Genomic DNA, 144,179 nt, shown 5'->3' with positions numbered 1-144,179 from the left:
TCAGTTTGTTTGAGCCGCAGGAACTGCTTACAGCTGTCACCGTTGCACCCCAACTTTCTGGCAAGGAGGATAGAAGAATTAGGGCACGAACTTCATCTTCAAAACTGATTTCCACCGAACTCAACTGGCTTGTAATCAGATTGAACTCATTGATGTGATCAGTAACAGAGGAACCTTCACTCATCTTCAGATTGAATAAACGGCGCATCAGGTACACCTTGTTGGAGGCCGAGGGTTTTTCATACATATTCGACAATGCTCTCAGCAAACCTGCTGTTGTCTTCTCTTCCAAAATGTTGAACGCAACGTTTCGAGCCAACGTCAAGCGAACAACTCCCAAAGCCTGACGATCCATTAAATTCCAGTCGGCCTGTGACATATCTGTCGGTTTCATACCTTCAAGAGGTAGATGAAGTTTCTTCTGATATAAATAATCTTCGATCTGCATCTTCCAGAAACCAAAGTCTTTGCCGTCAAATCTGTCAATCTTGACCTTGCCTTCTTCAGCCGCCATTGCTCCCACTTTTTCCTTTGAACCAGATGGCTCTGATACCAGTTGTTAGGGATTCAACCCTACGATTGCGGAATATAAGAAATAGTAGGAGAAAAAAGAACACGGCAAGAAACAATAACAAACGCACAAGACACCTAAGTTTATGTGGTTCGGAGTCCCTTGCTCCTACGTCCACAGCCGCACAGATCAATACTTCACTATATAATCAAAGAAAGTTACAGAGATTCAAGAGAAGAGAACAAACTCTCTTTCTTACAGCAAAACAATCTCTCTCAAGACGAGCAACGCGTCGTCTTCCTGATGCACACAAAGGATCTCCTTTTGGAAACTTCTCGTTGATGAGTTCTAGGGTTTCTCAAGGTTGCCACACACCTCTCGTGTCCCACAAGAAGTCTATATATACCTCCCAATCTCTTACTTTGATTAGGGCTTCAAAAAACCTTGGCTTGAACCGGGTTCATAACTCAGCCTCGCGTGAAAATCGTGCTCAAGTCGACTCCCGCAATTCTACGAGTCGACTCGGCCACAGTCCACAGAAAAAGCCTCTCTGTCTGCCTGTGGGAGTTGACTCCTGGAGTTCTCGAGTCGACTCCAACACTGGGGAGTCGACTCCTATGGATCTGGAGTCGACTCCAAGACTGTGCCAAGTCTGCCTGCGTGCTAGAGTCGACTCCAAGTCTGCTGGAGTCGACTCCGGACCTTGCTGAAATTTTTTCTTTGCTGATTCAACTCTGAATCTTTTCGAACTCTTTCCGGCTTGTCTTCCCTTGATCCTCCACCACCATAGTGCACATAGGGGTCTTGAAAAAAGGGAATGGATCAGGCTCCACAACCCAACACCATATGCCCAAATAATTATGCAATGTCAATTAATTGAGTTACAATTCTATTTCATAACACTTAATTCTAAATTAAGTTTAGACTTATGAAAGTTTTGATCATTACATATTTCTTTTTAATTACATATTAATTACAATCTTTCAGTTCTTAAAACATATTTTTAGATCTGAGCTTTTGTAATTAATCACATATAATCAGATTTAATTCATGTTTAAGTCATTATATTTAACGTTCATGCATCACATATACATAACAACATGAATTAATACAAACAACATACATCTTATGTATTTGTTTTTTCACTTTTATTTTTAGATCTGATTTGTTCATTAAAATTAGAGATCATATGAATCATAAATTTTATTTAGATCTAATCTAAACAATATTATGATTTCAGATTTATTTATGTTACAAATCTTAACACAAACATGCATCATATGCATTCAAAATTTCAGATCTAGTTAATCATGCATAATCAGCAATTAAATCAATCATTAAAAATATTTTAGATCTAATCTAAGCATGCTCATGATTTCAGATTTAATTGCAAAAATTAAAACATAAAAGTTTAAACATGAACCTGGCTCTGATACCACTGAAAGTGAATCCTAGGTTCTTCGGTGTTCAGCATGCTGATTTTTTTATAAAAAAAAACCATAGCTGAACCTGATCGGGTTGCCTACGTACCCCTTCATAAGGGGGATCAAGCCATATGTAGTTCTTTTTAAGTTTTAAAACGCAGCAAAAAAATCGAATCAAACAATTTAATTCATGCGTGCTTACAAGATCAAATCTAGAAATCAGCACCTTAAGAACACATAGGATTATGTCGGAATCGTTTAAACAATTATGCTAAAACTTTCATGCATGATTAACTATCAGATCTGAAACTTAAAAACTCTATTCCAATTAATCTCCGAATATCCATTGAATGGATTCTGGAGATATCTCCGTGATGAGCCCCAAAAGTGGGTAAAACCTCGGAAAATCGGACCTAGATCTTGACACCATAATAAAAGATTAATATAGGATTAATACCTTTTATGATGGATGAAACTTGTGGATCTGATCCTCGACTTCTCAGCCACGCACATGAATGGCCTCTACGAGAAGTCCACGCGAAGTTCCTGAAGAGATCCAATCCTGCGGAAGTGCTAGCTTGCGTAGAATTTCTTGAGGCTGAAATTTGATCTTCCCAACGCTATCAACTTTTGATCCGCCTTCTTGGAAGAACTTGGAGGAAAGGTTTAAACGGATTGAAGAGGACTTAGATCTGATCTAAAGACTCTTATCAGGGACCCCTAAAACTAATGGCGCGATGAACTTAGAGGAGGAAGAAGTCAGCTAGATTGAATGCAGAATTTTTTTATGCATGAACTAGGGTTCCTCTCTTTTCTTTTTCCTTTTTCCTTCTTCTTTTCTCTCTTTTTTTCTTGAATTCGACCACCAGCTGATGGAGGTCCTTTTATTGTTGCTATCCCCTCTAACTTCATGCCAACCATCCCATATTTGTGGAGGATTTTGTGGGGTTTTGAATTTTGAATTCAAAATTCAAATTCATGTGCCATTACATGATGAAGCTTGATCTAATCTAAACCATTCATCATGTTGCCACTTTCCTCTTTCAATTTCGAAATTCCCATGCCCCCAATCAGATTAGAGGGTCACGTGGTGATTTTGTGGTGATTAAATTCGAAATTCAACCTTAATTAGAAGTGAGATAAAGATAAGGATGACATATGCCATGAAGAGAGAGAATTTGATCTTATCCAATTCTTTTCATGAATTTATCTCTCCATTTCGACCCATCTAATGATGAAAGAGGTCTCTGATGTTGCCAAGTGTCCCATAGCACCATTAAATAAATTAAATTAATTTTTAATCATATTAAAATCAATTTATGGCACCATGCATGGATATGTGACAAGTGGATTTCAAGATCCGAACAGTTTCAGATCAAACCCATTTAATTTAATTAAATCCTAACAATTAGAATGATCCAATTACTATGGGTTGATCCTAATCCAAATTAGGTCAATTTCTAATTAAGCACAAATTTAATCTAATTTAATTTGGTCAACCTAAGTCCTCTTGATTCAGACCTAATCCAATCAGGTCAAAAATCCTGATTGAGCCCAGAATTGAATCTAATTCAATTTGGCTCATCCTTAGTCTAATTACTCAATCCAATTGAGTTCATTAGCAATCTAATTACTAATTAATCCTCCAATAATTACTTTAATTATTTTATAAGATAATTTGCCAATCGAATTGACCAAATTATCCCTGAATGATTCTTAATCATTCATCAGCCTTCTTGATCAATCAGGAATCTTCTATGCGTGTGACCTCATAGGTTCGAATCTAAGACGATAGTATAGGAATGACTTCCTACACTAATCGATGTGACCATCTAGCAATGGTACCCAACGTCCGGATAGGCCGAATATATGCGAAGCAAATATTCTGGAATCCTGAACTATGGTTACTGTATAATTCAATCCCTTTGACTCCTAATGTCAGGATGACTTAGAGCTCACTGTCAACCCTATAATTAGTACATCCATTATGTGATTAACTTTAGATATCCCGTGACTCCTCACTGGGATTACCCTGGCCAAGGTTTTGCTAAATTAATCACAAGACATTATCTCCTGTTTCCAGGAGGGGTGAATTCCGTCTCGACTCACAACTGACTACGCAAGTACTTGACTGCACCCAGTGACCTTCCGTCACTGAATTAGAAATTCAGGTAGTTCGGTACCAAAGTACAATGAGTTGTTTGCTAGTCACAAGTTGTGGTCTCAGGTCAGAGGGTCAAACTTATACCCATATCCACTCGGAACATCTCTTAACAGTAGAGCGTTCCGGAATTGGTCACGTTCAGTGAAATGTACTCCTACACTTCACCTGTGTGGCATACCAGTGTCTCCACACTCCTTGGTTAAGAGGACAACCAACATATATGTCACACAACGACCTAATCTTGATAATGCTGTCGTCCTTGTAACAACATATCATTTGGTCGTGAACTAGTTTAAGGACTCGAAGATAAATCCTCCTTTATCATTAATAAGTCCTAAGGACTTCATCATATAAGAGTTCATTTGAAGATGTAAAATGATGAATAATGCCAAAAAATCCTTTATTGATTTGTCAATTCATTTAATCATCAACATGCTGACGATTGACATTTAGGATACAATTCCCAACAGATGGAACTTGATTGAGGCTCAGAGATAGAGCCCGAGTCATTTGAGTAATCAAATCAAAATTGATTAGCCAGTCAGTGTCTAAGATAAGTTTGGCAGCTTGACCGGTGGTTTTTAATTGGGGCCTACTCACACTGATTCATTTTTGTCGAGTTAATGGCATATCCCTTCCACCGATCTCACTTATCTGGCTGATATAGTCAATCACATTTTAATTGGATCACTTAATGATTCGAGTTGATCCATGCCTTTAAGAAAAATCAGTATGACTAATTTAGGTATCTCCTTAACGGGATTGAATCTAGTTCTTACTGATCTGACTAATGAAGTCAGTAGGAGGATCTAGATTAACCGGTTCTTCTCATCTATTCTCAATTAAATCAAATCCTTTAAAGTTATTAGGTTCTTAAAATGAAATAGTTATGAAGATAACTAGCTCATAGCCTTCCATTAAGTTGGGTGATAATGGGTCCAATGGCTAGATAATCATTGGAGGCGCCATACGCCTAGTGATTATTTGACCCTTGGAATTATCATTCAGTATATGATGAGTTGAGTGTACCTTCAATAGGTGATCAGGTGGGCCGAGCCACACTCCGGCTTTGTCATCTATTAGTAGATTACATGGAACCCTATCATGTTAATGGTTGGAGCTAACCAGAATTTTCGGTGGAGGCGCCACACGCCTGCCGGAAAGGCTGGGGCAAAATTATCACTAGAAATTGTTTGGTGAAATAATTGGTTCAGAACCTACCAATAGGTGCATATGGGTTGGTCGAACCACACTCGGGCCCATATGTGATCTATTGGGTTCTAGTGCTCACTAAAGATTTAAGTGTAATTCTTCGAATTTGAGGTAGAGACTACAAATTTGTAAGTCCAAGTCTTTAGGGTATTGTCAATTCATATACTAATAGTCGATTTTTTTGTATGTAGAAATGGCCACTAGTTTGTCACTTCGTTCATTGTTGGATAATAACAAGTTGAGTGGATCCAATTTCAATAACTGGCTTAGAAAACTTAAGATAGTGCTAGAGCATGAACGGATCCTTTATGTGATAACGGATCCGGCACCTAAACAGCCCGCAGCTAATGCACGGGGTACAGTTAGAGACACTTATCAGAAGTGGCTCAGTGACCGTATCACTGTCCGCTGCATTATGCTTGCTGTAATGAACGACGAGTTCAGTCATAGGTTTGAGAATGCACAGCCTGAAGAGATCGTTCAAGTGTTGAACGAATCTTTTGGTACTACCGACGACGTTGAAAGGTACAAAACTAGTTGTGCTATTTTCAGCACACGGATGAAGGATGGGGCATCGGTGACCGATCATGTATTGTACATGATTGAGTTGATCGAGCGCCTGAGCACTCTCGTTTTTTTCCTTCATGATCAATTGGGGAAAGAAGCTATACTGAACTCTCTTCCTGGTTCGTACCGCCCATTTATCACCAACTTTTGTATGATAAAATCGATAGTAAATTATCACCAATTGTTGGGTTTACTGCAAACTTTTGAGAAGGATCACCAACTTCTAAAAGGGTCGGTGAATTTAGTGGGAGATTCATTCAGGGGTCGTAGTACCTTTAAGAAAGGGAAAAAGAAAAATAAGAATCAAAAGAAAAATGTGCAACATGCTGAGCCAAGTCAGACCAAGAAGATGAAGGCAGATCAAAGTAAGGCAGATGCTTCTTCTACAAGAAGCAGGGACATTGGAAGAGGAATTGTTCTCAGTACATTGCCTCCCTTGACCCAAACAAGCAAAAGAAAAAGATGCAATTAGTTGCTGATCAAGCTACTTATATGATAATACCTTGTAATTTCTCAATATGTGATAATTTGACTTGGGTATTGAATACCGGTAGTCCTTGTAACATTTGCAATTCGTTGCAGGAACTGTAAGTCAGTGAGAGATTTGGAAAAAACGAAAGATTTCTGAACGTTGGAGATGGAAGATCAGTTCCAGTTCTAGCTTTAGGAAGTTCACAACCCAACTTGTTGTTTTACAAGTTCACAACCCAACTTGTTGTTTTACGAGATCACAACGAACTCGGTCGGTTTTCACAGGCTCACTGACTAGAACCACCTGATTGTTTTTTCGGGATCACAATCAAACCCTTACACCGTTGGTTTTAACCTCGGCTCACCAACAAACCTTAACACCCTTGATTCAATCCTCTGATTGAATCAAGTAAGAAACAAATAGTTTGAAACAAGTAAAAAAGGAAGCTTCTCAAAAAGCGTATTTAAACAATATAAGCAAGGAAGAGTTAGAAGCCCTAAAACAGATTTTGGAGGTGGAGGAAGGGGCTTTTCAAACTCTTTGACTCCTCTTGAATTTGCTGAAGATTTGCTGTCAGGAGGAGAGCCTTGAATGTGAGGAAGACGGTTGGAGAGTAGACTTCAATGCACTTCTTCCTTCTTTTTCTTGTAATTACTCTAGAGAGCCTTTGGTTGGTGGAAAAATCTTTTGCTTTGAATGAAGTCTCTCTTTCTTACTCTATTACTGTTCACTCAGGCTATTTAAGCCATTCCCAACAAAAAATAGCCGTTAGACACACTTTGATGGCCGTTCTGCACACACTGCAACTCCTGATAAAATGTCTGTTGGGATCGGAGTCGACTCGCTCGATCAGGAGTCGACTCGAGTGTTGCTGGAGTCGACTCATGCTTTACTGGAGACAACTCGGCCACTATTCAAAATTTGTAATAAAGTGCCGTCCCGTTCTGGAGTCGACTCGGCTGAACCTGGAGTCGACTCGCCAATTGTCCGGAGATGACTTTTCCTTCTGGAGATGACTCGATCTTCAGGATTCCAAAATCATCCTCTCGATTTTACTTCCTCGAGTCGACTCGGATTTTCTTGGAGTCGACTCGGCTCTTAGAGCCGGAAAGACAGGTCTTCTGTCTTTGAACTTGAACTGTCTCGGAGTCGACTCGGACTTTGCGGGAGTCGACTCGGCTCTCAGACACCGAAATACCGATCTTCTGTCTTTGGAGTTGAACTGCCTCGGAGTCGACTCGGACTTTGCGAGAGTCGACTCGGCTCTCAGACACCGAAGTACCGGTCTTCTGTCTTTGGAGTTGAACTGCCTTAGAGTCGACTCGGACTTTGCGGGAGTCGACTCGGCTCTCAGACACGAAGTTGGCTCTCTGACTTTTAGCCTTGCATTTCTCTGAGAGTCGACTCTTGCTTCCTTAGGAGTCGACCTGCCAACCGTCGGAGTCGACTCGAGTTCTTCGGGAGTCGACTCGGCTCTCAGAGTCCAAAATGGCTTCTCTGTCTTTCTGTCTGTTACTCTATGGAGTCGACTCGTACTTTGCTGGAGTTGACTCGGCAAACATCGGGGTCGACTCGAATTCTTCCGGAGTCGACTCGGTGACAGGTTCTGAGATATATCTTTCTGTCCGGCTGTCTGTTCTCAGTCGGAGTCGACTCGTAATGTGTAGGAGTCGACTCGAGCTTGTGCTAGTGCTTCTGATACGCTTGGAGTCGACTCGTAATCTTCCGGAGTCGACTCGAGATTCAGACTTTGGTTCAAGTTGATTTCCATACTTAGCCAAAGTGTATTGAACCAAAGCTAGAGACACTTAAACATAAAATCACAAATATTTGACTGAAACACTAGATTGAATTCATTAGTATAACATAAGATATACTCAAATGCTTTGAGCTCATCAAAATCAAATAGGGTTATAATCAATCACTCCACAATCTCCCCCTTTTTGATGATGACAAAACATTGAGTATTTGTAAAGTGAATTGCTCAACCAAAAGGAGATTTATAATAAAATTTTGAAATAAATTCAAGTGTCTAGTCATTTAATTTATCCAAAATTGAAAGGTGTGAAACAGTAAATTCTGAAGTTAAAGCTTCCCCTTTCATTTAGAATTATATAAGCCTTCATATCATGCAATCAATTGTTTGGCTTATATATATTTAATGAATTTGCTTTCTTAAGATTTCAGATTCTCCCCCTCAACACATGCATTCAACTTTGTTTAGATTCTCAGAATTTTCTTTTAGTGTGTTGAAGCTTTTGAGCTTGTATTTTTGGTTTTAGAGAGAAAATCTGCCAATTTGTTCTTGAGTATGATTCAACTAATCTCCGAATATCCCTTGAATAGATTCTGGAGATTACTCCTTTAGGAGCCCCAACAGAGAGATAATGAGCCTCGAGGTATCGAATCCACTTAGAACAAATTACTTTGTGCTTTAAAAGTTTTCTTTTTATTGATTCCCTTTACATTTCAATTCAATATATTTTCTCCCCCTTTTTGTCATCATAGCAAAAAGGCAGAAAGCACAGTAAGATACAAGAACTCAAGAATGCACAATTTTTGCCAAGAATTTCTACTCATTGTATTTATCCAAAATTGAGTACAAGTGTGATTACATATCAAGTGAGTCCTCAAGGGACTGTTCATCATAAAGTAAAAAGAACAAAAGATACTAGGGTTTCTTTGTGGTGGAGGATGTGGCTCCCTTGCTCAGTCTAGTGTATTTGATGACCATGCTTAACCCCTCATTGATGTTCTCCAGTTGTTCGAGTATCTCCGAGGTGGTTCTAGACTGAATCGTAGATATGTTGTTCACACTTTCTTGGAGGGTGTCAAGTTTGAAGATCAGTACATTGGCTAGTCTCTCAGCACCCTGACTCTGGTTGCCTAGTTCATGTTTGATGCTATCTCGCATCTCCCTTGTGTCATCCTTGACGTCACTTATGTTCCAGTATTGACCTTGAACTAGGCTTCGAATGTTGAATATCTCCTCCTTCATATTTGCAACCATCTCTGTCACGGCTGCTAAGGAGGGAACTAGCTCGGTGGAGGGAGTACTCTGAGGACCTCGGAGCTCCCTCAGCAGATCATCTTGCAGATCCCTCACTATCTCCTGCCACAACTCTCGGAGCTGCTCAGAAGATATGCAGACCTCCAGTGGCTGCTGCTGAGTAGATGGGGCAGTGAAGGTGGAGGGCTCTGTATGTGCAGGACCAGAGGTAGAAGGATGGGTGGGTAGATCTGTATGGTGGTCCTGGTCATGATCAGAGGTAGGAGAGTGATGAGTGGTAGGGTCAGATGAAGTGGAAGGTCTCCTTACCCAGACTCCCTCTACTTTATGAAATCCCATCCTATGAAGAGTCCCCTCACCCATGCGATCTGTGTGACGCAGTGAGCGAGAGGGTTTCCCCTCAGGAATGGGGACCTCTAACTCCCTAAATATCAAGGTGAACAGCATGCCATAGGGAAGACTGAGCCTAGGTTTATCTAGAGGCTCACAGAGGTACTTGTAGATAAGTTTGGGGAAGTTGATAGGAGTGTCCTGGAGTATATGGTACATCAGGGCTAGGTCCCTCTCGGAGATAAAGTCAAACCTCCCAGTCTTTGGAAAGAGAGTCCTAGAAATGACACTAAGGAGAAGCCGCATTTCAGCCGACAGCTGATTTGCGAACACCTCCTCCATGGGGGACTGTGGAGGACTCCCTAAAACTGCTGTAAGGGCCTCAGTCCTATCTAGAGGGTGACTGGGAGAGATCCCTTCTTAGGAAAGATGAAGGACTTGAGCAATGACGTCCTCCGAGATGAATATAGGGACGTCTGCTACGGTTCCCTGGATACCACCACTACCCCGGGTTACAGTCCCATAAAATTCCCTAACAAACTCCGGGTAAGTTGGGAGGTCTAAGGAACAGAAAAACTCTAGCCCTTGTGCCCTAAGACGATGCCCTAGGGTGAAGCCTTCCCGGGAGAGGAAGTCAAAGTTGACTTTCCTCCCGGTGGAGACCGCCTTCCCGGCGCACGGACGCGAGGGAACCGGCCTAGGCGGGGAAGAAACTGGAGGTGGTTGCCTCACGGGTTCATTCCAAGCCTTTGACCGTCGCTCGGCCCCGCTCGCAGAGATGGGTCTCTTCCGGCTCGGGACAACTGCTTTCCTAGGCATTTTTGACCTAGACACGGAGAGGAACTAGGAGAAATGGAGGAAAACTCGATGGAGAAGACCTAGAATGGGTCGGAGACGAGGTCGGAGACGGCTCTAGGGTTTTGGAACAGTGTCGGCTGTGAATAGAAGTGGGGATTGAACGTTTCGATTAGGGTTAAAACATCGGATTCCCGACCTCGAGTCGACTCCAGTAAGTTGCGAGTCGACTCGACCTCGAGTCAACTCCAAAATATGCGCGAGTCGACTTCCCCATGAGCCGACTCTAAAATGTATCCGAGTCGACTCGAACTCTGGCATGCACCCAAAAATCATGTTATTTTCATGCCACAAGAGATAGTTATAGACTTATCCATGATTTAGGAGCTGAATTGATGATCATAGATAAGAAGTCCTATGTTTACCATAGACTAATCCTCAAAATCTATGAACTAGAGGAGAGTATCACGAGAATGGATCAATCACCCCTAACTCTCTTCTAAGTATACAAAAGCGATCCTCACTCAGGGGTTTTGTGAAGATATCAGCAAGTTGATCATCAGTACACACAAATTGAAGTGTCACATCATCATTCAGTACATGATCTCTTATGAAGTGATGTCTTATCTCAATATGTTTAGTTCTTGAGTGCTGAATTGGATTTTTAGTTAGATTAATGGCGCTTGTATTATCACAGTTAATGGGAATTTTATCTTGTTTAATGCCATAATCTTCAAGTTGTTGTTTAATCCACAAGATTTGAGCACAACAACTCCCGGCAGCAACATATTCGGCTTCCGCCGTAGATAATGCAACCGAGTTTTATTTCTTGCTAAACCAAGAGATTAAATTTTCTCCTAAGAATTGACATGACCCGCTGGTGCTTTTTCTATCAAGTTTACAACCAGCAAAATCTGAATCTGTATACCCTATTAAGTTTATGCTAGATTCTTTAGAGTACCATAAACCTATATTTTTCGTTTCTATTAGGTATTTAAAGATTCTCTTGACTGCAATTAAATATGATTCCTTAGGATTAGATTGATATCTAGCACACATGCATACACTAAACATGATATCAGGTCTACTTGCAGTGAGATATAATAAAGATCCTATCATATCTCTATACATCTTTTGATCTACTGATTTACCTGATTCATCTTGGTCTAGTTTGCATGATGAACTCATGGGTGTGCTGATTGACTTGTTTCCTTCCATATCAAACTTCTTAAGCATCTCCTTGATGTATTTGGCTTGATTAATGAAGATCCCTTCTTCAGATTGTTTGATTTGGAGCCCGAGGAAATAGTTCAGCTCTCCCATCATGCTCATTCAAATTCACTCTGCATTAGGTCAGCAAATTCTTCGCAGAGGCGATTGTTAGTAGCACCGAAAATAATATCATCTACATAAATCTGAACTACTAACATATCTTTGTTTTTTCTTTTCAAAAATAATGTTGTATCAACGTTCCCTCTAGAGAATTCATGATCTAACAGAAATTTGCTAAGTTTTTCATACCATGCTCTAGGTGCTTGTTTCAAACCATAAAGTGCTTTGTTTAATTTATACACATGATTGGGGTATTGATGATTTTCAAAACTAGGAGGTTGTTCTACATACACCTTCTCATTAATATATCCATTCAAAAAGGCACTTTTTATATCCATTTGAAATAATTTGAAATCTTTAGAGCATGCAAATGCTAGTAACAATCTAATTCCTCAAGTCTAGCTACAGGAGCAAAGGTTTCATCAAAGTCTATTTCTTCTTCTTGATTATACCCCTTTGCTACTAGTCTAGCCTTGTTCCTAATCACGATTTCATTTTCATCAAGTTTATTTTTATATATCCATTTGGTTCCTATTATTGAATATTTAGAGGGTCGTTCAACTAGGTTCCATACCTTGTTTCTAGTGAATTGGTTTAGTTCTTCTTGCATTGCATTAATCCAATTTACATCCTTTTCAGCTTCTTCTATGTGTTTAGGTTCAAAGTGTGAGACAAATGCTAGATGATTATTTAAGTTCCTAAGAGATGCTCTAGTTCTAACATGTTGAGATGGATCATCTAAAATTAATTCTTTAGGATGCCCATGAGCATACCTCCAAGCCTTAGTCAGCCCATGATCCACAATTGCCTCTTGGCTTGTTGATGCATTTCCAATTAGTTTTTGTTCATCTTCTTGTAATGTCATCTCATCAATCTTTTCTTCAAGAATTTCTGCATCATCATCAGGAACAACTCTCTTGCTAGAAGAGATATCATTAGTATCATCAAAAACAACATGTATAGATTCTTCAATAACAAGGTTTCTTTCGTTAAATACTCTATATGCTTTACTTGATGTAGAATATCCCAAAAAGATACCTTCATCAGATTTAGAATCAAATTTACCTAAGTTATCCTTGCCATTATTATGAATGAAACACCTACATCCAAAAACATGAAAATAGTTTACTTTGGGCTTTCTATTTTTCCAAAGTTCATAAGGTGTTTTCTTTATAATGGGACTCAATAGAACTCTATTTAGGATATGACATGATGTATTAATGGCTTCTCCCCAAAAATACTTAGGAAGGTTACTTTCACATAACATGGTTCTAGCCATTTTCTCTAGGGTTCTATTCTTTCTTTCTACAACTCCATTTTGTTGTGGTATCCTAGGTGCAGAGAAATTATGAGTTATCCCCTTTTTACTACAAAATTCATCAAATAGATGATTTTCAAATTCCATTCCATGGTCACTTCTAATAGCTATGACTGAAGCATCTCTCGCATTAGTTACTTCCTTATGAAATTTCTTAAATACAGAAAGCGCTTGATCTTTATGAGCTAAGAACATGACCCAAGTATATCTAGAAAAATCATCTACAATAACAAAACCATATTTGTTACCACCTAGACTTGTGGTTCTAGTTGGTCCAAATAGATCCATGTGTAGTAGTTCAAGAGGTCTAGAGGTAGAGACACAATTTATGGATTTAAAGGAGTTCCTTGATTGTTTGCCATATTGACAAGCTTCACAGATTTTATTTTTCTCAAATTTTAGTTTTGGCAAACCTATTACAGAATCTCTTTTAACTAACTTAGATATTGTATCCATACTTGCATGTCCTAATTTACGGTGCCATAACCAACTTGCATCATTAACCTTAGTATCACTAGCAACTAAGCAAGGACTGTTTTTAGCAAGATCATCTAGATCTACTACATAGACATTTCCACGTCTTATTCCTTTGAATACTAAGCTATTATCAATTGAGCTGGTTATGATGCATAAGGATGGTTTAAACAGAACATCAAAACTCTTATCACATAATTGACTTATGCTAAGTAAGTTATGTTTAAGACCATCTACTAATCGTACATTATCAACAAAGGTTAAGGAGGTGATTTGTACTTTACCTATACCAACGATGTGACCTTGGTTATTGTCTCCAAATATCACTGCACCTTCCTTTTTAGGCTCAAGGGTGAAGAATTGGTCTTTGTCACCCGTCATGTGTCTTGAGCAGCCACTATTCAAGTACCAACAGTTTTTGTCGACCTTGGCTGCAAGACACTCCTACACAAGAAAATCATACAATTTTAGGTACCCAAGTTTTCTTGGATTCTTCATGGTTAGTAATGTTGGTTCCTTTTGGAACCCAAACCTTTTTTATTTTTTTTTTAGCTATTCCTTTTCTATGATCACACACATTAGCTTTATGTCCTATTTTTCCACAGCAAAAATAGGTTATATTCTTAATTTTGCTTTTCCCTGCTTTTACAAAGAAATTACTAAGGAGCTTTTGCTTATTTTTAGGTTTATACCCTAAACCAGCTCTATTGAACACAGCTCGTTGACTATTAAGTATCATTTCTAATTTTTCAGAACTATATGTAAACTTTTCTACAAAAGGTTTGTATTTTTCAAGTTCTTGTGCCAACTTTTCAATAGGTTTGTGAAATTATCTTTAATAGTTTGTTTATCCTTTTTAAGTTCAGAAATTTTCTTGGTTAGTTTTTCGTTATCTTTAATTAAGGTATTAGTTTTTTGAATTAACATTTGCTTGCTTGTTTTAAGTTCTAAATTTTCTTTAATGATAAAATCCTTATCCTTAACTAATTTATCGTATTTATGGAGGTGAGATTGATTGGTTAGTTTTAGCTCTTTATTCTTAAGATTTATTGTCTTATATTCTTTCATTAATTCATTAAACGCATCATACAATTCATCAAAGGTAAAATCTAAATGCGTTTCAGATGTTACCTCATTTTCGTTTGCCATAAAACAGAGGTTGGCCTTTTTCTCTTGTTCCTCATCCGATGATGATGATGATGAATCGGAATCCGATAGGGTGGAGACGAGGACTTTCTTTTTCTTATACTTGCTGCCCTTCTTGAGCAAAGGACAGTCTGCTCTGAAGTGTCCCGGCTTCTTACATTCATAGCATCCAATTTCCTCATTTTCCCTTTCCTTACCTTTATCCTTATAATAGGAACTTGAGGGACCTCTCCTTTGATGAAAGGACTTCTTTCGGTTGATGAATTTTCTGAACTTACACACGAGAAGAGCCTCATCATCATCTCCCTCATGATCTTCTTCTTCACTGCTGCTACTGCAAGATAAATCCTTGTTAGAAGAAGTAGATTTGAGAGCTATTACCTTTTTCTTATGAGAGGATTCTTCTTCGCTGTGTTGTTTCATTGTGAGCTCGTGCGTCATTAGGGATCCAAGAAGCTCCTCAAGTGGAAGCTTGTTCAAGTCCTTGGCTTCTTGGATTGCCGTAACCTTGGCCTCCCATGACCTTGGCAAACATCGAATAACTTTTCTGACAAGGTCACTGTTAGTATAATTTTTGCCAAGGCTTTTTAGGCCATTGACAATGTCAGTAAATCTAGTAAACATGCAAGTGATAGTTTCATTGGAATCCATCTTAAATAATTCATACTTATGAACTAATATATTTATTTTAGATTCTTTTACTTGATTTGTGCCCTCGTGGGTCACTTCAAGTCTGTCCCATATCTCTTTTGCAGAATTGCAAGTAGAGACTCTATTGAATTCATTTCGGTCTAAAGCACAATAAAGCACATTCATTACTTTGGCATTTAGTTGTGCCTTCCTTATATCATTGTCATCCCAATCCTTTTCAAGTTTGGGTATAGTAACACCCTCTACAAAAATTGATGGGATGTATGGTCCATTAAGTATGGTGGTCCACATCTCATAGTCTTGTGCTTGGATAAATATTCTCATCCTAGCCTTCCAATATGAGTAGTCGGTTCCATTGAAGAATGGAGGTCTATGGGTGGACTGGCCCTCAATATGAGAAGATCCAAATGGAGTTGTCATTTTGATCTTTTACTCTTTTGGTAGAAGAGTTCTAGCTCTGATACCACTTGTTGCCCAAAAAGACAACCCAAGAGGGGGGGTGAATTAGGTTTTAAAGTAATTATTGCAATTAAAGAAAAACTTTGAGAGTAACTAATTAAAACTTATTGCAAGTGGATTAATTAGTTGCTATATGCAGTGGATGAAGGGAAAGGAAGAGACAATGAAACAATCACAAATACAAGCGATTTTATAGTGGTTCGGAGCTAACCCTTGCTCCTACGTCCACTCCCCAAGCCTCACTTGGGAGTTCACTATAATTTCTCGGATTACAGCCGGTTGTTTTACAAGTTCATAACCCAACTTGTTGTTTTACGAGATCACAATGAACTCGGTCGGTTTTCACAGGCTCACTGACTAGAACCACCCGATTGTTTTCCCGGGATCACAATCAAACCCTTACACCGTTGGTTTTAACCTCGACTCACCAACAAACCTTAACACCCTTGATTCAATCCCCTGATTGAATCAAGTAAGAAACAAATAGTTTGAAACAAGTAAAAAAGGAAGCTTCTCAAAAAGCGTATTTAAACAATATAAGCAAGGAAGAGTTAGAAGCCCTCAAACAGATTTTGGAGGTGGAGGAAGGGGCCTTTCAAACTCTTTGACTCCTCTTGAATTTGCTGAAGATTTGCTGTCAGGAGGAGAGCCTTGAATGTGAGGAAGACGGTTGGAGAGTAGACTTCAATGCACTTCTTCCTTCTTTTTCTTGTAATTACTCTAGAGAGCCTTTAGTTGGTGGAAAAATCTTTTGCTTTGAATGGAGTCTCTCTTTCTTACTCTATTACTGTTCACTCAGGCTATTTAAGCCATTCCCAACGAAAAATAGCCGTTAGACACACTTTGATGGCCGTTCTGCACAGACTGCAACTCCTGATAAAATGTCCGTTGGGATCGGAGTCGACTCGCTCGATCAAGAGTCGACTCGAGTGTTGCTGGAGTCGACTCATGCTTTACTGGAGACGACTCGGCCACTATTCAAAATTCGAAATAAAGTGCCGTCCCATTCTGGAGTCGACTCGGCTGAACCTGGAGTCGACTCGCCAATTGTCCGGAGATGACTTTCCCTTTTGGAGACGACTCGATCTTCAGGATTCCAAAATCATCCTCTCGATTTTACTTCCTCGAGTCGACTCGGATTTCCTTGGAGTCGACTCAGCTCTCAAAGCTGGAAAGACAGGTCTTCTGTCTTTGAACTTGAACTGTCTCGGAGTCGACTCGGACTTTGCGGGAGTCGACTCGGCTCTCAGACACCGAAATACCGATCTTCTATCTTTGGAGTTGAACTGCCTCGGAGTCGACTCGGACTTTGCGGAAGTCGACTCGGCTCTCAGACACCGAAGTACCGGTCTTCTATCTTTGGAGTTGAACTGCCTTGAAGTCGACTCGGACTTTGCGGGAGTCGACTCGGCTCTCAGACACGAAGTTGGCTCTCTGACTTTTAGCCTTGCATTTCCCTAAGAGTCGACTCTTGCTTCCTTAGGAGTCGACCTGCCAATCGTCGGAGTCGACTCGAGTTCTTCGGGAGTCGACTCGGCTCTCAGAGTCCAAAATGGCTTCTCTGTCTTTCTGTCTGTTACTCCATGGAGTCGACTCGTACTTTGCTGGAGTCGACTCGGCAAACATCGGGGTCGACTCGAATTCTTCCGGAGTCGACTCGAATTCTTCCGGAGTCGACTCGGTGACAGGTTCTGAGATATATCTTTCTGTCCGGCTATCTGTTCTCAGTCGAAGTCGACTCGTAATGTGTAGGAGTCGACTCGAGCTTGTGCCAGTGCTTCTGATACGCTTGGAGTCGACTCGTAATCTTCCGGAGTCGACTCGAGATTCAGACTTTGGTTCAAGTTGATTTCCATACTTAGCCAAAGTGTATTGAACCAAAGCTAGAGACACTTAAACATAAAATCACAAATATTTGACTGAAACACTAGATTGAATTCATTAGTATAACATAAGATATACTCAAATGCTTTGAGCTCATCAAAATCAAATAGGGTTATAATCAATCACTCGACACAAATGCTAGAGGTGGGTATTCATATTTCATTACGTTTACAGACGACCTTTCTAAGTATGGCTATATCTATTTAATGAGACATAAATCTGAATCATTTGAAATGTTCAAATTATATCATAATAAAATAGAAAAATAAACTGAAAAGAGTATTAAAATCCTTCGATCAGATCGAAGAGGTGAATACCTCTCCAGTGAGTTTTTGACATATCTAGGAGAAAATAGAATTCTCTCCTAATGGACTCCTTCTGGTACACCGCAATATAATGGTGTGTCAGAAAGGAGAAATCGAACACTATTAGATATGGTTCGATCCATGATGGGGTTTGCTGATCTGCCCATATCCTTTTGGGTATATGCACTTAAGTCAGCCTGCTATATACTTAATAAGGTTCCAAGTAAATCTGTGAATAAAACACTACATGAGATGTGGACGGAACGAAAACCGATACTTTCTCACCTTAGGGTTTGGGGATGACCGGCTTATGTCAAACGTTTAAAAGTAGACAAACTTGAAGCCAAGTCTGACAAATGTTTCTTTGTCGGTTACCCTAAAGAAACTAAAGGATATTATTTGTACCTTGCTGAAGAACAAAAGTTGTTCGTAAGCAATAGAGCTGTATTCTTGGAGAAGGACTTCCTTGAAGAAAGAAGTAGAAGCTGTTGGGATTTGTATTCTAAGTGTCAATCGTCAGCATATTAATGATTGAATTTTGTAAATGAATTGACAAATTAATAAAGTGCTATTTAGTATTATTCATCATTTCATTGTACATCTTCAAATAAACTCTTATATGATGAAGTCCTTAGGACTTATTTAATGATAAAGGAGGATTTATCTTCGAGTCCTTAAACCAGTTCGTGACTAAATGATATGTTGTTTCTAGGACAACAGCATTATCGAGATTAGGTTGTTATGTGACATGTACATTGGTTGTCCTCTTAACCAAGGAGTGTGGAGACACTGGTATGCCACACAGATGAAGTGTAGGAGTACATTTCACTGAACATGACCAATTTCGGAACGCTCTACTGTCAAGAGATGTTCCGAGTGGATATGGGTATAAGTTTGGCCCTCTGATCTGAGACCGCAACCTGTGACTAGCAAGCAACTTACTGTACTTTGGTACCGGACTACCTGAATTTCTAATTCAGTGATGGAAGGTCACTAGGTGCTACCAGCTTAGGTTCGAACCTATGGGGTCATACGCATAGAAGTTTGTAGGTTGATCAAATGGCTGATTGATGATTAAGAATCATTCAAGAATAATTTGGTCAATTCGATTGACAAATTATCTTAAGCAAAAGTTGTATTAAAATAATTATTGAATTATTGGAGGATTAATTAGCAATTAGATTGCTAATGAACTCAATTTGATTGAGTAATTGGGCTTAGGTCGAGCCAAATTGAATAGGATTCAATTTGAGCTGCATCAGGGTTTGACCTAATTGGATTGGGTTCAACCCAAGTAGATTGAGCTTGACGCAATTAATGAGACTTGACCCAATTGGATTGGGTTTGATCCAAATTAATTAGAAGACCTTATTTGATAAGGATTATGAGTCCAAATAATCAGAATTGGACAAGGAGAAGAATTCTTAAATTTTAAGAACACATCCTTATCTTCTTGGAGAAGAATGACACCTTAATTTATCCCCAATATTTTCTATGTCTATCCTTTTTATTTTTGGACAAAAATTGGCATGATAAGAGAGGAGTGTGGTGCTATATTTTCTATAAAAATGGCACCTCAAATCTTCCTAAAAAGATTTAGATGAATTTCCTAATATGTAGGGATTGCATGGCGCATGAAATAGGGTGATCTGCGGCTGAACTTTGGATGCATGAATTCCTATCTTTTAAGGATCCAAAATGCACAAAATTTGGATATGTTTATCTCCTCTTAGCTGCAAAATCACCAGAATTTTTTGGAAATTTTATCAGAAATTAGGTGTGAGGCGTGGGGGGGTTCTTTTGGCTATAAAAGACCCCCATGCCTAGGGTTCACCATATACAATATTTAGAGGTTTCAAAAAATTCTGAAAAAAATTTCTGAGGGCCTCCATCCCTTCTTCTCCTTCTTCCTCACGTCCATCATCCATCTCCTTGAAGAAAAATCAAAGGTTGAGTGTTTAGAAGGAGAAAGCTTCAGCCATTACAATGTTCTCGTGCGAGCTAGCACTCCCGCGGAAGACGATCTACCTAGGGCTTCGCGTGTACTTCTCATAGAGGTCATTCGTGTGCGTGGCTATAAAGTCAAGGATCAAATCCACAAGTTTCTTCTATCATAAAAGATATTAATTCTATATTAATCTTTTATTTTGGAGTCAGGGTCTAGGTCCGATTTTTCGAGGTTTTACCCTCCTTTGGGGCTCCTCACGGAGTTATCTTAAGAATCCATTCAATGGATATTCGGAGATTAATCGTGTTGCCCAAGATGACAACCTAAAAGGGGGGGTGAATTGGGTTTTCTAAAAATTATATTCCCTAATTTTTACTTTGAATTGAATACAGCAGGATGATAAGATGCTACTTACTTAAGCTCTAGGCAATTACAAGTAAAGCAGTGAAAAATTAAGCTAGAGCAATTGTACTATGGCTTTAGGGTGCAATTGATCTAAAATTAATCTATAGTTGTATGATCAATTTTAATCTATGTGAATGGTAAGAATGGAGTGGAAGCTAAGCAAGTTCTAAACAATCACTTATAAATCAATAGGAAACAAAGCTAGAGATATTACACAATCAAGTATGAATGTAAGGCATGAAACACAAGAGATAAAGCATCACAAACACAAAGATGTATAGTGGTTCGGTGCACTCCAGCACCTACATCCACTCCCCAAGACCTCTTGAAAATTTAACTATAATCCCTCAGATTACAGCCGGTTGTTTTACAAGCTCATAACCTAACTTGTTGTTTTCACGAGATCACAACGAACTCGGTCGGTTTTCATAGGCTCACCGACTAGAACCAATCCGATTATTTTTCCGGGTTCACAATCAAACCCAATTGGTTTTTCCCGGTTCACCAACCAAAACCTTACACTGTTGGTTTTTTCTTTGACTCACCAACAAACCTTAACCCCTTGATTCAATCGCTTGATTGAATCAAGTTACAAGATATTAGAACAAGAGTTTAAAATAAATCAAAGCTTCTTAAATAAGCAGATATAACAATGTAAACAAATAGAGTAAAGAGAAGCCCTCAAACAAGTTTTGAAGATGAGGGAACTCGTCTTCTTCTTTACTTGACCCTCTTCTAATTTCGCACGAGGTAGAGGATCATAGAGGCAGCACACAGTTGGAGAGAAAGCCTTGGGATTCACTCGGATGCTCTTCTTCTCTCTCTTTTGCTTTGAATGGCCCTTTTGTGCTTTTGGAAGGTTTCTCTTGAAATCTCTTCCCTATGTGTTCTCTCTCACTTCCTTAACTTGTCCCCTAGCTCTCCCCTTGATTTTATAGCTTTGGATGGTGTGGGAACAAAGATCTAGCCGTTAGAGACAAAAATAGAGCCGTTGGAGTTGAGAAAAAACTAGTCGTTATGCTTTCCAGCGTGCTCGAGTCGACTCGGCTGAAGCAGGAGTCGACTCGGCTGAAGCAGGAGTCGACTTGGCTGAAGCAGGAGTTGACTCGGCTGAAGCAAGAGTCGACTCGTGAATAGGAGTCTGCCGACACTGTAGCTGGGAGTCGACTCGGGCACTGTAGCGCTGAAGTAGGAGTCGACTCGAGCACTGTAGCGCTGAAAATCAATTCTCTGTCTTTTTGTCTGTTCTCAGTCGGAGTCGACTCGCAGAGTCTCGGAGTCGACTCGAGCACTGTTTCTTGAAACTCCAGAGTGCCAGAGTCGACTTTGAACTTCCAGGAGTCGACTCGAGGACTATTTTTTTGAATCTTTCTTTGAATTTGCTCCTCCAACTTGAATCCTTTGAACTTGAAACTTGGGCTAATGAAGTATAACTTTCTTTCAACTTTTTGAGAGCTTTTGAGGCCTCCTTGTATTTTTCCAACTTGCTATGTTCCTTGCAAAACAAATTATCTTTCTTCTTGCAACACAAACATTAGTAATTATACTTCAAGATTTTGTGATCATCAAAATCAATATTTAAATCAATCTTTGGATCATCAATCTTCCCCTTTTTGATGATGACAAAACTTGGAGTATGTGCAATATAAAATATATTGTGTTCTAGAACTAATGCATAGCTAAGTTGCATGAAGTAGAAAATATATATCTTTAAAATATACTTCATGATAATGCTTTATATTTAATCAACTTAATATAATCAACACATAAAGCATTATGAGCATATACTCAGATATTTCTTCCCCTTTTTGACAACATCAAAAAGGTTGCAAGATAATGAAACATTAAGCACAAAGCAGTAAATGATACTCAAATATTCCTTTTCCTTATTGTACTCTGATTTTCAGTCAATGCATGTCGAATTATTGCACAAATATGAATCATATAACTCAAGGCAATAATGCCAGAATAAGATTAATGAGCATAGATCAGAGCCAATTAAGATGATTTCAGAGCAAATTATAATGAGAGCACATTGAATGTGATTCCAAAGATAGTTTTCAAATCAAGTGTAGGTGAAACCTTTTTCAAGTTAATTCAATGAGTATCAAGACTGATATTCAAAGAAGGCACGAATGAAAATCTAACCCCCTTTTTTTTTGAAAGATCTTTAATAACAATTATGAAAGCTTATTTATTTAAGATCTTTTGCCCAATATATTAAATATATAGCAACATGAGAGCAATCTAATCAATTTTTTAGAGTATAATATAAAAACTTATATACTCAAAAAATATAACATCATGTTGGATCATTAAATCTTAATGACTTCAAAGTTTTTTTATGATATAAAAACATTGGGGCACAAAATACCGAAATATGAATTCATGCAATTTATGATATATCTTAGAGCATACATAAAATTCAAAGATTTGAAGGTTCTTTTTTTAGAGCTCTTTTAAAGACTTTCTTTTACTCCGTTAAAGAGAAACACATTTTGATACATATAAAAATGAATTGGCACAAAATTTAAGCTCTAAAGAGCAAGCCAATAAGAACTCTTTAGTGAATTTCAAAATAGATTTTCTAATAGAGACAGATGGAATTCGTTTTCAAATAATTTTCAAGACAGCTGATTTTCTGATTAGGTGCATTTTAAAATCTATAAATCTATCATATGTAGCAGCTAATTTTAAATTTGTGTTCACAAGAGATACTCAAGAAAATTCAGCACATTATTCTCCCCCTTTTTTATTAAACTAGAGGCTCTTAAGATCAACTATTTGAATTACAATTTGGTTCATGATTAATGCATAAAATATATTAACCAAATAGTAAGCCTCAAGGTGTATTACAAAAATTTTTATATTTAAATTTCAGATATTTATATAATGTAGAGTATTAGGATTACTTCTCATTTAGTATTCTTTCTCTCTTTTTTAGTTATGGATTTTTGCGATTAAGTTCCATATGATCTCTCCTCCTAAAAAATTTTTTCTCCCCCTTAATTGAACATTCTATTTAAGAGTTTAGAATTTGAAGATAATTTTCAATAAAACATTCAAATTGTCAATCTCAAAAATATATGTTCTATAAGTTTCAGCACAACTTATACTAATGAGAGCATATTTTCATAAAGCTCAAAGTTTGAGATAAGACAACCTTTATAAAACTCAACTCAAGGTATAGGCTTTATATAGTTAAGACAAGTAATGGCAATACAAGGAGGTTCATCAAAATCAATTCATAAAATATTCAAGGTATGCATCATATGATGGTGACTTTTGAATAAGATGAAGAAGGATTGATATGTTTAAAGCTCCCCCTCAAAAGATGTATTCTTCTTTAATCATTCTTTTCTTTTTGTTGAATTTAAGATTTTAATGATAAGCATGAATAAAACTGAAATTCTATGATATCAGAAATGTAGAGTGATCTAGAATTATTCAAAATTTATAGCAATCACTCTTTTTAATCTTTTAAGAACAAGTTATGCTTCCTCTTAATATTTGAAAAAATGTACTGAAATATTAATCAAAAAATAATTCTTTTGAAGCTCAATTTCTTTCAAAAGCAATTACATTTTCTTTCCTTTAAGAGTCATTTGAGTGAGTTAAAATATTTCTAGCTTTAGGAGCATTCACTCTACTTTTAAAAATAGCTTTTTCCTTTAATGATAGAAACACTTTTAATTACGCAAGACAAAAACATATAGAAGATCATTCAAGAATATATATTTATAGAATTCAATAATTTCATAGCATTGTATATATATGAAACATAATTTTTTTAATATTAAGCTAAAATTATATATTTAGAAATATTTGTTTGCAATCAAGATCATTGAAAGACACATCAATTAGACCAATTTTAGTACACTTATAAGATACAAAATGATATATTTCGGATGCGTATCAAGGCAATCAACCAAGGCATCAAAATTAATTCTATTTTTTTTAAGTTAAAATTTTTATTTAGGAATTATATTGAGTTATGCTCTAGAATGATGCGATCATTGAAGCATATAACTAAGGTTAAAAAGATGTAACGATACAAGCATTTTTAATTAAGTTTAAGCTTTTATACAAAATTAGATTCTGAACTTCATAAAGATTTTCAAGAAGGCTTTCAAAGTTATAATTTGAGATATGTATCTTCCACATTGTAGCTCATCTTAAATTACGATTGAAAACATATATTTCAAATATATTAGAGCATATTCAGAATCTTTGTATTTAATGTTGAGTTTTGGTATGAATTAGAATATTATGTACCAAAGTTAGGCAAGTTGAAGGATAAAACAAAATCAATTCATTTTTCCTAAATAGAGATATCCTTCTCTTCTCCTTTTTACAAATTTATTCAACTTTCATATTTCAAAGATGATCGTGAACGACAAATCTGAAATTTCTTTTTAATAATACCAAAAAAAATTTATGGAGTATTTCAAACATTCAATCAAATTATCCAAGCATGGAGCATTACAAAATATTGAGAACCTATAATTAAAAACATCATGCCACATGCAAAATATATTATCTGTTAAATCATGCATTAAAATATTAAGAACAAGCTTGTCAAGGATTAAAATCAATTCTTTTCAAATAAACTCTCCCTATTTAAATATAATCTTGCATTGATTTCATCCTTAAGGTGTGTTTTCAAGTGATTAAAACTTGACTTGATTTTTCTTATATACTTTCATTTACTTTGTCATTCATTTTCTTATTTTTTTGAATTTTTTTTTCTTAACCAATTAATGAACATTTTGATTTTATTTTTCGTTTTTACTTTCTTATGCTCTATACTCTATTTGCTTCCTATCCGGTGGAGTTGGAAGGGACATGAGGTACTACCACTAGCCTTCCTCTTGTGCCGTTTCTAATATACCCTACACCGAATAGTTGGGTCAAATAGTGCCGGGTACTACCACTAGCCTCCCCATTGGCACCATCCCTATGATGAGCAATATAGAAAGGTTAAAATGTTCACTTCAAACTCCCCCTATTTAAGTGTAATTAATTACGGATTTTATCCCTTCCAAAAGAATGCTCACACAAGTCTCACAAATGTGCCGAATATATTATGCTTGTTTTGCTTTTTCTTAAGATTGAAGTATTTGCCTTTACTTAGATTTTACTTCTCTTGAATAATGTTCATTTTCTTTTCTTTATCTCTCTATCTTTTTATTATTCTCAAGTAATTTACATGAAAGAGCAAAATAAAGAGATAATCTTATGTATCATATAGATGTATATCATGCAAACAACATTTTCATTATACTCAAGGATTCATAGCTTCTCACAAGTTATTTTGAATCAAAATTTTAAGCATAAACTTGTGTATTTCATGGTTATGACATAGGCAAAGATATATTTTAGTTTCAGCAAACCATGAAACAATTTCTAAAAGCATAAGTCAATCAATACATATATAAACATGATATCAAGAAATTAATAATTAAAGACTTTAATCATACCATAATAAGATTTAAGTTATTGACTTTGCTCAGCTAATTTATGAGAGAGGTATCTAAAACTACCGATTCATTCTACATTCTTCAAGTCAAATACCTACTAGATTTCTTATGTGTAAACTTTTGGCTGAAGAAGGTCCCTTTTCTTGTTTGCATGTGAATGTTTATTGTATCTTATGTGGAGGTGTCCTTCAAGTTGAAATCTCTCATTTTCTTGCTTAAGGATCGTGCATTATTAACAAAAAAATTTTCTTTCTTGAAGGAAAGTCATTAGTTTCTTCAAGATATAAAATATTCATACAACATATTTCTTAACTAGATGACTCAATATAAGATATGACAATAATTGAATGTTGAGTCACTTTACTCAAGAGATTGCCTAAATATAAGCAAGCACATGTCACTTGAAGTAAAGAGATAGTTTCATTAACCAAGATGGTTCAAGAAAAAGCATGTTAGGCAATAGGAAGATTCATCAAGGTCAAATCAATTTCTTGTTTTCAGAATCAATTTAGCTTAGATTCTATTTGCTTAAGATAATTATCAATAAGACATGCTAGCTAAGTTTTAATCAAATTATCTTAAACAGTTGTTTCTATGAAAATTCAGATTATGATTCATTTGTTATCAATAAAATATGATTCATTAGAGTTAGATTGAAGTCTTGCACAAGGGCACATAATGAGCATACAATCTGGTCTACTAGCTGTATGATAAAATAATTATTCTATCATGCTTCAATACAGCTTTAGAACAATAGATCTACCTTGCTCATCCTTTTCAAATTCTACAAGATGGGGTCATAGACATACCTTCTTCATGCCAATTTTCTATAGGAGTTTTCTTGTGGACTAACTTTGGTCAATAAAGATCCTCTCTCTTGTTTGTCTTAATTTGGAGTTCGAGAGAAAATGTTAATTCATTCATCATACATATTTCAAACTCACCTTGCATGAGCTTAGTAAAATCTTCATATAAATCTTCATTAGTAGAACCAAAAATGATGTCATCAATGTATACTTTGAGCAAATAAGATATCACAAATTCTTCTTTTTGATGCATAGATTTATCACTATTACTTTCTATCAAAAAAGTGACTCAAGCTTTTTATATCATACTTTTGGTGCTTGTTCCAAATCACATATTGCTTTATCATATTTGTAATGAGTGTTTTCAAATAAGATGGTTATTTTACATAGATCTCTTTTTTAATGAAATAACCACATAGGAGTGCATTCTACACATTCATTTGATAGAATATAAAGCTCATAAAGAAAGCAAATGATAACGGTGATCTTTACTTTTAATCATGCAAGAATTTCATCAAGATTTATTCATCTTTTCTTGATTGAATCTTTTAGTAGTCACCAATGTTTCTTCATTAAGTGCATTTCTGAAAAACTCAATTTGGTTCTAATTATTAACAAGTTTTTAGATTTCATCGGCAAGATTTCAAATTCTATCTCTTTAAAAAAAATGATTTAGTTTAACTCAACCAATTATAATCTTGTTCATTCTTAAGGTGTTTTAGTTTCAGATTGTTATATGTAAGCAAAAAGATTAATCATATACATATCAAATAATCTGATTTTAGTGTCTTGATGAAAGATCATTAGTCTCATAAAGAATAAAATGAATTGATATTTCTACACCTAGAATCTTTTTATTGAATATTCTATATGCATTGCTTGATGAATGATATCCAAGGAATCTTCATATTCTCTAAGCCCCTCTAGCTTTGGCTGCGGCTACGGAGATGGCTATGGCATATCAAGCATAACATGTACGACTGAAAAATATGAAAGATATGCAATAGTTCATTTTCTATTTTTCAGAAGATCAAAAGGAGTTTTTATCAAAAATAGATCTAATAGAAACCATATGTATGACAAGCAGTGATGATAGCTTTTTAATAAAAATCATTCAAGCAGATGACTATCATACAACATTGTCTTTTTCATTTCTTCAAGGATTCTATTAACCCTCTTTTACTTATGGTGTCCTTGGTGCAGAAACAATTGTATTCAATATTATTTTCTGTGCAAACCTTATCAGAATTTTGATTTTCAACATTGTGCCATGATACTCTTTATCTTCACAGTTTGGAAACATTTTTTATTTGAAAGGCTTTTACAAGATTTAGCAAATACAGAAAATACTTCAATTTTATTTGCCAAGAACAAATCCAATGTAAGCTTTTGAAAACTTAGTGATGGAAACAACATCTTTAGATTTAGAAATTGATTCTTGTTTGTTTCCTTAGTTAACATGCATAGCAAACTTTGACCTTACAGAAATTAATCTAAGCCAATGATAAAGTCTTTTGAGATTAAGTACATACTAGCATGAGTTGATTTTATATGCCAAAAGTGATTTCTTTAATCTTGGTATTCATAGTGCATATATTCAAAGGCATACCAAGTATACATTCTCATGTCTATGATCAATAAAAGATAATGCCATGGATAAAAACTCTCAATCAAGCATATAGAGAATTCATTGTGTTATTCTTAATAAATTGATTAATCATTTAGCTGTTGAAACCGCCCATGCCGCAGAAAATTTTAAAAAAAAATTTAGATGCAGCAAAAGAGGCATGCGCGGGATCAACCGTTCATCGCATGAACATTGTTCAAAAACCGTTCGTAGTTAGATAAGGATTAAAAACTTTTAAAAACATTAAGAAGATCAGATCTTAACCTTTGTGCGGGTAGATGATCACCGCAAACTGATGATCGTGGTTTTGGAAGAAGGTTCGCTTGAAGCCGTTCAAGTGTCCGGCCTCTACGGGTATCCACACGAAGCAATAGGTCGATCCAAATGCTTCAATCTTCCCGGGGTGCTAGCTCCCTTGCAGAGATTGGTTTTGATGGCTAATCTCCTCCCTTTTTTTCAACTCTTGAATGTACTTGGGAGGAGGAAGATGAAGGAGGACTCAAGGAAGAAGATCACCAAGCCTTGCAGCCTCTTTCCCTTGCATGCGGGAAGGGAGGAAGAGGATGCCGCCAACACCTTTTCTTTGCTTTTCCTTGCTTGCGGCTGAAACAAGAGGAGGAGAAGGGAGGCCACGAATTGGAGAGGAGGAGGGCTTCACATGAATGCCCTAGGTGCCGCCCAAGTCCCCTTTTATAGATATCTAGGGCTCCTACAATTTAGGAGCCCTTGATCTTTTACCAAGAGGGGTGCCGGCCCCTCTTGTGTTGCCGCACCAAGGAAGAAAAGGAGGAGGGGCGTGATCCCCTCCTTCTTGTGTTGCCCTAATCCTCCTTTGCCCCTATTTGGTTTAGTCCTAATCTAATTAGGGTTTAACCAAATCATGAATCAATTGGATTCAATCTATACTAGTCCTAATCCAATTAGAACTTGAATGAACCATGACTCAATTGAACTCTTCAATCCTAACCCAATTAGGAGTCATGTTGATTCATGAGATTAAGAATTAATTAGAACTTAAGAAACCCTAATCCAATTAGGACTTATTTAATTTTAGTCCTAATCCAATTAGGACTCTAATTTGAATCCGAAGTCCTAATCCGATTAGGACTCTGGGAATCCTACTCCAAGTAGGAATCCAAATTTAATTCAAAACTCCTAATCTAATTAGGATTGTAGAAATCCTACTCCAAGTAGGAATCGCAGTTCTACTCCAAATAGAATTTCCAATCCTAATCCAATTAGGACTCTAGGAATCCTACTCGAAGTAGGATTTGTGTTTAAGTCCAATTAATTAATTCCATTGTTCCTTCTTCAACTGATTATCAATCGAATTGATTACTTGTGATTCCTAATCACGATTCAACTATCAGATCGGTCAATGCCTCTAGTGTGTGTGACCCCATAGGTTCTATTCTGACTGGTAGTGAGATATATTATGATCTCTATCATAATATCATTGAAAACTCCTTTCAATGGGTCGGAACGGTTCCAACTCTACTCATTAGGGTTTATCGACCATCGAGATAATCCCTGTGAGTCTCACCATCCACCAGTGACACCTAGCAGCATGTAGTGGCTACCCAGCAGAATAGAATGATGAACCTCTAGGTGCAATTATCGTGTGATACAGTCCTTCTATCGTGGATCCCTACAGGGCAGAGGTCATAGACAACTCGTCAAACCCCATCGCCTGTCATATGTCAAGATTTATTCGACTTAAGCTCAAGAGTGGAAATCTCTTTCTCCATTGTACAATCTTCCCCGGCCGAGGTCTTACGAACTCAGTCTTATAAATCACATAGGATCTCTCCTTATCTATTAAGGTCGATAGATTCCTTATAGGTGCATACCCTACTCCTACAGTGAACCTACTGCAGCCAATCTACACTGCATGGACCCATATGGCTAGAGACCATGTATGTGTGCAGTCAAACTATAATAACCTCACTGTGAGTAGCCGAAGCATCGCAGGTCAAAGAACCAGTCATACTACTGCAACATCAAGCAAGTCACTGACGAGTGGATAGACATCCAAGTGACTTCTTGTCTTGGTCATGCTCAGTACCCCTATTCTCTAACAAGCACCTGCACTATCACTTCAGTATCCCTACACTGTGGACTCGAGTCTCGTCCATCCGTAAGGAAAGTAATGTGTGCACTGATCTCATCGGATCGATCACCGTCCTCATGATGATCCATTGATCAGAAGCATTCAGAAATTAATCACCAATGATGCATGGCTCAAATTCTTAACTCTTAAGAATATGCATCATCATCTTATTAATTCTTGGACGATTCATAGACACATAAATAATATGAATGAAAAAGATGCCTTTTATTTATTCAATAATAAATAGTCAAGTACAAAATTATGTCCTAGAATAAAATAATGCGTCAGCCAAATTGGCTTCTAGGGCATACTTCTAACATTAGCAACTTTCCAACAATAAGGCATACTATAAAATGAAGTGATTTGATTATATTTTTAAAATATTACCTATATCACAAAATTGATTAATACCTGCAATTCATGTTTTAATCAGATACTAAGGCAAAGAGAATGATGAGATGCAAGGATTACTAATTTCATTATTCTTTTCATTTCAATTACTTTTCTTAAGTATATTTTAAGTTTCATTCTTTAATATATGTCTAGAGCACACAATGTCCAAATTAACATCTTTTGTTGGAGTCTTGAGTGCTAGACACATCTGCAGAAAATATTCAGATTTTTCAACTTAGGAACTTAAGCTCTTTTGGGTCCTTGCAGGTTAGCTATTATTGTTCCTTTTGGAACCCATATTTTCTTAATAGCTATTTTGTCCATAGGCTTGCAGATTTTAGGATTACAAGATGTGTATTTCTGCATATTCTTGTTAAATTTGACAATCATAGATTTAACATAAGTAGATGATGAATTTTTAATTTTCTGATTTTGTTCATTAGGTTCATCAAATTTATGAAAAACTATTTTAGGATGAACAGAAGAGATTTTAATTAATTTTTGTTCATCATATTTATAAGAATCTATTTTAGGATAGGCAACGGAAGATTTAACAAACATATTCTTGAAAGATTTTTGGATGTACCATGGTTGATATCCCAATCCAACTTTGTCATATCCAGCTCTTGAATTTTCTATCATTGAATTTAATTTTTCAGAGCTGAGAGTGAATCTTTCAACAATAGGTTTCAAATTTTCAACTTCTTTAGTTAGTTTTCTATTATCTTCTGAAAGCAATTCATTATTTTTCTTAAGTTTATCATGGCTTTCAGTAAGAAGTTGATTTTTCTTATTTAGTTCTTTATTTTCTTTAATTAAGATTTCAGTTTCATTAGTATGTTTCTTAATTAGTGTTTCATAATTACTAGATAGTTTCAATTTTTCATTTACTAGGGTTTTCTTTTCATTCTTCAGGTTCTTGTTTTTACAAATGAGTTTCTTAAGTTCTTTTATTAGATCAAGAAATGCATCATGTAACTCATCAAGTTTAAACTCATTTTCAAGTTTATCATATACTTCATATTCAGAAGAGGAGACACTTTGCGTTTCAATACATACCTCGTCCTTGTGTGCCACAAGGCATAGGTTTTCAATATCACCTTGCCTCTCTTCTTCTTTAGAGCTAATTTCAGATTCACTAAAAATGTTAGTGCTTTCATATTTAGTCTCTAGCATATTCCATATATCTTTAGTAGTTATGCAAGAAGATATGCAATTAAACTCATTCCCATCTAATGCACAATATAATAGGTTCATGGCTTTTGAATTTTGTTGAGCCATTTTCTTATTATGATTAGTGTTTGTGTGTGTCCCATTGACTATAATGCTCCATAAATTATAATCAAGTGATTGTATGAAAATGCGCATGCGTGCTTTCCAATGTGTATAGTTTATGCCATTAAATAGTGGAGGTGTATCAATTAATTATCCCTCTCCTAGAAAACTATCTATTTGAGTTGTCATGATCTTTGGCTCTTGATCGTGAGATCAACAATTAACCTTAGAGTACCTGCTCTGATACCACTTGTTGCCCAAGATGACAACCCAAGAGGGAGGGTGAATTGGGTTTTCTAAAAATTATGTTTCCTAATTTTTACTTTGAATTGAATGCAGCGGGATGATAAGATGCTACTTACTTAAGCTCTAGGCAATTACAAGTAAAGCAGTGGAAAATTAAGCTAGAGCAATTGTACTATGGCTTTAGGGTGCAATTGATCTAAAATTAATCTATAGTTGTATGATCAATTTTAATCTATGTGAATGGTAAGAATGGAGTGGAAGCTAAGCAAGTTCTAAACAATCACTTATAAATCAATAGGAAACAAAGCTAGAGATATTACACAATCAAGTATGAATGTAAAGCATGAAATACAAGAGATAAAGCATCACAAACACAAAGATGTATAGTGATTCGGTGCATCCCAGCACCTACATCCACTTCCCAAGACCTCTTGAAAATTTTACTATAATCCCTTAGATTACAGCCGGTTGTTTTACAAGCTCACAACCTAACTTGTTGTTTTCACGAGATCACAACGAACTCGGTCGGTTTTCATAGGCTCACCGACTAGAACCAATCCGATTATTTTCCCGGGTTCACAATCAAATCCAGTTGGTTTTTCTCGGTTCACCAACCAAAATCTTACACCATTGATTTTTCCTTTGGCTTACCAACAAACCTTAACCCCTTGATTCAAGTTACAAGATATTAGAACAAGAGTTTAAAACAAATCAAAGCTTCTTAAACAAGCAGATATAACAATGTAAACAAATAGAGTAAAGAGAAGCCCTCAAACAAGTTTTGTAGATGAGGGAACTCGTCTTCTTCTTTACTTGACCCTCTTCTGATTTTGCACGAGGTAGAGGATCACAGAGGCAGCACACAGTTGGAGAGGAAGCCTTAGGATTCATTCGGATGCTCTTCTTTTCTCTCTTTTGCTTTGAATGGCCGTATTGTGCTTTTGGAAGGTTTCTCTTGAAATCTCTTCCCTATGTGTTCTCTCTCACTTCCTTAACTTCTCCCCTAGCTCTTCCATTGATTTTATAGCTTTGGATGGCGTGGAAACAAAGATCTAGCCATTAGAGACAAAAATAGAGCTGTTGGAGTTGAGAAAAAACTAGCCGTTATGCCTTTCAGCGTGCTCGAGTCGACTCGGCTGAAGCAGGAGTCGACTCGGCTGAAGCAGAAGTCAACTCGTGAATAGGAGTCTGCCGGCACTATAGCTGAGAGTCAACTCGGGCACTGTAGCGCTGAAGTAGGAGTCGACTCGAGCACTGTAGCACTGAAAATCAACTTTCTGTCTTTTTGTCTGTTCTCAGTCGGAGTCGACTCGCAGAGTCTCGGAGTCGACTCGAGCACTGTTCCTTGAAACTCCAGAGTGCCAGAGTCGACTCTGAACTTCTAGGAGTCGACTCGAGGACTATTCTTTTGAATCTTTCTTTGAATTTGCTCCTCCAACTTGAATCCTTTGAACTTGAAACTTGGGCCAATGAAGTATAACTCTCTTTCAACTTTTTGAGAGCTTTTGAGGCCTTCTTGTATTTTTCCAACTTGCTATGTTCCTTGCAAAACAAATTATCTTTCTTCTTGCAACACAAACATTAGTAATTATACTTCAAGGTTTTGTGATTATCAAAATCAATCTTTAAATCAATCTTTGGATCATCAAATCGGAATAGAGTGTTTACCTTTCAGATCTGATAGTTAATCATGCATAAAATTTTAGAATAATTGTTTAAACGATTCCGACATAATCTTATGTGTTCTTACAATGCTGATTTCTAAATTTGATCTTGTAAGCATGCACGAATTAAATTGTTTGATTCGATTTTTTTGCTGCATTTTTAAAACTTAAAAAGAACTACGTATGACTTGATCCTCCTTGTGAAGGGGTACATAGGCAACCCGATCAGGTTTAGCTATGGTTTAAAAAAAAAAAAATTCAGCATGCTTAACACCGAAGAACCTAGGATTGTGTTTAAACTTTTATATTTTAATTCTTGCAATTAAATCTAAAATCATGAACATGCTTAGATTAGATCTAAAGTATTTTTTATGATTGATTTAATTGCTGATTATGCATGATTAACTAGATCTGAAATTTTGAATGCATATGATGCATGTTTGTGTTAAGATTTGTAACAAAAATAAATCTAAAATCATAATATTATTTAGATTAGATCTAAATTAAATTAATGATTCAATTGATCTCTGATTTTAAAGAACAAATCAGATCTGAAAATTAAAAAAAAATTACATAAGATGTATGTTGTTTGAATTAATTCACGTAGTTATGTATATGTGATGCATCAACATAAAACATAATGACTTAAAAATAAATTAAATCTGATTACATATGATTAATTACAAATACTTAGATCTGAAAATAAGATTTAAGAACTGAAATATTGTAATTAATATGTAATTAAAAAGAAATATGCAATGATCAAAACTTTCATAAGTCTAAACTTAATTAAGAATTAAGTGTTATGAAATAGAATTGTAACTCAATTAATTGACATTGCATAATTCTTGGGGCATTTGGGTTAGCTCAAATCAAATTCTTAGGATTGGGTTAGACCTAGGATTAGAATCAAATATGGTCTAATTAGAGTTAATTGATCAAATCTAATTAAGTAGTAACTAGATTAGGTCAAGAAAACTCTAGGTCAAATACAATAGTTGTAGATTGATCAATTTCATGTCTTTGATTAGACCAAGATGGAACTTGATTTAGGCTTAGAGATAAGAGTCTGAGTCATTTGAGTGATCAAATCGAAATTGATTAATCAGTCGGTGTCTAAGATAAGTTTGGTAGACTCGACCGGTGGTATTTAATTGGGAGCTACTCGCACTGATTCGTCTTTGTCGAGTTAATGGCATATCCCTTCCACCGATCTCACTTACATGGTCAATCACATTTTGATTGAATCACTTAATAATTCGAGTTAGCCCATGCCTATAAGAAAAATCAATTTGACTGATTTAGGTGCCTCCTTAACCGGTTTGAGTCTAATCTGATTTGGTGAAGTCAGTGGAAGAAATTAGACTAACCGAATCTTCTCATCTATCCTAATTATGAAATTCTCTAAAATTATTAGGTCCTTAAAATAAAATGGTTATGGGGATAACTAGGTCATAGCCTCCCATTAAGTTGGATGATAATAGGTCCAATGTTTTGATAATTATTGGAGGTGCGACACGCCTGGTACTTATCAAGCATTGGAATTGTCATTCAATATATGATGAGTTAAGTGTACCTTCAATAGGCGATCAGGTGAGCCAAGCCACACTCGGGCTTGGTCGTCTATTAGTTGATTAGACTGAACCCTATCATTTAATGGTTGGACCTAACTAGGGTATTCGGTGGAGGCGCCACACGCCTGCCGAAGAACCTAGGGCAAAATCATCACTAGAAGTCAATGAGAGGTTTGAAGAAGAAAAAAGATTTCTGAATGTTGGAGATGGAAGAGCTGTTCCAGTTCTAGCTTTAGGAATTCTTAAACTTGTATTCAGCTCTCAAGTAAATATCCTAATGATTGTCACTATTGTCCAAGTTTTTTATTGAATGTCATTTCTGTAGGCCTTTTGGCCAAAAATGGTTATAAAATATCAATAAAAAAGGATTATTGCAATATCATTTGGAATGGTGTTGCTGTAATGAATGAAATTCTGAGTAATGACATTTACATTTTGTCACAGCCTGTTCATATGATGTACAAGTCCAATAAGCGCCCTAGAATAGATAATGTCACGGATATTTATCTTTGGCTTCCTAGGCTAGGTCATATTAACAAAAACAGGATGAACAGATTAAGTAAAGAGGAAATCCTCAATGTTAATGATTGTAAATAATTAACAACCTGTGAATCATGCCTTCTTGGTAAAATGACTAAATCACCTTTTACTGGAAAAGGTGAACAAGCCAATGACTTATTGATCCTTATACATACTGATGTATGTGGGCCAATGAGTACAGATGCCAAAGGTGGATATGCATATTTCATTACTTTCACAGACGATCTTTCAAGGTATGGTTATGTATATGTAATGAGACATAAATCTGAAGCATTTGAAATGTTCAAATTGTATCATAATGAAATAGAAAAACAAACTGGAAAGAGTATTAAAACTCTTCGATCAGATCGAGGAGGCAAATACTTTTTCAATGAGTTTTTGACATATCTAGGAGAAAATGAGATTCTCTCCCAATGGACTCCTCCTGATACACCACAGTATAACGGTGTATCAAAAAGGAGAAATCGAACCCTATTAGATATGGTTCGATCCATGATGGGGTTTGCAAGTCTGCCTATATCTTTTTGGGGATATACACTTGAGTCAACTTGTTGCATTCTTAATAAGGTTCCAAGTAAGTCTGTAAATCAAACAACACATGAGATGTGGACTAGACGTAAGCCGATGCTCTCTCACTTTAGGATTTGGGGGTGTTTGGTGTACGTTACACATTTGAAGATAGGCAAACTTGAACCCAAGTCTGACAAATGTTTCTTTATTGGTTACCCTAAAGAAACTAAAGGATATTACTTCTAATTTGCTAAAGAACAAAAGTTGTTCGTAAGCAATAGAGCTGTATTCTTAGAGAAGGAATTTTTTGGAGAAGGAAGTCGAAGCTCTAATGTTGAGCTTAGGAAAGTTCAATATGTAGAAGATCCGACATCATCTACTGAACCAGTTGAGTCGGATTTGATTAGATCAGATCCAGAACCCATCTTAGATGCACCATTAAGGCGATCAGGTAGAGTACCACGTCAGCCGGACAAATACTATGGTTTCTTGGTCCGGGATGGGGATCCGGTCGAGCTTGATGAAAACGACGAGCATCCGATCACATATATGGATGCAATGCAGAGGTATGACTCTGATAAATGGTTAGGAACCATGCAATCCAAAATGGAATCGATGAAGTTCAATGATGTATGGACATTAGTTGACCCACCTGAAGGGATTAAACCCATAGGGTGTAAGTAGATTTTCAAAAAGAAACGGAGAGCAGACGGTCAGGTTGAGACCTATAAAGCCCGTCTGGTTGCCAAAGGATATCATCAACGTTATGGTATTGACTATGACAAGACGTTTTCTTCCATGGCAATACTCAAGTCCATTCGGATTGTGCTTGTGATAGCAATACATTTAGATTATGAAATCTGGCAAATGGATGTAAAGACCACTTTCTAAATGGAGATTTAGAAGAGGAGGTGTATATGATGCAACCTGAAAGTTTTATATCTGCAGATGAGTCTAAGATGTGCAAGCTTCAAAAATCCATTTATGGATTAAAGCAAGCTTCATGGAGTTGGAACATACGATTTGATAAGGTGATCAAATCGTATGGCTTCATTAAGAATGAAGAGGAACCTTGCGTTTATAAATGGGCAAATGGTTCAATTATTATATTTCTTGTTTTGTATGTAGATGACATTCTTCTAATTGGGAATGATATTCCTGCATTACAAGGAATAAAGGTTTAGCTATCATCTCAATTTGCCATAAAGAATTTGGGAGAAGCATCTGACATCCTAGGGATGAAGATCTATAGAGATAGATCTAGAAGATTGCTTGTATTATCCCAATCCACATACATTGATACTATACTGAAGAGGTTTAGTATGATTAATTTCAAGAAAGGCTATCTCACGATGGGTCATGAAATTAACCTCTCTAAGAGAGATTGTCCGACAACCCCTCAAGAAAGAGAGAGTATGGATAGAATTCCATATGTTTCGGCAGTGGGACCTATAATGTATGCCATGACATGTACTAGACCAGACGTGGCATACTTACTAGGAGTAGTGAGTAGATACCAGTCTGATCCAGGTAGCAACCACTGGAAGGTTGTAAAAACCATCCTTAAGTATTTGAGAAATACTAAGAACCAGTGGCTTGTCTATGATGATTCTAACCTGAAACTTAAGGATTATACTGATTCCAGTTTCCAGTCAGATCAAGATGATAGCAAGAGCGTGTCGGGTTATATCTTTACTCTTAAGGATGGTGCTATCTGCTGGAAGAGTTTCAAGCAGCACACAGTGGCAGATTCTACAGAAAATTGATACAAAAGAAAATCTGGCTAACCCATTTACCAAAGTCATCGGCATCAAACAGTTCAACGAATACAAGTCGAAGATGGGTATTAGATACTGTGCCGATTGGCATTAGGCTAAGTGGGAGTTGTTGGGATTTGTATCCTAAGTGTCAAGCGTCAGCATATTGATGATTCAATTTTATAAATGAATTGACAAATTAATAAAGTGTTATTTGGCATTATTCATCATTTCATTGTACATCTTCAAATGAACTCTTATATGATGAAGTTCTTAGGACTTATTTAATGATAAAGGAGGATTTATCTTCGAGTCCTTAAACTAGTTTGCGACCAAATGATATATTGTTACTAGGACGACAGCATTATCGAGATTAGGTCGTTGTGTGACATATACGTTGGTTGTCCTCTTAACCAAAGAGTGTGGAGATACTGGTATGCCACACAGATGAAGTGTAGTAGTACATTTCACTGAACGTGACCACGTCTGGAATGCTCTACTGTCAAGAGATGTTTCGAGTGGATATGGATATAAGTTTGGCCCTCTGACCTAAGACCGCAACCTGTGACTACCTGAATTTCTAATTCAGTGATAGAAGGTCACTGCATGCAGTCAAGTATTTGCGTAGTCAGTTATGAGTCGAGATGGAATTGACCCCTCTTGGAAATAGGAGATAATGTCTTGTGATTAATTTAGCAAAATCTTGGCCGGAGTAATCCCAGTGAGGAGTCACGGGATATCTAAAGTTAATCACATAATGGATGTACTAATTATAGGGTTGACAGTGAGCTCTAAGTCATCCTGGCATTATGAGTCAAAGGGATGAATTATACGGTAACCATAGTCCAAGGGTTCTTGAATATTGCTTTGCAATCATACGGCCTATCCGGACGTCGGGTACCATTGCTAGATGGTCATTTCGATTAGTACAAGAAGTTGTTCTTATGCTACCGGCTTAGATTCGAACCTATGGGCTTACATACATAGAAGTTTCTAGGTTGATCAAATGGCTGATTGATGATTAAGAATCATTCAGGGATAATTTGGTCAATTCGATTGACAAATTATCCTAAGCAAAAATTGCATTAAAATAATTATTGAATTATTGAAGAATTAATTAGAAATTAGATTGCTAATGAACTCAATTTGATTGAGTAATTGGGCTTAGGTTGAGCCAAATTAAATAGGATTCAATTTGAGCCGCATCAGGGTTTGACCTAATTGGATTGGGTTCAACCCAAGTAGATTGAGCTTGACCCAATTAATGGAACTTTACCCAAATGGATTGGGCTTGATCCAAATCAATTAGAAGACCTTATTTGATGAGGATTATGAGTCGAAATAATTAGAATTGGATAAGGAGAAGGATCCCTAAATTTTAGGAACACATCCTTATCTTCTTGGAGAAGAATGACACCTTAATTTGTCCCCAATATTTTCCATGCCTATCCTCTTTATTTTTGGCCAAAAATTGGCATGGTAAGAGAGGAGGTGTGGGGATATATTTTCTATAAAAATGGTGCCTCAAATCTTCCTAAAAAGATTTAGATGAATTTCCTAATTTGTAGGGATTGCATCATGGCGCATGAAATAGGATGGTCTGCGGCTGAACTTTGGATGCATCAATTCCTATCTTTTAGGAATCCAAAATGCACAAAATTTGGATATGTTTATCTCCTCTTAGCTGCCAAATCAACAGAATTTTTTGAAATTTTATCAGCCAAATTAATTAGCTAAATTTGGTGTGAGGCGTGGGAGGTTCTTTTGTCTATAAAAGACCCCCATGCCTAGGGTTCACCATATACAATATTTAGAGGTTTCAAAAAATTCTGAAAAAATTCTCTAAGGACCTCCGTTTCTTCTTCTCCTTCTTCTTCACGTCCATCCTCCATCTCCTTGAAGAACAATCAAAGGTTGAGTGTTTAGAAAAAGAAAGCTTCAGCCATTGCAACGTTCCTACGCGAGCTAGCACTCCCGTGGAAGACGATCTACCTAGGACTTCGCATGTACTTCTCATAGAAGCCATTCGTGTGCGTGGATGCAAAGTCAAAGATCAGATCCACAAGTTTCTTCCATCATAAAAGATATTAATTCTATATTAATCTTTTATTTTGGAGTCAGGGTCTAGGTCTGATTCACCAAGATTTTACCCTTCTTTGGGGCTCCTCATAGAGTTATCTCCAGAATCCATTCGATGGATATTCGGAGATTAATCGAAATAGAGTGTTTACCTTTCAGATTTGATAGTTAACCATGCATAAAGTTTTAGCATAATTGTTTAAACGATTCCAGTATAATCCTATGTGTTCTTACAATGCAGATTTCTAAATTTGATCTTGTAAGCATGCACGAATTAAATTGTTTGATTCGATTTTTCTGCTGCATTTTTGAAACTTAAAAAGAACTACGTATGGCTTGATCCTCCTTGTGAAGGGGTACGTAGGCAACCCGATCAGGTTCGGCCATGGTTTTTAAAAAAAATAAAAAAAAAATCAACATGCTTAACACCGAAGAACCTAGGATTAACTTTCAGAAGCTCTAATATAGAACTTATGGAAGTTCAACATATAGAAGATCCAACACCATCCACTGAACCTATTGAGTCAAATTTGATTAGATCAGATCCTGAACCCATCTTAGATGCATTATTAAAGCGATCAGGTAGAGTACCACGTCAGTCTGACAGATACTACGGTTTCTTGGTCCGAGACAGGGATCCTATCGAATTGATGAAAACGATGAGGATCCGATCACCTATATGGATGCTATGCAGGGGCATGACTCTGATGCATGGCTTGGAGCCATGCAATTCGAAATGGAATCCATGAAGGTCAATGATGTATGGACATTAGTTAACCCACCCGAAGGGATTAAACCCATAGGGTGTAAGTGGATTTTTAAAAGAAAACGAGGCGCAGACAGAAAGATAGAGACCTATAAAGCCCGTCTGGTTGCCAAAGGATATCGTCAACGTTATGGTATTTACTATGACGAGACATTTTCTCCTGTGGCAATGCTCAAGTCTATTCGAATCATGTTTGCGATAACAGCACATTTAGATTATGAGATCTGGCAGATGGATGTTGAAACCACCTTTCTAAATAGAAATTTAGAAGAGGAAGTGTATATGATACAACCTGAAGGTTTTACATTTGCAGATGAGTCTAAAGTGTGCAAGTTTCAAAAATCCATTTATAGATTAAAGCAAGCTTCACGGAGTTGGAATATACATTTTGATAAGGTAATCAGAACATATTGCTTCATTAAGAATGAAGAAGATCGCTGCATTTATATATGGGTCAATGGTTCAGTAATTATATTTCTAGTTTTGTATGTGGATGACATTGTATTAATTGGGAATGATGTCCCTGCATTAAAAGAAATAAAGATCTGGTTACCATCTCAATTTGCCATGAAAGATTTGGGTGAAGCTTCTTACATCCTTGGGATGAAGATCTATAGAGATAGATCTAAAAGATTGCTTGGATTATCCCAATCTACGTACATTGATACTATACTGAAGAAGTTCAGCATGATTAATTCTAAAAAAAGCTATCCTCCGATGGACCATGGAATTAATCTCTCTAAGAAGGATTGTCCGACAACTCTTCAAGAAAAAGAGAGTATGGATAGAATTCCATATACTTCGGCAGTGGGATCTATAATGTACGCCATGACATGTACTAGACCAGACGTGGCATTCTCATTAGGAGTAGTGAGTAGATACTAGTCTGATCCAGGTAGCAACCACTGGAAGGTTGTAAAAACCATATTTAAGTATTTGAGAAATACTAAGGACCAGTGGCTTGTCTATGGTGATTCTAACTTGAAACTTGAAGGATATACTGATTCTAGTTTTCAGTCAGATCAAGATGATAGCAAGAGCATGTCGGGTTATACCTTTAATCTTAAGGGTGGTGCTATCTGATAGAAGAGTTCCCAGCAGCACACAGTGGCGGATTCTACATGCGAAACAGAATACATCGCAACACCTGATGCAGTCAAGAAAGCCGTATGGTTGCGCAAGTTCATCACCGAGCTTGGAGTGGCACCCTCCATTGAAGGTCCAGTTTCTATATTTTGTGTTAACACTGGAGCCATAGCTCAGGCAAAGGAACCTAAAGCACATCAGCGGACCAAGCATATTCTGCGACGCTATCACCTAATTCGAGAGATTAAAGAACGAGGTGACATTGATCTACAGAAAATTAATACAGAAGAAAATCTGGCTGACCCATTTACCAAAGTCCTCGGCATCAAAAAGTTCAACGAATACAAGTCGAAGATGGGTATTAGATACTGTACCGATTAGCTTTAGACTAAGTGGGAGTTGTTGGAAATTGTATCCTAAATGTCAAGCGTCAGCATGTTGATGATTGAATTTTGTAAATAAATGGACAAATTAATAAAGTATTATTTGGTATTATTCATCATTTTATTGTACATCTTCAAATGAACTCTTATATGATGAAATCCTTAGAACTTATTTTATGATAAAAGAGGATTTATCTTCAAGTCCTTAAACCTATTCGCGACCAAATGATATGTTGTTAATAGGACAACAGCATTGTCGAGATTAGGTCGTTGTGAGACATATACATTGGTTGTCCTCTTAACCAAGGAGTGTGGAGATACTGATATGTCACACAGGTGAAGTATAGGAGTACATTTCACTAAACGTGACCAATTTTGGAACCTCTACTGTCAAGAGATGTTCCGAGTAGATGTGGGTATAAGTATCCCTCAGACCTGAGATCATTACAGTGATTAGTAAGCAACTCACTGTACTTCGGTACCGAACTAGGAGAATTTTTAATTTTAGAACGGAAGGTTACTGGGTGCAGTCAAGTACTTGCGAAATCGGTACGTGAGTCAAGATGAAATTGACCACTCCTGGAAACAGGAGATAATACTTTGTGTTCAATTTAGCAAAATCTTGGCCAGGATAATCTTTATGATGAGTCACAGAATTTCTAAAATTGATCACATAGTGGATGTACTGATTAGAGAGTTGACAGAACTCTGATGTCATCTTAGCATTAGGAGTCAAAGGGATGAATTATACAGTAACCATAGTCCAGAGTTTTAGAATATTTGCTTCGTATATATTCGGCCTATCCGGACGTCGGGTACCATTGCTAGATGGTCACATCGATTAGTGCAGGAAGTCGTTCCTGTACTACCAGCTTAGGTTCGAACCTATGAGGTCACACGCATAGAAGTTTCCTGATTGATCAAGATAGCTGATGGATAATTGAGAATCATTCAGGGATAATTTAGTCAATTCGATTGGCAAATTATCCTATAAAATAATTAAAGTAATTTTTGGAGAATTAATTAGTAATTAGATTACTATTAAACTCAATTTGATTGAGTAAATGGACTAAGGATGAGCCAAATTGAATTGGATTCAATTTTGGGTTAAATCAGGATTTTGACCTGATTGGGGTCGACTCAAACTAAAGAGGGGGTCGACTCGAGATGGGGTCAACTCAAGCTTAGGCTGGGGTCGACTCTCTCAGAGAATCTAGAGGACGACCTCTTCTGTTTTCCCAGGTGGGGTCGACTCGAGTTTTTTTGGGGTCGACTCGCTGGGCTTATCAAGGGAAAAAGTTCTCTATTGTCTCAACCAGGGTCGACCTGTAAAGCTATGGGGTCGACTCGGGTTGATTTTGGAGTCGACTCGAAGGGAAAGGAGTCGACTCGGGTCGACTTGGAGTCGACTCGAGCTCGGGAAGGTCGACTCCTTCTGAAAAACCGGGAAGTTGCGGACGAGCTGAATTCAAGGGATTCGATCCGGACTTGTTTTTTCAATGAAAACTGAAGGGATTTGGATCGTGGAACATGTGGGAGAATGGCTAGATGATTATCAATGGGATTTCGAATTAAATTTGAATGAAATCAAATCAACACCATCCATTTCAAATAATCTCACCTGCATGAACCATCTAGAATTTGAATTTTGAATTCAAACAAGATAGGATCTATCCTGTTACAACCATCCCCTTCATGCACCAACAAGATACCAGATTTTCATTTGAATTTCGAATTCAAATGATTAGATGGCGTGCCTTTAAAAAGGGATAAATTCCTTGTGTTGAAAACATGAAAAATTCAGATTTTCATTTGGCTGACTTCCATCTCCTCTAAGTCCATCTCGCCATAGCTATTAGGGATCCCTGATAAGAGCCTTTAGATCATATCTAAGTCCTCTTCAATCCCTACAAACCATTCTTCCAAGTTCTTCCAAGAAGGTGAATCAAAAGTTGATTGCCTCGGGAAGATCCAAGTTCAGCAAAGGACGATCCTGCGCAAACTAGCACTTCCGTGGGATTGGATAACTCCAGGAGCTTCGCGTGGATTATTCGTAGAGGCCAGACAAGTGTGTGGCTACGAAGCTCGAGCATCGGATCCATTACTTTTAGATTTCATAAAGGTATGAATCTAGATCCAAAGTTGTATCACTTATAGGTTCCAATCCCCGAGGGTTAAACCTCTCTTAGGGCTCTTCACAGAGTAATCTTCATAGCCAATTCGATGGGCATTCGAAGAAGACTAGTTGGGTGTTAGATTAATTGAGTTTAGAACTTAATTAATAATCTCATTTCAGATCTGAAGTTAATTGTGCAATGATTTTAGCATAATCGTTTAAACAATCCCTTTATATTGATCATAAATACTTGTAGTAGTACTTTGAAATTTGATTTCTTATACATGGTAGAATTAAAATGTTTGATTCGATTTTTCCACTGCGAATTTAAAAATTAAAAGAACTACGTGTGGCTTGATCCTCCTTGTGAAGGGGTACGTAGGCAACCCGAACAGGTACAGCCATTAATTTTGAAAAAGTTTAAATTTCAACATCCTATCACTACTAGCATCATAGGATCACTCTTTCACCACTAACCTTGTTGGGGCCCTGACTCGCCTTAGATTGTACCCTCTCCCTCTCCAACTTTAAAGTCTTGTTCCCCACACTATTCTTTGTTGCATGCTCGAACAAGAAGCCACATTTTAAAAGTCTCCGGGTCTAAAGCTTATAAAGCCAATGTGCTAGAGTTGGTTTCGGAACCATCTCCACCGCGCACCCATCCTTTTTGAATGAAGATTCCCCTTGCCCCCCGTCAAATTATGAAATGAGATAGGGTTATCTTTCAATATCCGTTGGCACCAAGTTCCCGACGAGTTCAGTTGATGCGTGTTCTCGGTTAGGAGTGGAGACCGGACGCCATGCATACCTTTGACACAGATCAATAAGCGGACGCCTGGTCTTATTTTGATGAACATTTACCCTACCTCTGTGTCTGTCATATTTTGAATGAGAATGTATGTGGAAAACACTCTGAATGGCACATATTTAAGGAGATTTGATGACTTATTCCAGTATATCAAAATTAAATAAAAGTCAAAAAATGTATAACCATGACAAGTTAGATAGCAAAATTACACTACAAATAACATCTAAAGCCCCAGCACACTAGTTGATCATGATCTACCAAACAATTTTGCACCATCTTGTAATTCTTATGCTATCAATGTCAGTATAAATGAATCACACATGCCTTTAAAATCTCTTCTTATAGATAATCAAATATGACTATGATAACAGTGAAAACTCCCACTTCAACAAAACCAACTAACCTCCAATTATGACTGCCATGGAAAGAATATAGATTGTTGAAATACAACCTAGGGTAGTGACTTTCTTTCAAGAGGAAAAGCGAACTTATAAAACTAAAAAGACATTTTTGACGCAACAAAATTATATGACAGCCTCTCAGATGCCTCTCATTTGCCGTCATACTAGTTCCTGATAGAATACATTTTGTACCGGTAACCCTCAGTTTGAAACAAAGACACTTGCATGAAAACTCTCTGACAGATCGGCTGATGACGGGAAATTCATCCCCAAGAAATAAAGCTTGAATACTTTAAAAGGGGAAAAGAACAGAAAGATGGAAAAGAACTAGCACTGTTAGGCATGACAACCTCAACCAGAGAAGCTGTCACAACCAACAACAGAATTGCCATGGGCACTACCATAAACAGATCATTCCCCACCTTGAATCTGGAATGTCGGTTTCTCCTATCATGGGAGAGGCAAAAATTGCAGGGACATGGAACAACCCTGACAATCAGACTGTGGGAAGACAGGCTCTGTAGGTTCTCCACAACAGAGCGAACCAATACACCGGACTCCGCAACCTACCTCAGTTTTAACCCTACTGAGGGATCGATTGACAACCAGAATGCCAAGAGAAATCCAAGCAGCATTATAGATTATTATCATTGAGTAGTTGTGCTCTCCAGCTTCTCTTTCTCGATCTCTACTCTTCTCTGTCCAGCATGTTGAGCTATGCCACTGGCAAGTGCCTGATAGTGGAAGTCCAAGGTCTGCATCAGGTTCTGAAATCTAGTTGGATTGGACCCTTGCATAGCTGAACATAATTGTTACATGTCAGATGTTTTTGTTCTGTAACATGTACAAAAGAAGTAAACTGATAGACACCAAAATAAGAACTGATTTGGAGTTGTAAAGGCAATGCTTACCATGGACAGTTTCCAGAAAGAAAATAAAGGGATCCACCTCATCAATAGGTGACTGCAGCTCTTCATCATCAGTAAAATCATCATCCAGATCATCATCATCATTCGACTGGAAAGCTCTTGCCTGATTTTGTCATGAATACAATACACAAAATTTAATGATGAAGAAAAAACTTGCATTGGAAAATATATCACCAAGAACATGTATCACATTCAAATGATAAGATCAGTTCAAAACTTACATAATACTCAAATGATGACTTAAGTTAACTGGCATGAAAATAAACCATAAGCATGTCTTTGTGGATTACTCATAAACGAGATTAACTTATATCAAAGCCATGTTCTCCGAAATGGAGTGATCTAGGAGGATCACCAGCTATTATAGAAAGTATTGAGCAAGATCTAGGAGCGAACCAAAACTTGCCCATAGAATGCCTAAGGTGCTTTTTCTTTTTTTCTTTTTTTTTTTTGAAATCAAATAGCTTTTCGAGCTCTATAATATGGCGCCACCCTCTAAAAAGTGTGGCGGTGCACCGAGCGATCAAGGCCAAATTCTATCATTTAGACTTTGCAACGAGCCAATCAAAGAAAAAATTTCGTTTTAGGGAAAAATTTTAACTGGACATCTCCAAATTTGAGAAGAATTAGTAAGAGAGAATGAAGTCGAGATCTACCTTCTTTTTTTTTTGGTAACCAAATCTACTTTCTTTAGGATTTTAACTTTTTTCATGATTATTTTTACTAGTCATGTCTATTTCAGGAAAGTTGTCCCCTATTTTAACTAGAAGAGGAATCCAATCTATATTGTGCAAGGGTGGACATCACTAGTATAAACAAAGATTATGCAACTCATAAAAGAAATGGAGACCCAAACCCTACTTTCATCAATTTTTCTACTTATCCTAAATTTTTCTAAAGAAATTTGAGTTGAGTGGATTCACGGAATAAGAAATTTGAGTTGGGCATCATCAATTATCTTTCCAAGCTATCTTCGGAACTCAAAGCAATGACAGAAAATCATATGCTGGTTTCGAACAAATGGAGCACATTGAAATCAGAGGTCCCAAAGTTCTGTTGGACTACGCCAAGACCACAGTCTATTTGATAAAAATATGTGCACATACAATAGGCATCCAAAATACTTCTAATCTTAACATAATTTTGACAGTAAATAACATAGTAAATTAGTAACCGTTGTTGTCTTTAGACAACTTCAGTGGTTATGCCATGGGAAGATCAAATTGTGTGGCAATCAACAGGTTACTATTAGAAGTATCTGCCAACGAAATTCCAATGGAAGTTTTAGCCACTAGATCTTTAAACCACATGGTAAAGAACAAAAATTGAATGCAATACACTAAACTGCCAGTCCCACCATGCCTATCTTAACACCATGGCCAAATAGGAGCCATCGCAACCTCCAACAGTAATTCATAAACATTACTCTTCATGTGCAAATGTCACACACACAAGATCCTTTTCCCATGGTGCTGGAAATGGACCTCACTGGCCTGAGGCCTTTTGAGCTGTTCTAACTTATAACCCAACTTCATTGCAATATCTAATGCTTAATAACGTTCAGAAAAATTGTTTATAACATTTGAGCTTTAGGATAGCGAATCTACGACCAAAAGATTACTTTTCCTCAAATCTCTTTAGAATCTGATAGGGAAACTCTTCACGCATGGTCCGCCGAACCAATACCGGAACCCATATCGCTTTGCTACCGTACCGACATATGGTACGCTTAGGCATGCCGGTTCGGAACTAACGTGCCTTTTTTTGAGTTTTTCAAGATTAATTAATTAGTAAATCAATCTTTCTCAAATTTTTTAATGATTTTAAGTTTTATTTTATGTTTTTTTATTTTTTTTAATGTTTATGTGATTCTGGTTTAACCTAAACAATATATCTTGTTATTTTAAAGTGATACAAAATATAAAATGGTTGGTGAAATGTTGCATGCTATAAGAAGCAACAAAATATTTTAAAATCAACTAGTGAGGTAATAAAATATAAAATAAAACAATCAATTACATATATTTAAAGTAGAATATGCATACTGATATCTAAAATCTCGTTGAGTGGCATTGCCTCTCGTAGATATCCGAATTATTAGTATAATCAGAAGGCACATCAGCCCATCCTTCTAACCAAACGGCGTCGTAGTCTTGTACATTCATCCATAAAGAATGTGCTATGAGTTATAAGCACTCTCGGATCTCTCGCTGAAGCATTGGCTCTGAGAGATGTCCTCTGGTTGATAAAATATCTGTGAAGGGATCCATCCAAATAAGCCAGCAGCAAAATTCGATCCATAAGATACTTCGAGCTGCGTAGGATAGTAGCCATCGAAAGATACCTTAGACGACCATATCTATATCTGTATCCACATAGGTCATAGGCTGCTTGTGGCTGCAAGTAATAGGATCCACCATACAACTCGGAACATGACGCGTCTATACACCCTACTCCATGTGCAAGATCATTGCACTGTGTCCTGAATGACCTCGAAGAGCCTATCTCCTATATGCAATCGTATTCTCACGAGCTCTACTAAATTATGCACCGTGATCCTTATCCTGTGTAGCATTCATAAACAACGACTCACCGATGAATCAAAAACCATCCTGCAGCTATCTCATAAACTAGTCTCATATCCTCTACTCCCTGTTTGGCCAGCATATCCGTGACTACCAGAACTGCCAGCTTTGTCTCTGAATCTGAGTGAACTGGCTCTTCCACACTCTCCAGAACTGCAGGTGTCTTTTATTTTTTTTGGTTTGTTGAGCAGTTACCTACTTACCCTTCGTGCCCCTCGTTGCATGTTTATCCTTCGTGCCTCTCTCTACCTACTTACTCTTCGTGCCTCTCTGCCTGGCTATGTTGAGAGGATGGATGTCGTCCTCCTATCTGAGTCTATCAAGTAACATAGTGGCCTCATCTAAATATCTTCCGATCATATCTCCGAGAAAATATCTCGGACAAGGAGTCATGTGATGACCGGCTCTCTAGTGACCCCGTGGTTGTAGCTGATTCGTTGGAAAGATGCATGAATATTGCGATCTGCTCATTGCCCTGCATCAACCCTAACCTCGCATGCCACAAAAGTGGCCGATCGTGGAGGCAATCCTCGCTCATCAAGCTCCGGCTCCTACTGTTGGCCCACAAGCCATCCAATCATAGAATCATCCTCATCAATAAAAGTATTATAAATCGGATCTGTGTACTTTAGCTCCACTTCCTCCTGAATGCACTTCAGCCTCAACCTCAGATTATAGTGAACATATATACAAGATCGTTGAGGCACTTATATGTCAAACGATTCTTCTACTTGTTGTGGATGAAGGCGAAGGTAGATCAGTTGCGCTTAGTCACTCGACGAGACCATCTGGAAGAGGATCTGGATATCTAGCCGCTTAAGATTTTTTGCGGACAGACCAAAATGAATCCACCATTCAAATGCAAAAATATTAAAAAAAGTACATATAAGATAGTATAAATTAGTAACCATCTAACGCCAAGTAAATATCCTCCTGATGTGTAATATACTTAGATTAATACTTTTCTTATGATAGCAGCCGAGACTCCAAAGCTGTCAGTGCTCTCTCTAAATATTTAATTTGTAAAAAAAACTGTATTGTAATATGTTAATAATTAAAGATACTAGTTAACTTACACATATTACTTAAGTTAACTTGCCTCTTCTAAACATAGAACCGCGACTTCTATATCAGGCTCCATCTTATAAATCACATCACGTAGAGCGGCCAGAAGTTCATCTATATCGATTCCAACTACGGTGTACTGAAACCTTGGGTTTAGGTAGTATGCTGCAAATAAAGTTCGTTATTGTCTTAGTAAAATTGTATAAGTATAAGAGCAGTCTAATTTTCAATATTCTTGCTTACCTGCTAGTTGTAAGTTCCTACCTATCTGATAGTCCCACCACTGCTCAATGATGTCGATGTACTTGTGGACATACATCGGATCTGCCTTCTTGATCTGAATTTTTGCCCTCTTCATCATATGATACAAGAAGCCCATCTAGGGGCACCTCTCATTGTCTAAGGCCCAAAGCACTTCATGCAATGGTCTGATACCATCACTATCTTCTCGACCCGCTGCCAGAATGTTTGTCTCGTCACCAAGTCCTCGATAGTGCTCCCTTCAGTGTCGGCGCTTGAAAATCTACCTTTTTACCACTTGGAACTGATAAACATCTGACGTAAGATTGCTTTTCTCTCAAGAAGACTACCAAGTGCAACATAGTTGGTAGCAAACCATAACTCCTGGTATCAAGATCTCTCCCCCTACATACCTCCTCATCAATAAAAAAACATATATGATTATAAATATATATGGTGATGGTTTGGGCTGCCTCCACTGTCTGCTGCACCCTATGAATCTTCATAATGTCCATTAATATGAGATCGATACAATATGCAGCATATTGGATCCAGAAAATGTGGCCACCGCTCCATCAAAATCTCCGACGGACTTATATTGTAGCCCATTATCAGGGGTGACCTGCCTGATATTCTTCTCTCTTATCTAATCAATCACCTCCATCAATCTAAGGATGTACATAGCATCATGCACCTGATCGAAAGCATCAACCGACTTTATTGAAGAAAGTCTTTGTATCACAATATGTCAAAAAGTTGATAATGCTCTATCTAGTAGAACCAATCCAACCATCACACATCACCGTCAGTTTATATATGAGTCACTTGCTCTTATATGAGGCAATCTACTTCTCTAGCTCCTCATTATTGTCAAGAAGCTCATCGTAGATGTTCTTCGGTCTTAGAGGATCTACGGCAGAACCGACATCCTGTATGAAGAAAATGGCAAATCTATAGTATGTATTGCTACCACATTCGCTGGGATGTGGCTGAAGTGGAATCCAAATCCAATAGCTCGCCACGTATCCTTCTTATCCTTCTTCAGCATTGTGTCAACCCTATAATGCTTCGAATCCCATGTGGATCTAAATCACAGATGGTAGGCTCCTGGCGGAATCTCTCTGGATGATTTTGCTACCAAAATCTCCAGCATATATGCAATATGGTCATCGCCTCTACTGATGGCCTCCTTAACATCAAACTCCTTGACTGATATTTTTCTAAACTCTAGATCTACCCTGCTGCTCAAAGAATCGAAGCCCAACATATAATATAAGGGCCCAAATCGAGCCCTATGCTTGGTCACCTCATCCCACTGCAACTGATCATCCAGGCTTGTCTGCATGGTAGCCTGAATCTATGCCTCCTCGTCATATCTTCTTACTTTCTGGAGTGATAGAAAGATGGCTCTACCTTCATCATTGTCGAACCTCCTATCAGCATTTCCAGCACATAAATACGCCAGGATAACCGTCAGCTAAGTGCTGCTTCAACCTAATTATTCCTGTTCTTTTGAACTGTGTTACACTAGTTGCACTTCCAATGGTGGCGGCCCGATAATATTTATCCATAATTCCAATCAATGTCACTCTCTGGCTCCTTTTTCTTTGATGGTTCCATTCCTACAGATTTATCTAGTACGTCAATTTATCAATTATTTAACAATAGCAAAATTTTGTTACGATGAAAAAAAAATTTACCTCAAAAAATACATCTAATTTATCTAATACATAATACCAATTTTTTGTTTTTGATTTATTTATGTATTTTTAATAATTTTTAAATTAAATATATGTTGAAATATCATAAATTCAGAAAAATATGTTTCTTACTTCAAAAAATACTTCTAAAATTGTACTACGCACTACTAATTTTTTATAATTTTTGGTATTAATTATATATTTTTAATTATTTTTAAATTAAAAAATAATTTTTAAGCACAAATATTTTTAAAAAATAATTTCATCTCAGATCCATGTAGAACCCAACAATAGATGTTAAATATATTTTTTTAGGCCCGTGAGCATACATCAAAGACTACTTATTTTTTAATTTTTTCAAATTTAGGCCTAAGCCACTATGTGCATTTTGTTGGAAAGTAGCTTGAATGCTCCTAAATACGCTTCTAATTTTACATTTTTTTATATATTTTTATTTTTTATCCAAAAATATATTTTAATTTTTAAAAAGTACATATAATCCAAAAATTAAAAATTTTTTATGCCATCGGGTAGATCATCCATAGATCTACAATATATCATAAAATCAAGACAAAATCAACAAATTTTGAACAATTTTTTGGGGCCCAAAAAAATTGAGGGAATGAGATAGAGGAGTGGCTTGGATCTTCCTTCAATCGTGCTGAATCAGTGTGATTTTCGCCGTGGAGGGAAGGGAGAGATGTTTAGAGAAGAAAATAAACATTGGGGGAGATCTGACATCTTATAACAAAAAAATGAAAAGGGGAGGGGACCGATTCCGAACCAGCCAGAACCTGCCTGGTTTCAGTCCGGTTCCAGCCCTTTTTGGCTGGTTCAAGACCGGTTCCAGCCAGTTCAAGACCAACTCCGGCCGGCTCGAGACCAGTCCCAATTTTAATAGCTGAACCAACCGAGTCCCCCACTGGGTCGACTCGGTATGGTCCGAACCAGCCGGTTAGGTTCGACCAACCGACCATGTCTTCATGTCTTCTTAAATTTGCAATCTTAGTCTAATCTATAGAGAATGCTTCTTGACATTCAAAGAAATGAAGAAATGGGAAAGAAGCATAAACATCCCATATATCCACTAAATCTGACTTTGCAAGTAATCAAAACTTTGAAACAACCACTAAATTTAGATTAGTTTAACCAAAGTTGGAAATTAGCTTATAGTGGGTACAGGAGTAAGTTCGAGTGCTAGTGCAAGGAAGCAGATAATTTAGAAATACTTATAATGAATAAGCGCTAAAGAAGCGGTTGCACGTTCGAGATTTAATGAAGATTTCAAAGCAGTTGCATTAACTAGGTAGAAGATTCTTGCTACTAAGTTTCAGAGTTCCAAAAGAAAGTCCAAATGGTGGCATTAATACTGCTAGAAGTTGAGCTTCATTTTTCATACATCATCAAATCAAGCCAACGGTTTCATGTACCTAATTAAGAAATGTTAACAGCGAAGAAGAAAAAGATATAACATCAAAATCATGAAACTTTATGTCCAAGCTGACAAAGAGATACTAATACAGAAATTTCAGTTTGAAAATCATTTTAACTAAGATACGTCGTACCAACCTATATCGAGCGGTACGGAGCATGCCGTACCTTACCAATCGGTACCGATACCCAGTATAGATGGCGTACCAACACTCGGTACGCCAAAAAAACTCCGTACAGTATCGTAGCAATACTATGCTAGTGTGGCACCGGTACGGGGTCCAGTACCGAGAACCTTGATTTTAACTAAATATCATATTGCATTGATTTGAATTTCTTACAGTACCTAGCCAGCGAGCCAGGCATTAAACATGACATACTTGATTCTGGTTCCTTCATTGTTGGACTGTACATGCTCAGTGCTTGTATGTATTTACTTCTTTACATTACTAAAAATATAGTGCCTTTCGTTCAAATATGTTATTTCCAAGTAGTAAATAAATCAAGGAAAGTGTCCACTTACACATGATTTACACATTCATCTGAGTAAACCATATATGAGACTGATTTATACCAAGTGTAAGGCACCGACCGTTAATCCTCAATTTAATGGACTTAGATTGCATAAGCAATAAGTCCCCAAGCCTATTAATATATTAATCATTTTGTGTTAATGTTTGGTAAATAGCCATCAATGAAACACTCTCAAGCTTACGTAAATCATACTTTGATCCATGAGAACAACCTAATATGGATGGGGTTAAAAAATATCGGTTAATTGGTTCACAGAGTGCTCTGCAAGCATCAGGTTTCTAAATAAATATTAGAATATAAGTTGGACAAAAGATGTTAAGAACCAAAAATTACAAGGTGAAGTTGCAAGTATGTGTCTATGTATATATATATGAATAGATATAATTAAGAGATTCAGCAACAAGAAATCCACTTAATTCTCATAATCCATTGAAAAAATATATGAGAAACAAAAAAAGTTTATTTTCAAGATGTTAAGAACTAAGATAAAATATCTGAGAGGAATCAAAACTTGAATATGATAAAAGCAATTTAACCTGGAATTTTTTGCTAATAAACCAGAAGTTTAAAACTAAAATTGAGACTAAAAAGTTAATGCTTGGTTTAAAGAGATTCTTCTTAGATAACATCAAAACAAAGCTCTGAAACTAACAAAAACCTCAATATTCTTTCTAGTGCGGGAAGACACCTGATGGTAGACTGACAGTATGACCATTCAGGAGGGCTATTGAAAGAACTTGATGCTTATACTACTAACCTCTGCAGCTAGCTTTTGGAGCTTGAGGCTGTCTGCTTCATCTCCATCCTCAGCATCGACTCCCATTTCCTTGTCAGATTCATCTTCTTCCTCATCTTCCTCATCAGCTTCAAGGCCATCCATATCATCATTATCAACATTACTTTGCTTGTTACTCTCTTCCCATGGAAACCCAATAAAAGGAGTAATCAGAGATCATTTAGTTTCACAATGGCCAGAAGGAGCAAAAGAAGGGTAAGCAAAGCAAGATAAATGATGAAAATGGGAATACAAGCATAACATGGAGAGTTTAATATACAACACAATAACATGATAGACGAGTTCAAAGAATGATGCTAAATAGAAGCAATCAGTTAAATAGTTATTTAGAAATGAATCAACAGAGCAGGGCCTATATGCAACAAATGACCCAAATAAGGAAAAAAGTTTTGAGACATCACAGGTGGAGCTGGTACGATTAAAGAGTGTGGCCAAGTGAATACAGGACTATGCATAACAAGATGCTTCTCAGAAAACTAAAAGATCACAGCATTTTGAAACAATCAAAAGCAGAGACCATCTCAGCAACCAACCTGAGGGATTAAACAATTAAGAAAAAAGGCATTACAGAAACAATACAAAGCAATAGCACAAAAGGGAAATAAGATGTCACACCTGCAACTTGATTCTTGTAAGAGGCAAGCAGTTCAAGTGTTGCTTTGAATACACGTTCCAAAGCTTCCCCTGGTAATTGGTCCGCAGGGAGGCCAAGAAGCGAAGTCAATCCCAGGCAGCAAACTTTTTTATCATATTCTCTGCATTACAAGAGGACATTGATGCCACCAGGAAGGCAAAACTTTGCAAAAGTAATATAAGAAAAGAACATAGGAAAAGAAACACAACAATTTTACCTCTTAAAATTTGCAAGTAAACCGCTTTTTTTAACTTGTTGTAGCATCTGGAACCAGAGACTGAAGACTTCTGTTGCAACCCCAAGCTTATGTAAAGTCCCAAGTGTCAAGGAAGCATTGTAATAAAGAGCATCTGCAATCTGAAGAATGAACAAGTTTTTACAATAAAGCACACACAGAAAACTCAAAATAACCAACAACATCTAAATTGGGAATCCAAACTTAATGAATGTAAAGTAGTTGAACTTTCGAGTAGATCAAGGAGAGGAGCCCACAGAGTAGATTTTTACTATAGAGCTCCAATTTGCTGCAGAGTGATCAAAACTCTCCCTCACTCTCTCTCTCTAATGTTTTGGACTGGATCTCTCTCTCTCTCTCTCTCTCTCTCTCTCTGATGTTTTGGACTCCAGGTCAGCCCATGTCAGGTTGGGTGGGCCACCATACACCCAATCAAAAAGGGGCCCCTAGGCATGGCCTGGTCACCAAGTGGGTGTCCAAAAGGTTGGACATTTGCCCCCATGTCAGGACATCCGAGAAGGCCACACCTAGATGCCTACCTGAGCACCCATGACAACTATGTGTGTCGTCAAATTAGCTACTAAGCTCGTAAACATCAATAGAATTGGTTTCTTAGTTTACCCATAGCTACCAAAAATTGAGAGAGGAAAAGCTTGCATCTATGATTGGCTAGATTTAAGACACACAAAAGCTAAAATTTTATGTGCCCCATAAAACAAATATATATAAGGAACATATAAAAAGCATCCAAAAAGTTAGATGACTATATGCTATCAGCATGTCTGTAAGACTATAGAAACAAGTAGGTACTGAAAAACACCAGTTGTATCTCAGCTCTTACCACTTGTATTAACAGACACTTCAAGCGTGGCTTTTCTGTTCGATGCAATCGATCAATTGTAACCCTGAGATATGGCTCCACCCATTGATCCACTTGGCCTTTGCAATTTTGGAATACTACTTCAATAAGCTTCGGTGCAGGCTCAATGTCAGTGTCTTCCATGTTTCTGTCAGACATAATCTGCATAATGTATAACATATAGGTTTCTTAACTGACTTGCATAAAAAAACAGAATATTTGCTTCACCAATATTTGTCCTGATCAAGTATAAACAGCAATTAGGATCAATGTTGCTAGAATGTTAGTATCCATGTACTGGGTCCTCAGATCCAAATAAAAATGACCATAGACTATCTGGATATCGTCTTCAACTCAGTATCAATTAGGATCAAAAGATCCAGATATGCATTGTGGATCCACAATATGTTGGATCATAACGTCCAACTTGAGCATGTCATTTAAATACTACATACTGTGGAAGTCCATATTATATAGTGGACTATGTGGCTTCTAGCATCAATTATTTATCTCTAATAAGCCTAACCACATCAAGTCAGCAAGCTTTAAACAGCTTTTGACTCATATTCTTTAACAAAGAAAAAGAAGTTTTGGAGTTTATGAAGTTAAAATCAAATGTCAAAATTTTCATATATTTACAGCCATCTGCTAAAATACGATTTCCATTCTCCCCAAAATATCCTACCTGAAATATATTTGAATTGATAAGTTGTATATAAATATCTTCAATAACTAGACAAGATGATTGGATCATTAGACATGTTGAATATGGTTTATGATGGTGGAAATTAATACCCATACATGTGGCTTTTTATTCTTCATTCATCTACATAATCATTGACTCATGTTTCCGGTTTTCATATTTTATTATATTTTTAAAATTTGGAAGAAATTAGAAAATAAATCTCATTGGTCTGTGATTCAATCTACAAGGGATCCAATCTATCCATGATTTATAACTTGGTCCTGATCTCAACAACAGTCAGAATTCATTATTTCATATTGAACAACAAAATTCATAGGATTGGACTTCTAATATTTATGATTATGTGGGGAAGAACAGTAGAAATTCCAGGAAAACTGTAGTTTAAAAAAAAACAGAAAGAAACATGACTCACAGATGAAAGTATATTCCATAAGCTTTGCTGGTAGTCAGGATCTTTGCAGGCAAGAAAATGTGCAGTACCCCTGGATATGAAGTTGTCCAGCGGAACAAGAATATCTACATGAAAATAACGCTGTAAGATCTTCAGGTAAAATTAAAAATGGAAGAAAGAGATGCTGGAAAACTAACGTAAAAAATATTGCTATCTGATATTTTGAATACAACTCAAATTAACAAAGAATATAACAAATAAAGAAAGAAAACAGATAACTGCAGGTAAACTTTATACATATCTGGTTTTTATTAGATGGAACTGCATGAATCAAAAAAAAAAAATTAAAGGCAAGCAGGTTCTCAAATTTTAGTAAGAAAAATTACAAAGAATAACCAAATAGTATTCATTAGAAATAGAAATAAACACAACAATCAAAATCACTAATGCATCATCTGGATATGCAGATATCTGTAAAAACAACTTAATGATGGAATGTACAGTCCATACAGCCTGATAACTAGTCAGCGACAAAAGATCATTTCCAACCTCCTGTTCCTTATCCTTCTATCTTTCCTTCTTCTCATCCTCCTGTGTCTCCTCCTCTAACAGTAAAGAAGCAGCCACTCTGAAGATTTGCCTTCTATGAGGATCCAAAGAGCATAAGGACTTCTAATTATTTATAAAATCAGACAAACAGTTATTCAGACCTCTGGTTCTGCCTGCAACTTATTTTTAAGCCTAACAGCAGGAATTTTCTATTTAGGGTGCCATACCGGCTTCCACATTGTGGAGTGATTGATTAAAACCCTATTTGATTTTGATGAGCTCAAAGCATTTGAGTATATTTCTTGTTTACTAATGAATTCAATTAAGTGTTTTCAGTGAAAATCTTCTCTAAGTGTCTCTAGACTTGGTTCATAGTATTTTGGATAAGTTAAGAAGTCAGCTTGAACCAAAGTCTAAGACTCGAGGCGACTCCAGAGTATCACGAGTCGACTCCAAGCGTATCAAGTTCACTGGCACGGGCTCGAGTCGACTCCGGATCGGTACGAGTCGACTCCGACTGAGAACAGACAGACGAACAGAAAGCTTCAATTCAAAACCTGTCAGCGAGTCGACTCCCGAAGTGCGCGAGTCGACTCCAATGTTTACCGAGTCGACTCCGGAGAAGTATGAGTCGACTCCAAGGAGTCACAGGCAGAAAAGTCAGAGAGCAGTTTTCGGGTCTGAGATTCGAGTCGACTCCAGTGGAACGCGAGTCGACTCCGATGGTTGGCAAGTCGACTCCAAAGAAAGTGAGAGTCGACTCTCAGAGGAACACAAGGAAAAAGACAGAAAGCATTTTTCGGACTCTGAGATTCGAGTCGACTCCCGCAATACGCGAGTCGACTCCGAGACTCCGCGACCACAAAGAAGACAGAAGACCAAGTTACTGCCTCTGAGATTCGAGTCGACTCCCAGACAGCTAGAGTCGACTCCAAGGCAGCTTCACATCAAAAAGGCAGAAGACCAAGTTTCGGAAACTGAGAGCCGAGTCGACTCCGAGGAAGTTCGAGTCGACTCCAAGACTGGACGAGCCAAAAAGACAGAAGATAGGGAGTTCGGGCTCTGAGCGCCGAGTCGACTCCCAGGATTGACGAGTCGACTCGAGTGGACCAAATTCAAAAATAAATCCACGGACTCCATGGGATGAGCCGACTCCGAGAAAGCCAAGTCAGCTCCAGAAGTTGGCGAGTCGACTCTGGGTCAAGACGAGTCGACTCCCAGTCGCGAAGGCAACTTTAATTCAAATCTGGAACAGTTGCCGAGTCGACTCCGGAAAAGTATGAGTCGACTCCCGCTACAGACGAGTCGACTCCTAATCGCGCGAGTCGACTCCAACCCACCAACGGACACATTGTCAGGCTGTGCAGAGTGTGCAGAACGGGCAGAAAAAGGTGTCTAACGGCTAGTTTCCGTGGGAGTTGGTTTAAATAGCCACAGAAGACTGTAGCAAAGTAGAGAACAACCATTCCACTCCAAGTATTCAAGCATTCAATCTCTGCAACCTGTTCTTCAACGAAAAAAGAGGGAAGAGCTGCATTAACTGCATCCACCTACATCTTCCCAGCAATTAAAGAATCCTCCTCCTGCATTCAAGTCGACTACACATTCAAGAGGAGACCCGAAGTTTAAGAAGCCATTCCTCTTCTCCAACTTAAAAGCGTTTGAGGGCTTCTAAACTCTTTTCAGATTATATTGTTTTCCATCTGCTTTTGAGAAGCTTAGTTTTCTGTTTGTCTATTTTATTTACAACTTGTATCTGCTTGGTTCAATCGGGGGATTGAATCAAGGGTATTGAGGTTGGTTGGTGAGCCGAGTGTAAAACCAACGTGTGTAAGGGTTCGATTGTGATCCCGGAAAAACAATCGGGGTGGTTCTAGTCGGTGAGCCTGAAAAAACCGACCGAGTTCGTTGTGAGCTCGTAAAACAACAAGTTTGGTTGTGAGCTTGGAAAACAACCGGCTGTAATCCAAGGGGGTTATAGTAAATTCCCAAGTGAGACTTGGGGAGTGGACGTAGGAGCAAGGGTTAGCTCCGAACCACTATAAAACTTGGTGTTTGTGATTGATTGTCTCTCTTCTTCTTCCTCTCATATCACTCACAGCACATAGCAATTAATTAAACAACTTGCAATAGTTTTAATTAGTCATTCACAACGTTTTAAATAGCTAAATTATTTTAAAACCCAATTCACCCCCCCTCTTGGGTTGTCTATCTGGGCAACAAGTGGTATCAGAGCCTAAACTCTTCCACCCAAGAGTAAAAGATCGAAATGACAACTCCATTTGGATCTTCTCACATTGAGGGTCAGTCCACCCAAAGACCCCCATTCTTTAATGGATCCGACTACTCATATTGGAAGGCTAGGATGAGAATATTCATCCAAGCCCAAGACTATGAGATGTGGACCATTATAGTAAATGGCCCATACATCCCATCCATATATGTAGAAGGTGTCACGGTACCCAAACTAGAAAAGGATTGGGATGAACATGACATGAGAAAGGCACAACTAAATTCTAAAGCTATGAATGTGCTTTATTGTGCCTTAGATAGAAATGAATTCAATAGGGTCTCAACTTGCAATTCTGCAAAAGAGATTTGGGACAGACTTGAAGTGACCCATGAGGGCACGAATCAAGTCAAAGAATCCAAAATAAATATTTTGGTTCATAAATATGAACTATTTAAAATGGATTCTAATGAAACAATCACATGCATGTTCACTAGGTTTACTGATATTGTCAATGGCCTAAAAAGCCTTGGCAAGAACTATACTAACAGTGAGCTTGTCAGGAAAATCCTTCGGTGTCTACCAAGGTCATGGGAAGCTAAAGTGACGGCAATCCAAGAAGCCAAGGACTTGAACAAGTTACCACTTGAGGAGCTTCTTGGATCCCTAATGACGCACGAGCTAACCATGAAACAACACAACGAGGAAGAGTCCTCCCATAAGAAAAAGGTAATAGCTCTAAAATCTACTTCATCTAACAAGGACTTATCTTGCAGTAGCAGCAGTGAAGAAGAAGAACATGAGAAAGATGATGGTGAGGCACTTCTTGTGCGCAAATTCAGAAAATTCATCAACCACAAGAAGTCCTATCATCAAAGGAGAGGCCCCTCAAATTCCTACCGCAAGGACAAAGGTAAGGAAAGGGAAAATGAGGGGATTGGGTGTTACGAATGCAAGAAGTCGGGTCACATAAGAGCTGAGTGCCCTTTACTGAAGAAGAGGAGCAAGTACAAGAAGAAGAAGGCTCTTGTCACGACACTATCCGACTCGGACTCATCATCCTCTTCATCGGATGAGGAACAAGAGGAAAAGGCCAATTTCTGCTTCATGGCCAATGAAAATGAGGTAACGCTCGAATCGCCTTTAGATTTTACTTTTGATGAGCTTTATGATGCTTTTAATGAACTAATGATTGAATATAAGGCTATAAATGTTAAAAACAGAGAATTAAAAGTAACTAACCAAACTTATATCCGTAAGTATGATTCATTAGTTAAGGATAAGGATTTAATCACCAAAGAAAATATAGACCTTAAGACAAGCAACCAACTTTTAACTCAAAAGACTAATACCTTAACTAAGGATAATGAAAAACTAACTAAGGAACTTTCAGAACTTAAAAACCATAAACAAATCTTAAACAAGGATCTCACAAAAGAACTAAATGATCTAAAGGCAGAAAATCAAACACTAACCAAAGAACTTAACAAATACAAACCTTTGGTTGAAAAATTTATATGTAGTTCTGAAAAGTTAAATATGATACTCAATAGTCAACGAGCAGTATTTAATAAAGCGGGTTTAGGGTATAAACCAAGAAATAAACAAAAACTTCTTAGTAACTTCTTTATTAAAGCTGGGGAAAGTAAAACTAAGAAAATAACCTGCTTTTGTTGTGGAACTATAGGTCATAAAGCAAATGTGTGTAATTTTAGGAAAGGTAAAACAAAAAGGAAAATTAAAAGGGTATAGGTTCCAAAAGGAACCAACATGACTAACCATGAAGGACCCAAGAAAACTTGGGTACCTAAAATTATATAATCTGCTTGTGTAGGAGTGTCTTGCAGCCAAGGTCAACAAAAACTGCTGGTATTTGGATAGTGGCTGCTCAAGGCACATGACGGGTGACAAGGATCAATTTTTCACCCTTGAAGCTAAGAAGGGAGGTGCTGTGACTTTTGGAGACAACAACCAAGGTCACATCATTGGTATTGGTAAAGTTCAAATCACCCCTTCTACTTTTATTGATAATGTTAGATATGTTGATGGTCTAAAGCATAACTTATTAAGCATTAGTCAACTATGTGATAAAGGGTATGATGTTATGTTTAAACCATCACTATGCATTATAACAAACCCTAATGACAATAGTTTAGTTTTTAAAGGAATTAGACGTGGAAATGTATATGTTGTAGACCTTGAAGATCTTGCAAAACATAACCAATGTTTAGTTGTTAATGAAACTAAAGATAATGATGCTAGTTGGTTATGGCACCGCAAGTTAGGTCATGCAAGCATGGACACAATAACTAAACTAGTTAAAAGAGATTCCGTGATAGGTTTGCCAAAATTAAAATTTGAAAAGAACAAAATATGTGAAGCATGTCAATTTGGCAAACAATCTAGGAACTCATTTAAATCCATAAAATGTGTCTCTACCTCTAGGCCTCTAGAATTATTACACATGGACCTATTCGGACCAACTAGAACAACAAGCCTAGGTGGAAATAAATATGGTCTAGTTATTGTAGATGATTATTCTAGGTACACATGGGTCATGTTCCTAGCACATAAGGATCAAGCATTTTCTGTTTTTAAGAAATTTCATAAAGAAGTAACCAATGCTAGAGATACCTCTGTAATAGCTATTAGAAGTGACCATGGTACCGAATTCGAAAATCTGTCATTTGATGAGTTTTGTAGTAAAAAGGGGATAACCCATAATTTTTCTACACCTAGGACACCACAACAAAATGGAGTTGTGGAGAGGAAAAATAGAACTCTAGAGGAAATGGCTAGAACTATGTTATGTGAAAGTAACCTCCCTAAGTACTTTTGGGGAGAAGCCATTAATACCTCTTGTCATATATTAAATAGAGTTCTATTGAGACCCATCATAAAGAAAACACCTTATGAACTTTGGAAAAACAGAAAACCAAAAGTCAATTACTTTCATGTTTTTGGATGTAGGTGTTTTGTTCATAATAATGGAAAAGATAATCTAGGTAAATTTGACTCTAAATCTGATGAGGGAATATTCTTAGGTTACTCTACAACTAGTAAAGCCTATAGAGTCTTTAATAAAAGAACGTTAGTTATAGAAGAATCTATACATGTTGTATTTGATGACTCTAGTGATTTTTCCTCTAGTAAGAAAGTTAATTTTGATGATGATGTTGAAATTCTTGAAGAAAAGATAGATGAAATGGCATTACAAGATGATAATCAAAAGTTGAGTGAAGGAGCATCATCAAGCCAAGAGGCTATTGTGGATCATGGGCTAACTAAAGCTTGGAGGTATGCTCACGGGCATCCTAAGGAACTAATTCTAGATGATCCATCTCAACCGGTTAGGACTAGAGCATCCCTTAGAAATTTAAATAACCATCTAGCTTTTGTCTCACACTTTGAGCCCAAACATAGAGAAGAAGCCGAAAATGATGTAAATTGGATAAATGCAATGCAAGAAGAATTAAACCAATTTACTAGAAATAAGGTATGGAATCTAGTAGAGAGACTTTCTGAATATCCAATTATAGGTACTAAATGGATTTATAAAAATAAACTTGATGAAAATGGAATTGTTATAAGGAATAAGGCTAGACTAGTAGCAAAGGGTTATAATCAAGAAGAAGGTATAGATTTTGATGAAACCTTTGCTCCAGTAGCTAGACTTGAGGCCATTAGATTATTATTAGCGTATGCATGCTCTAAGGACTTCAAACTATTTCAAATGAATGTAAAAAGTGCATTTTTAAATGGGTATATTAATGAGGAGGTATATGTAGAACAACCTCCTGGTTTTGAAAATCATCAATACCCTAATCGTGTATATAAACTGAACAAAGCACTTTATGGTTTAAAACAAGCACCTAGAGCATGGTATGAGAGGCTTAGCAAATTCCTATTAGAACATAAATTCTCTTGGAGAAATGTAGATACAACACTGTTTCTGAAAAAGCAAAACAAAGATATGTTATTAGTACAGATTTATGTTGATGATATCATTTTCGGTGCTACTAACAATCGCCTCTGCGAAGAATTTGCTGATTTAATGCAGAGTGAATTTGAGATGAGCATGATGGAAGAGCTGAACTACTTCCTCGGGCTTCAAATCAAACAGTCTGAAGGAGGCATCTTCATCAATCAAGCCAAATATATCAAGGAGATGCTCAAGAAGTTTGATATGGAGGAAAACAAGTCAATCAGCACCCCCATGAGCTCATCATGCAAATTAGACCAAGATGAATCAGGTAAATCTGTAGATCAGAAACTGTATAGAGGTATGATAGGATCCTTATTGTATCTTACTGCAAGTAGACCTGATATTATGTTTAGCGTTTGCATGTGTGCTAGATATCAGGCTAATCCTAAAGAATCACATCTAGTTGCAGTTAAGAGAATTTTTAAATACTTAATAGGAACTAAGAATATAGGATTATGGTACTCTAAAGAATCTAGCCTAAACTTAATAGGATACACAGATTCAGACTTCGCTGGATGTAAGCTTGATAGAAAAAGTACCAGCGGGTCTTGTCAATTTCTAGGAGAAAACCTTATCTCATGGTTTAGCAAGAAACAAAACTCGGTTGCATTGTCTACTGCTGAAGTTGAATATGTTGCAGCCGGGAGTTGTTGTGCTCAAATCTTGTGGATTAAACAACAACTAGAAGATTATGGCATTAAACAAGATAAAATTCCAAGTGCCATTAATCTAACTAAAAATCCAATTCAGCATTCAAGAACTAAACACATTGAGATAAGACATCACTTCATAAGAGATCATGTATTGAATGGTGATGTGACACTCCAATTTGTTTGTGCTGATGATCAATTAGCAGATATTTTTACAAAACCCCTAAGTGAAGAGAGGTTTAGTGTGCTTAGGAGGGGATTAGGAGTGATTGATCCATCCTAGTGGTAGTTTCCACTAGATTCATTTATTTTGATGATTAGATTGTGGTTAAAATAGAGTTTCTTTTCACTGATCATCAAATCAGATCATACTTTAGTGTTTTTCCCTCATTTGGCACGAATGTAGCATGATTTTTAGGTGCGTGCCAAAGTTAGAGACGACTCGAGTAAGTTTCAGAGTCGGCTCCTGAGGGAGAGTCGACTCGCGCATTTGCGGGAGTCGACTCGCAGAGATGGCAGCTGAGGGGGAGTCGACTCACATATAGTCGGGAGTCGACTCGAGGTCTACAGGCGCATAAGGAGAGTCGACTCGCGCATATTCTGGAGTCGACTCGAGGTCGAGTCGACTCGCGACTCAGTGGAGTCGACTCGCAGTCGGGATCCGACTTTTTAACCCTAACTTTGTCGTTTCGAAAACACTTCTTTCTCAAGCCGCCACTGTTCACAAGCCCTAGAGCCGACTCCTAGGTCGTCCCCAAGGCTTTTTCCGTCGACCCTTCACCGTCCCCTAGGGTTTTCCTCCCTTTCTAGGTCGTCCCCGGTCGTCCCCAAGACTTTCCCGTCGGTTCTTCACCGTTCATTAGGTTTTCCTCTCATTTTAGGTCATTATGCCGCGTAAGACCGTAGTCCGGAAGAGGTCCCGACCCGAGGCCGGTCCCGAGCGGCGCTCCAAGGCTCGGCACGATCCCGCGAGGCCACAACCTCCGGCTCGTTCCCCGCCTAGGGCGGTTCCCGCGAGGCCATTAGCCGGGAAGGCCGTCACCACCGGGAGATATGTCGACTTCGACTATCTCTTCCGGGAAGGGTTCACTATAGGTGATAGACTCAGGGCCCAGGGCTTAGAGTACTTCCTCACCTTAGATCTCCCCACATATCCAGGGCTCATTAGAGAGTTCTACGGTACCGTCCATCGGGGAGATGGGGGTATCGAGGGCACAGTAGCCGGTGTCCCTCTGTTCGTTACGGAGGATCTTATTGCCCACATCCTCCACCTTCCACTAGTAGGGGTGGCTCCCACACACCCTGAGGACAGGGTTGAGGCCCTTACGGCCATTCTAGGGCATCCACCCCAGTCACCCATAGACGAGGTATCCGCTAGCTCACTACCGATTGAGATGCGGATCCTCTTGAGTATATTGTCTAGGTCCATCTTCCCTAAGACCGGAAGATTTGACTTTGTATCTGAGAGAGACCTAGCTCTCATGTTCTATATGCTTCATGACACCCCAATCAACTTCCCCAAACTCATATATCGATACATGTGTGAGCCACTAGACAGACCTAGGCTCACTCTACCCTACGGCATGGTCTTCACATTATTATTTAGGGAGTACGAGATTCCTATCCCTGAGGGGGAACCCTTTCGCGTATTGCGATGGACTGATCGCATGCGTGCAGGGACCCTACACAGGATGGGGTTTCGGAAGAGAGAGGGGATTTGGGTTAGGAAGTCATCCATCACCACACAGACCACCAGACCTTCTCCCAGTCCTGAGCCCGATTCTGACTTTCCTGACGTACCAGACTTTCCACCCACTTCTGCTCCTACCACTTCCGCCGGACCCTCCTCCTCGGCTCCACCACCCATGGAGGTCCGCATTGATCCTGAGCAGCTCCGGGAGCTGCGGCAGGAGATAGTCCGAGATCTGAGGGATGAGTTGCTTCGGGAGCTCCGAGGTTCGATGCCTACTCCCTCTACTGCGCCCACATCTTCCGCGTTTGTTCCTTCCCTGACAGCCGTGACTGACATGACGGCTGAGGTGCGGCAAGAGATATACAACATGAGGACCTTGATGCAGGCCCAGTTCCATAGCATGGGTGAGGTCACGAGCACCACTCGACAGATGCGGGATGACATCGGCCGTGACATGTCCACCACTACCGCGGGGGCCGAGCGCTTGTCGAATGTGCTCATCGACAAGCTGGACGGACTGCAGAAGTCGGTGCTCGAGCTGGATACGACACAGAGCAGGGCCATCCAGGCCATCATTCGCCAGCTCGAGAACGTCACCAATGCGGTCCAATCACTCGTGGAGCGCATGCCTCGAGGAGACACATCCTCGAGAGGAGGAGCCACATCCTCAAGAGGAGGAGATACATCCTCGAGGAGACCATAGCTACTTTTTGTGTTTTGTTTTGACATGTATTGTTTTGCTTTACTTATTGTATTCTGAAATGTACTTACATACAAATTAATACAATGAGTAGCCGCATTTTTCTTCAATACTGTGCCTTTTGATCTATGTTTGATTGTGTGTTCTGATTACCTCCTTTTTGATATGATGACAAAAAGGGGGAGAAATATGTATAAAATATGTAAAAGGGGAAGAAATATGCATAAAATATGTAAAAGGAATCAATGGAAATCAATAAAAAGATAAACTCTTAAAACACACAAATTTGTTCTAAGTGGATTCGGTACCTCGAGGCTCATTATCTCTCTTTTGGGGCTCCTAATGGAGTAATCTCCAGAATCTATTCAAGGGATATTCGGAGATTAGCTGAATCCTACTCAAGAACAAATTGACAGATTTTCCCTCTAAAAACCAAAATTTCAGTTCAAAAACTTCAAAGCATTAAAAGGAAATTCAAAGAATCAAAACAAAGTAGAATGCATATGTTGAGGGGGAGAATCTGAAATTTTAACAAAGCTAAATCATTAAAGATATATAAGCCAAACAATTGATTGCATAATATAAAGGCTTATATAATTCCAAATGAAAGGGGGAGCTTTAACTCCGAAATTTACTGTTTCACTCCTTTCAAGCTTGGATAAATTGAATTACCAGACATTTGAATTCATTTATGGATTTTATTTCATTGTTTATTGTGCAATTCACTTTACATATACTCAATGTTTTGTCATCATCAAAAAGGGAGAGATTGTGGAGTGATTGATTAAAACCCTATTTGATTTTGATGAGCTCAAAGCATTTGAGTATATTTCTTGTTTACTAATGAATTCAATTAAGTGTTTTCAGTGAAAATCTTCTCTAAGTGTCTCTAGACTTGGTTCATAGTATTTTGGATAAGTTAAGAAGTCAGCTTGAACCAAAGTCTGAGACTCGAGTCGACTCCAGAGTATTACGAGTCGACTCCAAGCGTATCAAGTTCACTGGCACGGGCTCGAGTCGACTCCGGATCGGTACGAGTCGACTCCGACTGAGAACAGACAGACGAACAGAAAGCTTCAATTCAAAACCTGTCAGCGAGTCGACTCCCGAAGTGCGCGAGTCGACTCCAATGTTTACCGAGTCGACTCCGGAGAAGTATGAGTCGACTCCAAGGAGTCACAGGCAGAAAAGTCAGAGAGCAGTTTTCGGGTCTGAGATTCGAGTCGACTCCAGTAGAACGCGAGTCGACTCCGATGGTTGGCAAGTCGACTCCAAAGAAAGTGAGAGTCGACTCTCAGAGGAACACAAGGAAAAAGACAGAAAGCATTTTTCGGACTCTGAGATTCGAGTCGACTCCCGCAATACGCGAGTCGACTCCGAGACTCCACGACCACAAAGAAGACAGAAGACCAAGTTACTGCCTCTGAGATTCGAGTCGACTTCCAGACAGCTAGAGTCGACTCCAAGGCAGCTTCACATCAAAAAGGCAGAAGACCAAGTTTCGGAAACTGAGAGCCGAGTCGACTCCGAGGAAGTTCGAGTCGACTCCAAGACTGGACGAGCCAAAAAGACAGAAGATAGGGAGTTCGGGCTCTGAGCGCCGAGTCGACTCCCAGGATTGACGAGTCGACTCGAGTGGACCAAATTCAAAAATAAATCCACGGACTCCATGGGATGAGCCGACTCCGAGAAAGCCAAGTCAGCTCCAGAAGTTGGCGAGTCGACTCTGGGTCAAGACGAGTCGACTCCCAGTCGCGAAGGCAACTTTAATTCAAATCTGGAACAGTTGCCGAGTCGACTCCGGAAAAGTATGAGTCGACTCCCGCTACAGACGAGTCGACTCCTGATCGCGCGAATCGACTCCAACCCACCAACGGACACATTGTCAGGCTGTGCAGAGTGTGCAGAACGGGCAGAAAAAGGTGTCTAACGGCTAGTTTCCGTGGGGGTTGGTTTAAATAGCCACAGAAGACTGTAGCAAAGTAGAGAACAACCATTCCACTCCAAGTATTCAAGCATTCAATCTCTGCAACCTGTTCTTCAACGAAAAAAGAGGGAAGAGCTGCATTAACTGCATCCACCTACATCTTCCCAGCAATTAAAGAATCCTCCTCCTGCATTCAAGTCGATTACACATTCAAGAGGAGACCCGAAGTTTAAGAAGCCATTCCTCTTCTCCAACTTAAAAGCGTTTGAGGGCTTCTAAACTCTTTTCAGATTATATTGTTTTCCATCTGCTTTTGAGAAGCTTAGTTTTCTGTTTGTCTATTTTATTTACAACTTGTATCTGCTTGGTTCAATCGGGGGATTGAATCAAGGGTATTGAGGTAGGTTGGTGAGCCGAGTGTAAAACCAACGTGTGTAAGGGTTCGATTGTGATCCCGGAAAAACAATCGGGGTGGTTCTAGTCGGTGAGCCTGGGAAAACCGACCGAGTTCGTTGTGAGCTCGTAAAACAACAAGTTTGGTTGTGAGCTTGGAAAACAACCGGCTGTAATCCAAGGGGGTTATAGTGAATTCCCAAGTGAGACTTGGGGAGTGGACGTAGGAGCAAGGGTTAGCTCCGAACCACTATAAAACTTGGTGTTTGTGATTGATTGTCTCTCTTCTTCTTCCTCTCATATCACTCACAGCACATAGCAATTAATTAAACAACTTGCAATAGTTTTAATTAGTCATTCACAACGTTTTAAATAGCTAAATTATTTTAAAACCCAATTCACCCCCCCTCTTGGGTTGTCTATCTGGGCAACACACATCTCCTTGGAAACTCATCCCTGCAGCCTTTCTTCTTATATTTTTAAGAGATCTGATTCCCGATACCTGCACCAGACCTGCTTCCAGTAACTACTTAGTTTTGAGTCTTCTGTTAAAAATCCTAGCCATTAATATTCCTTGTTCTAAGCCCAAAATCTCAAACCTAGAAACTTCCTTCCCACTCCTAAGCCCTCAAAACCTCAAATATGTTTATTCCTTGCTTAATTCGCCGCATAATACCCAAGACAAATCCAACTTACTTATCTGGGCAGATAGCCTCATTTATCTAAAAAGTCCACAAGTTTCACTTCCCTATAATCACATCAGAGACTGGTTTCACTGAGGCTTTGTTGATACAAGTTGACATATCCTCCAGACACAACACTCGAAAAACAAGCTGCACCCAGGCATCCATTGCAGGAAACAGATACAACCTCCTCAATGGGAGAACAGAACCTACTATTTTTAGGTTGCGAAAAGTCTTAATTCTTTTTCACCATAAATAGAATAATCTTCCTTATTGTGCACAATATGCATTGCAGATTTTGGTCATTACATACATTACCTGTAATCTGTTGATCTATATCCAGGACCAAGTTCTAAGTTGATACATGTTCAATTTTTTTATAAATTCCGATTTGATAAACTTGTACTTTTTTAGCTGAAGACAAGCATACTGTATTCTAGGATTGGGGAATATGGCTGAACTTTTGTTAGTTTTTCAGTCTGCAAAAGCACAGTTCCATCAAGCTGAGAAAGACAACATATAACCCAACTCAAGATTCAGAAATAGTGAAGGGCATGTGTACCTATTGCAAGAAACTTCAGAGAAGCAACCTGGCAAAAGCACATCTTGCATTCATATCAATGCAATCACCTCATGTTTGAGAAGAGACAGGTCAAGTGCACCAGGTTTCAGCTAAAAGTTTGAAACAGTGACAGACCTACATGTGCTTCATAATGAACTAACTTCAATTACATCAGATTCTATATCGTGCACAGAAAAAAAATAAACATGCATTCTAATGGCATTCTAATAATTTTTTAATATCACATACATGAACCAAAATTATTTTTTATTAAAATTCACTAGTTATACATCCTAATAGATAGCATGCATCTTTTACTCAACTCATCCCAACCAGAATGAAAATATTCCAGTAGATCAAAAAAATCAATTAGAAAACATCATGAAATTTCTACTTAAGAAGTTATATTTTTCTATGCATTTGTAAACTACAAACCAAAAAATTGAAAGAAAAAAAAGCTTAAGAAAAATTCGGCATAACCAGCATAAAAGAAAATAATTAAGTATATTTTCATTGCAAAAAAGTTAACACGTTGTATGTTCAAAAATATGCAGAGCATATATGGAACATAAAATAAGATGCCAACAACAGCACACAGAAATTGTAATACAAAGCCTGACATACTAATCAAAGCCCTTTACTCCATTGAAGAGACAAACAACTTTGTCAAAATTGAGTATAGAATCTTGAGAAATATAATCAACGGACATAAGTACAGACTTACTTTCAAAGTAATCAATAGCCCAATCATTAAGAGCTTCCATTATCAAAGGCCAAAGACTCCACATCTCCAATGAAATTGTTGGGGAGACAAATGTCATATAGGAGACAATTTCCAAAACTTCTTCAAAAACATCTGCCAATCGTAAAGAGAGTAACAAGAGAAACATAAGTTCAATTCAGAAAAATGCCGCGGACTTTCAGGAAGAGTTGTAACAAGATAACAAGAGACAATAGGTTCCTAAGGAAGACACAAGCTTTCCAAAAGAGCACCTATTGGAAAATCTTAAGTGAATCTTATATATCAGATAAAGTGACATTAACATATACAAAAAAACAAAAATATCAGAGATCATTACCAAATAATATCCTCAGACTTGATAAGATTGACAAAAAATTCACTACTTGCAACTAAACTAGATAATCAACCATTAAGAAAACAACAAAGGCTACTATTTACTATTTAACAAATATTACTAAAAAATATATGCACAACAAACAGGTAACATTTAAAATAAAAAGCTAAAAGAAGGGAGATTTATTACTCAAGCACATATAGACATATCTTCTATTATATAAATCAACACACGACTCCAAGCTCAAAGACCAATAATGCTGGTCATGAGCAATTATAGAAAAGGTGGAGGATTGGCGTCAAGTTAGCAGCCTATCATCAAAAGAATGAACAATCTAATCGAAATCAGTATGATTTAAAAGCCATAACACACACAAAATATATAGCTTAAGGCTGGTTAGCTATTCTTGTTAAAACTTATCCAGATTGCAGAAGCTGACTTCGGCAAGAAGTGCTGACACTTGGTGTGAGTCCCACCAACTAAATAAAGGATTACTAGACGCAATCACCAGAACCAGATTAAATTCGAATTACTCATCCGAGCTAGGTCCCAATGGCTTTGACTCGATTAACAGAAGCTCTACTTTCGGTCTCTTTCTTCCGGAATAGATGTACTAGAGTATGAGGCTCCTCAACCTTTTGTCACGAACTATAAATGCAGTCTCACTATGTGTTCAACAAAAAAGTTTCCATAGTTATTTATTAACTCAAGTACCTTAAACACATCTTATGTAATCTTCGATGTATCTATGGAATAACTTAAACAACTTACAAACTTATGGCTTCTCTATTACTTTGTTTCTTTAATAGCATATATCTCTCATCTTTCTCTTTTCAATTTTTCATTTTTGGATAAGCATCAAAACAAGGACTGCATACTTAAATATGCATATATATTATATGCATGTATATATGCATATTCATATCATGTTCCCATGCCTAGGAATTTGGAAACTACCATTTTTGACACATGAGAACACTCAGACACTTGGCACCCGTGTCACGTGAACAAGTAACAATGATGATGAAACAAATTGTTAGCAGCACCAGACAGGTTTGTCAATTTATGGTTCAGATTGTGATGAAAATTTTAAGCTGACTAATATACGTAGATTAGGTTTCACATTGTGACCCATATATGTAAAGTTAAATCCATTGCCAAGAAGACGGAAGAAGATTAATGAAAAAACAAATTTCCTTTTTGGTTCTAATCAAGGTTCGTGGTACCGACGTACCGGTGGGCACCGGTATCGGTACCGAACCGGCCAACAGCGAATCCGTGGACTTGAAAAAAAAAAACAACGCTCATGCGCGGATGCATTAAATGCCACTCTGGGGCATTAAATGCCCCACGCGAGCTACCCCGTATGGGTGCACTGCCCTGCGGTGCGAACCGCGCACAGGTGCACTGCCCCTCGTGGGTGCGATTCCCTATTGGGGAATCGGCCGCGGGCACGGTTCCCTACGCAGGGAATAGCGCGCAATTCCCCGCTCACACGAGGGCGCGCTGCCCGATGTGGGCAAAGTTCCCAATGCAGGGAACCGCGCATGGAACCCCGTGCGGGCGTGGTTCCTAGCTCGAAAGACCCCGCGCGGGCGCGGTTCCCAGCTCGGGGAACCGCTCTCGGAGAACTACGCGCAAGCACGATTCCCAGCTCGTGCCCGTGCGGGCGTGCGAGGACCCCTATTTAGGACCCGAGCCCGCCGCACCATCATCCCATTACTTTCGGGCATGAGGAGGCCAATGGAGGACGCCTAGCATGGAGGAAAGCCCTCCATGACCTAGGAGGCTATGAAGAGAAGCGGCCCCAACGATGCCCGTACTTAGCCTCGGCACACCCACGCACACCCGCATCACCTTGGCCGAGCCTTGGCCAAGGCAAGAGCAACCAAGAGGAGCATCAAAGGCAAGACCATGGCCCCGCATACTTGACATGGGTGGAAGTTGCCATGGCAAGGTTGGCCTAGAGAGGGCACATCATCAGCAAGACCGTGGCCCCACATGTTTGACATCTATGCCAGGCACCCACGGCGAACGCACACCAAGACAGCACGCACCCACGGCCACTGCAGAGCCTGGCTTGGCCAGGCCAACCTCGCAAGCTACAGTGCTTTGGGCGAGGTTCTGCGAGAAGAACCTCGCCAGCTACAGTGCCAGGCGCGCCCAGAAGAAGAGACAGGCCTGACGAGGTTCAGGCCAAAGAACTTCGCCAGCTACAGTGCGCCAGGCGAGGTTCGGCCTGCCCAACCTCGCCTGCTACAGTGCCGCACGCCAACCAGCCCGCCAGTATGCTCGCGCGCCCGCCCGCGCGCAGCCACCAGCCCGTGCACGCCCGCCGCGTGCGACCCAGCACACTCGAGCGAGGTTCGGCCCAACGAACCTCACCAAAGTCCTGCGTGCGTCCGACACGCGCCCGCCTGCGCACACAGCGCCCGCCCGCGCCCGTACGGCCTGCGTGGCGCCCGCCCGCGCCCGTACGGTGCCCGACTGCGCGCACGTCGCCCTGACTATGCGCGGCCCCGAAGCCGCACGCCCTATCCGCACACGGGGCCCAAGCCGCGTGCCCTATCCACCCGAGACACGCGCCCAGGCCGCACGCCCCGTCCGCCCGAGACACGCGCCCCGGCCGCCCGGGGCGCACGTCCTGCCCTAGGTTGGCTGCAGCCGGCCTCTACATGGATTTGATGACTAAGGCAGCCATCCCTCTTCATGCTAAGGGTGGCCACGCTTTGGCCCTTTGGAGGCACACATGGGAAGCTATAAATAGGACCCAAAGGGGCATCTTTTGCATCCTATCTTATCCTATCTTGTATGTTGTATTTTCGGCCTTGAAGGCTTGGGAGGGACTTAGTCTCTATTGTATTCGATCTTGAGGTTGTCCAAGACTTGGGCTAGGAGAAACCCATCATAGTTTCCTCTAGATATTTTGCTTGTAGCTTCATTTTGGGAATAGAATCAATCCTTAAGCTTTCCTCTACATGTCTTCTTGTGAGTGATTGTTTCTCTTCAAGCCAAGGGTCGGGCCAAGCTGTAACCAGTAGACCCGCCCCTTGTCTTGATTCCCACGGCCATCCAAAGGAGTGCGTCCATCACTTCCAACAAGCTAAGGGTCGGGCCAAGCTGCAGCAGTAGGCTCGCCCCCTTGACTTGTATCTGTGACCATCCTAAGGAGTGCATAGCACCCGGCATTACCCGTCCGGCCCATCTCCCTACAATTCTAAGGCATCCGCAAGGAGCAAAGGAGCTAAGCTTGGTGTGGCGACTTGGGGCTGAGAGCCGCCCTCCAACAAAGCTGCGCTTGAGCTGGTGCGAACCAGCCCGGTTCGCACCAGTAAACAGCGAAAATTGGCCAATTTCAGCCCCTATAAAGCCAAAACCATTTTTCACAGCTGAACCGTGGTTAGGGCCAGTACCGGTACGATATGAACCGACCGGTTCGGACCTTGGTTCTAATCCATTTTTACAAAAGACTAACTAGATTAGATGATAGTTTTGCGACCATGAAAATAGATGTCTGCTTTTGATAGGTTCCAAGAACATCAGAAGAAAGCAGCATAATACCATTGCTGGATAAAAATTTAGACAAACATATGACAGAAAAATGTCTTAAGAGGTGAGGCCAAACTTCATGTCATTTTGGACAAAGGTATATGTCACAATGCAAGAATTTTCTGTTCAGATTGATAATAATGATACCACGCATATAAACAACTTATATTCATTGCATATATTTGATCAGTTTCATCTGTTATATGGATCCTAAAAGTAGAAGTTGTACCTTGACCATCTGTAGTCAACATTCTCCGCATTATAGGTAATAATATAGGCTCAATTTGGACAAAAAGATGGGGAAGCCTGCTCACAGACTCAAGAATTGTGCTTATGGCACGCAAACAACCAACAGCTGCCAGAGCACCTGAATCATCAGCCTCATCATCTGCTTCAGAGGTATCCATGCACCTCCAGAATGCAGCAGCCTAGGCAAAAATTTTCATCATATATATGATAAGGAACTGCATTGCAGCGCATGAATATATAGAGCGTTGTTAGACATGCAAGTAAATTACCAGATTCTGGCATAAGCCAATAGCATACGGAGCCATCTCTTCACCAAATTTGTCCACAACAGTCTCAAGAGTGAAGACAAGGTCCTCATTTTCAACTTCATTCATGAGTTTGAAAAACTCTGCAAGTGAAATTAAGAATCCATTAAATAATGTTCCTTCAGATGGAGATATTTATAGAATTATAAAAAAATACATACCATCGAGCAATTGAGGAAGAATTGGACGGATCTCATTTAGATCTGTATCAGAAACAGCACTCTCATAGAATTCAAGAGAATAAAAATAAAAAGGAAGTACAAAGAGTTGAATGAGGCCAAGAAAACATGCCTTTGCATGCTTCAACGAAAGAGCGCAATGCAAAGACTGAATCAACACGCACAGGAAGCTCTGGATCATGCAATCCTGAGACAACAGAGTGTAAAGCTCTGCGAAAATTGTTTTGGTCTTGAAAGTTGATATGAGCATACTGCCCTGCAACCCATGCTGCCTGATAGTCCATCATACAGATGAAGCAATTAATAAAAACAAGTAAATTTGTAAAGAAAAAAAATAATAATTCAGCCTTTAACATATAGACCTAAAAGTGGATTTAAAATGAAATAGATAAAAACAATCAACAAAATTGACTCTCATAAATCCAGTTCTAGACATGGGATAAAAAAAAAGGTAATGATATCATCCAAGAATAAATGCAAACAAGATTTTGCTTCCAAAAGTCAACAAACACTTTGATTCATCCAATTTATTTAAATATTGGATGTTGAGAAACTTACAACGGTAACAACTTAACATATCTCAAGGCATGCACACACATTTATATAAGGAAAAGCAAATGAACCCCACAATTATCACACATACTTTAGTTTTTATTGATGAGAGCTAGAAATGCAGATGGGCAGGAATATGCACTTAGCAGGTAATGACAACTCACATGCATTTATTTTGTCAGTTCCTACTTAATGCATTCTAGTAACATAATTTACTAGACATCACTATGATCAATCTCTTACAGATTATTATTTCTACCCAGCCTATCAATACATGAACTGCATGGCTGATAGAGATCATCTCCAATTGGATTTAAAGGCAGTGGTGAATAGGCTTCATGATTCAGAAAAGAGGCATATATTGCTCTTAGAGGGGTAATACTGTGTTCTAGGAAGCCTGACTATCAGTATAATTAAGTCCAAGTCTCAAACATCATCCTAACATGAATGGATTTGAACAAATGGAGAAATATTTAGCCAGTAATACATAGCTTTGGAGAAGCCAATGCATTTGTTGGGAAAGATGAGCTTGAGCGCAGTGTGATTCACTGCAAAATACATATTTACTGAACTCAATTCATGCACTACTACTTACTGGCAGAATGCCTTCAAATGGGCTTACATGAATACTTTTGGCTTGCAGATGATTGGGAGATATTGTATGCTAGAAATGTACCAAAACTAAATGACTGCATTTGACATCTGCTCGCAAACCATTTCATTCAATGGGTGTGAGAGAAACTAAAGCACATTGCTACTTATCCATTCAAAAGTGAGAAATCACCTCACACATTGCCGGTGTGAAAAGTTGTACATGCACTATGTCATGCATTTAATGCTAGGTGCACTAGCCAGCACAAAAGCAGAGATGTGTGTTGATCCTCTCAGCACAGAGACCATACATGATAAGAAGAACCTATGATCAGCTAACTTGAGGATTAACAAAACCAAAAGGACAGAGAGCTACACAAGCCCAATGTTCCTCCTGCACCTTACCACTTTACCACAGGGCAGGTCAGGGTTCAAGATGTCTATCTGAGAGGAACATAGGAATCCTAATGGCTGACTCAGGCCAAGGGCAAGGAGACGAGTGGGAAGATGTAATCAAGATGATGACTGGTCCGTTAAGGATTCAAATGAACAGCAGGGGCACATTACGGGGCTCTGCAGATCATGTTATCAATCATGATAGGGTGCAAGGGCCAATCATGGGACCAAGGCCAACCATGGTATCAAAAATATGATGGCAGGGTGAACAAAGGAACTACTAAGAACATCAGAACCAGCAAGTACTGCTACTCAAATTAATAAGGCTGAGCAAAAAAGGTATCGAAGTAGTAGTACTAAAGAGAAAACAATTAATGCTTTGGATGCTTTGGCTTGTGGCTTGCCCAAATTATCTAGACACGACAACAATTAAAACACAATAGCTAAGGTTGTAGGAGTACTGGTGGTGACGGCGGTGTAAGCACAAGACATAGGCAGAATCGTAGGGGTCAGTAAGCCCATTTACCTATAAGGTCCAAGGTTCACCATACCGGTCGGTACCGTACTAGACGTACTGTACCAAACCGGTATCAAACCAGTACACAGTCTCGTACCATACTGACACTCGGTATACCTTGTTGTCTCATACCATATCGCATACCGACATTATAATAATATAGTATCAGTACACGATCTGGTACCGAGAAGGTGAACTTTGATAAGATCAATTTGGTCACCATACCAAGGATTCCAATCTCAGAGTCAAAGGTAGATAGGAAATCACCCAACTCCTGTAAGGCCATACCAAAGGAGGGGTAGGGGCAAGGGAAAGGGGAAGCTATAGATAGCCACAAGGAGTACCAAAGCTCTGGATGGGGACATTGACAAGACATGGATGCTATCACAGAGGAAGTTGGCTCAATAAGATGGTCTAGTGCTGATGATCAATATTCATAGCAAGGTGGATCATCCGCATCCCTTATGTCATAGCAATAACTTTTCCATGACACCTTGACTTCTAGTCATCATAAGAGGGATCTCCTCCATCATCTCCAATGATCAGTCACAAGCAAGGCCTACACATACAGTCAAACAATTCCAGAGCATCTTGATGCAGTTGGTGTTTCAATATTAATGCCCATACAGATTGCTCAAGTTGCATATTATCATGCACAATATGTGGAGTACATAAGCACCATTAGCGGTACCACAAACAGATACACAACAAGAACATGGTAACTAATGAGGATGCGTACAAGCATGCAAGACAGTCAATGCAGTAGTTAGGTGAGGACAATGCAATAAAGAGTGTACCACTAGCATGATGACCTGCCAGGGCCAAGATGACTCATGCTCTGTGATGGCATGGCGCATGTTGGGGCATACCCTGCTGTCCGGTGATCGAGACAGGTATCAAAACCAACTTTAAAGCCTTACTTATATGAACAACAAACTTATTTTTTATATGGCATTATTAATATCTAAACATAAAAGTTTTGCTCATTCAGTTTGTTTGATGAACAGACCCACCTGAAACAACCTCTTTCTATTGAGACCAGTTTCACAAAAAACTGTGAAAAATATAGAATTATTTTACATCAGTTAGTACCTGAGCAAAAGTTGTTTTCCAAAAATTGAATGTGAATAGAATATATACCAAAATAACAATGAAAGATCTGCTCAACCTCATTGGTGGTTGAAGATGTCTCTAGTACTGCATGAGCACAAATATAAGTGTATACTTCAAACCAAGGTTCGTCGTATCAGTACCGGATCTCATACTGGTGCCACACTAGTATAGTGTGGTACAGTACGATACTGAGTGTCGGTACGCCACCGGTACCAGTACTAGTACCGAACCGGTACGGTATGCCGGTATCGTCCGGTATGGTACGGTACGGTACAGCATACCATGCTTCAAACGCATACCGGTATCAAACCAGTACGTAGTCGCGTACCATACTGACACTCGGTATACCTTGTTGTCTCATACCATATCGTATACCGACATTATAATAGTATAGTATCGGTACACGATCTGGTACCGAGAAGGTGAACCTTGATAAGATCAATTTGGTCACCATACCAAGGATTCTAATCTCAGAGTCAAAGGTAGATAGGAAATCACCCAACTCCTGTAAGGCCATACCAAAGAAGGGGTAGGGGCAAGGGAAAGGGGAAGCTATAGATAGCCACAAGGAGTACCAAAGCTCTGGATGGGGACATTGACAAGACATGGATGCTATCACAGAGGAAGTTGGCTCAATAAGATGGTCTAGTGCTGATGATCAATATTCATAGCAAGGTGGATCATCCGCATCCCTTATGTCATAGCAATAACTTTTCCATGACACCTTGACTTCTAGTCATCATAAGAGGGATCTCCTCCATCATCTCCAATGATCAGTCACAAGCAAGGCCTACACATACAGTCAAACAATTCCAGAGCATCTTGATGCAGTTGGTGTTTCAATATTAATGCCCATACAGATTGCTCAAGTTGCATATTATCATGCACAATATGTGGAGTACATAAGCACCATTAGCGGTACCACAAACAGATACACAACAAGAACATGGTAACTAATGAGGATGCCTACAAGCATGCAAGACAGTCAATGCAGTAGTTAGGTGAGGGCAATGCAATAAAGAGTGTACCACTAGCATGATGACCTGCCGGGGTCAAGATGACTCATGCTCTGTGATGGCATGGCGCATGTTGGGGCATACCCTGCTGTTCGGTGATTGAGACAGGTATCAAAACCAACTTTAAAGCCTTACTTATATGAACAACAAACTTATTTTTTATATGACATTATTAATATCTAAACATAAAAGTTTTGCTCATTCAGTTTGTTTGATGAACAGACCCACCTAAAACACCCTCTTTCTATTGAGACCAGTTTCACAAAAAACTGTGAAAAATATCCCAAAATTATTTTACATCAGTTAGTACCTGAGCAAAAGTTGTTTTCCAAAAATTGAATGTGAATAGAATATATACCAAAATAACAATGAAAGATCTGCTCAACCTCATTGGTGGTTGAAGATGTCTCTAGTACTGCATGAGCACAAATATAAGTGTATACTTCAAACCAAGGTTCGTCGTATCAGTACCGGATCCCATACTGGTGCCACACTAGTATAGTGTGGTACAGTACGATACTGAGTGTCGGTACGCCACCGGTACCAGTACCAGTACTGAACCGGTACGGTATGCCGGTATCGTCCGGTACGGTACGGTACAGCATACCATGCTTCAAACCCATACCCAAGTGTTTCATTATCAAGATGAGAGAACGAATAAATAGGCATACAGATTAATTAACAAATTTATATAAATCTTTTAGGATATTATAGAATAGAAAAGATAATAATTGAGAGAAATTATCTTGCTTCTTACTCAATCAATAGAAAAGGCTTTTTCCTGGGTCCTTCCTATGCTTGTAAGTGGAGTCATAAGACAATTTATCTCACTCCACCTCTATAAATACAATTCGTTTAATAAATGCACCGTTCACTATGTAATCAATAACTAAGAACCTGCTGCAGTTGGAGCTTCAATAGGGATAGGATAGAAAAGAGATTGGTAGAAAGGAATAGTTCGCCGGTAACGGCTAGTTGGCTCTATGGTGATTGCTTTGAAATCTAGTGATCAGCGAAAGCAAAGAGGAGCAAGGCAAGCAAGGCGGTGGGCGAAGCTGCCACTAGTGAGAGCCGGGGACCGCCAGCGCGGAAGGAGGAGATAGGTGATCGAGCAAAGTCTGGGGGCTGAGCGACACACCCGATCTCGAAGGTGGAGGTGGAGGAGCCGATCGAGGCGTCTTAGGAGTGGGAGGATCGGGCGGTGGTGATCCGCAGCCTTGGCCGCTGGGTGCCGGCGGAGTGGCTGGCCGAAGACGTTACTCTCCAAGGAAAAATGGAGTTTGAGGTAGAAGTGATGCCGCACGCCGACGACCACCTCGCTCTCCGGTTCAAAACGACCGCTGATCGGGACCTCGCCCTTGTCGGCGGCCCGTAGGTGGTGGTGGGCCATTTCATGCCTGATCTGGACGCCATGAAGATGGCAGTGGTTTGGATCCAGCTACCTAGGTTCCCGGTGGAATATTGGTCGAGCGAGGCGATCCTAGGATTGCAACGGTGGCGAGCCGGCCACTGACCGTCGACAGGATACGGAGCAACAGAAGGTGATGAGCTTCACCAGAGTCGAGGTGGCCATCAACGCCACCGCGCCGGCGTTCAGATCAAGGGGAAGGCGAAGGTGTTGTGACATCTCTTCGTCTACAAGAAGGTGTCTGACTTCTGTTATGGCTGCAGGCAGATCCAGCATACCGAGGCGGCTTGCAGATTTTCGATGCCAGTGATGGAGGGGGTGCCGGAGCGAACGTTGTCCCCAGCCCCCATGGTGGTGGAAATCGCCGGAGACCATGGGGAGCCGGACTCAAGCTATGGCGAGGAGATCCGACGGCCAATCTTCGGCCCATGGCTAGCGGCCACGAGGACTCAGCCGCCGTGAGAAGTGAAGGGGCCGCCGCAGCCAAGAAAGATGACCAAGTCAACACCCGAGTAGTCCTCCACTAAGCCGCAATCCCCGCCCAACCATCCGAGCTCCGCTAGCTCACCGCTAGACTTGGACAGTTGGCAAAAAAACAGCAAAAGTGGTACGGCGGCGCTCCCCCCGAAGGATTGGCTAGCTAGCGAGGAAGGCGACTCGGGATTGGGAGTGACTGAAGTCAGTCGTCGAGTCGGGTCAAGTTTCAACCCGTTGACTGACCTAGTTGACTTGGCGGATAATGCAGGTGGCATTGGGCCGGCCGGGGTGCAGGCCGACCCGGAAGTGCTGATGGTGGATGTGGGCCTGGGTCTGTCCAATAAAAGGCCCAGGAGGCCAGCGACCGGGTTGGCCAGGGCGAGGCCTGGGCGAGGCTGAGGTGGGTCGGCCCGGAAGTGCAGGTCGAGCCGCCCGTGCGGACGAGCTAGGCGCGCCCGTGGCGCCCGAACGAAAGGTTGGGCCCAACCGAGGCCCAGGAGTGTGGGAGCAGGGGACCGCCCCCAGTCCGCCTCTACCCCGGCATCCTCCCGCTCTGGCGACCCCTAGCTCCTCTCCGAGGATGGCTTCGGCTCTAGCGAGGCCTCCTAGGGCTGCTCCTGGCGTGCGACCCCGGGAGAGCATCCTGGATGAGTTGGACGCAAGGCTCTCGAGCTCCAGGCCGGGTGAGGAGGTGGTCGGGAAGGAGGCCGACGGCGGCAGGCCGGCAACTGGCCGGCCGCACTCTGGTGTTGCCGTCGTCTCCCTCAACCACCAATTGGCGGTGAGGAAGATCAGAACGGCGGTGTTGGGGGGAGATTCGGAAAGTGGTGATGAAGATAGGGTTGGTGATGGGCCAGCCCAGGTAGGAGTGTTAGGTGTTGGGGCCTCGTGCGGCAAGGAGTATGGATCAGGTTTACAGCATGATGCAAAATAAAGATCCTAGTCTGGAATTGCAGGGGAACGACTTCTCTGGAATTTCCTCTAGGGCTCTTATGGCGGTGGTCACGGGGTACATCTGTTGGCATGGAAGACAGTTTACCAGCCAACTCGCGAAGGAGAGCTAGGTGTCCAGTCTCTTTTTATGAGAGAGGCATCGATTGCTCGGCATGAGGCGAGACTTATACTTGAGCCACGGTGCTTTTAGAGTCGGGTGATGACTGCCCGCTATGGACCAATGACGGTGGATAGGGTAGCTCAGAATGGTTCGAGGTGCTCCTTCCTTTGGCAGAAGATTTGCAGGTATGTGCCCATTGCCCTGGCTAACATGAGATGACCGACCATGGTCAACATTGAGGCTGCAGACGGACTTCGAATTTGCGATCTCAGTCTGGAGCGGGCGGGCTGGAATACCAGCCGAATCGACTATCTGTTTGGAGAGCACCTCGCAAAGAGAGTCTGATCGATGCCACTTCCGAAGAGTGCTAGTCCGAATATGAGGGTTTGATGTATATCCTGCATCGCCAGAGTCAAAGTGAGAGACATCTATGGCCTCTTTCAAAGTGAGCAACACCTGAGGCAGGACTGCACCTGGATCTGAAGGCTAGGTCTTCACTCGAGGATTGCCCTGTCTCTGAAAGATGGTTTTCGGTCGGTTTCCGACGAGATCGGTGCTGAGCTGGCGGGGACTGAGCATCCAACCTCAATGCCCTAAATTTCAGATAAATGCAAGGTTCGTTGTATCAGTACCGGATCCTATACCGGTGCCATACTAGTATAGTGTTGGTACGGTACGATATGCGGTTTATTTGGCATACTGAGTATTGGTACGCCATCGATACCGATACTGAGCTGGTACAGTATGCTCGGTACCGTCCGGTTCGGTACGATACAGCATACCACGGATGGATGAGACCATGAACCACGCTCTATTTCAGTGCAGATGTGCTAGGAAGGTTTGGAGGCTTGTTAATATCCCATCGGATGCTCGGTGTCAGTCAGGCTCCTTCATTCAAGTGCTCAGACAGTGGGCCACCACCCCTCAAACCTGGTATATGGCCACTGTGACGACTTACACTGCTTACCATATCTAGCTACCTAAAAATGCCTAGATCTTTGGAGATAGCAGCTCTATACACCTAGGTTCGTTGTGGAGCAAGCTCGAGTACAGACAGCAGAGATCACCCATGCAGGTTCATCAGATGGGCCCTTGACAACTCGAGACATCTGGAGCTCTACATCTGCTCTCGTAGCACCACGGTGATCAGCTGGATCTTGGGGGCACTGGTGGCGCCGGTGAGTGCCACCCCTTGCTCTAGAATATTTGGGCTATGGTAGGTGGAGACATCGCTTTACAGGTCAAGCATGCGTATAAAGAGGCCAATGAAGCTGCGGATAGGGTGGCCTCATATGTGGCTGACCACTCTAGAGGGGCCCTATGAATCGATGAGAGAGAGTTACCTAGAGCACTCTGAGACTCATTATCTTTTAACTTATTTTGGATGTATTCACACTAGAAGTGTATGAATCATCTATTATAGCAAAAAAAATAACTAAGAAAAACAAAATTCAAAAACAAAAATAGGGAGTACATTTATCAAGTCACAATTGTTCATCAAATGCTTCTCTTTTATAAGTCAAACACAAATCTACTCTAAAGAATCATAATTGATGGAATCACAAACCATCCATCATATGCTCCTTCCTCTTAAATAAGCCATGCACATCATTTCCATTGACATAAGTATCATATTAAGATGGTTCAACTTTTATATAGAATTTTAAAAGCTTTTCTTTCTTTCTTTTTCGAGGAAAGCTTTTCTTTCTTGTTAACTACTAACTTGTGATGAATTAGTTCATTATGTCACCCTTGAGTATCATTAATTTTAATTAGTGTAACCTGTTTGATGTGTATGCTATAGCGTGTAACACTAGTTATATTGGCAATGTTCTTGCAAATCTTAAATAGAGCTCGCGAGAATAAATTATGATATAGGATTGTTCATTTCCTGAGTTATAAATGATGAAGAAGGACACCATAAATGTAAAAGCTTCAAAAAACTAAAAGGATGGTGTTATATGCCTAACAAATTGTATTGCTATTAAAATAAGTACTCCTTGTCTGAACACCAAAACTAACTCAAGAAATCAAAACATAATATTTCACAAAAAAGTTAACATCTCAGTCCTCAGCCTTTGTAAAACCATCACATGATGGAATCAAACTCATTGTTGGGAAGAGTTTAACTCTTGATAGAACCTACCAAAAAGAGTTTGGTGAATATATAAAGTACTTGAAAATGTCCCTCTTTCAAGTTAAATGACATGTTTGCATCAAATTAGAGTATAATAACAAATAGATAAGCAGAACCAGATATTGATACTCCAAAAAGTAGCTAGATATGGTTACAAAAGACAATATGGAAGACTATTGCAAGTCTAATGCAAAATAAAACGTATTCATAATGTTCTAGAAGTTCTGATCCCCAAGGCTTCAATTGCTGACTTTTAAGAGATACCCAACAATAAGTAGCTAGCATGGTTCCAAACTGTGCCAAATCAGCCAGTTTGGGATGTGCCAAACTGGTTGGTTTAGAGCATACCGAACTGGACTGGTTGGTTACCAGCACAATTTGCACTATAAATTCGAGATAGGTATTGGTTTAGGGTTATGAGCTTCAAGCATTCTTCCTTTCCTCTCGTGTTCACTCACGTCCTTAGCCACTCTCGCCCGTCTCAGCCTCGCCATCCTCACGACTATCAACCATCCCAGGTATGCTAACCACCTATGTTCCCTCTCTCTCTAACCCCTGCTCCTCTCCTTTTCTTTGCTCTGTTGCTGATCATTGTAACCCACCACCACCATCCTTGACAAAACCCTAGTCGAGCCGAAATCTCTCTTTCTCTCATTCTCCCTCCCTTCCTTGTCCCTCTTTCCTCCCCTCTCCTTAGGGTAAGGACAGGAGAGGAGCAACGGTTTGAGAGAGGGAGGGAGAGGGAAGGAGGGGAAGAGAGAGGGAGACAAATTGAGCATCAACTGCTCCCTTGCCAACACCCCATGCAACCAATTGTGGCTTTCGAAACCCCTCTCACATCTCCATGTCCACAGCCTCTGCTTGAGAAGACCACATGCATGGATGCAATGCCGAGCCCCATGCTCGCCACTAGTGCCTCCATGCATCAACACTAGCACCACCTCCTCCATTGGATACAACCTAAGTGAGTCTCCATGTTCTCTCTCCCTCTCCCTCCCTCTTCTTCTTCCTCTCTGGCCCTCTCCCTTTCTCTCCCCGTGGTTTCGATACACCATGGTTTGGTACAGTACTGTACGATACCGAGCGTAAGTCGGTACCAGTTCTTCCAACCTTGGTAGCTGAATTAAATTTCTTTTCACTTGCCTTAATAAAGTATGGAGGACCATTTATTGAGCTTTTAGTAGATCTCCATGAAGCTCCAACTAAATTCCCACAACGGCAATAAGATCAATAGGGCTTGCAACAAATTCCCTATGTGTCTTAGTCCCTTCACACAAAACTGAGCATTGAGCTTCCATTATCAAGATTTACAAGTCAAATAGTGAATATCATGCCAGCAAGAAATTGAATGTTTATCCGCCACAATCAATCAAATGGTGAAAATCAAAACTGGAACTTGAGTGGTCCTTGGTTCATATTACATGTGGATGAAAACAAAGTAATGTGATCACATTCTATATATTAGCATAATTATACGGGTAAGGATTTAATTGTTTATGTTATTGCAAAAGCTCAGTAAAATCCGATTTCATATAACAGTCAGCTTCCTTTAGGCATTACTTGATGATAAGCATAATCCACTTCTAGAAGAACTACTTGTTCCAAAATGGAACACTGAAGTTTTGGCATTGTAATACATACATATATATACATACATACATACATACATACATATATATACATACATACATATGTATGTATGTATACATACATACATATGTATGTATACATACATACATATGTATGTATGTATACATACATACATATGTATGTATATATACATAGATACATACATATATCTACATATGTACATACATATGTATGTATATATATATATACATACATATGTATGTACATATGTAGATATATGTATGTATATATGTATGTACATACATATGTATGTATGTATATATGTATGTACATACATATGTATGTATGTATATATGTATGTACATACATATGTATGTATGTATATATGTATGTACATACATATGTATGTATGTATATATGTATGTACATACATATGTATGTATGTATATATGTATGTATATATGTATGTATGTATGTATGTATGTATGTATATATGTATGTACATACATATAAAATATATATATATAATATTTATATATATATAACCTGGTCCACGTTTTCTCTAAAGATTAGGTCAGTTTGGGAATGAAACTAACCTGGAGTATGAGCCATATCTGGAAAGAAATCAATGAGTTTTAGAGTTGAGTATGAAGTTTATGAGTCAATTTTTCAGTTTGCCACTAAAACTAGATGTACAGGCAGTCAACCTATAAAATAAATGATTATTTTAAAAAATAAGAAATTTGAATATAGTTATTAAGCATTTCTATATTTTCCTTTTTATTGTCTGATCACTAATTCTTTTTTGCATTGAGCATGTGCTCCCTAAATGCATTTTATCCCAAAAACAGATATGCAGTAACTTCTTCTCCCACAAGTTCAACATTTTATAGGTTTCCTCCCATCTTCAGATCCTTAGCCAGATTGAAACCCCATCACCATCTCCAGCCTTCATTATAGATAAGACATAAACAAGAAACATAATTGACTATAACCAAATTTAAGATCTACTGCTGCTACTCAAGTGCCGCCTCTTTTGTGCTCATTTCTGACTCTGAGCTTCACTATTACCACTACCATATCTTGACAAATGATATTAATTAATTCTCATCATTCTCAGGGAGTATCAAATGTTCAATGCTCCATGAATGCATGTTCACTAAGCAGTTTATTTCTACTCAGAAAAATATTATCCAACAGCTAACATCAGATAGATTCAAATCTCTGGGCAAAGAGCCAGAGATTAAGAATTAAACTGTAATAGGAAAATTTAAATAGAAATTTCTTCACCTATTTAATTAAAGAAATAGAACCAATACAGGTGAAATTACTATGCATAGTTTACGAATATGCACTCTATTATTCTAAAGCTGATGGAAAAAAGCATATATGACTTCCAGAGGTGCTGTAATTTTCAGATTTTCCAAATAAGTATCCATATAAATGAGGCAGCAAAGCATCCACTTCATATTTGCAAATTCACAGAATTATGAAACCTGAGGCCCATAGGTGCACTACACCCAAGCAGGACAATCTGAAGTGCACATTGCATATTAAATTGCGGAATCATCCAAGCAAACAATGTTCACATAGTGGTTAATATTTACTTGTATAAAAAGGAAATGAAAGCAACATGCAGAAATGTCTGTTGTAACAAATGATTAAAATAAATATGATATTTAAAAATAATAATAAGTTTCAATTTTCAATGTAAAAAGTAATAAAGGATTTAAATACAGACAACCAAAAGGACAGCATGGAACAGGCCACAACATCAAGCATAAAGTTGCAAGTAAAAGGAAATAAATGAAACCTTTGCTCGAAGATGACCAACACGGCTTGTGAATTCAGGGAATACGTGTTGCACTAGCATGCGCTCTAGCTCAGACTTGTAAGGTTCTGTTTGCTTTAGTTTATCACATAATGCTCCAATAGCCAGAAGAGCACCATCTTTTTGGCGATATGGTTTAAACTCAACAGATGCCTCATCATACCTGTTTATAGGTAAATATCTTGAAAAGTAAATATCTTCCTCATGCGACAAAATCATAAAATTGCAACATCTAAGACCAAGGTTCACCATCTCGATACCAAACCCCGTACCAGTACCATCTTATTACATGGTACGATACGAAATAGCGAGGCCTAGCGAATGTCTGTATGGTATGAGACTGCATACCGGTTCAATACCAGTATGGTACAGTACGAACAGTATGGTACAGTACCAAGCGGTACGGCAAACCTCGTCCAAGACAATATCAACTTATTGAGGATATCATGTACCTCCTAAAAATCTCCACAATGAACTGAATGAACTTATGGAGGTTTCCTTTACCACGTTTTCTCACTAATTCACTAACAAAGTCCATGGCTGCAGTCCGAGGGCTGTATAGATCCTCAATAATATCTGTACAGAAACATGGAAAGCTTACTGAATACATATATTAACAAAATAAAGAAAAGGTCATAGAATATTGTCTTTATTATGATTTTATATTTCAGAATATGATTACACAAGTCTGAAGACTCACCATAGCCCTTCCTAACATATTCATGAGGATCTTCATTCCATAATTTTTGGTCATTGTCATTGAAACACATTAATGGAAAAATTATCTCAAAAAGAACAATGTCTAGTTGTGGCTGCAGTAATTGATACATGCTGTTTTTCGGAATACTGCAAGAAAGGGCAACAAAAAAATGTTCGCAATTAAACATAAATGGTTGTAAGTGTTGTCACAATTAAACTCTCAGAAAATATAGTTGTTTTGCTCCGGAGAATGGAGAGGATACCTCAAGATATAGCAAAGAGCATCAGAACAAAGCAACATAAAGACCTTATCACTATTTGATTTGCAGATAAGTACATAAGCATCAAAAAGAATGACTTGGAAACCAGGAAGCCATATCAAGTATTTTTACTTTCTAAGTAACATGGAAATTTAATATTAGCATAGCATCGACAAAACTTATTGATTCAGCAAGAGATAAACTTGTTCATTGTGCTGCTGAGATATCAAACCAGTCTGCCTCATAAAACATGTAAGGTGATGCAAGAGCCAACCAGACCATTCAGACACTAACGTCCATATGATAACTAAAGAAGACCAGACTAAATCACCAATAAAGTAATGTGACTTTACAGGTATCGTTATTCAACCTAGAGAAAAAGCAATGTACGAAAATAATTGTTTACAAACCACAACAAGCACATGATAATCAGGTTACATGTTTAACTCCAAAGACTCAACAATGAACATTTATGTGTAGCAGTTACCCTCTTTTTATTTAATTGATAAGAGCATAAAATTAACCACGTATATAATTGATGAAAACACTAGCCCTGTAGCAAGATTAAGATATCACACACCGGTGGCATGCCAGATTGGTATTAGCATGGTACATACCATGTCACTTGGCATGCTTGGCATGCACTAGCATGTAAGAATGCCAATTATTAACACACAGCTCTTATCATACCAACACCATGTGCTGATAAGGCACTAGCAGGGTACACATCATGCATGACAAGCCATGCCAACATGCACTTAAATCACTGTTAAAATCCTTGCCTTGAAGCATGTACCTTTAAAGATAGAATTGTATAGATTATTGAAAATTTCTTAAAATCTCAGCAATTACTGTTCTGTCTATTCGATTAAGGAATAGCCGCATCCTAATGAAAGAACACTTCCCCCTCCAATTTTTTGTTGAGAATTACTTTATTTTTTCACATTTTCAGATATTTCATATTTTTACAAAATTGCTGAAATTTTTTCCTTCTACCTAGATATCCCTCGTGGGCCACTCTGTCCCTGCTCGGGTATTTGTGTTTCTTATCACAACTAGGTCCTTATCCATGGCATCATACATCCAGTTAAGATTCGGTCCTTCAAAAATGTCATGTAGTAATTACAGTGTACAACCAACATCCTTCATAAATCTGCTATAGAGCTCACTCAGATTTTAATTGAATTTGAAAGATCTGGAAATATATGAGGGAGATAGAGAGAGAGAGAGAGAGGACCAATAAATAACTAGGATGGCACAGAAATAGTTTAGGATCAAGATGTATACCCATAGAAAGGAACATATGGTGAATAAAAATTATAAAGCCAAACCAAATAAAATCAAGCAGGTGTTCAGTGGTTACTGCTTCTTGATTTCAGTGTATACTAAGGAAAAAGTAAAATAACCACTAGAATCAGATGGCTGAATATATGTTTCTCTTGCTAAGTTTGTTATGGAGAAAGCAAAATACTAATGCAACTAGGGAGATCAAAGCATGACTAACCTGCTGCTGAGATATTGAAGGATAAGGTTGATAACCCTATCAGGCAAATATCCACCTGTGCGGATGGCATTGAGCAATTGCAGATGGCATTCCAAAATTTTTCCAGAATAATTTTTCTGGAACATTTGAGCAAAAGCTTTACTCTCTGGCTTCTGAAGCTTCAGATCCCCAAACCTGTAAGTAATGATGCACATGCCAATTTAGCACCCAATTGCAGAAAGCATAAATCCCATTTTTCATCACCAAAGAACTCACCGAGTGTATAAACGGTTTAAGATGTGAATTGTCCACTTCTTGACCTTCCACCATCCCCAAGATTTCTGAAGCTCGGGATCAGATGGTTGACCTTCCAAAGGAACGGGCCTTTCCAATATATTCAAGAATAAAATCATCCACGCATTGAACACACTGGGATCAAATAGTTGCTTTGGAATCTCCAGCTGAAAAAGACAGTTCAAAGTTCAAACCAACATAAAAGATAAGCTTACACATGTAAAGAAACTTTAAGGAAAAAAATGAGACTTTACATATCACAGGCACATACATATATTGACGACCAAAATATTTTGCATATAAGCTTGATCAAATCAGCTACTTCGATTGAAGGGTTAGCAATCTGAACAAGATTGTTGTATATACTCAGTAAGTAAGGAAATGTCTGCTCAACAATGAGATAAAGTGGTATTCGCTCTTCATCGGACTTGAACCTTAGAAACAAATAGAGGGCATAGAAAAAAAATTAGTGTAAAAGAAACATAAGCATGTCCAGAGGAAAGATGTTACAAAAAGAACATCAATAATGTGAATTTATGATGCAGCACCTTATGGAATTGTAAACAGAAAGGGGGGATTAAACAGAAAGTCTTTCTTTTTTTAAATAAATCACTACTGCAAACTGGAAATGTTAGATATGAGCAACAAATACACCGATCAAAACTGATCAAAATAAACAGCAATTATCCCAAATGTTTTGCTTGAATGTCAACTTTATTGTGCATTTAAAACATATTTTTGTATAGCACCTCAAAAGCACAATCATGTCAAAAGAAGTTAAAGAGTTTTTTTAAAAAAGAAATGCTATAGTTGACAGTTGCAATTGATTAATGAACCTCATAAATTCAATTATTTCCTTGACAAAAAAGAAAATCAAGTTTCTAGCTGAAGCATCTGAGACAGATTAAAGGTCATGCACGATACGATGAATTACAGATGGACCAATAAAGAAGGGTTTTGGACACACGAGGGACCGTGAGTGAAGATAGAGGAAGCAACATGGGCATTGCACTTATAGATTTACCCAAAAAGCCATACTTACTCATATTTCCTGGAGAGAACCCTCAATACATATAAAGCTCCAACTACTTGTTGATCTTGCAACTGTAAGTTGCACGTAATCCAGTGAAGAAGACTAGGCCACTGTTCTGGGTAATCAGCATGGATTATTGTTTTAAGGCATTCACCAAGTTGAGCTCTGTATGATGTAGAGTAAGTATCAGAACAGGTATTGGAAACAAAAAATCATGAAAACACCTTTTACAATACTAACTGAACATGAGAATGGAGAAGGAATATGAGATTGAAAAAAAAAACAAAAAATTGTTTTAACTGTGAATTTAAATTTAGAAGATCATAAAGCTTTCAATGTTGAAATTTTGAAGCTTATGAGTAGTCTTAACAGTTAAAAGCAAGGAATGCCGTACCGGCCGGTACGGGCCGGTACGTACCGGTCCGGTCCCTGACCGGTACCGGACACAGATGAAAACCGGTATTTCCGGTTTTCTTCTGTGAACCGGCCGGTACGGAGACCGTACCGGTCGGTACCGGCCGGTACCGCTTGGTACCGGCCTCGTACCGGTGCGAACCGGCCGGTTCGCACCGGTACGGTGTTTTTTTTGGGGGGGGGGGGGGAACCACAGCGCCTCGCTGTGGTTTTTTTTTTTTTTTTGATGGGAAAGAAAGTGGTCCGGACCGGTACGGTACCGGTCCGGACCGGTACCGTACCGGTCCGGCCGGCCACCGGTACGCCGATCCGGACCGGTACGGCGGACCTTGGTTAAAAGACTCCTTGATGATTAAGTTAAAGCTGCACCTGCACTTTGTCACGCGTTATTCAACTTTATGTAACAAGAGAACTTTGACAACATGTTTCATGTTACTGGAGATGTTAATCAGATGAAAAATTTAATGAAGCAAAACACATCTCAGAAGTAGGCATAAAACATACAATCTCCTCAAGTGTGCTTTAACAAATATTATAAAATAAAATAAAAAAGAAGAGCATCCAAGATGTGACGGATATTTGACAATCAGGTTGTAGTGAGCTGAGGATGATGATAATGCCAAATAAAGCAACCTATAATTAACTGGAAAGTTATGGCTGGTTATCAATAAAAATGATTGAGATAGAAACAAGGATACAAAAATATATAGAAAGACAATAATAGAAGGAAGAAAAAAATCAATATGTTTGCCATGAGTTAGATGAAAATGCCCACAAGAATAGTATTATATCACTCGTTCAGTACAATATACCAAAATCAGATATGCAAATGATGTACCTCAACAGTGGTGGAACTTGAACAATAAATCCAAGGATATTTTCACGGACCATGCACTTATCACTTTCAGATATCTTTTGGGGCTCGCCTACAAATGACAAACAGATTAACTTTTGCAAGTCGCCAAAACAATCAAGTAATCAAAGATTTAACGTTGTACTTTATGCACACCAAGTTCATGATGTGACCAGTTTTTAGCCACAAAGTTCTTGAAATGAATGCTGGCAACTTGGCGCACAGACATATCACAGGTACCATCTACTATGATCTGCAACAACCTCACCAAATGCTGTGGCCTATACTGAAACTGCAAAACAGAACACTTCCATGAGTCATGTATACAAAAAGACGAACATGTGAATGCAAGAAACAACAAAGACATTCATCCATGTTCAATCTTTTCTTGCGTGATGCACTTTCTGTCGATATTTTTAATTAAAAAAATGAAACAAAAGACATTAAAGATAAGATGCCAGTAGATACATGTATTATGCACATAAGTGGCAAAACAATAATTAAAAAAAATGAAGGAAGAATAGAAATCTAAAAGCAAGGCACAAATATAGGAGTAAGGAATCTGTCAAATACTGACTACCCTAGTTCTTAAATGTATCTCCTTACTAATTTAAATGTATTTTGAGAAGTTCAGAAGGAGATATGAACTGACTACAGCAGGAGTTTATAATTCCTATATGTGGTATAAAATTTTTATGATCTCATCTCAGACAAGTTGAGATGGAGCACGTGCAAAATGATACATGATAAGCGACAACAAAACGGGAACCAAAATGATTGCTAAAAAGGCAAATAGTGAACATTGAGGTGTCCTATGATCAACAAGCAGCAAATCAATAACAATGTGTAAATGATTTATGAGAGTCTCCAAAAACTGCAAGGTGATAATGTCAAAATAAGCACTGTAGGTTTATTATTTTAATGGATTTCTTCACATAGCTCCATGTGCAGATGGACCTTGTAGGGCTATATATTTTCAAAGAAGAATCACATTTTTTTAAAAATTCCAATAGGAAATCCATGTCTAAAGCATGCATCTTAATTACTCTCACTGTAGAAATGAGAGATAGCGCAAAGTAGACTCACAATATTAACGTGCTGAGATACAAAGCAACATAAATAGTTGAAAGCAAAGTATGCCATATTGTACCGAATCAGGCAATGTAGGTGTACTATACCATACCGGTTCAGTACCCGAATGCGAGACAGAGGGCGTAACGACCACCAGTACGCCGAACGGGCCATACACCGGGCGTACTGACACAATAACAGAGTGGCACTAATATAGGACCCGATACCGAGATGGCATACCTTGGTTGAAAGGAATGTTGTGATGGCCAAAGTTTCTTCAAATGTAAGATAGCATAATCACTAAAAGATCCTAGGGAAAAGCATATACATCATAACTTAGATTTAAGATAGCACAATCCCTAAAGATCCTTGGGAAGAGCATATACAGCATAACTTTGCTTTCTTCTCCTTTTTGCAAGTGACATGCACTTTGTGTCAATATAGTTGATCCAAGAAAAATAAAAGTAGAAATTTAAATAGAAAAGATACTCATGTATATGCATGCATGCATAGGGCAAGGGGATAAAAATCACAAAGAAGACAAAATTCAGCAAACATGTAATTTGATTTCTGATTTCCCACATTTTCATAAGGTCGTTGTGGCTATATATCATTATTAAATTATATGGCCATATATCATTATTAAATTATGTAAATAAGGAAAAAAATAAAAGCTAGTATATGCTTCCAAGTTTGAGGCACAAGTTTAATGGACCTTGTCCAAAAAATTTGCGATATGGTGAAGCAAAACCATGAGATGGGAGGAAGAAACTTTTGAGATCAAAAATTAACTGTGCAGATTCCTTGGGATCTTTAAGTTTGAAATCATATCTTAATTACTCTTACTGCAGAAACGAGGGATAATGCAAAGTACACTCGCAATATTAACATGCTGAGATACAAAGCAACATGAATAGTTGAAAGCAAGATATGCCACCGTACCGAATCGGACAGTACGAAATGTACTATACTGTACCAGTTTAGTATCTATATACGGTACGAAGGGCATACCGATACTCGGTACGCCGAACTGGCCACGTACCGAGTATACTGACATAATAACAAGATGGCACCGAAATGAGGCCCAGTATCAAGACGGCGTACCTTGGTTGCAAGGAATGTTGCGATGGCCAAAGTTTCTTCGGATGTAAGATAGCATAATCACTAAAGATCCTAGGGAAGAGCATATATAGCACAACTCATATTTATGATAGCACAATCCCTAAAGATCCTTAGGAAGAGCATATACAGCATAACTTTGCTTTTTTCTCCTTTTACAAGCGGCATACACTGTGTGTCTGTGAGGACCCATGCAGACGTGTTTAGTCCCACATCGGTTATTTGCTGTGTATATCTTGGGTACTTATACAGGATCAAGGAACCCAAATAATACCTTTCGGCTAGCCATTTTGAGTAAGGTCCTGGGTTATTATACATGATATCAGAGCGGATCCAGCCCATAACCTATGTGGACTAGGAAACACTGCAGCACAGATCCATTGGGATTGCCCACGGGCCAACCATGATATTTATTATTAGATTTGAATAGATTTGAACCCTTAGCCTGACAAGGATGTCAGGGCTTGAACAGGGAAAGTATGTGAGGACCTATGCAGGCGTATGTTTAGTCCCACATCAGTTATTCGCTGAGTAAATCTTGGGTACTTATACAGGATCAAGAAACCCAAATAATACCTTCTGGCTAGCCATTTTGGATGAGGTCATGGGCTGTTACGGTGTCAAGACAGTTGATCCAAGAAAAATAAAAGTAGAGGTTGAAATAGAAAAGATACCCATGCATAGTACGCATACATAAGGCAAAGGGATAAAAATCACGGACAAGACAAAATTCAGCAAACAGATAATTTGATTTCTGATTTCCCAGGTTTTTATAAGGTCTCTATGGCCATATGTCATTATTAAATTATATAAATAAGGAAAAATAAATAAAAGCTAGTATATGCTTTCAAGTCTGATGCAAAGGTTTAATGGACCATATCACATAAAATTTGTGACATGGTAAAGCAAAACCATGTGATGGGAGGAAGAAACTTTTGAGGTCAAACATTAACTGTGCAAATTCCATGGAATCTATAAGTTTGAAATCATGAACGCTAACTTAAAAGCTCATTAAAGCTTCAAAAAATGTGAGGGGGCATGCCACTATATGCTTCAAATTACAAGTTTAATAATCTGGCAGTGAACTGGACTACTCACAGCATTTACCACAATTGCAATGAAGAATAGCATAGTGAGAAAAGTGAATGTAATGTGATATAGCACGATCCCAAAATCACATAGTAAAGCACATACATCAGTGTTTTACGTATTCCTTGTTTGCAAAAGGAATACTGTCAACAATACAAATAAAATCAAGTGAAAATACTAATAATTGGATTACAAAAAAAAATTCAGTAGATACATATATAGATGAACGAAGGGGAGAAGGAAGAAGAGATCTCAAGCAAGGCGAAAAATTGAATAACACACAAAATCAGTCACTTAATTTCCACTTTCTCCTGTTTTCAGGCTTTTGACATAGGTCCACATGTATGCATCTCCTTGGAAGATTATAGTACACCAACAGTATGCTGTCCATAACTGTATCACCACTTTGAGCACACTCTATCACAGAAAACTGAACATGGATTGAAGTAAATCACATTTTTACCATTCTAAGAAAAGCAGAAACATGGATTTGAAGAGTCAATGGTAGTTAGGAAGTCAGAATTTCCAACACTATCTAAGATCTACATATTCGAAATCGAAGAAACAGGATTTGAATGCTTATCACATAATCCAAGCAGTTTAATGGGAAAAATTGCAAGCTTATCTCTCTAGTAGGCAATGAACTAGATTCAGATAAAAGCAAACATTATTATACTTATTCAGAATAATCAGTGTCAAATTAAGAAACCAATGAAATCGAAGGACATATCAAACATATCAAACATGGGGCCAAAACCCCCAGCATCTACCACCGATGAACCGTATCAAGGATTCAAATACTAAAATAAGGAGTCCATTAGATAGAACTCGTGATCGAAGAATTCACCTGATTGAGGCTCTCCTCGGCCGCCTTCCTCTCGTCCGGGTTGGGGCTGAGCGCAGCCCGGAGAACAACGGCAAGGCTTGGCAGATCCATGACCACGGGAACCCGAGGGGCAGCGGATTCCCCGACGATCGGACGGACGAGGAGAAGGAAACGGTAGATCCGAGCTAGGGTTTGGCTGGGTCAGTAGGGTTTCTTGGGGGGAGTAGGAGTAGCAGGGACGGGAGAGGAGACCAGAGTCCTGGGCTCTCTCTTTGCTTCTTAGAAGAGGAAGAGAGAGGGCAAACGGTATTTAACCCTAGGGTTAGGTCAGGCGTTGATTCCCCATACCTCCGGTCCGCTCCGTCCTGTTAGAATTGGGCCGGCCGAGATATGCTACATGGCGCAGCTAAAGAAGGAAAGAGATGTTCGAGGCGATGTGGCAGTCTTTGACAGGTTAAAACTCGTTAAATCTACATTTGTTTACAAATCAGATGCTGACACGTATTCGGTCAAAGGAATTGGGCTTCGAAGTGTTCTGGGCCTGGCCGGGGCAAAGCCGAGCGGGTGGAGTAATTTGGAGGCCGCTGGCCGCCGCACGTGCGCGTTCGGCGGGATCCTTGTGTCTGGATTCCGACTGGCCTGCGGCTTTTGATGCGGCAGGCACGGGTTTGAGTGCAGCCGACGTGGACAAATCTTGACCGTTTGATTGGTCGATCAACAGGATCAGGTGCGTTCTCATCAGAAAGAAAACAGGATCAGGTGTGTCTCCTTATGATTTATTGCATTCATGAATGTGGAATAAAGGAAGTGCGAAAGTTAGAGTACATGATCCATGCAGGAATCTTGGACGCCACCAGGCAACGTCACGGACTCTCATGCCAGATTTCTGGGTTTGCATGCATCTCCAACTTAGTACAGCTATGTCTCATTTAAGGATTCTCCGGCCAGAAGGTTTAAAAACTATATATTATGATGTAACTAAAGTTTAATTAGTTTAATGGCATGATAGTCCAATCAAAGGCACGGGATGTCTTATTATTCATTTAGAATAGCTCTTCGGGAATATTTTTTTTATATTTGCTTGGTTAAAATTCATATATCCTTACTGTGTACATCATATAAAAGTCTTACCTTCTTTTTTAAAAAAAATTTCCAATAACCAAAAATATATTTATATCGACTTTATTCTCAAAATACATTTATATTATTTTACTTTATTTTATTTGTTCAAAACATAACTCTAGATTTCATCCACACCTTGCGACTTCCCACACCTTGCGACTTCCCTATATCTTGCTAGATTTCCAATACTAACTTCTAAGAATCTCTTGGGTCCATGCTACGCATGGTTGCACAACAACCATCTTTATCATCAAAGCAAATGCCCAATTTTACAGAAATTACTTTATTTCTTTGAGATAAAACACTAACAAATTTAATAGACATACAATTACTTGATCCAGCACTATAGCTTTTCAACTAAGCGTGATGACCAAATATGTGAATTAATGGTTCCTCTCGTACTAGGTTGAATTGCTATCGCGGCACGGCCATCAGTAGAATAAAACTAGTATGTCTCACGACGGTCTAAACCCAGCTCAGCCATGTCTGTTACCGGCAGTTATCCACTCTTCATACCACCGCGCTGGGGCGCGGGGCCCAATGTCTACTTTCGGCTCCCCAGGAGCCCAACGTGGTCCCAGGGGAGGGGAGCGGAGCGTCGCTTGGCATGATGCCCAGGCAGAGGTGGATTTCAACCATCATACGCTCTATGGCGTAATATCTAATATTGTAATTCTCATTAAATTTGGTAAATGATAGCTATTGTCAACTGGTGATCAACTTGATGTAATAACTATTGTTTCTAACCATTATGTATGGATAAAAGTAATAACCAAAAAAATATGTTGCACTATAAAGGCATAATACACCACATGTCCCTTAGCCTAATTTTATTTTATTTATATTATATGTATAAATTGATTTCCACATGTATGATTATCCTTAATAGAGTTTTCTAGAAACATGGAATTAAATTAGATATTTAGGGACTTAAAAAAACAATGACGATGAAGGCTCTAACTTTAACTAACAACTCTTTGTGAAAGTAGACTTTGAGTACTTTAAAAGAGTACAAATTTAACATATTTTAGACTTACAAAAGACAGAGATATGATTGTTGAAGTTAGATATATTTTCCAATCCTACTATAATAAGATTGTTGGAATTATATTAAAATTTCATAATTTTTGGGTCCAAGATGAATATGATTGGAGAGAAGCTATAAATTTCTAATAACTCATCAAAAGTTTATAGTAAAAGAGAGAGAAAGGTGAGCGATCATTTAAAAGAGAGAGAGAGAGAGAAAAGAAGCAGCATTTTGAAGATTTTGTAGGAAAACAACCGGTGGATAGAATTTTCATGAGAGAATTTGAGATTTTTGTAGGAAAATATTTTGAGTAAATTACAAAACCAATCTAAGATTAGGAGTATATTACACTTACACCCAATAATATGAAAAACTTATACTTATCCTCCTAAAATTTATTTTTATCCAATACTTTAATCCATAACTTAACAGAATGTTAGTCAAGCTGTTAACTTTTAATGAGACCCATATGCTACGTCAGAAAAAAATTTTAAAAATGACCAAAATAATCTTACAAAAACCTCCTTGAGGTTTATGTTTATTACGCTTACATCCAATATTTTGTAAAAACCTATACTTACACCCATTTAAATTGGCAACATTAGTAAAACCATTTATCTATTGTAAAAAGTCAAAATTACCTCTATAAGAAAATAAGGCTCCTCTTTCACTTTTTCGACTTTTGAAAGTTTTCGAAGTATTACATCTTCAAGAATCTTCTTCTCTTTGAGATTAAGCGGGATTCTATCATACTTCACCATCCCACCACGAGCGTCCCTTTTTGACGAGCGTCCTTTTCCGATGAGTGTCCCTTTCTGATGAGTGACCAACAGCAAGCTTTTTTCCAATTGACATCCGACAACGAGCATTCTTTCCGACCAACCTCCATCCTTCTTGATCAGGTTTTGTTTTCGCTTCTCCACCCACCACATCATATAGATTGGAGATGCTAGTATATTATTTGCTGATTTTAAGTTCTACTTGTCCAATACTGTAGATATAATTCCTTAAATTGTCGCTATGAATAAGAATTCGTATATCTATATATAGAGCTATAATAGCTCTAGCAGTTTATCATCAAAAGGATCCAAATTAGTACGTGCATGAGAACTCTTCTTTTTGGAGGATGTATTAGTTGCTGTTCTATAGCCTAGCGTGGACCACGGATAGGCCGGCTCAAGCGCCAAAACTATTGATGTTAGTTTCCTATAGCGGAAAATTTTAAAGGCATTCACTTGTTTAAGAGATCTAGATTGCTTTTTCTTTGGCACATGGCTCGTTTCCGATAATTCATCAAGATCAAGCTCAGACCTATGGCGTCTCATGGCTATTTTCCTATTTGGATGGATGTTATATCACTTAAGGCTACTTTGGTCATTTTTTAAATTTTTTCTGATATGGCCTTTAGTCCTGTTTAAGTTAATAGTTTTACTAACATTCTGTTAAGTTATGAGTTAAAGTATTGGATAAAAATAAATCTTAGGGGGATAAGCATAGATTTTTTAAACTATTGGATGTAAGTATAATTTATCCCTAATCTTAGGAGCTTTTTGTAATTTACTAACCATGTAGAAAAGATTTTGAATTTTCATGTGAGGTAAACAGATTCACTAACGCTGATAATTTAATCGAAGATAAGTGTAAGTTTTATAAACTAGGAGGTATAAGTGTAATAAACGTAAATCTCAAAGAGATTTTTGTAATTTACTCAAAGAATTTTTAACGAGGTTTGGCTTTTAAGGAGGATATATCATTTTTTAGATTTATTGATGTTAATATTATGGATGTTCAAGGAAACAAGTTATAAGGCTTTTATTTAGAATTTGATATTGTTTGAATTCTTGCAATTCATAAATCTTATGATTTGGAACATATATTTGATTGCGTGTGTGCAGAGGGCTAAGCATGAATTTCAAAAATTTTATACGGAAAGAACAGGTTAAACATTTTAATCCAAAACATGCTTGATATTTTAGATATTTTGACTCTGGTACCAATCGAAGACAGTCTTCAACTGCACATTATATGTGGCGCGGGCTCAGTCCCAATACATAGGGTGACACCCGCGTGTGCCTATCAAAGCACTCATCATATGAGCCCCCGGGTGGAGAGTCACGCTTCGTCACACGATCACGCGTGAGAGTTTTCGAAAATCGGATAGTCTCCACTAAAGCTTTGCTTTGACACCAAATATCACAAAGCCCTCAGATCCCGAGGATTGTGTGATTCAAATAAATATGCATAAATCACAACTTCTTGTGATTTAAAGATTGAGATCATATCTCAACCATAAAAGAGATCAGATCTCTTACCTTTAGAAGGAGGTTCCTTTAAGAATGCTTCGCAGCCGCACAAGCGTCCGGCCTCGATGACTCGTCCACGCGAAGCTCCGGAATGATCAGCTTTCCGGAGAGTGCTAGCTCGCGGGGAGGCAGAAGGTTGGCTGAAAGAAGGAAGAAGATGGATCTTCATAGCTCAAGAACTCCTTCTTGGGCTTTCACCTTCAGAGCTTCTCTCTCCTCTCACTCTCTTTCTCTGGTGCTCTTGATGTAGAGAAGAAGGAAGAGGAGTGGCCTATTTATAGGCCACGAAGAGGGTGAGGTGTCCCTATGAGGTGTCCTGCTAGGACACATGTCACACATGCAAGCAAAAAAGGTATCCTGCTCCGCCACGTGTCACACATGCAAAGGGGTGAGGTGGCCTAGAGGGTGATATCATGGATGACCTCATGAGGCAGATGAGGTCATGGATGACATCAAGAGGAGTGTGAGGTGTCCAGGCCCGCCACATGTCACACATACAAGCAAAAGAGGTATCATGTTCCGCCACGTGTCATGCATGCAAAGGGGTGAGGTGGCCTGGAGGGTGATGTCATGGATGACCTCATGAGGCAGATGAGGTCATGGATGACATCAGGAGGAGTGTGAGGTGTCCAGGCCCGCCACATGTCACACATGCAAGCAAAAAAGGTGTCCTGCTCCGCCACGTGTTATGCATGCAAAGAGATGAGGTGGCCTGGAGGGCGATCGGGATGTGGGTCCCACATACAGTATGTGGGTCCCACCTAGGCAGGACGTGGGTCCCACATATAGTATGTGGGTCCCACATAAGTAGGACGTGGGTCCCACATACAGTATGTGGGTCCCACATAGGCAGGACGTGGGTCCCACATAGAGAAGGAATAGTAATACTAGGATCATAATTGATTTTAATCCAATTTGACTCAAGCCAAATCTGATTTGGTTGGGGGTAAATTAGACATTTTTACCAAATCAATTTTGGTGTCAATTACGGTTTTACCAATTTCAAATCATATTTGAAATTGGTCAAGCCCAATCTCTATTACTCAATCAAATTGAGTCTAATCAGAGATCCAATCACCAATTAATCACTACAAAAGAAAGAATATCTCCCGACGCTTTGTTTGGTCTTTACCGACACTTTTAAGCGTCGGTATATTTCCTCCCCACGCCCCCCAAAGCGTGGGTAAGACGTCGGGTAGGTGGGCGTGGGCTCGGTTTAGGCCGACGCGTCAAGAAAGCGTCGCCGATCTATGCCGATGCTTTTAAGCGTCGTTCATCATCCAGGTAACCGATGCTTAAAAGTGTCGGCGAACTTGGACCGACGTTGATTACTGTCGGACTAGGCCGACGCTATAAAGCATCGTGAAAGGGCGTGCCAGTTTTCGTGCCACTTGCTTTTTTCGATGCTTAAAAGCATCGGCAAAAGAATTTTTTTTTAATTTTTTTAGTAAAAGTAATTTTAATACTCTGTATACATTAAATTCTAACAAAACAAAGACACTAAATCACATATATAACAAAATACACGTCACAAACAAGAACTTTGATTACATTCATATTGTCATATTTGATTACATTGTACTTCAAAAACATTCTAAAAACCTACATGTCAAATTTCTAAGTACACAATCTACGATATGTATCAAGGGTCGACGGCATCATCATCTCTACGAGTAGATGAGGTATCATCAACCTACAAGAAAAAAAATATTTTAGAAACTAAAAATACGAAAGTCATCACGCTCATACAAGGATATATTATAATTACATAAAATATTCAAATAGATTTAGTTATGTACCGGAGGAGCAAATCGCTGCAAAAAGGATGAAATATGGTCAAGCTGATCTTACAAAGATTATATCTTCAACTCTTGGCTTTGCTTCAACTCCGCCATATCAGTCATATGACTCTGCCTCATCTCCTCTATCCTTATCTCATATGACTGCTTTATTTATGCCATCTCTGTCTTCAAACTACAAACCTTTGCAGTGCTAGTACCTTGTCTGGCATCTTGGGTATATCGGCTCACTGCAGATAGCTAAGTGGGGGTAACTCCGACACCGTAACCCCTCACGCGACCATAATGTTTTAGGCCCATCAATTCGGCATAGACCTGAGCCTCGACGCGACTAGCCGCGTCGGATGATGATGACTCCCCGATGCACTCTGAAATAAGATTTGTAGCTCTTTCCTATATCTCTGTCAAAAAAAAATAGTCACATTAATATTTTAAAAGTAAAATTAATAAAAAAATTGTGATCAAATAAAAAATGAATACATACAAATATATCTCTCGACTCGTCTCGGACAAAGCTGCCATCTCGGTGAGTGTGGGTCATCTTATAAAACTCTACCTCACTAGGCTTCCTTCCATGCTCTACTATCTACACATACGAAAAGTATATTGACAAACTATATATCATGATACGTGCTATATGTTAGTAGAGTTTTAAATAGTTTCAAAAGAATTTACGAATTCATTTCTACGTCTCGCATAACTCTTCGAGCCTAAAGTATGAGGAACTGCTTGAGATGCTCGTGCAGCTCTACCAATATTAGAATATGCCTGCCAAAATAAAGGCATACAGTATAATATAATTCAATGTATATATTTGCAATCTATATTAATAATAAAGATAATATAAGATATTAAAACAATATACGTGACTTGTCCTTTTTCAGAAAACCAGTAGTGAACAAGCTCCCTCCACTGTTGAGGGTATACATCAGGAGGAGTCACACGAGCAACCTCCTCCTCTATCATACCCTCGCGCTTGAAGTCCATCTTCAATTTTGCTTTATATTCTTTTCATTTGCGGTTGAGGGACTTTAACACCCAATCATGACTCTCTGGAGGGAGTGCAAACTTACCCTATAATAAGATACAGAATGTTATAATAATATTAAACGTCAAAAGTAAAATTATGGTAGTAAGCAAATTAACATACAGAAGGCGTCAAATTAAAAAAAACAAATTCAATTCATTACTTGTATGAGTCTAAGAAGCTCAACCTTATACGAAGGAAGCATGTCATTCCACTTCGTATAATTGAGCGGACACAGCTGACCCTTGCGTGCAACTGATCCTAAAAAGCTTGATAGAAGACTTCCAGCTCTATTGATGGGCTGCCCCAATTCGTTGCATCGGATGATGGTCTTCTCACCCGGAGGAAGCTTCCACACATCCTTTGCTTGAGTGGGTCCCCGTCTCATCCTCACTGTCCCTTGTCCATCTATTCAAATTAAATAAAATGTCTTAAAAAGTTGAAGACAAATATGAACATAAAAATGTGATATTTAAATCGAATTACCCTGGATCCGGAGCTCATCCTCCGGACAATCAGTAGGAGGCTCGCGCTGAGATCCTGATTCATGCTGCTGGTGCTCACATGGATGCTGGGACTGTAGGGACTGCTCAGAAGTAGATCCTACCTGAGAATGCTGGAACTCCACATCTCTAAATCGTCTCCCTCGGGGCATATTATTACCTAGTATGCACAAAAAAGAATCAATATTTGGTTAAATGATTAATTTATACTAAATAAAGGGCTAATAAAAGAGAATATAATAACTCATTCAACGTATGCTTCATAAATTTTACTTACCATTATGAAACACATTCTCATTCAACATCCATCATAATCAAACTCGTTGGCGCATTTACTTCATCAGTTGGCACAACATTATAAGGCATACACTGAGTATAAGTATCATCGTCCTCCTCTTCCAACTTTTTTCCCATATCATACAAGTCCCTAGGATTCGTCTTAATAACAAGAAACCAATTTTTATCTTCTGAGTCTTGCACAAAAAATACTTGTCGAGCTTAAGATGAAAAAACAAATGGATCATCTTTCAATAACACACCAGTATGTATCAACCTTGAAAAATTTACAAGTGTAAATCTATTTATGTCTTGCCTCAAACCTCTAGGTGAGTTTATATCCACCCAATCACATCGAAATAATACCACCTTAAAATTTCCATAATAATCCAGCTCATAAATATCTGTTAGAGCACCATAATAATTTTTTCCGCCTCAACCATAACTCCACTATTTTGGATTTTTCTAAATTTCTCACGCTCTTTAGTATGAAATTTAAAACCATTTATAATAAACCCATCATATCTGTTGACAATATTATTCGTACCTCGAGCAATGACTATTAACTCCTCAGAACAATTCCTCTCCATCATCACCGGTACCTAAACAAAATTATGGAAGTAATGATTAATTTCTCTCTAGAAAAATTTAAAAAAAAGCTTAATATATTAGACATCGAACCTGTTTGAAAAGCCATTCTGGAAATAACTCAACCAACCATCGTTGCTCAATCTTTGGTGTAGGACGAATGTTATGGTTGAGACTTCGCTGAGCTATTAAAAATTTTCTGCACGATCAGAAAATCTTTAATTAAGCACCAATATTACATTCTTCTGACATGATATTAAATTTAGATTTTAATTAACCGTACTAACCTGCGAGACTCGGATATTATATCACTATGAAGTAAGACATAGCGATGTGCCTGTGCCAACAATTTCTGGTCAAGAACAACACTTTCAACTTTTTCCAAAACTCTTCCACCAGATGAGAACTTGTAAACATCTGCATTCTCTATGATATCACAATTCCTTTGAGATCGATTGAAAACCGTTTCAACACCTTCAAGATATCTCGAACAAAATGTCAAACACTCCTCAGCAATATATCCTTCAGCAATCGAGCCCTCGGGATAGGCTCGATTGCGTAAATAATCTTTTAAGCGCCCAAGAAACCTTCAACAATAAATTTTTAAAATAAATATCAAAATCAAACTGATTATAAAATATGGACATTAGAGTTTAGAAAAATCACCTTTCAATAGGATACATCCATCGGTAGTGAACCGGTCCACCAAGTTTAGCTTCCGCCGCTAAGTGAATGAGTAGATGAACCATAATAGTAAAAAATCCAGGAGGAAAAATCTTTTCCATATGGCATAGTGTAAGTGCAACATTAGACTCCAATTGATCAAGCTCCTTAGGATCAAGAACTTTGGAACATAATGCCTTAAAGAATGATGATAATTGAGAAACAATTGCGAAAATTTGTTTCAGTGTTGACGATCTTAAAGCCAATGGAAAGATATCTTGCATCAAAATGTGACAATCGTGACTTTTAAGATTTGAAAGTTTTCGCTTTTTGAGATTTACGCATCATGAAATATTCGATGAGCACCCATCAGGAACCTTCATATTTTTTAGAACTGTTAGAAAAAGATCTTTCTCTTGAGTAAACATTGTATAACATGCAGGAGGTGTATAAAATTTATCATTGGCAAGCTCTATCGGATGAAGCTCTTGTCTTATGCCCATATCTTTTAAATCAAGACGCGCTTTCAAGTTATCTTTGGTCTTTCCATCAAGATTTAACAATGTTCCAATCAGGTTATCACAAACGTTCTTCTCTATATGCATCACATCAAGGTTATGTCGAAGAAGATTATACTCCCAATAAGGTAAATCAAAGAAAATGCTCTTTTTTTTCATAGTTGTTTCTGTGTAGATGCTGCCATTGAGTCATCATCATTTTCCGGACCATATACGTTGTCTTCATTCTCAAAAAATTTATCAACATCCTCAGCAACCTCTGCTATTAATCCTTCATTCATTGTGCTGCCAACATGCTCCCTTCCCCTCTTCTTTGAACATTTGGAGACCTTATCCGGTATATAATTGGTGCCATGCATTTGTCTAAAGACTTCAGTTTCAGTTGGTGGAATAGGGGCAGATCGCAACTCTATGGTACCATCAAACAAGTCTTTCTGAAATCGAAATGGATGGTTTGCTTCTAACCACCGATGATGGCCCATATAACAGAACTTTCCTCCATGTGTTAATCAATATGAATGGGTTGAATCTCCACAAGAAGGACATGCAATACGCCCCTTAGTGCTCCAACCAGATAAATTAACATATGCAGAAAAATCATTGATAGTCCAAATAAGAGCTGCACGCAATTTGAAATTTTGGCCAGCAAAAGCATCAAATGCATCAATACCCTCCCATATTTGTTTCAATTCCTCTATTAGAGGCTGTAGAAAAATATCAATATCATTACCTAGGCCCTTGTCACCTGGAATAACCATTGACAGAATTACTAAAGACTGTTTCATACACATCCATGGCGGCAAATTATATGGAATCAAAACAACCGACCAAGTGCTGTATGTTGAGCTCATCATTCGGAATGGATTAAACCCATCAGTAGCTAAACCAAGCCTAACACTTCGAACATCAGAAGCAAATTCGGGATGCCTATCATCAAATGCTTTCCATGCGGGACTATCCGCTGGGTGTCGTAACATTCCATCCTTTGTACGGCCTTCGTCATGCCATCTCATCGAGGAAGCCGTCTTCAGTGATGCAAACATCTTTTTCAATCTTGGTATAAGAGGAAAATACCTTAAAATTTTAGCCGGTTTTTTCTTAATCGGTGAAGCATCCACTTCAGTCACCGAATCATTTTCGTCTTCTTTATGTTTTTTCCATCGTGAAGTTCTACATATTCGGCACGACTCTTGGTTGATATTTTCACCGCGATATAAAATGCAGTCATTCGGACAACTGTATATCTTCTCGTATCCAAGGTCCAACTCTTTTATTAGTTTTTTGGCTTCATATGAAGATGTTGGCAAAGTAACACCTTCCGGAAATGCATCCTTTAATAATTGAAGAAGCATAGTAAAAGACTTGCTGGACCACCCATTCAAATATTTCAAATGTAATAAATGCAGAATAAAAGAAATCTTCGTAAAATTCTTACAACCTGGATACAGTTCTTGTCACAATCTTTCACCAAGTTATCATAACGAGCTGTGTCATCAGAATGTATAGATTCATCAACATGCATGGATTGATCATTAACTGTACGCTCATCTTCTCCTACAGTTCTAATACTATGTCCAAGAGCATCTCTAAATAAGCCCCTTATATCATCTTCTTCTACAGAATTTTGTTCCGTGTCACTGGTTCCAAAATTGAAGGTGTGTTCTAGATAGGAGGGTTGGTTATATGAAGGTATGAACTCTCCATGAAGAATCCATTCAGTATAACCCTTTAGAAAACCATTCCACACCAAATGTTCTTCAATAATTTTTGGATCAAGAGCAGAACCGTTTGCAAATTTTTGACATGGACAATAAATCTTCCCGTTCATATTAGATTTCTCAAAAGCAAACTTAATGAAATTCTGAACTCCATCCAAATATTCGGCACTGGATCTCAACTTATTTATCCAACTTTTGTCCATTCTATTAGAATACCGATTGAACTGCAGTTTATAAAAAAAAATTAAACAAAATTAGGACATCTCAACAAAGAAGCTAAAGTCCAGAATAGTGAATGATACCAATCCATCAGTCAAGTGGCTGATACTAATCCATCAGTCAAGTGGCTGATACCAATCCATCAGTCAAGTGGCTGATACCAATCATCTACACAAACAGATTAAAGAATCAACCCATACTTTACCACATCTTCTAGGTGTACTCTGTCAGCAAGTTTCAACAGAATACAAGAATTCATTCCTTTATACAATGGAAAAGTGAACATATTCATGTCTCTCAAATAGTAAAACAGACAGGAAAGAAACAGGGGTTACTTTATTTTATATATATATATAATAAATACATATTCGGCACTATATAAGTTATATATACAGCATGTCTTAAGCAAATATAATCATGTTAGACATCTATTGATAATCTTGTATATGTTTTCTGTTAGTGAGATCATTTGTCAGTACAATGCACGTGCTATACCAAGGTCTTATCAGTATGGGCATAACAGGCTAAATTTTCAATAGTTAACTAATCATTAACAACCAAAGGGACAATTTTCAGTAACCTACAGTCACGATAACTTCAAAATTATCTCAAACTTTATAGTGAGAGATTGATATCCATATGCAATTTCCTATATTCCTATAAAAAACAACATCAGTCACTATTGCATGCTTTCTTCTCCATCATGTTAAAACTTCCATCCCAAATTTGTCAGTGGTCCCTTGCTCTTTCCAGACCTTCAACGCATAGGTAAGTGGTTCTTTTTTAACTCGAAATCCGTAAATGGAACTGATTAAAGAGAGGGACACAATCTTTGCATAATAGGATATCTCAAAGTGCAAGAACTGGTTCATAAATTTCAATTATGCACTTATATATTAATTTTAACATGATTAAAGAATGGCACATCTTTCAAAGAATTATGGATGGTACATCTTTTAACTAAGTTGTGTGTATATCAACATATTTGAGAGGGCGAAATCTTTCTGTAGCTTCTTTACTAATTCTAGATAAACAGAACACCCTTAGTCTACTCTATGTATGTACCTAGGACCAGAATATAACCAAAAGTTCTATTATTAACATAAACTGAGAAGAAGTGGGAAAGGGAGCAACAATTAGCTTTACGCCCTTCAGGTTTGACAAGGCACAAGGGACAGAAGGGAGGCTAAAAGCATGGCTCAAAAAAGAACCTTGTCAATTGAGTGTTTATTCTTCTTAGTCTAGCAACTATAATTTGTGTACCCTCTGGTGAATATAATCATCTAGAAGGGGGAATTTCTGATAGGGATTGTATCACAAAGTTGCAATATTTGTAGCTGTGCCGGACATTGATATGTAGGTTTTCATTTTTTTTCCAAAACAGAAAGTTTGGAAACTTTTCAACTGATTAAGATTTCACCCATAAATTTCTTTTTACCTTGTTGTAATTCATGATTTTTTTTTCTGAATTTACATGTTAGAACATAGAATATTGGATAGCATCCTTTTTTTAATCATAAAAGAAACAACGACAAGAAAATTTAAATAAAAAATGCCTCGAAGCTTTGAAAATACAGATAATTAAGTATCATAGTTGTGCTATTGGCTGTAAGCTTCGCTGCTGTCATAAAGCTACATCCTTATCTGGTTAGCACAAGATCGAGCATAGCAAACTATGATACTACGTATGGAAGTGCTGTATGTTAATGATCAATCTGATGCTACGTATTTCCTATGTTTCAAAGAAAGCTCTATCACCCCGAAACACACACAAATAACAGCAGACTTACTTACCCCAAACCACGACTTCCATGCGTCAATGTCTCAAACAAGAAACACGGTTATCCTTTTTACACATAAATACATCACAAAGCATAATACCACGAAAATCCAATCAAAATTCCATATCAAAATCAATTCGCCAATTCATAAATAAGAAAACACCCAAGATGAGTGAAAACAGCCGAACCTAAAGAGTAAAACTTTCTTCATAAGAATAAAGATGCCATCAAGATTAAACAATCTTTGCACAATCTTCATAAGAGTAAAGCACCCTGGTGTATCTCTCGTTAATGTAATTAATCAAGAAATAATGTCCCTTCCCTAGTTCTATCTTTAATCAAGAACAGTATCTCGTTGCTTCAGGCCGGTCGGTCGACGCCGGTCTCCGAACAGGAGGGATACCGCTCGATCGAGGCTTGAGGGCTGCTCGGACAGCGCTGGAGAGGAGGGAGGAGGAGGAGATCCTCGGGCGGAGGCCAAGCAAGAGAATCAGTAAAATTTGGAAGAAACACCAACGAACACACGAACAAGAGGAGGCGGAGAAGGAGAGAACAAGCGAGAAGGAGGGAGCGGAGGGAGGAGGAGAAAAATACCTCGGGCGGAGGGGTTGGGGTCGGTCGGTCGGCGCCGGAGAGGAAGGAGGAGGAAAAAAGGTTGGAGTCGGACGGCCGGCACCGGAGAGGAGCAAGATGGGGGCTAAGGCAGCACCGAAGACGAAGAAGATGGGGGCTAAGGCAGCGCCGGAGACGAGGAAGATGGGGGCTAAGGCAGCGCCGGAGAGATGGGGTGCTCGGGAGTAGCTAGGGCAAGTATGCGGGCTTGGGATCGGCCGCTGGATTTTAAGCGGGCTTTGGCGACGCTTATAAGCATCGTATTAGCATTTCAATTAACCACGCTTATACGCGTCGTCTTAGGACAAAAGAACAACGCGTTAAAGCATCGTTTGGTCTTAGGTCCACGACGACGCTTTTAAGCATCGTTCATTGCTTCAAATTACCGACGCTTCTAGAAAGCGTCGGAAAAATTGGGCGTGGGAGCAAAATTTGTCGACGCTTTTTGCTAGCATCGGCAGCTAAGCGTCGGCTTTTTCCTCTTTTACTGTAGTGAACTTTTCCAACCAACAATTGCTTAGGGCAATCAGTCAATCACATTGACTATTTTACATCTAGACGATTCTCAATCGTCAATCAGCTATTTGATCAATCCAAAAACTTTTAAGCGTGTGACCTCATAGGTTCGAACCTAAGCCGGTAGTACAAGAACACTTTCTGCACTAATCGAAGTAACCATCTAGCAATGGAACTCGACGATCGGATAGGCCGAATAGATGCAAAGCAACATTCTAGAACCTATGGACTATGGTTACCGCATAATTCATCCTCTTGACCAAAAAATGCCGAGGGTGGGTTCAGAGTCTGTCTACCCTGAAACGATCCATCCGAAAATATGTTTCAATTCAATAAGTCAAGTGATAGTGATTTGACTTTCCCTAGCCAGGGTACTACTTAATTGAAAACACAAGGCATTCACCCTTATTTCTAAGGAAGGTCAATTCCATCTTGATCTGCAACTGACTACCACAAGTACTTGACTGGACCCAGAAACCTTCCGTCGCTGGATTAGAAATCCAGGTAGTCCGGCACCAAAGTACAGTGAGTTGCTTGCAAGCCACCGGTTGCAATCTCAGGTCTAAAGGATACATATACCCATATCCACTCGGAACAACTCTTGACAAGAGAGAGTCCGTCAATTGGTTAGGTTCAGTGAACGTACACTACCATTCACCTGTATACCATACTAGTATCTCTATACTCTTTGATTTGGAAGACAACCAACAAATATGATACACAATGACCTATGCCCGATAATACTATCGTCCTGTTAATAGTATATCATACGGTCATGAACATTTAAGGACCTGTGTGACAAAATCATATTTCATTACACAAAGCAGTCCTAAGGACTTCATCACATTGGAGTTTGTGAAGATGTTCTGGTGATGAATAAATACCATGCTATTTATAATTGATTCAAATACATTTACAATCAACAATTGATTGGATTTAGGACATAATTTCCAACAACTTCTACTTGACCTAAAGCCAATCAGTACGGTATCATATACCCATCTTTAAGTAATGATGGTCAAACTCCTTTACACTAAGAGCCTTAGTGAAGGGGTCGGCTAAGTTATCCTTCCCGTCAATCTTTTGAAGATCAACGTCACCTCGTTCTACTATCTCATGAACAAGATGATACCGGCGCAGAATGTGCTTGGTGCGCTGGTGTGCCTTTAGTTCCTTAGCTTGAGCGATGGCCCCAGTGCTATCATAGTATAGTAGGACTGGTCCATCAGCGGAGGGTGCAACTCCTAGCTCAACAATGAACTTCCGTAGCCACACAGCTTCCTTCGCCTCGCACACTGAGTCCGCTATAGTAGTCTGCTTGGAACTCTTCCAACAGCCAGCCCCACCATACAGGGTAAAAACAAATCCAGACACACTCTTACTATCATCACGATCTGATTGGAAACTGGAATCAGTATATCCCACAAGTTTCAAGTCAGAATCTCCATAGACCAGCCACTTATCCTTAGTATTTCTCAAATACTTAAGGATAGATTTTACAATGGTCTAGTGGCTCTCTTCTGGGTCAGACTGGTACCTACTCACTACTCCTAGCGAGTGTGCCATGTTCGGTCGTGTACATATCATGGTGTACATGATGGACCCCACAGCCGGAGCATAGGGAATCCGATGCATACGGTCTCTCTCTAGCGGAGTTGTCGGACAATCTCTTTTAGAGAGGGAAATTCCAGAAGCTATCAGAAGATAACCCTTCTTGGAATTCGTCATGCTGAACCTTTTCATCACGGTTCCAATGTACATGGATTGGGATAGACCGAGCAACCTCCTAGATCTATCTCTATAGATCTTCATCCCAAGAATGTTGGATGTTTCTCCCAAATCCTTCATGGAGAATTATGATGAAAGCCATATTTTTACTCCCTATAGTGCAGCGATGTCATTCCCTATTAGGAGAATATCATCCACATACAGTACAAGAAATAAAACTACCGTACCATTAGCCCATTTGTATATGCAAGGTTCCTCTTCGTTCTTAATGAAGCCATAAGTTTTGATAACCCTGTCAAAACGAATGTTCCAACTCCGAGATGCCTGCTTTAGTCCATATATGGACTTTTGCAGCCTACACACCTTAGACTCATTTGCAGAAATAAAACCTTCAGGCTGTATCATATACACATGTTCCTCTAAATCTCCATTTAGAAAAGCGGTTTTAACATCCATCTGCCATATCTCAAAGTCCAGATGGGCCGCAATTGCAAGCATGATCCGAATGGATTTTAGCATTGCCACAGGCGAAAACGTTTCATCAAAGTCAATACCATAATGCTGACGAAATCCATGGGCAACCAAACGGCCTTTATAGGTTTCCACCTTTCCGTCTGCGCCTCTTTTCCATTTGAAAATCCACTTACACCCTATAGGTTTAAATCCTTTGGGTGGGTCAACCAATGTCAATACATCATTGTCCTTCATGGACTCCATTTCAAATTCCATGGCTCCAAGCCATTTATCAGAGTTAGAGCTTTGCATAGCATCCATATAGGTGATGGGATCCTCATCGTTCTCATCGAGACCAATGGGATCATCATCCCGGACAAAAAAATCGTAGTATCTATCCGGTCGATGCGGTACTCTACCAGATCGTCTAACGGGTGCAACTTTAATGGGTTCTGAGTTTGATCCAATCATATCAGACTCTAACGGTTCAGTTCTAGTTGTCTAATCCTCTACCTGTTGAACTTCATCAAGCTCAACCTTAGAGCTGATCGTTCCTTCACCAAGGAATTTCTTCTCTAAGAAAACAGCTCTATTGCTGACGAACAACCTTTGTTCATTAGCCTGGTAGAAATAATACCCTTTGGTTTCTTTTGGATAGTCGACAAAAAGACATTCGTCCGACCTAGCTTCCACTTTGTCTGCTTTCAAACGACGGACGTAGGCTGGAGACCCCCAAACTTTAAGATGAGAGAGTACAAGCTTTTGACCGGTCCATATCTTGTTGCCCAGATAGACAACCCAAGAGGGGGGGTGAATTGGGTTTTAAAATAATTTTACAATTAAAACTTTTGTAGATGACTAATTAATACTTTTGCAAGGTGATTAATTAGTTGCTATGTGCTGTGAGTGAAATGAGAATGAGAGAAAGAGAGACAAGCAATCACAAACACGATGTTTATAGTGGTTTGGAGCTAACCCTTGCTCCTACGTCCACTCCCCAAGTCTCACTTGGGAATTCACTATAACCCCTTGGATGACAGCCGGTTGTTTTCCAAGCTCACAACCAAACTTGTTGTTTTACGAGCTCACAACGAACTCGGTCGGTTTTTCCAGGCTCACCGACTAGAACCAACCCCGATTGTTTTTCCGGGATCACAATCGAACCCTTACACGTTGGTTTTACACTCGGCTCACCAACCAACCTCTACACCCTTGATTCAATCTCCCGATTGAATCAAGCAAAGACAATATGGAAAGAATAAGAAACAAACAGAAAAACTGAGCTTCTTAAAAAGCAGATTTGCTACAATATAAACTAGAGAGAAGTTAAGAGCCCTCAAACACTTTTGCGTTGGAGTAGAATAAGACTTCTTGAACTTTGAGTCTCCTCTGGAACGTCTGATCGACTTGAATGCAGGAGGAGACTTCTTTCAATGTTGGGAAGAGGTTGTTGGATTGAGTTAATGGCGCTCTTCCTTCTATTTCGTTGAAAGCAAGTTTGCAGAGAATAAATGCTTGATCTCTTTGAATGGAATGGTAGTTCTCTACCTTGCTACAGTCCTCTGTGGCTATTTAAGCCATCCCCCACGGAAACTAGCCGTTAGACACCTATTTCTGCCCGTTCTGCACACTCTGCACAACCTGACAATGTGTCCGTTGGGGTCGGAGTCGACTCGCGCGATCAGGAGTCGACTCGACTGTAGCGGGAGTCGACTCATGCTTTTCTGGAGTCGACTCGGCAACTGTTCCGGATTTGAATTAAAGTAGCTTCTTCGACTGGGAGTCGACTCGTCTTGACTCGGAGTCGACTCGCCAACTTCTGGAGCTGACTTGGCATTTTCGGAGTCGGCTCCTCCCATGAAATCCGTAGATCAACTTTTCAATTTGGTCCGCTCGAGTCGACTCGACAGTCCTGGGAGTCGACTCGGCGCTCAGAGCCCGAACTCCCGATCTTCTGTCTTTTGGCTCGTCCAGTCTTGGAGTCGACTCGAACTTCCCCGGAGTCGACTCGGCTCTCAGTTTTCGAAACTTAGTCTTCTGCCTTTTTGGTGTACCGCTGCCTTGGAGTCGACTCGAGCTGTCTGGAAGTCGACTCGGCTCTCAGAGACAACAAATTGATCTTCTGTCTTTTTGGGTCGCGCTGTCTTGGAGTTGACTCGCGTATTGCGGGAGTCGACTCGAATCTCAGAGTCCGAAAACGGTTCTCTGACTTTTGCCTTGTGTTCCGCTGAGAGTCGACTCTCACTTTCTTTGGAGTCGACCTGCCAACCATCGGAGTCGACTCGCGTTCCACAGGAGTCGACTCGAATCTCAGGGTCGAAAAAACGCTCTCTGACTTTTCTGTCTGTAGCTTTTTGGAGTCGACTCATATTACTCCGGAGTCGACTCGGTAAGCATCGGAGTCGACTCGCGCACTTCAGGAGTCGACTCGCTGACAGGTTTTGAGTTGATGCTTTCTGTTCGTCTGTCTGTTCTCAGTCGGAGTCGACTCGTACTGGTCTGGAGTCGACTCGAGCCCGTGCCAGTGATTCTGATACGCTTGGAGTCGACTCGTAATATCCTGGAGTCGACTCAAGTCTCAGACTTTGGTTCAAACTGACTTCATACCTTATCCAAAATATCTTGAACCAAGTCTAGAAACACTTAGACACGATTTTCACTGAAATACTTAATTGAATTTATTAGTAAACATAAGATATACTCAAACGCTTTGAGCTCATCAAAATTAAATAGGGGTTTTAATCAATCACTCCACAATCTCCCCCTTTTTGATGATGACAAAACTTTGAGTATATGTAAAGTGAATTGCTTAATAAACAAGGAAATAAAATCCATAAATGAATTCAAATGTCTGGTTATTTGATTTATCCAATCTTGAAAGGTGTGAAACAATAAATTTTGGAGTTAAAGCTCCTCCTTTCATTTGGAATTATATAAGCCTTCATATCATGCAATCAATTGTTTGGCTTATATATATTTAATGATTTAGCTTTCTTAAAAATTCAGATTCTCCCCCTCAACATACGCATTCTACTTTGTTTTGATTCTCTGAATTTTCTTTTAATGCATTGAAGTTTTTGAACTGAAATTTTTGGTTTTTAGAGGGAAAATCTGTCAATTTGTTCTTGAGTAGGATTCGGCTAATCTCCGAATATCCCTTGAATAGATTCTGAAGATTACTCCATTAGGAGCCCCAACAGAGAGATAATGAGCCTCGAGGTACCAAATCCACTAAGAACAAATTATGTTTTAATTTTCATTTTGATTCCTTTTATGTTGATTCCATTTACATATCTATTAAATATTTCTCCCCCTTTTTGTCATCGTATCAAAAAGGAGGTAATCAGAACACACAATCAATCATAGATCAAATGGCACAGAATTGCAGAAAATATGGCTACTCATTGTATTGATTTGTATGTAAATACATTTGAGAATATAATAAGTAAAGGAAAACAATACATATCCAAATACAAAACGATATCTAGGGCTTCCTCGAAGAGGATGTGGCTCCCCGAGGCATGCGCTCAGCGAGTGCTTGGACCGCATTGGTGACGTGCTCTAGCTGTCGGATGATGGCCGAGGTGGCCCTGCTATGCATCGTGTCGAGCTCGGTCACCGACTTCTGAAGTGCGTCCAGCTTGTCGATGAGCACATTCGACAAGCGCTCGGCCCCCTGAGTAGTGGTGCTCATGTCCTTCCGGATGTCATCGCGCATCTTTCGAGTGATACCCGTAACCTCACTCATGCTGGAGAACTGAGCCTGGATCAAGCTCCGGACATTGTAGATCTCTTTCCGTACATGGGCCGTCATGTCAGTCACGGCAGTCAAGGAAGGGACCAACTTAGAAGATGTGGGTGCAGGAGTGGGAGCAGGCACTGAACCTCGGAGCTCCCGAAGTAGATCATCCCGCAGGTCTCTGACAATCTCCTGCCGCAACTCCAGGAGCTGCTCAGGAGCGATCCGGACCTCCATGGGTGGTGGAGCTGAGGAGGAGGGTCCGGCTGAGGTGGAGGGTACTGGAGTGGAAGGCTGAGTGGGATAATCAGAGTCTGGGTCAGGACTAGGAGAGTGTCTGGTGGTACGTGTGGAGGTAGAAGACTTCCTAACCCATGTCCCCTCGACCTTCCGAAACCCCATCCTGTGTAGGGTCCCCGGACGCATGCGATCTGTCCATCGCAATGCGCGAGAGGGTTCCCCCTCAGGAATAGGGATCTCGGCCTCCCTAAAGATAAGGGTGAACAACATGCCATAGGGGAGGGTGAGCCTAGGTCTATCTAGTGGCTCACATAGGTATCTATATATCATCTTGGGAAAGTTTATGGGGGTATCCTGGAGAAAGTAGTACATGAGGGCTAGGTCCCTCTCAGACACAAAGTCGAACCGTCCGGTCTTTGGGAACAAAGACCGAGAAATGATGCTCAAGAGGAGCCGCATCTCAACTGAAAGTGAGCTGGTGGATACCTCATCTAAAGGGGACTGGGGTGGATGCCCTAGAATGGCCGTAAGGGCCTCAGTCCTATCTTCGGGGTGTATGGGAGCCACCCCTAACTGTGGAAGGTGGAGGATTTGGGCTATGAAATCCTCGGAAATAAACAGTGGGACACCGGCTACGGTTCCCTCTATTCCCCCATCTCCCCTATGGACAGTACCATAGAACTCTCTAATCAGGCCAGGATATATGGGGAGGTCTAGGGAACAAAAATACTCTAAATCCTGGGCCCTAAGTCTATCTCCTATAGTGAAGCCCTCCTGGGAGAGATAGTCGAAATCGACGTATCTCCTGGTGGAGACCGCCTTCTCGGCACACGGCCTCGAGGGAACGGCCCTCGGCGGGGAACGAGCCGGAAGTTGCGGCCTCGCGGGATCGTGCCGAGCCTTGGATCGCCTCTCGGGACCGGCCTCGGGTTGGCGCCTCTTCCGGACAACGGCTTTACGAGGCATTTTGACCTAGGGGAGAGGAATGAACCTAAAGACACGAGGAAAATGGACGGGAAAAGGCTTGGGAACGGCCGGAGACGACCTAGGAGTCGGCTCTAGGGCTTGTGAACAGTGGCGGCGGTGAATAGAAATGTTTTGAAAACGATGGAGCTAGGGTTAAAAAGTCGGATCCCGACTGCGAGTCGACTCCTCTGAGTCACGAGTCGACTCGACCTCGAGTCGACTCCAAAGTATGCGCGAGTCGACTCTCCTTATGCGCCTATTGACCTTGAGTCGACTCCCGACTGTATGCGAGTCGACTCACCCTCTGCGGCCATTGATCTCGAGTCGACTCCCGTAAATGTCCGAGTCGACTCCCCCTTATGAGCCGACTCTGAAACTTACTCGAGTCGTCTCGAACTTTGGCACGCACCTAAAAATCATGCTATGTTCGTGCCGAATGAGCGAAAATCACTAAATTATGATATGATTTGATGATCATTGAAAAGAAACTCTATTTTAACCACAATCTAATCATCAAAATCAATGAATCTAGTGGAAACTACCACTAGGATGGATCAATCACTCCTAATTCCCTCCTAAGCACACTAAATCTCTCTTCACTTAAGGGTTTTGTAAAAATGTCAGCTAATTGATCATCAGTACAAACAAATTGAAGTGTCATATCACCATTCAGTACATGATGTCTTATGAAGTGATGTCTTATCTCAATATGTTTAGTTCTTGAATGCTGAATTGGATTTTTAGTTAGATTAATGGCACTTGTATTATCACAATTAATGGGAATTTTGTCTTGTTTAATGCCATAATCTTCTAATTGTTGTTTGATCCACAAGATTTGAGCACAACAACTCCCGGCTGCAACATATTCAGCTTCAGCAGTAGATAAAGCAACCGAGTTTTGTTTCTTGCTAAACCATGAGATTAGGTTTTCTCCTAGAAATTGACAAGACTCGCTGGTACTTTTTCTATCAAGTTTACATCCAGCAAAGTCTGAATCTGTGTATCCTATTAATTTTAGGCTAGATTCTTTAGAATACCATAAACCTATATTCTTGGTTCCTATTAGGTATTTAAAGATTCTTTTGACTGCAATTAGATGAGATTCTTTAGGATTAGACTGATATCTTGCACACATGCAAACACTAAACATGATATCAGGTCTACTTGCAGTTAAATACAACAAAGATCCTATCATACCTCTATATAGCTTCTGATCTACAGATTTACCTGATTCATCTTGGTCTAATTTGCATGATGAGCTCATGGGGGTGCTGATTGATTTGTTTTCCTCCATATCAAACTTCTTGAGCATCTCCTTGATGTATTTGGCTTGACTGATGAAGATGCCTTCTTCAGATTGTTTGATTTGAAGTCCAAGGAAGTAATTCAGCTCTCCCATCATGCTCATTTCAAATTCACTCTGCATCAAATCAGCAAATTTTTCGCAGAGGCGATTGTTAGTAGCACCGAAAATAATATCATCAACATAAATCTGTACTAATAATATATCTTTGTTTTGCCTTTTCAGAAACAGTGTTGTATCTACATTACCCCTAGAGAACTCATGTTCTAATAGGAATTTGCTAAGTCTCTCATACCATGCTCTAGGTGCTTATTTCAAACCATAAAGTGCTTTATTCAATTTATAAACATGATTAGGGTATTGATGATTTTCAAAACCAGGAGGTTGTTCTACATATACCTCCTCATTAATATACCCATTTAAAAATGCACTTTTTACATCCATTTGAAATAATTTAAAGTCCTTAGAGCATGCAAAAGCTAGTAAAAGTCTAATTGCTTCAAGTCTAGCTACCGGAGCAAAGGTTTCATCAAAATCTATACCTTCTTCTTGATTATAACCCTTTGCTACTAGTCTAGCCTTATTCCTTATTACAATACCATTTTCATCAAGTTTATTTTTATAAATCCATTTGGTACCTATAATTGAATATTCAGTAGGTCTTTCAACTAGATTCCATACTTTGTTTCTAGTAAATTGGTTTAATTCTTCTTGCATTGCATTTATCCAATTTACATCTTTTTCAGCTTCTTCTATGTGTTTGGGCTCAAAATGTGAAACGAAAGCTAGATGATTGTTTAAGTTCCTAAGGGATGCTCTAGTCCTAATAGGTTGAGATGGATCATCTAGAATTAATTCCTTAGGATGCCCGTGAGCATACCTCCAAGCTTTAGTTAGCCCATGATCCACAATAGCCTCTTGGCTTGATGATGCACCTTCAATTAATTTTTGATTATCATCTTGTAATGTCATCTCATCTATCTTTTCTTCAAGAATTTCAGCATCATCATCAAAATTAACTCTCTTGCTAGAAGAGATGTCACTAGAATCATCAAATACAACATGTATAGATTCTTCTATAACTAAGGTTCTTTTATTAAAGACTCTATAGGCTTTGCTAGTTGTAGAGTACCCCAAGAATATAGCCTCATCAGATTTTGAGTCAAATTTTTCTAGATTATCTTTCCCATTATTATGAACAAAACACCTACATCCAAAGACATGAAAATAGTTTACCTTTGGTTTTCTGTTTTTCTAAAGTTCATAAGGTGTTTTCTTTATAATAGGTCTAAATAAAACTCTATTTAGTATATGACAGGAAGTATTAATGGCTTCTCCCCATAAGTACTTAGGGAGGTTACTTTCACATAACATAGTTCTAGCCATTTCCTCTAGAGTTCTATTTTTCCTCTCCACAACTCCATTTTGTTGTGGTGTCCTAGGTGCAGAAAAGTTGTGTGTTATCCTCTTTTTACTACAAAATTCTTCAAATAAATAATTTTCAAATTCGGTACCATGGTCACTTCTAATAGCTATTACTGAAGTATCCCTAGCATTGGTTACTTCTTTATGAAATTTCTTGAAAACTGAAAAAGCTTGATCCTTATGAGTTAAGAACATGACCCAAGTGTATCTAGAATAATCATCTACAATAACTAGACCATATTTATTTCCACCTAGGCTTGTGGTTCTAGTTGGTCCGAATAGGTCCATGTGTAGTAGTTCTAGAGGTCTGGAAGTTGAGACAATTTATAGATTTAAAGGAGTTCCTTGATTGTTTGCCAAATTGACATGCTTCACAAATTTTATTCTTTTCAAACTTTAATTTTGGCAAACCTATCACAGAATCTCTTTTAACTAGTTTGGATATTGTGTCCATGCTTGCATGACCTAACTTACGGTGCCATAACCAACTAGCATCATTGTCCTTAGTTTCATTAACAACTAAGCATGGGTTGTGTTTGGCAAGATCCTCAAGGTCTACAACATACACATTCCCACGTCTTATTCCTTTAAAAACTAAACTATTGTCATTTGGGTTTGTTACGATGCATAGTGATGGTTTAAACATAACATCATAGCCTCTATCACATAATTGACTAATGCTTAATAAATTATGCTTAAGACCATCAACATATCGAACATTATCAATAAAAGTAGGGGCTCGTTTGGTTCGCAGGAAAAGAAGGGGGGAAAGTGTAGTCAACGGGAAAGTAATGAAATGCCTCTTGTTTGGTTGGAGTTTTCAAAGGAGAGAGATGGGAAAGTTGTATTCCCATGGGAATATGATTCCCACAATTCATGGGAAAGTCTTTCCCATGAGAAACATGGGAAAGTTACTTTCCCATGAGGTGGGAATCACTCCTTTTTTATTTTTTTCCAAAAAGATCCTTCAACATTAAAGAAGCATTAAAGAGGCATTAAAGAACTAATTTTTATTAGGGGCATAATAGGAATTATACATAACTTTCCTAGGAAAGTGGATGGTCAACCAAACATAAGCACTTTGGAAATTTGTCATTTTCCAATGGTTAACCAAACATGCCAAAAATACTTTCCTAGGTATTCTCTTCCTAGGAATATGATTCCCAGGAATCATATTCCTAGGAGGAAAAATCCTTCCCGCGAACCAAACGAGCCCTAGAAGGGGTAATTTGTACTTTACCTATACCAATGATGTGACCTTGGTTGTTGTCTCCAAAAGTCACAGCACCTCCCTTCTTAGCTTCAAGGGTGAAGAATTGATCGTTGTCACCCGTTATGTGTCTTGAGCAGCCACTGTCCAAATGCCAGCAATTTTTGTTGACCTTGGCTGCAAGACACTCCTACACAAGCAGATCATATAATCTTAGGTACCCAAGTTTTCTTGGGTCCTTCATGGTTAGTCATATTGGTTCCTTTTGGAACCCATACCCTTTTAATTTTTCTTTTAGTTTTCCCTTTCCTATAGTCACATATGTTTGCTTTATGTCCTACAGTTCCACAACAAAAGCAGGTTACTTTCTTAGTTTTGCTTTCTCCAGCTTTAACAAAGAAGTTACTAAGAAGTTTTTGCTTATTTTTAGGTTTATATCCTAAACCCGCTCTATTAAATACGGCTCGTTGACTATTAAGTATCATATTCAGTTTTTCTGAACTATATGTAAATTTTTCAACCAAAGGTTTGTACTTTTCAAGTTCTTTAGTTAGAGTTTGTTTTTCGGTTTTTAGAATGTTTAAATCTTTTATGACATTCTCGTTTAAGATTTGTTTATTGTTTTTAAGTTCTGAAATTTTCTTAGTTAGTTTTTCAATATCTTTACTCAAGGTATTAGTCTTTTGAGTTAAGAGTTGATTGCTTGTCTTAAGTTCTAAATTTTCTTTGGTGATAGAGTCCTTATCCTTAACTAATTTATCGTATTTATGTAAGTAAGATTGATTAGCTAGCTTTAGCTCTTTGTTCTTAAGGTTTATAGCCTTATATTCTATCATTAATTCATTAAATGCATCATACAATTCATCAAATGTAAAATCTAGATGCGTTTCGGACGTTACCTCATTTTCATTGGCCAAGAAGCAGAAATTGGCCTTTTCTTCTTGTTCTTCATCCGATGATGAAGATGATGCGTCGGAGTCTGATAAGGTGGTGACAAGGGCTTTCTTCTTCTTGTACTTGCTGCTCTTCTTTAGTAAGGGACACTCAGCTCTGATGTGTCCCGGCTTTTTGCACTCATAGCAACCAATCCCCTCATTTTCCCTTTCCTTACCTTTATCCTTGCGATAGGAATTTGAGGGGCTTCTCCTTTGATGATAGGACTTCTTGTGGTTGATGAATTTTCTGAATTTGCGCACAAGAAGAGCCTCATCATCATCTCCCTCATGATCCTCTTCTTCACTGCTGCTACTGCAAGATAAGTCCTTGTTAGATGATGTAGATTTAAGAGCTATTACCTTTTTCTTATGGGAGGACTCTTCTTCGCTGTGCTGCTTCATTGTTAGCTCGTGAGTCATTAGGGATCCAAGGAGCTCTTCAAGTGGAAGTTTGTTCAAGTCCTTAGCTTCTTGGATTGCCGTCACCTTGGCTTCCCATGACCTTGGTAGACAGCGAAGAATTTTTCTGACAAGATCACTGTTAGTATAGTTTTTGCCAAGGCTTTTTAGGCCATTGACAATGTCAGTAAACCTAGTGAACATGCTAGTGATTGTCTCATTAGAATCCATCTTAAATAGTTCATACTTATGAACTAATATATTTATTTTGGATTCTTTGACTTGATTCGTGCCCTCATGGGTCACTTCAAGTCTGTCCCAAATCTCTTTTGCAGAATTGCAAGTAGAGACTCTATTGAATTCATTCCTATCTAATGCACAGTAAAGCACATTCATTGCTTTAGAATTGAGTTGTGCCTTTCTCATGTCATGTTCATCCCAATCCTTTTCTAGTTTGGGTACAGTGACCCCCTCTACATAGATGGATGGGATGTATGGTCCATTTGATACAATGGTCCACATCTCATAGTCTTGGGCTTGGATGAATATTCTCATCCTAGCCTTCCAATATGAGTAATCGGATCCATTAAAGAATGGGGGTCTTTGGGTGGACTGACCCTCAATGTGGGAAGATCCAAATAGGGTTGTCATTTCGATCTTTTACTCTTAGGGTAGAAGAGTTTAGGCTCTGATACCACTTGTTGCCCAGATAGACAACCCAAGAGGGGGGGTGAATTGGGTTTTAAAATAATTTTACAATTAAAACTTTTGTAGATGACTAATTAATACTTTTGCAAGGTGATTAATTAGTTGCTATGTGCTGTGAGTGAAATGAGAATGAGAGAAAGAGAGACAAGCAATCACAAACACGATGTTTATAGTGGTTCGGAGCTAACCCTTGCTCCTACGTCCACTCCCCAAGTCTCACTTGGGAATTCACTATAACCCCTTGGATTACAGCCGGTTGTTTTCCAAGCTCACAACCAAACTTGTTGTTTTACGAGCTCACAATGAACTCGGTTGGTTTTCCCAGGCTCACCGACTAGAACCAACCCCGATTGTTTTTCCGGGATCACAATCGAACCCTTACACGTTGGTTTTACACTCGGCTCACCAACCAACCTCTACACCCTTGATTCAATCCCCCGATTGAATCAAGCAAAGACAATATGGAAAGAATAAGAAACAAACAGAAAAACTGAGCTTCTTAAAAAGCAGATTTGCTACAATATAAACTAGAGAGAAGTTAAGAGCCCTCAAACACTTTTGCGTTGGAGTAGAATAAGGCTTCTTGAACTTTGAGTCTCCTCTGGAACGTCTGATCGACTTGAATGCAGGAGGAGACTTCTTTCAATGCTGGGAAGAGGTTGTTGGATTGAGTTAATGGCGCTCTTCCTTCTATTTCGTTGAAAGCAAGTTTGCAGAGAATAAATGCTTGATCTCTTTGAATGGAATGGTAGTTCTCTACCTTGCTACAGTCCTCTGTGGCTATTTAAGCCATCCCCCACGGAAACTAGCCGTTAGACACCTATTTCTGCCCGTTCTGCACACTCTGCACAACCTGACAATGTGTCCGTTGGGGTCGGAGTCGACTCGCGCGATCAGGAGTCGACTCGGCTGTAGCGGGAGTCGACTCATGCTTTTCTGGAGTCGACTCGGCAACTGTTCCGGATTTGAATTAAAGTAGCTTCTTCGACTGGGAGTCGACTCGTCTTGACTCGGAGTCGACTCGCCAACTTCTGGAGCTGACTTGGCATTTTCGGAGTCGGCTCCTCCCATGAAAACCGTAGATCAACTTTTCAATTTGGTCCGCTCGAGTCGACTCGACAGTCCTGGGAGTCGACTCGGCGCTCAGAGCCCGAACTCCCGATCTTCTGTCTTTTGGCTTGTCCAGTCTTGGAGTCGACTCGAACTTCCCCGGAGTCGACTCGGCTCTCAGTTTCCGAAACTTAGTCTTCTGCCTTTTTGGTGTACCGCTGCCTTGGAGTCGACTCGAGCTGTCTGGGAGTCGACTCGGCTCTCAGAGACAACAAATTGATCTTCTGTCTTTTTGGGTCGCGCTGTCTTGGAGTCGACTCGCGTATTGCGGGAGTCGACTCGAATCTCAGAGTTCGAAAACGGTTCTCTGACTTTTGCCTTGTGTTCCACTGAGAGTCGACTCTCACTTTCTTTGGAGTCGACCTGCCAACCATCGGAGTCGACTCGCGTTCCACAGGAGTCGACTCGAATCTCAGGGTCGAAAAAACGCTCTCTGACTTTTCTGTCTGTAGCTTCTTGGAGTCGACTCATATTACTCCGGAGTCGACTCGGTAAGCATCGGAGTCGACTCGCGCACTTCAAGAGTCGACTCGCTGACAGGTTTTGAGTTGATGCTTTCTGTTCGTCTGTCTGTTCTCAGTCGGAGTCGACTCGTACTGGTCTGGAGTCGACTCGAGCCCGTGCCAGTGATTCTGATACGCTTGGAGTCGACTCGTAATATCCTGGAGTCGACTCAAGTCTCAGACTTTGGTTCAAACTGACTTCATACCTTATCCAAAATATCTTGAACCAAGTCTAGAAACACTTAGACATGATTTTCACTGAAACACTTAATTGAATTCATTAGTAAACATAAGATATACTCAAACGCTTTGAGCTCATCAAAATCAAATAGGGGTTTTAATCAATCACTCCACATATCTCATAAAGAGTTTTAATCACAGATTTACTGGAAACTCTATTAAGAATATAACAAGCGGTCTTAAGTGCATAACCCCAAAATGATAAGGGCAAAACTGTAAACCCCATCATGGATCGGACCATGTCTAACAGAGTCTGATTTCTCCTTTCAGACACACCATTATGCTGCGGTATTCCGGAAGGGGTCCACTGAGAGAGAATCCCATTCTCCTCCAGATATGTCAAGAAATCACTGGAGAGGTATTCACCACCTCGATCAGATCGAAGTATCTTAATACATTATCCAGTTTGTTTCTCTACTTCATTACAGTATAATTTGAACATTTCAAATGATTCATACTTGTGTTTCATAAGAAACACATACCCATACTAAGATAGGTCGTCTGTAAATGTAATGAAATAGCTGTATCCACCTCTTGCACTACTACTCGTAGGTCCATATACATCTGAATGTACAAGACCTAATACAGCACCGGCTCGTATATCTTTTCCAGTAAAAGGTGACTTGGTCATCTTTCCAAGAAGACAAGACTCACAGGTAGGTAATGATTCACAATCATTAATATTTAAAATATCCAGTGAGGCCAACCTGTTGATTCTGTTCTTGTTAATATGACATAGCCTACAATGCCAAAGGTAGATATCAGAGACATTATCAGATCTAGGGCATTTACTTGTAGTGTACATTACACTAACAGGTTGTGACAATACGATCGTCCATTGATTACTGTAACACTATTCATAATGATATCACAATAATCCTTCTTTATACAAATTTCATAACCGTTTAAGGCCAGATGACCAACGGAAATGACATTCATTAAGAAACTAGGACAATAATGACATTCACCAAGGGCAATTATGTGAGAATTTGTAATAATTTGAATATTACCTAATGCTAGAACTGGAACAATTCTTCCATCTCCAACATTTAGGAATTTCTCATTGTTACCGAAATTCTCAATGACTTGCAGTCCTTTCAACATATTACAGATATTAAAAAGACTCCCGGTATCCAATACCCAAGTCATAATATCACATACGGAGAAATTTTAAGGTGTTATCAAAGATCTGATTCTTAATCAAAGGTTTAGTCGGCTCATCACTATCCAATAGTGATAGGGGAAACTTATAAAAGGACATTTCTGCATAAAGGACAAAACCAAGGCCTTATTAGTAAATGAATCAATTAATCTAAAGACATGGATTTTAGTCTAAAAATCCTTCCATTATTTTATACGAATCAGGAGCCTCTATCTCTAATCCGAAGAATTTACTCTTAATTCTTTAGTGGGCACTAGAATCCAATAGGCTACACCTGGGCCCGGCTTTGGTCGGTATCAACCCAAATACACCTAAAGGTAGGTTCATAACAAATTGTTTCAACTAAACAACTTCTAGTGATCATTTTGCCCCAGAAAGCACTTCAGCAGGCGTATATCGACACTACTGAAAGTCGCGGTTAAGTCCAACCATTAATCTGTAGCAATCAATGCAAACTATCTAATAGATGGTCAAGCCCGACTTTGGCCAGTTTCCAACCGGACCACCCATTCCAATAGTTGCAACTGACTCATCATTGTTGTATGACAATTCCAATGGCCGATACGCACCAGTGCGCGCACGCGCCTCCAATGTATATAGACGCATTGGACTCATTATCACACAACTAATAGGAGGCTATAACGTGGTCATCTCCATTAACCTTATCATTTTATGGACATAATAATTTAGAGGAATTTTATAATAAAAAGCTGACTCAATCCAAATCCTCCCACTGACTTCATAAGTCAAGTATCATAGGAAATAGATTCAAGTCGGTGCACCTAATCAGTCCAACTGATTTTCTTACAGGCATGGGTCAATTAGAGTCAATCAGAGATCTGATCAAAAGAGATTCACCAAGATGGCCAGGTAAGTGAGATCAGCAGAAGAGTATGCCATTAACTTGACTAGACCGAAACCCAGCAAGTAGCTTCCAATTAAAAACCTACTGATTACAGTTGCCTTTGGCACTAACTGGTTTATCAATTTCAATTCGATCAATATCATAACTCAAGCTCAACCACGAAGCCTAAATTAACATCCATTTGGTCTAATCAAAGACATGGACTTGATCAACTACAACTATTGCAAAGATCAAGAGTAATCTTGACCCGATCTAAGAAACAACTTTAATTAGATTAGATCAACTACTCTACCAAGTTTGATTTCAACCATTGAGTCCAAATCAATTGAATTTGATTTAGCTAACCCATTACCCCATGAATTATGCAATATCTTAGACGTTCAAATCACATTTAAAGTCTAGGATCTATATCATTACTCAATTCATAATTAAGTATACTGCATTATTTATGTCTTATCTTTGTTTTGCATGCTCCATAACTTTAAATTCTTAAAACACTTTTAAGATTCAAGTTAATCATGCAAACAAACATGTTCATTCATCATATGAATAACATAATGAAATAATATAATCAGTTTACATCATATGTAAAAGATCACATCTTGCATATATATTTGATATCACAAAGAACCTGGACGGGCTCTGATACCACTGATGGTGTGCGTGCAGAGAGCTAAGCATGAATTTCAAAAATTTTATGCGGAAAGAATGGGTTAAATATTTTAACCCAAAACATGCTTGATATTTTAGATATTTTGACTTTGGTACCAGTCGAAGACAGTCTTCAACTACACATCATATGTGGCGCGGGCTCAGTCCCAATACATAGGGTGACACCCGTGCGTGCCTATTAAAGCACTCATCATATGAGCCCCTGGGTGGAGAGCCACGCTTCGTTACACGATCACGCGTGAGAGTTTCTGGGAATCGGATAGTCTCCACTAATCCTTTGCTTTGACACCAAATATCACAAAGCCCTCAGATCCCGAGGATTGTATAATTCAAATAAATATGCATAAATCACAACTTCTTGTGATTTGAAGATTGAGATCATATCTCAACCATAAAAGAGATCAGATCTCTTACCTTTAGAAGGAGGTTCCTTCAAGGATGCTTCGCAGCCGCACAAGCGTCCAGCCTTGATGACTCGTCCACGCGAAGCTCCGAAATGATCAGCTTTCCGGAAAGTGCTAGCTCGCAGGGAGGCACAAGGTTGGCTGAAAGGGGGAAGAAGATGGACCTTCATAGCTCAAGAACTCCTTCTTGGGCTTTCACCTTCAGAGCTTCTCTCTCCTCTCACTCTCTTTCTCTGGTGCTCTTGATGTAGAGAAGAAGTGTCAAGATCAAGCGCTACCATTACACCAAAATCCGCAGGTGTTAGTGAAGGCGCAACTTTTTTTCCTTAAACTAGCGCAGGGGCCCATAGCGCCACGAGTCGACTCCGATCAAGCCTCACCCGACTCCGGACTTCGACAGGGCCTCGCCAGTGGGTTTAGAGACCCCCCAGTGGTATATCCCGCCCTACTCCTCCAGCGCATCCACGTTGGCAGGCGGCAGGACTGACTCGGCCCTTCAGGCCTCCGCCAACGTTGACTCGGCCCCTCAGGCCTCCGCCAACAATCCCCCCCCAACGTGATGCCTGGGTTTCGAACTCGAGACCTATGGCTCTGATACCAATTGTCAGTTACAGCGTTATCATTATACCAAAACCCGCAGGTGTTAGTGAAGGCACAACCTTTTTTTCTTAAACTAGCGCAGGGGCCCATAGCACCACGAATCGACTCCGACCAAGCCTCGTTCGACTTCGGATTCCGACAGGGCCTCGCCAGTGGGTTCAGAGATCCCCCAGTGGTATAACCCACCCTACTCCTCCAGCGCATCCAGGTTGGCAAGCGGTAGGACTGACTCGGCCCTTCAGGCCTCCGCCAACGTTGACTCGGCCCCTCAGGCCTCCGCCAACAAGAAGGAAGAGGGGTGGCCTATTTATAGGCCAAGAAGAGGGTGAGGTGTCCCTATGAGGTGTCCGATGAGGTGTCCTGCTAGGACACATGTCACACATGCAAGCAAAAGAGCTGTCCTGCTCCGCCACGTGTCACGCATGCAAAGAGATGAGGTGGCCTGGAGGGTGATGTCATGGATGACCTCATGAGGCAGATGGGTCATGGATGACATCAGGAGGAGTGTGAGATGTCCAGGCCCACCACATGTCACACATGCAAGCAAAAGAGGTGTCCTGCTCCGCCATGTGTCACGCATGCAAAGGGGTGAGGTGGCTTGGAGGGTGATGTTATGGATGACCTCATGAGGCAGATGAGGTCATGGATGACATCAGGAGGAGTGTGAGGTGTCCAGGCCCGCCACATGTCACACATGCAAGCAAAAGAGGTGTTCTGCTCCGCCACGTGTCACGCATGCAAAGGGGCAAGGTGGCCTGGAGGGCAATCGGGATGTGGGTACCACATACAGTATGTGGGTCCCACCTAAGCAGGACGTGGGTCCCACATACAGTATGTGGGTCCCACCTAGGCAGGACGTGGGTCCCACATACAGTATGTGGGTCCCACCTAGGCAGGACGTGGGTCCCACATACAGTTGTAGGTCCCACAGGCAGGACGTGGGTCACACATAGAGAAGAAAGTCCTAGTCATACTAGGATCATAATTGATTTTAATCCAATTTGACTTAAGCCAAATCTGATTTGGTTGGGGGCAAATTAGACATTTTCACCAAACTAATTTTGGGGTCAATTACGGTTTTACCAATTTCAAATCATATTTGAAATTGGTCAAGCCCAATCTCTATTACTCAATCAAATTGAGTCTAATGAGTGATCCAATCACCAATTAACTTTTTCAAGAACAATTACTTAGGGCAATTAGTCAATCACATTGACTATTTTACCTCTAAACGATTCTTAATCGTCAATCAGCCATTTGATCAATCCAGAAACTTCTAAGTGTGTGACCTCACAGGTTCGAACCTAAGCCGGTAGTAAAAAAATACTTTCTGCACTAATCGAAGTAACCATCTAGCAATGGGACTCGACGACCGGATAGGCCGAATAGATGCAAAGCAACATTCTAGAACCTATGGACTATGGTTACCGCATAATTCATCCTCTTGACCAAAAAATGCCGAAGGTGGGTTCAGAGTCTGTCTACCCTGAAATGATCCATCCGGAAATATGTTTCAATTCAATAAGTCAAGTGATAGTGATTTTACTTTTTCTAGCTAGGGTACTACTTAATTGAAAATACAAGGCATTCACCCTTATTTCTAAGGAAGGTCAATTCCATCTTGATCTGCAACTGACTACCACAAGTACTTGACTGGATCCAGAAACCTTCCGTCGCTAGATTAGAAATCCAGGTAGTCCGGCACCAAAGTACAGTGAGTTGCTTGCAAGCCACTGGTTGCAATCTCAGGTCTAAAGGATACATATACCCATATCCACTCGGAACAACTCTTGACAAGAGAGAGTCCGTCAATTGGTCACGTTCAGTGAACGTACACTACCATTCACCTGTATACCATACTAGTATCTTTATACTCTTTGGTTTGGAAGATAACCAACAAATATGATACACAATGACCTACGCCCGATAATACTATCGTCCTGTCATACGGTCATGAACATTTAAGGACCTATGTGACAAAATCATATTTCATTACACAAAGCAGTCCTAAGGACTTCATCACATCGGAGTTTGTGAAGATGTTCTGGTGATGAATAAATACCATGCTATTTATAATTGATTCAAATACATTTACAATCAACAATTGATTGGATTTAGGACACAGTTCCCAACAATATTAAACTTTATATTATTGAAAATTTTAGGAATTTTCAAAATTCAAGAAAGAGATCTAACCTAGATCTCCAAGTTTAGAACCAAAAATTCTGAAATAAAGTTTAATTCTACCAGCCTAGTTCCATATTGCATTAATTAAGATTTTTGCGCGAGTTTTGTTAATTTATTTTAACAACTGTTGCACGTCTTTAGTGTTTTTGATTTTCACAACTGTTGCCATTGAGATCTGAGCCAATTCAAACAACGAAGTAGGACGGTGGGTGGTGATGCTTGATATCTTGGTGACTTGAATGAGGCAGACCAACAAACACCTAATGTAGATTAGCAAAAGCTTGTTAAATAGTGTCGGGCTCAACCTGCAATAAGAAGAAAATCTAATTCCTAGAGAACCTCCACCTATGAACACTCTGCTACTTAAATCAGATAAAGATCCCAAAAAAACAGGAGAGATTCAAGAGAGAGAAAGAGAGAGAATGTGAGAGAAAGAGAGTGAGGAAATAGATTGGGCATCTTCTCCTCTCCCTCCTTGGCCTATGCCTTGGGCTTCCAAAGTGGTCATATTTATAGATAGAGTCCAGTGGAGTCTTTGAAATTAGTTATAAGTATACCAAATTACCAGCTTTCCATTATGTCAGTTGCAAGATACCAATCTTCTATTAAGTTAAGCTAGAATATACCAACTTCTTGTTATATCCGTTAGGAGATACTGATCTTCTTTTATATCAGTTAAGATTATTGGAGTGTAACAACTTTCAATTGAGTACGTTGAACTGTTGACTATCTCCAAAGAGGTGGACCATGTGGCAATTTTACAATTCGGGTTGATTAGAGATCGTCTGGTGGGCACAGGGCAACTTCTTATAGGTCGGTTCTAGCTGTGACATAATAGTTCCTCTCTACTTCCAAGACCGAGCTACCATTTTCTACTCAAATGAAGTAGTCATTCGGATTGAGTTGCTAAAATAGGTCATGAGATTTAGTTAGGCTAGAAGCAAGCCGCCAAGCTAATAACTTGAGCAGGTAAATTGTTAAGCCTTTGAATTGAGTCGTCGAGCCAATTAGTTTATAAATTGAGCTAGCTTGATAAGTTTAGCTAGCCTTTAATTCTGCAACATCACTAGAACTTTCTAGAAAGCTCTAGCTATTTCATTTATTATTTTTAGCGTCCAATGAGCTTCCGGAGGCATCATCATGATTGGCATGAGATTTAAAATTCAAATTTAATGTTTGGCAACAGTGATCTATGGGATTGCTCAAGGTTGTATGGGATATTGACACATGGCATGACATCTACCAAACCTTTGAATGATCGGATTAATTTGATCCCTCCATGATCATACATAAGTCGATATACCTACTAGCGGAGTCATATTTGCTTTCTTACCTTTTAAGAGGTTTTCAAGCCTAGGTGATGGTTTCCACCGGTGAGGAAGGAGAAGGAGGTGCTTTCTAAATGTTTTAACGCCAGAGGCAATATCTACCGAGAGGCTAAGAGTATCCTAGTAGGTCTTTCATTCCTTCCCTCTATTGGCTCTTATTTTGATCTTTCAGCCTAAGGCTTCTTTAGGGTTCTTAGCTTTTTCCTTCCCTTCATATATCATCTTTTTCTTCTCCTTTTCCTTTTGCTTTAGTTAGGATAGCATCCTTTCTCCTTCTTCTTTTTTTCCTTCTACTTTTGGATTCGACTCAAGATGGGTTCCTCAAAAGAAGAGCAGTTATCTAACCATGGAGCCGCTTGGCCTTCCCTTAATTGAACTTATAGTGCTCCGAATAGTCCTTCTAAACCTTCTTTCACCCCAAGCCTTGAAAAGAGTGTTTTCTATGAGGACCATAGAAGAATCAAGATGGAATTTTTATTCCTTCTGGTTTCACCTTTGAGTTGCTCGGACCTTCTGATTGGGCGAAGTCTAGTAGGGTCGATAGATTGTGCCTATATGAGCAAACTCCTTGGGCAAGCTTTAGGCGTCCCATTCCAATCTTTTTGCCATATTTATGGCGACCTTCCAATTAGTCTCCACGCAGCTCGTGCTGAATGCATGGTAGATGATCATCGGTTTTCTTTTGTTTTCCTTCATCTTCATGGTTTTCAACCATCCTTGAAGCTTTTCTGAGCATTCTTTCAATTGAAGGGGCATCCTCGGAACAATCCTTCCAAGATCTCCAATGCGATGTACCACAAATTAGGTCACTTCATACTTTCGGCCTACTACCTATATTGGTATGAGCCTTCGACTTGTTCATCCATATTGTGATCGAATCCTATCCATTCAGTCTATATTTTCTTAGTGCAATTCACCACAATCGAACTATACCCTATCTGGCAAGGGTCTCATGATTCTTGCTTGTCTGAATTCCTCAAATTCGATCCATGTAGCACTTGCTATCGACTGCTATCTGCATTATTAAGATGAGCTGTAAAGAAGCATCATTCCACCGTCAGTAATCTACTCGTATTTTTTTCATTGCCTCCGAGCCTTATACTTCTACCACGTCTTCCTTTATTGAAAATTTTTATGCACCGAAATGGCTAGTACACTGCTTAAAAAAACTTCTGCCTCCATAGGGACCCATCTTTATCTTCCGTATTAATAGTGATTTTGATTTATCTTTTAGTAAGGCACGTTTCTTCTCTATAAATAGGCCCTATATCCTTTTCTTTGGTGCTAATCCTTTTTCTTCGTTCGACTATCCTCATGCCTCCTCCTAATCTCTCTTCATCTATTATGGTAAGTGAGACTGAGATTGGTTGGAACAATTCATTTGTTTTGATCAACTGATTTTTGACCAGTTTACGGAATTGAAATACCATCACTAAAGTGGGGAATCATGACAAACAGTTTTCATTGCCAAATTGGAATATCGTTACCACTAGTTTACTATTTGGTTGAGGGCTTCCAAATTAGTAGGTCGACATTTTCTCGACTAGCCTTTGGCTAACCTGCACCCTCATCTTTTTTGGGTTGGTTCAAGCGAATTCTTTTGCATTTCCGCTCCTATCAATTATGTTCGCACCTAAGCCCTAGACCCACTGCACTCATTCTACCTCCACTGCAATATACGATGAAATGCAATAGGTAGAATATTAGATCATGTCAAAGCTTCAGCAGGCCAACAAGAGTGAGTGATTTATTAGCTTTAGCTAGGAGCGAAGTGACCACCATGCAGGTATTAGTCCAATCATCCTTGTATTCATACTTATGCAATTATGCCAAAAGTAATAAAAATATATGACTTTTTAACTTTGTGTTTTCTCACATGCCTCTCACAATATTGAAAGTGAATCCAGGAGGGGTCAATTCCATCTCGACTCACAACTGACTATGCAAGTACTTGACTGCACCCAGTGACCTTCCGTCACTGAATTAGAAATTCAGGTAGTCCGGTACCAAAGTACAATGAGTTGCTTACTAGTCACAGGTTGCGGTCTCAGGTCAGAGGGCCAAACTTATACCCATATCCACTCGGAACATCTCTTGACAGTAGAGCATTTCGGAATTGGTCACGTTCAGTGAAATGTATTCCTACACTTCACTTATATGGCATACCAGTGTCTCCACACTCCTTGGTTAAGAGGACAACCAACGTATATTTCACACAACGACTTCATCTCGATAATGCTGTCGTCCTTGTAACAACATATCATTTGGTCGCGAACTAGTTTAAGGATTCGAAGATAAATCCTCCTTTATCATTAATAAGTCCTAAGGACTTCATCATATAAGAGTTCATTTGAAGATGTAAAATGATGAATAATGCCAAAAAAAAGACTTTATTGATTTGTCAATTCATTTACAAAATTCAATCATCAACATGTTGACGATTGACATTTAGGATACAATTTCTAACAACTCCCACTTAGCCTAAAGCCAATCGGCACAGTATCTAATACCCATCTTCGACTTATGTTCGTTGAACTCTTTGATGCCGAGGACTTTGGTAAATGGATCAGCCAGATTTTCTTTTGTGTCGATCTTCTGAAGATCAATATCACCTCGTTCGACAATCTCTCGAACCAAATGATAGCGACGTAGAATATGCTTGGTCCGCTGATGTGCTTTGGGTTCTCTTGCTTGAGCTATGGCTCCAGGATTGTCACAAAATATAGACACTGGACCATCAATGGAGGGTGTCACTCCAAGCTCGGTGATGAACTTTCGCAACCACACAGCTTCCTTGGCGGCATCAGATGCTGCGATATATTCTGCTTCACATGTAGAATCTGCTACTGTATGCTGCTTGGAACTCTTCTAGCAGATGGCCCCACCCTTAAGAGTAAAGATATATCCCGACACGCTCTTGCTATCATCTTGATCTGACTGAAAACTTGAGTCGGTATATCCCTCAAGTTTTAAGTCAGAATCACCATAGACCAGCCACTGATCTTTAGTATTTCTCAAATACTTAATGATGGTTTTTACAACCTTCCAGTGGTTGCTACCTGGATCAGACTGGTATCTGCTCACTACTCCTAGTGAGTATGCCACGTCTGGTCTAGTACATATTATGGCATATATTATAGATCCCACTGCCGAAGCATATGAAATTCTATCCATACTCTCTCTTTCTTGAGGGGTTGTTGGACAATCCCTCTTAGAGAGGTTAATTCCATGGCCCATCGGAAGATAGCCTTTCTTGGAATTAATCATACTGAACCTCTTCAGTATAGCATCAATGTATGTGGATTGAGATAATCCAAGCAATCTTCTAGATCTATCTCTATAGATCTTCATCCCTAGGATGTAAGATGCTTCTCCCAAATCCTTTATGGCAAATTGAGATGATAGCCAAACCTTTATTCCTTGTAATGCAGGAATATCATTCCCGATTAAAAGAATGTCATCCACATATAAAATAAGAAATATAATAACTGAACCATTTGCCCATTTATAAATGCAAGGTTCCTCTTCATTCTTAATGAAGCCATACGATTTGATCACCTTATCAAATCGTATGTTCCAACTCCGTGAAGCTTGCTTTAATCCATAAATGGATTTTTGAAGCTTGCACACCTTAGACTCATTTGCAGATATAAAACCTTCAGGTTGCATCATATACACCTCCTCTTCTAAATCTCCATTTAGAAAAGCGGTCTTTACATCCATTTGCCAGATTTCATAATCTAAGTATGCTGCTATCGCAAGCATAATCCGAATGGATTTGAGCATTGCCATAGGAGAAAACGTCTCGTTATAGTCAATACCATAATGCTGACGATATCCTTTGGCAACTAGACGGGCTTTATAGGTCTCTACCTTTCCGTCTACGCTCCGTTTCTTTTTGAAAATCCACTTACACCCTATGGGTTTAATCCCTTCGGGTGGGTCAACTAATGTCTATACATCATTGACCTTCATGGATTCCATTTCGGATTGCATGGCTCCAAGCCATGCATCAGAGTCATACCTCTGCATCGCATCCATGTAGGTGATTGGATCCTCATCGTTTTCATCAAGTTCGATAGGATCCCCGTCCCGGACCAAGAAACCGTAGTATCTGTCTGGCTGACGTGGTACTCTACCTGATCGCCTTAATAGTGCATCTAAGATTGGGTTCTGGATCTGATCTAATCAAATCCGACTCAATTGGTTCAGTGGATGGTGTCGGGTCTTCTACATGTTGAACTTTCCTAAGCTCAATATTAGAGCTTTTAGTTCCTTCACTAAGAAATTCTTTCTCTAAGAAAATAGCTCTATTGCTTACGAACAACTTTTGTTCTTCAGCAAAGTAGAAGTAATATCCTTTAGTTTCTTTAGGATAACCAACAAAGAAATATCTGTTAGACTTGGGTTCAAGTTTGTCTGTTTTCAAACGTTTGACATATGCCGGACACCTCCAAATCCTAAGGTGAGAGAGCATTGGCTTACATCCAGTCCACATCTCATGTGGTGTTTTATTTACAGATTTACTTAGAACCTTATTTAGAATGTAGCAGGCTAACTCAAGTGCATATCCCCAAAAGGATATGGGCAGACTCGCAAACCCCATCATGGATCGAACCATGTCTAACAGAGTTCGATTTCTCCTTTCTGATACACCGTTATACTGTGGTGTACCAGGAGGAGTCCATTGGAAGAGAATTCCATTCTCTCCTAGATATGTCAAAAACTTACTGGAGAGGTATTCACCTCCTCGATCTGATCGAAGAGTTTTAATACTCTTTCCAGTTTGTTTTTCTACTTCATTACGATATAATTTGAACATTTCAAATGATTCAGATTTGTCTCATTAAATAGACATAACCATACCTAGAAAGATCGTCTGTAAACGTAATGAAATATGAATACCCACCTTAAGCATCTGTGCTCATTGGCCCAGATACATCAGAATGTACAAGGGTCAATAAATCACTGGCTCATTCACCTTTTCCGGTAAAGGTAATTTGGTCATTTTACCAAGAAGATATGATTCACAGGTTGTCAATGATTCAGAATCATTAACATTGAGGATTCCCTCTTTACTTAACATGTTCATCCTGTTCTTGTAAATATGACCAAGCCTATGATGCCAAAGGTAAACATCCATGACATTATCTATTCTAGGATGCTTACTTGGCGTGTACATTACATTAACAGGTTGTGATAACAAGTAGATGCCATTGCTCAATCGTCCATTCATTACAGTAACACCATTCATAATGATATCACAAGAACATTTTTTTATTGAAATTTCATAACCGTTCATGGCCAAAATGCCTACGGAATTACATTCAATAAGAGCGTAGGACAATAGTGACAATCACTCAAGACAACTACATGAGAATTGAAAACAAGTTTGAGATTTTTTAAAGCTAGAACTGGAACAGATCTTGCATCTCCAACATTTAGGAATCTCTCGCTGTTTTCAAATCTCTCATTGACCTAAAGTCCTTGCAACGAATTGCATATATTAAACGAACTTCCAGTATCTAATATCCAGGTTGAATTATCACATATAGAAAAATTACAAGGTGTTATCATATAAATACCTTGATCAGCAACTGATTGCCCTTTTCTCTTGCTTGCCCTGTTCGGGTCAAGTGAGGTAAGGTACTGAGGACAATTCCTCTTCCAATGCCCCTGTTTCTTACGATAGAAGCATTCTGCCTGACTTTAGTAATCCATAATCTTTTTGGTCTGACTATGCTGAGTTTTCATCTTTCTATACCAATTATTGAAGTTGGAACCAGTCAACTTGCCATTATCCAATAATGAGCGAAGTGACAAACTTGTGGCCATTTCTACATAAAAGAAAATTTGGCTATTAGTATATGAATTGACTAAACACAGTAGACTTGGACTTTAGTCTAAAGATACTCCCACTATTTTATACAAATTGGTAGCCTCTATCTCCAATTTGAAAAATTACTCCTAATTCTTTAGTAGACACTAGAACCCAATAGATTGCATATAGGCCCGAGTGTGGCTCGGCTAAACTATATGCACCTATTGGTAGGTTCTAAACCAGTTACTTCATCAAGCAACTTCTAGTGATAATTTTGCCCTAGGTTCTTCGGCAGGCGTGTGGCGCCTCCACCGAATATCTTAGTCAGGTCCAACCATTAAATGATAGGGTTAAGTCTAATCAACTAATAGACGATCAAGCCCGAGTGTGGCTCGGCTCACCTGACCGCCTATTGAAGGTACATTTAACTTATCATATATTGAATGATAATTCCAATGCTTGATAAGTACCAGGCGTGTCGCGCCTCCAATAATTATCAAAACATTGGACCCATTATCATCCAACTTAATGGGAGGCTATGGCCTAGTTATCCCCATAACCATTTCATTTTAAGGACCTAATAATTTTAGATAATTTCTTAATTAGGATAGATAAGAAGATCCGGTTAGTCTAATTTCTCCCACTGACTTTACCAAATCAGATTAGACTCAAACCGGTTAAGGAGGCACCTAAATCAGTCAAACTGATTTTCCTTATAGGCATGGGCTAACTCGAATCATTAAGTGATCCAATCAAAATGTGATTGACCATGTCGGCCAGGTAAGTGAGATCGGTGGAAGGGATATGCCATTAACTCGACAAAGACGAATCAGTGCGAGTAGCTCCCAATTAAAAACCACTGATCAAAACTGCCAAACTTACCTTAGACACCGACTGGTTAATCAATTTCGATTTGATTACTCAAATGACTCGGGCTACACCTCTGAGCCTAAATCAAGTTCCATCTTGGTCTAATCAAAGACATGGACTTGATCCATCTACAACTATTGTAAATTGACTTAGAATTTTCTTGACCTAATCTAGTTACTACTTAATTAGATTTGATCAATTAATTCTATTTGTCCATGTATGATTCTAACCTTAGGTCTAACCCAATCCTAGGAACTTGATTCAAGCTAACCCATATGCCCAAAGAATTATGCAATGTCAATTAATTGAGTTATAATTCTATTTCATAACACTTAATTCTCAATTAAGTTTAGACTTATGAAAGTTTTGATCATTGCATATTTCTTTTTCATTACATATTAATTACAATCTTTCAGTTCTTAAAACATATTTTCATATCTGAGTTTTTGTAATTAATCACATGTTATCAGATTTAATTCATGTTTAAGTCATTATGTTTTATGTTCATGCATCACATACACATAACAACATGAATTAATACAAACAACATACATCTTATGTATTTATTTTTTTACTTTTATTTTCAGATCTGATTTGTTTATTAAAATTAGAGATTATATGAATCATAAATTTTATTTAGATCTAATCTAAACAATATTATGATTTTAGATTTATTTATGTTACAAATCTTAACATAAACATGCATAATATGCATTCAAAATTTCAGATCTAATTAATCATGCATAATCAGCAATTAAATCAATCATAAAACATACTTTAGATCTAATCTAAGCATGCTCATGATTTCAGATTTAATTGCAAAAATTAAAACATAAAAGTTTAAACATGAACCTGGCTCTGATACCACTGAAAGTGAATCCTAGATTCTTCGGTGTTAAGCATCCTGATTTTTTTTTAAAAAAAATCATGGCTGAACCTGATTGGGTTGCCTACGTACCCCTTCATAAGGGGGATCAAGCCATACGTAGTTATTTTTAAGTTTCAAAAATGCAGCGGAAAAACTGAATCAAATAATTTAATTCATGCATGCTTACAAGATCAAATCTAGAAATCAGCACCTTAAGAACACATATAATTATGCCGGAATCGTTTAAACAATTATGCTAAAACTTTCATGCATGATTAACTATCAGATCTGAAAGTTAAATATTCTATTCTGATTAATCTCCGAATATCAATCGAATGGATTCTGGAGATATCTCCGTGAGGAGCCCCAAAGGAGGGTAAAACCTCGGAAATCGGACCTAGACCCTGACACCAAATAAAAGATTAATGTAGGATTAATACCTTTTATGATGGATGAAACTTGTGGATCTGATCCTCGACTTCGCAGCCACGCACACGAATGGCCTCTACGAGAAGTACATGCGAAGTTTCTGGAGAGATCCAATCCTACGGAAGTGCTAGCTTGCGCAGAATTTCTTGAGGCTGAAATTTGATCTTTCCAACGCTATCAACTTTTGAACCGCCTTCTTGAAAGAACTTGGAGGAAAAGTTTGGAGGGATTGAAAAGGACTTAGATCTGATCTAAAGACTCTTATCAGGGACCCCTAACACTAATGATGCGATGGACTTAGAGGAGGAAGAAGTCGGCTAGATTGAATGCAGAATTTTTCCATGCATGAACTAGGGTTCCTCTCTTTTCTTTTTTCTTTTTTTTCTTCTTTTTCTCTCTTTTTTCCTTGAATTCGACAACCAGCTGATGGAGGTCCTTTTAATGTTGCTATCCTCTCTAACTTCATGCCAACCATCCCATATTTGTGGAGGATTTTGTGGGTTTTTGAATTTTGAATTCAAAATTCAAGTTCATGTGCCATTACATGATGAAGCTTGATCTAATATAAACTATTCATCATGTTGCCACTTCCCTCTTTCAATTTTGAAATTTCCATGCCCCCAATCAGATTAGAGGGTCACGTGGTTATTTTGTGA

At 39.1% G+C, this 144,179-nt stretch overlaps 1 protein-coding gene across 2 annotated transcripts; it reads right to left on the bottom strand.

Annotated features, from left to right (window-relative positions):
- Nucleotides 1–45,948: 45,948 nt before the first annotated feature.
- On the bottom strand, nt 45,949–99,127 carry LOC103697654 (importin beta-like SAD2). Of its 2 annotated transcripts, XM_039116547.3 has the most exons (22): nt 98,708–99,124; nt 94,738–94,873; nt 94,567–94,654; nt 93,324–93,479; nt 92,553–92,715; nt 92,264–92,448; nt 92,009–92,182; nt 90,246–90,391; nt 89,998–90,121; nt 89,528–89,708; nt 76,976–77,135; nt 76,846–76,887; nt 76,649–76,767; nt 76,360–76,558; nt 72,230–72,361; nt 58,155–58,258; nt 57,019–57,198; nt 56,160–56,299; nt 55,924–56,063; nt 55,270–55,427; nt 46,940–47,060; nt 45,949–46,827 (listed from the first exon to the last, which is right to left on the bottom strand). In XM_039116547.3, exons 1-22 carry the CDS (start codon nt 98,795–98,797, stop codon nt 46,676–46,678), a joined length of 3,090 nt encoding a protein of 1,029 aa, XP_038972475.1. In that variant the 5' UTR covers nt 98,798–99,124; the 3' UTR covers nt 45,949–46,675. The 2 variants fall into 2 exon arrangements, with proteins under 2 accessions (XP_038972475.1, XP_088565821.1); XM_088709695.2 differs by lacking the exon at nt 72,230–72,361 and having other exon boundaries at nt 98,708–99,127.
- Between the last annotated feature and the right edge of the window lie 45,052 nt (nt 99,128–144,179).

Source organism: Phoenix dactylifera, chromosome 13 (genome assembly GCF_051530095.1).
Source record: "Phoenix dactylifera cultivar Ajwa chromosome 13, Ajwa_hap1_PhDact_Kaust_v1.1, whole genome shotgun sequence".
Taxonomy (NCBI): Eukaryota; Viridiplantae; Streptophyta; class Magnoliopsida; order Arecales; family Arecaceae; genus Phoenix; species Phoenix dactylifera.
This window is presented reverse-complemented; position numbering and strand designations above follow the sequence as displayed.

Bases quoted from the DNA above. Each gene is read 5' to 3' on its own strand.
- LOC103697654 (XM_039116547.3), bottom strand. From the start codon at position 98,797: ATGGATCTGCCAAGCCTTGCCGTTGTTCTCCGGGCTGCGCTCAGCCCC. The intron at 58,259-72,229 runs GTAAGTCTGTAC...ATTTTCATGTAG, and splicing joins GGCTATTGATTACTTTGAAA to ATATTCTTGTTCCGCTGGAC. The intron at 46,828-46,939 runs GTAAGCATTGCC...AATTATGTTCAG, and splicing joins CTTTCTGGAAACTGTCCATG to CTATGCAAGGGTCCAATCCA.